This window comes from Chiloscyllium punctatum, chromosome 37, assembly GCF_047496795.1.
Source record: "Chiloscyllium punctatum isolate Juve2018m chromosome 37, sChiPun1.3, whole genome shotgun sequence".
Taxonomy (NCBI): domain Eukaryota; kingdom Metazoa; phylum Chordata; class Chondrichthyes; order Orectolobiformes; family Hemiscylliidae; genus Chiloscyllium; species Chiloscyllium punctatum.
Window position 1 is genome coordinate 51,513,530 of NC_092775.1, and position 144,179 is coordinate 51,657,708.

General features: G+C 43.5%; 1 long non-coding RNA gene across 1 annotated transcript; it reads left to right on the forward strand.

Moving 5' to 3' along the window:
* Positions 1-19,493: 19,493 nt before the first annotated feature.
* Positions 19,494-61,968, forward strand: LOC140463227 (uncharacterized). Its single transcript, XR_011954639.1, has 3 exons — positions 19,494-19,550; positions 30,714-30,762; positions 61,842-61,968. It is a non-coding gene; the product is annotated as an uncharacterized lncRNA (long non-coding RNA).
* Positions 61,969-144,179: the final 82,211 nt, after the last annotated feature.

Sequence of the window (144,179 nt, forward strand, 5' to 3'; positions counted from 1 at the left end):
ATTCGCTCTCTATCCCTCTTGGTCTGTCTACCTTATTTTTTCTCCTGTAAGAGACACTTTAAAGCTGACTCTTTGAGCGAGCTTATGAACAACTCTCCTAAAATCTGTTTCTGTGATTCACTGTTAAGTGTTGTTCCTTTGGAGTGCCTGGAGACTGAGATGCTTTACTAAAAGCATCTTTTGAATTCAACTTGTCTTCAAGGAGTAAGTTCAAAGTTTCTTTTATTATAACAGGGGCCAAGGAATTATACAAGAAAGGGAAAGGATTGGGGAATTTTGGTAGATGTGATGTGAGTGTTTAGAAATGTGATGGGGAGTGTGTGTGTGTGTCTAATGGAGGTAAATAGGAGACTTGTTGCTTTAACGGGTATGATTGGCCTCTGCTCAATTTAATATAGTCGTATATGGGGCACTATCCCCTTAACTGGGTGTGTGTGGGTACAGCTGCAGCTATCATTACTTGCCATATTCTGAATGTGGAAATCTGGAAAGACATCAGTTTTATTTAGCAAAGCACATCTGTTTCCCTTCACTCTCTGCACACTTGGTGTGGTCATGCACTTTCGCCTGTGATTGCATTATATGGCAATGTTTACACTGAACCTGTCCTTTTGGGGTTAGTCAGAGTTGGCAGGCTGTTCGTTTCTCAAAGCACAGCATGCAAGCAGGGTGGAGCAGCAGGACTGCTGTAAAGGCAAATGTATTTGGATATTAACAGGATAATTATGAAAAAGGAACCTTTGGGCTATTGTCTCTGATTCTTTGTGGCTGACAAATTAAGAATCATTTCCTGATTTGTGATCCCAGTAGACAACCTTGCTCAGCTGATGGCAAATTGGAATTTGAGAAGCTAATTTTTTAGAGGACAGAATCACAATATGTCTTCATTGTTTAAATGTGTGTAAGTGCCCAAAGCCCCACCAAGTGGAAATGTTCATTCTCTCTGTCTTGAATACACTGCTAAATGTTCTGCTCTTCCTCTACACCTGTATTAATGGAAAGGGTCTTCTTCATCACTAGCTGAGCTACATTTTACTATTTTTTTAAATTAATTTTTGGAGATGAGACTTTGATGAATGCCTTTAACAGTCTGCTTAGGGAACCATCACCAGGACATGCCCCAATCCTATACATGCAGGGTATAAAGGACGTTCTGTTCTGACTGCTGCCTGATGGATTTGTGGTCAAGGTATTTTTCTTGACAATACTGTCTGTTAGGGGATGCATAGTACAACTATTTGGAGGATCTTGCAATAGTTTGGCAGAACCCTTCCCTCACAACTATGGGGACAGATAGAACATTGTTTTAATAGTGAGGGCCATAGCGCAGATGGATGTAGCTGCTCTCAGAGATGGCAAAGTTGGGTATGATTTCTCCCCCTTTAGTCTAGAGGTGTGTACATAATGTCTCTATGAGTAGGGAGCATCCTTGGCCTCCTGCTAAAGTGGAAGATGGCTTGGGTATCGCCACAGTACAGGAGTGTGAATATATAAAAATATGTATCAGGAGCAGCAGCAGGCTATTCAGCCATTTTAAACCTACCCCAACATTCAATAAGATCATGGCTGATCTGATTGTAACCTCAAATCCACATTTCCGCCTGTCCTAATAACTGTTGCTGAGCAAGGAATTGAAACCACTTCAGCCTTAAAAATATTCAAGGACTAAATTTCCATTGCTTTCTAAGGAAGAAAGCCACAAAGACTCATGACCCTCAGAGCAAAATGTTTGCCTCACCTCAGTTTTAAATGAGTGACCCCTGACTTGCAAACTGCAAGCCGAGCTTGCCCACCATTTCCTTATCATTCCAGGTATTAGTCCAGTAAATATTTTCTAAACTGTGTCCAATACATTTAAATCCTTCCTTAAAGATGGTGTACTATACATAGTACTCCACATGTGATCTCATGACTGCCCTTGCAATTGAAGCATCATTTCCCTGCCATTTGATTGCCATTGTGATGAATGATAATATTCTATTAGCTTTCATAACTGCTGTAGACTAACATTTTGAGTTCATGCATTGGGAAACTCATATCTGTCTGCACATCAGCTCTGACATCTCAGATCTTTCAGGCAATATAGTCAGTTCCGCTATAATGCATTTTCCTTCAATGCGAATTGACTGTAACACGAATGAAGAATTTAGGCCATTATTTGTAAAAAGTGACTTTTCCTTACCTGTATTGGCTACAACATGATTTGGGCCCTAATAGTTTAAATTGTGCAGCTATTGTGTGAGATTGCACAAGAACAGTATGCTGCTTTTTATTCTTCCTGTGAAAATGGAAAACTTCACATTTTCCCACATCATTCTCCATTTGCCACATCTTTGCCCACTCACTTATCCTATCAATATAGCCTCCTTATGTCCTCTTCACAACTTACTTTCCTATCTGTCTTTGTGTTGTTAGTAAATTTGGAAACCATCCCATCCAACCCTTCATTTAAGTTATTTTATATAAATTATAAACAGTTAAGGTCCCAACACCAATTCCTGTGATACTCATTTTCAATTACTGACCATTTACACCTAGTCTCTTCTGTCTGTTAGCCAGCCAACCTATCCATGCCAATACCCGAAACCTGACACCATGCACTTTTATTTCCTGCAACAACCCTTGGTGTGACATTTTCCTAAATGCTTTCTAGTAATCCAGGTGCAGTACCAGTTCCCCTTTATCCACAACACCTATTACCTCTTCAAATCGATTATTCAAACATGATTTCCCTTTCACAAAATCATGGTGAATCTGCTTGATTACCTTGAAGTTAACCAAATGTCCTACCATAACTTTTTTAGTAATGGCTTCTATTATTTTCCCTGTGACAGCTGTTAAGCTATCAGGCCTGTATTTTCCTGCTTTCTGTCTGCCCCCTTTTTCAAAAAAGCAGCTACATTTACTATTTTCCAATCAAATGGGACCGTCCCCAATACAAGGAAGTTTTAGAAGATTAAAACCAACACATCAACTATCTTACTAGCCATTTCTTTTAAAACCATGAGATGAAATCCATCAGGCCCCATGCACTTGTCAGACCCCAGCTCTGACAATTTATTTCAGTAATGCTTCTCTGGTGATTGTGATTTTTGCTGGTCCCTCCCTCCCTTCCATTTCCTAATGTATCACTGCTTCTGGAATGTTACTTATATCTTTTGTAGTGAAGTCTGATGCAAAATACCTTCTCAATTCATCTTTATTTCCTAATTTGCCATCATTAATTCTCTAATTTCACTTTCTGTAGGGCCAATGCTCACTTTGTAAATATTTTCCTTCTTAGGATATTGAGAGAGATTCTTACTTTTTATTTTTATGTTTCTGATTAGCTTTCTCTCATGATCTAACATTTCCCTCCTTCTTAAGGTTTGGTCATTCTTTTCTGTTTTTTACATTCTGTCCAGTGTTCTGACCTGCTACCTCTCTTTGCATATTAAATGCTTTTTCTTATAGTTTGATACTGTTTTTAACCCATCTTCCATGTTTGATCCATCCCTGAGAATTTTTCTTACTCATTGAAACATATCCATGTTGTATAGATACATCCGAAATATCCCCTTTAATATCTACCACTGCATCTGTATTCAGATATAGAGTCCTTAGTTTTATTCTTTTACTCTTTTTCTAAATTCTAGTCATACCTGTTTGCCAACTCTCATATATTGTCTCCCTTCCTGTCATGGTCTCATTATAATTTCCTGTATTAATATCTTTCTTTTTGGTTTTGACTCTCGAGTTTGATTTACCATGTCTTGTCAACTTTGATCCCTGAACCACATCCAGTTTAAAATCCCATCTACTTCAGTGTGCCTGGCAAGAATATCAGATTCTCACCTTTACCACGCTGGGACTATCTCATCAGTATAGACCCCATTTTTGCCAGTGTCCCACAAACTTGAAACCACTTTTCCCACACCTCACATTCATCTCTCTTTCACTCTAATCTGATTTGCACGATGACAAATTTGTATATGCCTCAGGCAATAATGCAGAGATTGTAGCAATTGAGTTTCTCATTTTTAGTTTAATGCCTGGCTCCTCAAATAAACTAAATAGGACCTGCTTCTTTGTCCTGTCAATGGCATTGCTAGCGATATGACTGGATCATCCCTTCTCAAACTCTACTCCAAACTCCTCTCCCACCTGAGCAGATGTCCTAAATCCCGACACTGGGAAGGCAACCCAGCCATCTGGACTCTCACTCTTTGCTGTACAGAATGGGGTCAATCCCCTGACTATACTCTCCCCTACCAATACTACATCCTTCTTACCAACCCCTCATCTCCCTGAGTGGCTTCCCATACCATGGTACCATGGTCCGGCAGCTCAGGCACCTTGCAGCCCTCATCCTCATCCAGACAATCTGAAAGCATTTCCAATCTGTTAGGCAATTGCAAAGGCTGAGGCATTGGACATTAAATTGAGTCACAGTTCCCTGTCCCTCAACACTGACGAAATCAGACAATCCAACCCCAGGAGGTGTAATTACCTCCAGGTAACTTTCCCCAACTCTGCAATACTTCACAGAGTCTGTCATTCAGCCCCTAGCTCATAAACTGTTATCTCAAGCTATGGTTGTGTATTTCATTAATTTTACCACCAACCACTAAACTATTTTGAGCCTTCGGAATAGAATAACTCTTGATCACTTACCAGATACTGACCAATTAACAATTTCTTCTTCTGTAACAAGGAAAGAGTCAATTCCTGGAGGCTGAAAAAGTTTAGGCCAATGCAATGAAACACAGCTTTCCCTTCCTCCTCTGAACTCCTTGAAGCATTTAACTTCAATGTTCAAGTGCTAGTTGCTACTCAAGTATGCTCCTAATATAAAAGATGCATCTGAGTCATTTATTGAGGATCTAGTTTCAATTGGTTTCAATTGCTCTTTCACTGGATCCCTTGAAAACTCAACTTAAGGCTGATAACTACAGAACGTAAACTGTCGCTTTCAGGTGAACAAATAAAAATTGAGCCTATTTTACCCAATGGATGTGTGGCCCCAGCCCTAATATGAGAAGGGGTCAGACCTGCGCCATGTACAGTGACTTTGAGGCCTCATCACACCAGGTTCTTTCCCATATGGAGAGTGAGCATTGTTCCACATGACCAGTTTTTTTGCCTGACCATTGATACTCAGTGCCGGTCTGATCCAAATCCTGACCTGATGGTAAATAGACAAAGAATCAATTGGCCTAGTCCCCAACAAAATGGCCTCATTCTTGCATTTATTAGCTTCCAAGTTCAGTTCCATCTGGTTGCAGTTCCTCATCATTCTGTGCATCAATAATGAATTATAGCGGAACATGATGATGTCATCCATATAGAGAGAGGCTTCATCTTTATGCTCCCACTATCCAAGATAATCAGTCCTCTTATACCTGCATCCTTCCTGATGAACTCAGCCAAAGGTTCTCTGCATCAGACAAACAGGAGAGAAGGCAGCCATGTCTGACTCCAGGTTTGATAGGAAAGTTTTCCATTTCCCACCCATTGATAGAAACTTGGAGAGAAGTTGAATCCAATTGCAGATTCCCTTCCCATTGCGGAGAGCACGTCATCATACAGCTGTAATGTTTGTGAAAGGCCTTCTGTAAGCCTGTCAGTTGTATTCATCCTAAAGGTGAGGTTCCCCAATGGTGTTATAGTTTTGGGTGGATAGCCAACTCATTAAGCTCTTGTTTGAGGAGGGTGGAACTGGTTCCCTTTCCTTATTCACCCGCCCCCTTGGTTGGTTGCAACTTAATTTATTAAAGGTCCCTTCCCTTGTTTATATCTTTCTGTCAGACAAAATGAATTTAGAGGATGAATTTTATATTGTTTTAGCTAAATCCATGTTGCATCAGGTTTTCTTTTGATGTGTTTCTCTTCATAAAGTCTAGCAAGACCCCTAGCCACATCTTACCAAACCCTTCACTATTTCTCTATGGGGTCTCTCACATCTGATTTCTGCCACCTCTTACCACATGATACCATAACAACGCACCACCCAGAAGATAATCGCCAAAACACTGGCATCCCTTGAACCTGCACCATCTATACATGCCCAATTTGTCCCAGAACAAGCATTTTCCTCTGCTTCTGTCTTGCCTTCTGAACACTTGTGGAAGATGAAGAACCTCTTGATGTTTGCTTTGATTTCTTCCCAACAGAATCCCTTTTGAGCTCCTTGATATTGTCTGGGGTCAGCAGAATCACAATCACTTTCCAAGTCTCCTACATCCTGTGCTCTTCCTGACGGTGACAGTCAGCCAGTAGGAGACAGTGGGTGGAGGAGAACACTGGCTTGATGTCAGGATTGTCCAGCCAGATTGATGATGTAGTTGAAGTCACTGGACATTACCAGCAGAGGTTGGAGCTACTGAAGGATGAGTGATCATCTACTGATGTGACCAAGGTGTACACATTAATTAATTGGAAATGGGATATTTTTATACATAACAGCTGCCAAACAACAACTCCTTCAAATTAGAGACGGTTAAGTTGACTCCCTTAAGCAGGATTCCTAGGCTGGAGGGCCGTAAGTTATGTCTAATTGACCGAATTGATGGTCTATGGGACCTGCATTGTGATCACTGGCTGTAGAAGCTGAGATGCAGTATCACACTATCCTGCAGGAGATTCCACGTATACTTTAACCTGACCAGATGTCTTCCCAAATCACTTCACATAATCAGCCTATAGGATCATAGATATGCACAGCAAAGAAATAGACCCTCAGCCCAAGTCATCCATGTCGACCAGATATCCTAAATTAATCTAGTCCCATTTACCAGAATTTGACCTATATAACAACACAGAGGTGGAACGAATGGAGAGCATCAAGCTCCTGGGAGTGATCATCCACAACAAGCCTTCTTGGACTCTTCATGTGGATGCACTGGTTACAAAGGCCCAACAATGTCTCTTCTTCCTCAGGCAGCTGAGGAAATTTGGCCTGCCAGTAAATACCCTTGCCAACATTTATAGGTGCGCTATCGAGAGCATTCTGTCTGGAAGTATCACTATCTGGTGTGGCAACAGTATTACTCAAGATCAGAGATGGTTACAGAGAGTGGTGAACTCGGCCCAGACAATCACAAAGGCCAACCTCCCATCTATAGAATCCATCAACCAGGCCTGCTGTCAAGGAAAGGTCGCCAACATTCTTAAAGATCCATCCCACTCTGGCAATGTTTTTCTACAACCTCTACCATCAGGGAGAAGGTACAGAAGCCTGAACATACCCACCAGCCGGTTTTGTAACAGTTTCTACCCTACAGTTGTAAGAAGACTCACAAACTCTTAGCATTCACCTGTACCTGTGTTTTTGCCGTTGTTTACCTATTATTTACTTATCTATGCTACTTAACTCTGTGATCTGTCTGTATTGCTCACAAGACAAAGCTTTTCACTTTGGTACATGTCACAATAAATTCAATTCAATTCAATTCAATTCCCTCTCAACCCTTCTTATTCATGTACCCATCCTTTCAACTGTTGCAATTGTACCAGCCTTGAAACACACACGGACGCAGGGATAAAGTTAAAAATCACACAACACCAGGTTATAGTCCAACAGATTTAATTGGAAGCACACTAGCTTTTGGAGCGCCGCTCCTTCATCAGGTGGTTGTGGACACAAGGAGAATATGCAACTCCACGCAGTCACCCAAGGTTGGGATCAAACCTGGATCCTTGGCGCTGAGAGACAGCAGTACTAATCTCTGTGGTGCTGCGTTGCAATGTCTGTCTTTGCAAATCGATCACTTTTAAATTCACGGATTATAAGTTCAGTTACATCAGCATTATTCTGCAGGATTTCATAACATGTGGCCACAGTAAGTAGTATTTGTGCATGAAGACTCAGCCCTGTGGCAAGAGAATGTGTGGAACCTCATGTCGAATACATTGGCTTTGACATCTCCAAGTCCTCAAACAGCAGATGTTCAACCCCATGAAACATACTAACAAGGCTTAACCACAGGACCCCAGATGTAGGATTCACTGCAGCACATCTCTTGAAGTTTAACATGACCTCATCCAAACTCCAACCCATGTATTCACTGTCAATGTGTACTTGTTTAATATTTTAAACGTTTGACCTTTAAGCAAAATTCTGTTTTTGATTACTTGACAACAGTAGCCCAATTAAAGTATTTTTAAGAGTGGTACGAATGGAAAATTTGTGTTTTCAATTTCCTTTACCTTCCGGTCCTCTTAATGCCAAGTTTGATTTTTTTTTCTGCCTCGCTCTCACACCAGAGATTCTGAATGTCAGTCAGTAATTTAGTTCATGCAGGCCTTGTGGCAGCCTACAGTTGTACAAAGGAATTTGGCTGCTCTGTTTTACAACATTGGAAGAAACTCAGTCAGGTTCAAACTATGTAAGAAATGGGGTTAGCCAAGTCCAGGCAAATTAAGAGTCCTCAGTGTGGGCAGTTCACTGCTTGTTTTGATGAGACACTGCACCTGGCATGAGCACTGAGGTTGGTGCATTGCCAGAACTGTGGCTTCACCTTGGCTACCTCTCAAAGTGATGCTTCCCTTGGTCCTCCTGCAGTAAGTAGGCTGCAGGCAGCTTGTTTCTTTGTGAATGGCTGAATGATGACATTCTTTCCATGTTGATTTTCATTCATCTTTAAGTTGCCAGTGTCCTTGGAAAGACTGGCGTTTGTTGCCTATCTCCTGTTGCCCCTTAGCAGTTGATGGTGGGCACTGTGTAATGGTTTGATAGCATTTACCAGCACGGAAGGATAGTGAAGAGGCAACCTTATTTTTGATGCTTAGGCTAAAGTGACTAAGGGTGAGTGGTTCTCAATCTTCCCACTTCACACAGGAATTTCCCAGTAGCAGCAGCTCCTCCCCCAAGTAGCACCTCCCGCATCCCAGCAAATAATGAATGGTTTAAATATTGCTGCTACAGTACAGCACCTATTCTATGATATTATTGGACATTGGCAGGATACTGGTTAGCTTAGAGGAACAGACAGGTCTTGGGTACGTGAATAAGACAGTTAAGAAGGCACATTTGCTGTTATCAGTCGTAGAATAGAGCATAAGAGCAAGGAGGTAATGTTGGAGTTGTACAGAACTTTGGTCAGACCAGAGCTGGAGTACTGTGTGCAGTTCTGGTCACTTCATTACAGGAAGAATATGTCAGCATTAGAGAAGGATCACCAGGATGTCGCCTGGGATGGAGAAATTGAGCTATAAGGGAGAGACTGGATAGGCCTGAATTGTTTTCTTTAGAGCATCAAAATTTAGGAGGGGACATGATTAAAATGTGCATGATTATGAGGGATATGGGCAGAGGGATAGAGGTATATGAATAGAGACCAGCTATTCCCCTTGGTCGAGGGATCAGTTATGAGTGGAAACAGTTTTTAGGCAGACAGGCAGGAGGTTCAAAGGGGATTTTGGGAAATAACTTTCACTCAGTTAGTGGGAATCTGGAATGTACTACCTGGGAAGGGAGATTAGATTAGATTAGATTACATTACAGTGTGGAAACAGGCCTTTCGGCCCAACAAGCCCACACCGACCCGCCGAAGCGCAACCCACCCATACCCCTACATTTACCCCTTACCTAACACTAGGGGCAATTTAGCATGGCCAATTCACCTGACCTGCACATCTTTGGACTGTGGGAGGAAACCGGAGCACCCGGAGGAAACCCACGCAGACAAAGGGAGAACGTGCAAACTCCACACAGTCAGTCGTCTGAGGTGGAGGGTGTAAACCTTACTACCTTTAAAAGAATATTTGGATGAACACTTCAAATATCATAACACTCAAGGATATGGGACAAGTGCAGGAAATTGGAATTAGTGCACTTTTAGTTGTAGTTATGTCAGTGGTCTGAAGGGACTTTTCTGCGTTGTATGAATCTATGGATCTCCGATTGAATCATTAGAGAATGGAGTAGAAGTTTGGATTCCAGAGCTGAGTCTCAGTTTTTAATTTTCTAACCTTTCCTGCATAACTATTAACTTCAGTGGCACCACTGAATTCTCCAGTTTAATTGCAGACTTTTGGAAGGCTCTGGGTGGAGAAGAACTGCTCCATGGCATCTTTAATTTCTTGGGCAATTCCTTTGGAGTCTGCTACATTGATTTTGCAGATACGTTGCAGAAATGATTTTCTGGTCATCAGAAAATCCAATTCCTGAAGGAAGCAGAGGCCTGGAAATCTGATTCCTCTCTTTAGGGAGTAGATTTATCAACAATACACTTCATTTTTCAAATTCCATGACATGTAAAAAGGATCACTTAAACCAGAAGATGACACATAGTATTGTGCACTGTGCTTCTCCGAACGCAATGATCCCTAAACATCTGTTGAGGTGATCTGTAATCTGTCAGGAATTCATAATGTCTTCCTTTTGATTCATTATGTTCAGGCCAGCTATTAACTACAACTTCTGGATAGCCAGAATTATAAAAGGGGCATTGACAGCTATGAAATCTCTGAGGCAAGAATGGGATAGTTGCACCAATTCACCTTACCGCAAGCACTAACTTCTGATCCACAACCGGATATCCATCTCCAACACTGATCCCCAACCAATCCTGATGCAAGCCTGCTCCCCAGACTCTGACTCTCAGCCTGAACTGAGAGTTTGGGAGGCTGCTGGTGTTTTGTTGAATTAATATGAGACTGGAGGCTGAATACTTAGAGAGGAACTTGCCATTCACGTGAGGGCCCTGTGAGAATTTGAGTGTCATGAAAATGCAGATCAACCTATGAGGTAGGCTGTGATGAAGCTCTGATCTTGGTAGCTTGGTGAGAAACTTTGCTGGAAGGTTGGAACAAGTGCTCTCTAGGCAGCGGTGCCTGCTGCTATGTTATCTAATCTCTATTGTTACTAGCTATTGTTTAAAGAAACACCTCGAGGCCAGATGCCTAGCCTGAAGGAAGAATAGCCAATCTTAAAACCCGTGACTAATGATGGTTGTTTGCTCCAATCTTTAGATGATTATGTTCAAATCCCTCCATAGCAGTATGAGAATTTCACAGTTAATAAGAGACATTTGGAAAATAACTGGAAGGAAACAGTAAAAGTCATCATGAGGCTGGTGCATTGAAGTAACAATCAATTGGTTCACCAGTATTCTTTAGCGAAACCTTCTAACTTTAGTTGATCTGGTTTATATTCGATGCAGTCGCTCACCAACGTGGTTGACAAATAGTAACTGTCTGCATCGGAGGGATGATTTTCATCAAGTGTTTAAAGAGTTAAAGCAGTGGCCATGATTATGTCTTAAGCTGAAAGCTGTATTTTTTATTCATTCACAGAATGAGGGCGTCACTAGTCAGGCCACCATTTAGTACCCATTGCTAATTGCCCAGAGGGCAGTTTAAGAGTCAACTACATTGCTATTCCTGATGAAAGGCTTTTGCCTGAAATGTTGATTTTCCTGCTCCTCGGATGCTGCCTGACCTGCTGTGCTTTTCCAGCACTACTCTAATCTTAACTCTGATCTCCAGCATTTGCAGTCCTCATTTTCGCCTGCATTACCATTTAGCCCATATTTGGCATTGTCTTAGAGAAGGAGCTGAGTCATGTGCTTCAGAATCACTTCTGGGGCATTTATTAGGGGCTGATTGACAATAAATTTTTCTGTCAGTGCTCATTAAAGAAGCTGCACTCAATTTTGGTGGATCATGTGATATCTAATAACAACCAGCTGCATAAGACAAAGAGGTCTTTAGGGAAGGTTGAAAATGCCACGGAAAGTCAGCATCAGCTTTCAGTGTTCACTTGCTGATTGAGATTATCTGCATTTGCACATTGAGAGATGATCTGGGCGCTTTTGTCACTCAATAGATTATTAATTAATTAAATAGCTATTAATTCCAGGAGGTCTGTAAAGACTTCACCTTAGAATCAATCCTTTCCCACTTTATTGCAGTCACACAGAAAAGAAGTGTTCCTTTATGGAATCTTGCTTGGTGTACACTGATCACAATCCTCTTACATTCTTAGAACGCTTTAAAGCCAAGAATATGAGACTATTTCATTGGAGTCTTATGTTACAGACTTTTAATTTAAAAATCAAACATGTTGCAGGTCATAAGAATGTAATGGCAGATGCGTTATTGTGGATTTAACTGATAAAGTTTAGATGACATTTGTATTTATCCAATCTTATGTATATGGGAAGATGTTAAGGTGAACTTAGATTAAAGTTATCTGTATGTTATGGTAATGTGTTTAAAGAATTGAAATAAAAGAAGCCATCTTTTCATTATGATTGTTCATTTTTTCTTAAGGGGGAGGTGTTATGAATGTGTAATTTTACAGTACCTTTAAGAGAGTTGAAAGCAAGCAAGGACTTAGAGAGCCACACAGAATAAATTTACAATGTAGCATTTGGTCCAACAGTGAGCAGAACCTGGGTTGCTATGAGACAAGAACAAATTCAAATTCGGCCCATCAGTTTAAATTGTACTCCAAGATACTAACCTCCAATTAAGTTTGAATTTGATATTTTGACAATATTCGCAGACTACACTAAAATCGGTGGAGTTGTGGATAGTGACGAAAGATGTTGTAGGTTACAGAGGGACATGGATAAGCTGCAGAGCTGGGCTGAGAGGTGGCAAATGGAGTTTAATTCGGACAAGTTGTGAGGTGATTCACTTTGGTTGGAGTAATCGAAATGCAAAGTACTGGGCTAATTGTAAGGTTCCTGGTAGTGTAGATGAGCAGAGAGATCTCGGCGTCCAAGTTAACAGATCCTTGAAAGTTGCCACCCAGGTTGACAGGGTTGTTAAGAAGGCATACAGTGTTTTAGCTTTTATTAATAGAGGGATCGAGTTCTGGAACCATGAGGTTATGCTACAGCTGTACAAAACTCTGGTGCAGCCACACTTGGAGTATTGTGTACAATTCTGGTCACATTATAAGAAGGATGTGGAAGCTTTGGAAAGAGTGCAGAGGAGATTTACTAGGATGTTGGAGGGGATGTCTTACGAGGAAAGGCTGAGGGACTTGAGGCTGTTTTCGTTGGAGAGAAGAAGGTTGAGAGGAGACTTAATAGAGACATATAAGATAATCAGAGGGTTAGATAGGGTGGACAGGGAGAGCCTTTTTCCAAGTATGGTGATGGCTAGCATGAGGGGGCATAGCTTTAAATTGAGGGGTGATGGATAATAGGACAGATGTCAGAGGTAGTTTCTTTACTCAGAGAATAGTAAGGGTATGGAATGCTTTGCCTGCAACAGTAGTAGATTTGCCAACTTTAAGTGCATTTTAGTCGTCATTGGACAAACATTTGGACGTACATGGAATAGTGTAGGTTAGATGGGCTTCAGATTGGTATGACTGGTTGGCACAACATCGAGGGCCGAAGGGCCTGTACTGCGCTGTAATGTTCTATGTTCAATATTAAGACCAATGAAACAATCTGATGCTTTGGGGTATAAGACCAGGGAAAATTTAACAGTTGGAAGAGAACTGCCAACCTACCAACATGTACAGACTGCCTGAGAAATAGCTCTCTTAAAGGTACCTTTATCAATGACCTATGAAACATAATTCCTAAGAAGAAGAAAATAAGACAGGAAGATATTCGACAGCTGCCTGGTTTTGGAATTTGAATTTTTTGGTAGATCTTAATTGGGGATTTTATCAGACTAGTATTGTAGAGGGGAAAGTTAGAGAAGGAGTTGTAAATAGTTGTTAGTTAATATTCTATGTTCGACTTAAAGAATAATGTTCTTAAATTTTTTTATACTTTAAATAGCGACTTTGGAAAAGGTCTTTGCCTCTCGAATTTTAACAGATTCCACCATGGGTTAAATAATTTCTGTGATGTAGGTTCAAGTGGCCGGGGGAAAATGGGACGGGGGTGGGGGGGTGGCAGGCGGTGTTACCCCTTGTTGCAACAAGTTTGAGACACACATCACTAGATATCTAGTTACTACTGGCATCAGGGAGTATGGAGATAATGTGGGAAATTCACATTGAGGTAGATGGTCAGTCATGATCTGGAATGGGACAGCAGGCTCAAGAGGCTGAATGGCTTACTTTTGCTTCTATGTTCCTGTCTGCCCTCAAGTCATTTCAACCACCCCTATTAAGCTAACCAAAAAATACCCACCACTATCCAGTTTGCATCATTAAATTATCCACATTTAAAAACCAACAACAAAAGGATTGTACCATCAATCCCCACATTTATTAAACCATTCACTCTGTATAGATGGATAGTAACTGTCAGTTACTCACTCTCCACCTTCAGTACAGTGTATCCTGAATGAGAGCCACACCTATTGGCTCTGAGATTCTGAACATACAGTTCGGATCAGTATTCCCCTAAAATGTGGTTGTTATGCGCAGCCAATTTCTTTTAGTCTCTGAGTTGCATTTGCGCTGTTGCGCATGCGCAACGATTGACACAGCAAGAGATTTGAGTCAAGAGTGTGGTGCTGGAAAAACACAGCAGGTCAGGCAACATCTGAGGAGCAGGAAAATCAATGTTTTGGGCAAAAGCTTCCGGATGAAGGGCTTTTGCCCAAAACGTCAATTTTCATGCTCCTCAGATACTGCCTGACATACTATGCTTTTCCAGCACCACACTCTTGACAGCAAGAGGTTTGTCCAGGCTGCTGCATAGCTGTGCAATCACTCAGCTTGGTATGCACAATATGTCAAATATTTTCCTGGGAGGCTGTCTAGACTCTGCATGCCTTTATGGTGTTCATCAGACTGCACTGGCTTGATGTATCATCACAGGCTGGTTGGCAAGGGCAATGGTAAGGTGTTGAAGGAATGAGCAGCAGTGTTGCTATCTGGATAGAGAGAGGGGGATTCCATGGAAACAGACCCTTTAGTTCAACCAATCCATGCCAATCATAATCCCAAACTAAATTAGTCCCACCTGCCCACTCCTGGTCCATATCTTTCAAACATACTTCTCCAAATGTTTTTTAAAAGTAGTAACTGTACCTGCATCCAGCACTTCCTCTAGCAGTGCATTCCACACACAAATCACACTGCATTTAAAAGTTGTCTCTCACGTCCTTTTTAAATCTTTCTCCTCTCACCTTAAAAATATGCCCTCTAGTCTTAAAATCCCCCACCCTAGGGAAAAGACACCTGCCATTCACTTTATCTATATCCTTCATGACTTTATAAATCTCTATAAGGTCATCCCTCAACCTCCTAAGCTCCAGTGAAAAAAGTCCCAGCCTATCCAGTCTCTCCTTATAACTCAAACCTTCCATTCCCAGCACCACCCTGGTAAATCTCTTCTGAACCTACTCCAGCTCCACAATATTCTTCCTATAACAGGGTGACCGGAACTGGACACAATATTCCAAAAGAGGCCTCAGCAATGTCCTATACGACGTCAACATGACATCCTAACTGCAATACTCAAAGGTCTGAACAATGAAGGCAAGTGTACTAAGTACCTTTTTAACCATCCTATCTGCCTGTCATGCAAGCAATATGATCCTGCTGCTCTATGATTCCCACACCTTACAGCTGTTGTGAAAGACAAGTGATCTTATGCAGGAACACTGGGAATCAGGAACCTTTGGAAATCCCTTTCAAGCAAAGATGCCAGAGCTGCCTAAGTTACCCAAAAGTCTATTGCAGGCCTTTAACCACCATTGCAACTGTTTTACCTTACATGGACATTGGGATGATTGCAGTGTCAGGCTGCAGTCTCGGTCATCCCATGTGACCCAATGTCAGCCTCCACAGGTTTCTGAGTGGCATTGGCTAACCACTGGATGCTGAAAGAGATGGTCCATAACTGGAGGTAGACTCCTGCAGAAGCATGGCACTCATCCACAGACTCCATCAACAAGCACATTGACCCATACCCCATATACTGGCCACTACAACGAACAACTGGAACTGGTAATTGGAAGCAGCAGGAAGTGAACCAAATAAATTCCAGAAGACAGTGCAGTAGCACCTCACAGGAGGCTGCAAAGCACTGAAGATATCACCAAGGCAGGGGATGAAATGTATGCAAATCAGTTTCCCAGCTCAGTGAACATGCCCACAACCACAGCAACTGGCACCTAAATCTTTACGCAAACCTCCTCCATCCCTTTGCTGTAACTTGTATACTTCAGGCAGGAGGGCCATTGCACCAAGTATTTGGTTTGTTAGCACCATCAGTCTTTGTTTAAAACTTGGCCAAAGATAGTCTTATCTTTCTGTTATCACAGCAAAACTAACATCTGACTTGCCAGACATCCTGGCTGCTGTCCCCTGCCTGGTTTCCCAGAGCAACACATTTTGAGGATTCCTGTTCTGTAAAAACCTGGGAATTATACATCCAGTCTCTGAGTTACTGCTCTGCTGTAGCAATATTTATTCATATGTTAACTCACATTTAGGATGCTACTATAAGATGATTTGTGTGAGGATCCCATAGAGGGATTTGGGATTTATAAAGTTGTGGATGTTATGAAAGCTGCTGTGATCATGTATCTCTTAGCCACACGGTTCTTACAGAGAGTTGTGAACACAGCCTAGTCAATCACGCAAGCCAACCTTCCATCCAATGACTCCCACTGTACTTCTCGCTGCCTCAGAAAGGCAGCCAACTCAGTCAAAGGCCCTTCCCACCCTGGTTTTACTCTCTTCAACCTCTTCTGTCAGACAGAAGGTACAAAAGCTTAAACACACGTACTGACAGACTCAAGGACAGTTTCTTCCCTGCTGTTGTTAGACTGCTGAATGGACCTATCAAATTTTAAATTTAATGTTGATCTCGCTGTTTGTGTACCTTCTCTAAAGCCGTAATATTGTATTCCTTGCTCTATTCTATTACCCTAATGAACATTGTATGCCCAGGTCTATGTAACAATTATAATTCAAATCAAATCACCTTTGCTTGTGGCTACATTGTCTTGTCATTCCCCTTTTTTAACACATCAAGGGAGTGATGGTTGCAACCACCTGCCGCTCCTACCCCAGGATCCTGCTACTACAGTTTTGTATGGACCAACTTCTGAATGAATGTATTGCTGAGTGTCTCTTATGATGGAATAGCTTTTGGATGTATCTGAGGTGTGAGCATTGGCTGTGAAGGAAACAATGGGTGTATGTTGTGTGAATGTTGGTCTCGGTGAATTATTTGACTCTATCCAGACCCAATACCCACATGGTCTTTCCACGGAGGTCAGGGCCAAGAGTCATACAGCACGGAAACAGGCCCTTCAGCCCAACATGTCCATGCTGCCCAGATTTCCTAAACTGGCCCATATCCTTCTAAACCTTTCCTAATCATGTACCTGGCCAAATTTCTTTTAAATACTTTTATTGTACCTGCCTCTACCACTACCTCTGGCAGCACGTTCCATACATGCATCACCTTCTGCGTGAAAATGTTGCCTCTCAGGTCTCGTTTAAATCTTTTCCTCTCACCTTAAACCTATGCACTCCATTTTTGGACTCCCCTTCCCTGAGGAAGCATAGGGACTCCAGATATTTTAGCTTGGTGAAACAGGAACCACATATTGTACTAGAATAGAATAGAAAGTTATTGTCACTTGTACTTTTACATAGAAAATGCAGTGAAAAATTTTATAAGTCACCCTACCGCGGTGCCTACATTAATGACAGAAATCATACGTTATAATTTTTTAAAAAGTAAAATTATGACAAAGTTCATCACAGTTCAGTTAATGGCTCATGGGCTCGGGGAAAGCTGATTAAGGAACAATGCAAAATCCGGAAGACACAGCTCGGACACGACTGCTATTCTGGGATGAGAACACCACACTGTGATGAGCCCTCCACATAGGGCAGCTGGAATAATAGGCCAGAAGCCTTTGAAGAAGAGACCGGCACTCCTGGATGAGAACACCATTTCAGTTATGGGAACACCATTTCTCAATGAGATCACCTACCAGGCTGCTGGAATTCCTGGAAAATATGTCAAGGAAGACCTCCAAAAGAGAATGAGACCTCCATGCTGGGTTGAAACCACCATGCTGGGCTGAGACCTCCAGACTGGGCCGAGAACTCCAGACTGGGCCGACACCACCACGTTGGGATGAGACCTCTATACCGGGCTGAGACCGCCACACTGGACTGAGACTGCCACACCAGGCCATGACTGAGACCGCCACACTGGGCCTTGGCCTCCAGACCAGGCTGAGACCACCACACTGGGCAAAGACCTCCATGCTGGGCCAGGACCTCCAGACCAGGCTGAGACCACCACACTGGGCAAAGACCTCCATGCTGGGCCAAGACCTCCAGACCAGGCTGAGACCTTCAGACTGGGCCGAGACCACCATGCTTGGCCAAGGACACCATATTAGACCGAGACCGCCATGTTAGACCGAGACTGCCATGCCAGGATGAGACCTCCATACCAGGCCAGGTCCTCCACACTGGGCCGAGACTACCATGCTAGGCTAAGACTGCCAGCCGGGCTGAGACCTGGATGCTGGGCCAAGACTTCCATACCAGGTCAAGACCTCCATACCAGGTTGAGATCGTCATGCTGGGCTGATACCTGCACACCAGGCCAAGACTACCATGCTGGGCCAAGACCTCCATTCTGGGCTGAAACCGCCATGCCGGGCTGAGACTGCCATGCCAGGCCATAACTTGCACACAGGTCCAAGACTGCCATGCTGGGCCAAGACCTCCATGCTGGGCTGCTGGAAGCCACCTCGTTGCTCGGCTGGGAGAAGACTTCCACCGTAGCCATTAAAAGAAAGTAAGATGAATCTTAATGTTAACTGGAAACATTATAAAAAAACATAGAAAGAAAAGAAAGTAAAAGCAGTTTGAGGAGACAAGCTCTGGAGTCCTGGGCTGAGGAGCTCACACACTGTGCTGCTACTCTGCCAACAACTTAAATACTCCTCCTATCTAAGAATAATTAATTCTTCAAGGGCAACTTAAATGGGGGAACACTGGGATTCTGAAAGGATGAAGAACGATGGGCTGAATAGCCTCCCCAATCTGTAATGATCTTATAAATGCAGATTACTCCAGGAACTGAAGCTAATGGCTGAGTTTTATGGCTTCACCCCACAGCAGGCAGTTATTAACACAGCAAGCCACTCAAGGAGTTTCAACCTGAACCTCTTTATTGGCTAAATTGAACATTTTCTGGTTTCATTATAGCCTTTGGGCAAATAAATAAAAACTGGAAAAAAAACTAAATTTGAGTCTTGTTTTCACTCAGCTGATCAGATTTAGCTACAGAAGAGAAGAATAATAATTTTGGCCAGGTGTACAGAAACAAATTCCTCCTCTCTGTTTTACTGCTGGCTTCAAGCCAATGATTACTGTATGAATGCAGGAGTGTTGATGAGTGGTGTGGTGCCTGTGAGCTGAGCTCCCCTAGGGTCCATTGTGTCAGATCAGGTGCAGTCGGAAACAGCAATGCCAGATTGCCTGCCTCTTGTTCATCTAACAAACATTTGGTGGAGGGTTTCAGTTGGGGCTTTTAAAGGCTCCCTGGGGCTCGGTTGGAGGAGAGGAGGAGCTGCAGGTGAGCCGAGAGAATCTCCACCAGATTTTTGTAAAGGAGAATTGGTGACTTTCTCAGATGAAAAATCTCTTCCCTTGAAGTTATGTGAGTGAAAATTATTTATCTTTTGTTTTCCTCTGAAGGGGTAAGATGGGGCCTAGTGGCTTTGAGAGGCCTGGTTGATGGATGCCAGCATTCTGTTATTAATTTAGCTCAGTTTCAGGACACACAGAGGAGGTTTCAGCCCTTGTGGCATTCTTTGTAAATGGCAGGATTTAGGCAGCATAGTCATCTTCATTGATACTGTGCTTACCAAATGGTATGTTCTTGCCAAGGTACACTCAACAAGGCATTAAGTACATAGTTAAAGGAATGTAAGAATGGGAGAAGGATGCTCAGCTCTTCAAGCCTGTCCTATCACCCATTAAATCATTAGGTTACATCTGATCCATAGTTCTACATTTACACAAATTTGACTTGTATCATGAAATAAGAGTTGGTTACAACATAGAAGGAGACTATTCAGCCAGTTGTGCCTGATGAGTAATTGATCATACCACTACTTTCTCCCCGTAGCACTGCACGTTCTTCCTTTTTAGGAGTTAATTCTAATTTCCTTTTGAACACCTTGATCAAACCAACCTCCACCACACAGTCAGGCAGTCCATTTCAGATTCTAACTACTCACGGCATGCTGCACTCTTCTTTCAACCAGGGTTATTCCCTTGGTTTGACAGTAAAGGCAGAGTGATGGAAATGTTAGTTCATGGGATTGTGTTTGAACCCAGTTCTGCTGCAGCTAATGCCACACAGTACCTCATGGATACCCAGTCTTGAGCTGCTAGATCTGGTCTAAATAATATTGTGATCCACTATAAAAAAAAACACAGCTAAAGCAAGTGCTTTGTCTTTGGCACACATGTTGAAATGAAATGAAGTAGATTAACTTTTTAAATTCTTGGATGTCTTTTGGAACTTGTATGTTTGTATAGAGCCAAAAATGACTTTTCTTCTGTTCTCAATCTTACTTAGTGCAGTTACACTACCATCTCCTACCCATCTCGTCAAGGATAGACGTATTTGCACCAGGCAGATTGGTGAGGGTGAGATCAAGTCGGTGTCTCCCCCTTTTGATTCTCTTATCCACTGCCTTTACCTGTAGGTAACAAATCTATTTCAGTCATGTTGACACTCAGAGTCCATAGACCTTTTGGGTAGAAAAATAGTGATTTCTGTCTAAGGATCATTGGCAGCTTCTGGGACCAGGAACATATGAGGACTGGACACAATACTTGTCCAAACCAATAACGATTTTTTTAGATTACTTACAGTGTGGAAACAGGCCCTTCAGCCAACAAGTCCACACAGACCCATTCCCCTACATTTAGCATGGCCAATTCACCTAACATGCACATTTTGTTTTGGACTGTGGGAGGAAACCCACGCAGACATGGGGAGAATGTGCAAACTCCACACAGACAGTTGCCTGAGGAAGGAATTGAACCCGGGTCTCTGGCGCTGTGAGGCAGCAGTGCTAACCATTGTGCCACCATGCCCAAAGTGAGTACCTGACTGCAGGAGCCATCAAAGCAGCAACAGAACCAGGGACTCCCATTTGTGACTGTAGCAGACCTGGAGTGGAGACTCCTGGTTATTTAGGAGGCAGTGGCAACAGCTCCTGCTATGATAGGCCTGGAGTGGAAACTCCTGGTTATCAGTAAGCCAGTGGTGGCAATGCAGCCGGGGACTTATGGTTGCGGGGCAAGTGTGAGTTAGCATAGGACCCGGCATTGCCAGTGGCCTTGATGAGGGGGGCCCAGCGATGAAGAGATGATGCCTAAAGAGTGGCAACTCGTATTTTTTCGGTCCAGTGCAGGCAATAGTGAGGCGGTGGAGGAGGGTCAATACACACTTTCTGAAGTGAACACAGTACACAAACCTCATTCTGAACAAGGAGTTGTAAAGCTTCCTTTATCCTTTCATGGTCTGGTCAGCATTTGTTGCCCATTCCTAATTGCCCTTAAAGTGAGCCATTTGCTAGGCCCTCAGAGGGCAGTTCAGAGTCAATCACACTGCTGTGGGTCTGGATTCACATATCGGCCAGACAAGGTAAAGTGCAGCAGCTTTTCTTCCCTAAAGGACCAGATTAGCTTTACAATAATGGTTAAGGAACCCATTATTAAGACTGGTGTCACAAACAAGAGGGAATTATTCTCCCTGACTTCCTCTCCAACAGAGCTGGTTTTCAATTTTCTTTTTCCATTTTAAATGAAGGTGATGGTGAGCTTCCCCAAACCCTCAGTCTGTGAAGTTCAATATAAAATGACACAAGCAAGTAAAGGAGCCAAACCTGACAACTACAGGCCAGCTCACTTAATATGTGTCATTGGGAAGATGTTTGAGTCCATTATAAAAGATGATCTCATAGCAGAGCATTTAGAATGCACAATATAGTCATGAGGAGACAACATGGTTTCATGCTTGACAAATTTATTTGAGTAATTTGAGGAGATAACACTTAGATAAAGGGAAACCAGTGGATGTGATATATTTTGATTTCCAAAAGATGTTTGATAAGGTGGCTCAGTGTTAGCACAATTGCTTCACAGTGCCAGGGACCCGGGTTCGATTCCAGCCTTGGATGACTGTCTGTATGGAGTTTGCACATTCTCCCCGTATCTGCGTGGATTTCCTCTGGGTAGTCCGGTTTCCTCCCACAATCCAAAGGATGTGCAGGTTAGGTGAATTGGCTATGCTAAATTGCCCATAGTGTTAGGTGCATTAGCCAGGGATAAATATGGGGCGATGGGTCTGAGTGGGTTACTCCTCGGAGGGTCGGTGTGGACTTGTTGGGCCGAAGGGCCTGTTTCCATATTGTAGGCAATCTATCTAATCTAAGTGTCACATCCTAGGCCACTGAATAAGATGGAAGCTGATGGTGTTGAGGGTAGAATGTCAGCATGATTAGAGGATTGGGCGAATAGAAGACCAAGAGTTTGGATAAAGGGGCCATTTTCAGGATGGACAATCAGTAACTAATGGAGCACCAAATAGACCAGTGCTGGGGCCACAATTATTTAATATATAGACTTGGACATAAGAAGTCAATATGCTGTTGTGACTTGCTGGAATCAAGCCTGGCTGTTCTCACGAGTTAAGAATTTTACCAAAATATGCGAACTTCACAATTTACTTGTCTTTTAGACCAAGGTAAAAAGACAAGTTCTGTACTTCACAAGAATAACTATTTATGACAACAGGTAAACAGCTAAGAACCGTTGACATATAACTTTACCAATTAAATCTCTAAACCCCTTCCGGAAGTCCCCTACACGCCTACACCCACCCACATACATACACATATACAGAAAGACAAAGAACGTTAGTGTTATGGGCAGAGGGGAGATAACAATTGGGAATACAATTCAATAGCACGAGTCCTCAGGATTTGATAAGGTGTTTTTTTTGTTTCCCAAGGCCTTCAGTTCCTTGATCTTTTCATTCATAAATTTCTACATCTTCACAGCATATTCACAAGTTATAGTGCCTTTGAAATATTGGGTAAAAGCAACAGCTTACAGTATTTGTCAGAGAAACTTCCAAATGTTCTTGTGGAAAGTCAAATCAAGGTAGGGGTTTCCTGATGAATGGTAGTGCTTCAAGGACCGAAGTGGAACAAAGGGACCTTGGAGTTCAGGTTCACAGTTCTCTGAAAGTGGATTCACAGGCAGACAGGGCAGTGAAGACGATTTTTGGCACACTGGCCTTCATCAGTCAGGACATTGAATGTAGAAGTTGGGAAGTTATGTTGCAGTTATATAGGATGTTGGTGAGGCCATACTTGGAGTATTGTGCTCAGTTCTGGTCACTTTTCTATAGGAAGGATATTATTAAACTGGAAAGAGTGCAGAAGAAATTTACAAGGATGTTGCCTGGACTCAAGGGTCTGAGTGATAGGGAGAGGTTGGACAAGCTAGGATCTTTTGCTTTAGAGCATAGGAGACTGATGGAGGGTCTTACAGAAATGTATAAGATCATGAGAGGCTTGGATAGGGTGAATACATTTAGTCTTTTTCCCAGGGTTGGGGAATCAAGGACTAGATTGCATCAGTTTAAGGTTAGAGGGGGACAAATAAAAGGGAACCTGAGGGGCAACTTTTTCACACAGAGGGTAGTGCACATATGGAATGAGCTGCTAGCAGAAGTGGTTGAAGCAAGTACACTAACAATACTTAAAAGGCATTTGGAGAAATACCTGGATAGAAAGGTTCAGAAGGATATGGGCCAAGTGCAGGGAAATGGGGTTAGCGTAGGTAGACATTTTGGTTGGCAGGACCAGTTTGGGCTGAAGGGCCTGTCTCCATACTGTAGGACTCTATGACTCTACCCTATATTCTCCTGTGAGTATTTCTGAAAACATGGAGGTATAAGTTAACATTGCAGATTTATCTTTTTGGTTTAATAACTTTTCCCTAATGACCTCTAATCTCATGACCATAAACATGTTCAAAAGGATTAAAACCAGCATTATTCATATGGGAAATCACTGGTGACAAATGAAAAAAAAAACTATGGATGTTCGTGTCAGAAAACCTTAATCATGGTTTTGAGAGGTGGATGATATCTACCCACAGCTCCCTGTGTTTGTAGATGATGTTCAGTTCGCTTCAATTGCTTTATTCCTAAACTGCAAAATATCTCATGGAAAATCGTCAACAAAAACTTAGAATCTTGATCAGATTTCAGTCCATAATAAGTAAAAAAACTGAGCTAACTTTTCCACAATCTTATCTGTAATGTCCCTTAGTGCAAATCCTGTCAGCATATCAATGGATCTGCTGATGTCCTGCATCCGCTTTTAGCACAATCTCTCACACTCAGTTATTCTTCAAAAACTGGTATGGTTTCATTGCATGTTGAAGTTTTCCTATTACTTGACATGTGTGACACATTTTACAGAATTGCATTGCAACTTTATGTTAAATACCTGTTTATTCATGCTTGCGTTTTTGTTTTCCTACACATCGGAACTTCATGTTACTGGGAAGAGTTTGTCAAGAATCAGGTCAACAGGGACCTCATCCCACAAGGGATTTATGTCAGTCAAGACTGCCTTCTGAGCAGTACTGCTACTTGATGAGTAACTGTCCATTGTTCATCCGCAGGTTTGTGAAGATGTCCCCACTTCCCCATCAGGACTCCATTTTAATATAATAACCCTTAGGTGTTCAAAGTTTGTGAGAAGATTTGTAGCTCGGGTGCTCGTTGTGGTTCTGTTTGCTGAGCTGGGAATTTGTGTTGCAGACGATTCGTCCCCTGTTGAGGTGACATCCTCAGTGCTTGGGAGCCTCCTATGAAGCGCTTCTGTAATCTTTCCTCCGGCATTTGTAGTGGTTTGAATCTGTCGCTTCCGGTTGTCAGTTCCAGCTGTCCGTTGCAGTGGCCGGTATATTGGGTCCAGATCGATGTGCTTATTGATTGAATCTGTGGATGAGTGCCATGTCTCTAGGAATTCCCTGGCTGTTCTCTGTTTGGCTTGTCCTATAATAGTAGTGTTGTCCCAGTCGAATTCATGTTGCTTGTCATCTGCATATGTGGCTACTAAGGATAGCTGGTCGTGTCGTTTCGTAGTTGGTTGGTGTTCATGGATGCAGATCGTTAGCTGTCTTCCTGCTTGTCCTATGTAGTGTTTTGTGCAGTCCTTGCATGGGATTTTGTACACTAGAGGCATGACACTCATCCACAGATTCAATCAACAAGCACATCGATCTGGACCCAATATACCGGCCACTGCAACGGACAGCTGGAACTGACAACCAGAAGCGACAGATTCAAACCACTATAAATGCCGGAGGAAAGATCACAGAAGCGCTTCACAGGAGGCTCCCAAGTACTGAGGATGTCACCTAGACAGGGGACGAAACATCTGCAACACAAATTCCCAGCTCGGCGAACAGAACCACAACAATAATAACCCTCTCGATCTCCTTCAGCCTCAGCTTCAATGTGAGTTGTATATTAACCACTTCACTCTGGATCTGTTTTCTGACACTTAATTAAAGACATGACAAATATTTATATTAACTATCCTCATTCTAAAACAGAGCTTCACTTACCCTAACTGTTGCTTGCGGTATGATGATGGACTTTCTTTAACCATTGCTCTGGTCACACAATGGAAAATGTCCAGAACTCTTCCTGCAACTCTTCCATTTCTTTAGACTCATTTGGGTTTTCTTTGATTACAGGCAAAGCTATAATTTTCACCCCTGCTAAATCATTCCCCAGCAGTAAATCAATACCATTCACAGGTAATTTCTTAACTATCCCAAATACCACTAGTGAGATAACAAGTCGCCCTCCAGTTGGACCTTGTTTAATGGAACCGGAATATACTCTCCACCCATTCTATTTGCCAAAACTTTTCCTTTCATTGAATTCTCAGGAGGGAAAATTAAATCCTTCAGAATAAGTATATTCCTACTACAAAGAAAAGCAAGGATCCACTGTCTGTGATTACCTAAAGAGGTGCTGGTGTTAGATCGGGTGAACAAGGTCAGAAGTCACAGGGAATGGTCCTTGCAGAAGGCAGAGAGGGGTGAGAAGAGGAAGATGTTCTTGGTGGTGGGATACCCCACATGGCAGTCTTATATGTCGATATAAACCCTTATGGGGATAAATTGTAGTGTACTTCAGGGGCTCCTTATCCAGTTGCAATTGCATGTAGGCGTGGCTCATGTCCATTTTGTAAAGGGCAGCGGCCCCCTTGTCAATTTTGCATTCAAGTCCTCTGTGCAAGGGTTTGGATATTTATCTAGCCGTGAGAAGCAGTTTACCATTTGCTTAAAATCTCCACAAAGGCAAACTGAGCTTCATAGCTTCACAATCAGTATAACCAGTCCTGCCCATTAAGACCATAAGACATAGGAGCAGAAATTAGTCTATACAGCCCATTGAATCTGCTCCACCATTCAATCATGGCTGATAAATTTCTCAACTCCGTTCTCCCACTTTCTCCCCATAAAACTTATGCCCTTGACAGTAAAGAGCCTATCTAACTCTATCTTAAATATATTCAATGGCCTGATCTTCACAGCCTTCTGTGGCAGTGAATTTAATCGATTCATCACTTTCTGGCTGAAGACGTTTGTCCTTATCTCCATTCTAAAGATCTTCTCTTTACTCTAAGGCTGTGCCCTTAGGCCTTAGTCTGTCCTACCAATGGAAACATTTTCCCAACATCTACTCTGTCCAGGCAGAAGTGGGTACTGCGGATGCTGGAGATTAGAGTCAAGATTAGAGTGGTGCTTGAAAAGCACAGCAGGTCTGGCAGTATCCAAGGAGCAGGAAAATCAACATTTCAGGCAAAAGCCCTTCATCAGGAAATGTTGATTTTCCTGCTCCTCGGATGCTGCCTGACCTGCTGTGCTTTTCTAGCACCACTCTAATCTTGAGTCTACTCTGTTTAGGCCATTCAGTACTCTGTAAGTTTCGATTAGACCCCCTGTCATCCTTCTAAACTCCATAGAGTATAGGCTTAGAGTCTTTTTCATTCCTGGGACCATTCTCGTGAACCTCCTCTGAACAGGTTCCAGGGTCAATACATCCTTCTTGAGATATGGGACCCAAAACTGCACACAGTACTCCAATTGTGGTCTGACCAGAGCCTTATAGCACCTCAGAATGACATTCCTGCTTTTATATTTAAGTCCTCTCAAAATAAATTGCACTTGCCTTCCTAACTACTAACTCAACTTTGCAAGTTTACCTTGAGAAAACTCTGGACTAGAACTCCCAAGTCTCTTTGCATTTCAGATTTCTGAATTTTCTCCCCATTTAGAAAATAGTCCACGCTTATATTCTTCCTACCAAAGTGCATGACCTGACACTTTCCCACATTGTACTCCATCTGCCATTTCTTTGCCCTCTCTCCTAACCTGTCCAAACCCTTCTGTAGCTCCCCCGCCTCCTCAATACTACCCTGTCCTTCTACTTATCTTTGTATTGTCTACAGACTTAGTCACAATGCCCTCAGTTCCTTCATCTAGATTATTAATGTATTAAGTGAAAAGTTGTGGTCCCAACACTGACCCTTGTGGAACACCACTTGTGGAACACTCAGACTGCCACCCTGAGAAACACCCTTTTATCCCCACTTTCTACTTTCTGCCAGACAGCCAATCTTCTATTCATGAAAGCACCTTGCGTCTAATACCATGGGCCATTATCTTGCTCAGCAGCCTCCTGTGCAGCACCTTGTCAAAGACCTTCTTGAAGTCCAGGTAGAGAACATCCATTGGCTCTCCTTGGTCTAACCTGCTCATTACTTCCTCAAAGAATTCTAGCAGATTTATCAAGCATGACCTCCCTTTGTAGAAACAATGCTGACTTTGCCCTATTTTACCAAACCCTTTCAATTAATCAGAAATTCATCTTTGACAATGGACTCCAAAATCGTAACCATGAGGTTTGGTTAATCAATCTATAATTTTCCATCTTTTGCCTTGCTCCCTTTTTAAACGGGGGCATCACATTAGCAATTTTCCAGTCCTCTGGCACCCTCCCCGACTCTAGTGATTCCTGAAAGATCACCAGTAACTCCTCCACTATCTCTTCAGCTATGGTGTAGTCCATCTTGTCCAGGTCATTTATCTACCTTCAGGCCATTCTGTTTTTCTAGCACCTTCTCCTTTTGGTTCAGGTGGAGACCGTCCCAGTGGTACAGGTCCTACTTGTTCTAATGCTGATGCCAATGTCCCATGAAAGGGAACCTCTCTTTCCGACACCTCTCTTTTAGCCATGTGTTTACTTCCCTTATTTTTATGTTCCTATGCCAATTGCACTGGTTTGATGATACCTTCACTCTCCAGTCTCTACTTTTGCCTGCAAAGCAAATGGCACTGAGTGGGCCATACAAAATCTCAGAATCGCATCTTAGTCTACATGTAAAGTGGCTTTGGCCCCTTTGACATGCCTGGGTATTTCACTAGAACTTCACTGAGGCAGCCATTTTCTCCAATTGAAAAATGTTGAGCCAATCTAGGTGAATCTTTCACAGTCAATTCCACCCCAAAAGACTTGGGCCTGAGCCTTTTACTATCATCAGTGTTGGCTGCACCAACTGCTTCTCATAGCAGACCAGACCAAAATTGTATCCTTAATTTGCAACAGTTCTCCAATTTATGTTTTCAGTCTAGTTGAGGTCTTAAGCGAACAGAAGGGTCGGCATCCTATGCAAACTTCGTAAAGACCAATTCTGCAAACACAAATCTCCATGGGAATTGGGTGACAATTTAACCAAATCTTACTTTAATTGGCTCCCATTTTGCTGTCACTAAGCAATTTAATTGTTCCAATTGACATATAGGGGAACTTCTCAAGGTGCGTACTCTCCTGGGTACCGGCCTACGTGTTTTCGTACTTAAGTCTGGAATTATAGGACTCATTTATCATCTCAAGTCTGCATAATGAAAGCAACTACAATGGCTCACCAACCCAGATCCTGAAGAACTGTATACCCAGTTGATCAAGGCTTCACTTTGTTATAGGTTGGTCCAGGGTCCCGCTGCTTAGGACATGCCCTGCGTGAAGGTCTGCGATTGCCTACACTCAACTGGTGTTCCCCAAGCTCAGTTGGACAAATGCGGGTGTCCACTTCCATTGATGGACTTCAGCTTGTAGGCGCTTCTGCATGGGTTACATCATTAATCCCACATACCAGTCTTCAGCATCTCATTCAGCACCTCAGTCAGTTGTTGTAACCTTGTCCAAAATCCCAAGATAGATTCTCCTGGTTCTCTAATAGCCAAATAAAACCAATAGCATCGCATGATTACAGGACGTTTGAGCTCGTAATATTCCTTAACCAACTCTGTCAACTCTTGGAAGGTTTTAGTATCTGGTGTCTCTGGGAATGTTAAGCCTCTTTTAACTGAAAATGCTGAGGGTCCACGTAAATCAAGATTGTGTTTTTCATCTGCCCCACTGTCATTTGCCCCTGAAAAAGATATCACATTCTTTCCCACTCTTCGATAGCAGGGTCAAATGAGTTAAACTTCCCAAATAGAGGCATAATGTCAAAAATGCTTACCCCAACTCAAAGATGACAGTTGCAAGTGAACTTTCTTCAGGCACGTCCTGTTTTATCTCATCATCACTAAAATAACAGCATCCAGGCTGAGTCCCGTCACCAAGTCATCCTTTATTTACTAGTCCACAGTACACTGGCTGTGACCAGCCAGCTCAGAGTAAGATTAGATTACTTACAGTGTGGAAACAGGCCCTTCGGCCCAACAAGTCCACACCGCCCCGCCGAAGCGCAACCCACCCATACCCCTACGTCTACCCCTTACCTACACTACGGACAATTTAGGATGGCCAATTCACCTGACCTGCACATCTTTGGACTGTGGGAGGAAACCGGAGCACCCGGAGGAAACCCACGCAGACACGGGGAGAACGTGCAAACTCCACACAGTCAGTCGCCTGAGGCGGGAATTGAACCCAGGTCTCTGGTGCTGTGAGGCAGCAGTGCTAACCACTGTGCCACCGTGCCGCCCATAAAGTCCTCAACTGAGGAGATTCTAACCTCCTGGTTTTGTTGATTAGCCAAGGCTTTCCTGATTGGCCCAGGTTAACAACCCAATCAAGAACACCTGGACCCAATCACTACAGTGAACAACAGTATTTTGCTTTAGTCCAAACTCTTGAGGATACAAAAAGCATTCCAATAATATCTATAAATCAGAGGGTGGAAGGGAGAGGGGAACTTAATGAAATTACAATCACAATACTGAGCAAACAGAGAGACCTAGAAATTTAGGTACATAATTCTTAGAAGATTACCTCACATATAGATAGGGTAGTTAAGAAGACGTTTAGCATGCTTGCCTTCATCGCTAAGATCTTTGAGTGTAGGAGTTTGGACACTATGTTGAGGTTGTACAGAATATTGGTGAGACCTCTTCTGGCGTGCTTTGCACAGTTTGGGTCTCCCTGTTATAGGAAAGATATTAGTAAACTGGAGAAGGTTCAGAAGAAATTTACGAGGATGTTGCTGGGAATGGAGGATTTGAGCTATAAGAATAGGCTGAGACTTTTTCACTGGAGCGTGGAAGGTTGCAGGTGACCTTCTAGGGAGTTTTAAAATCATGAAGGATGAATGTGTCTTTTCCGTAGGGTGGGGGATTTTTTCAAGAGTAGGGTCAAATGTTTAAGGTGAGAGGAGAAATATTTTAAAAATACTCAAGGAGCATTTTTTTTATGCAGAGAGTGGATCGTGTGTGGAATGAACGTCCAAAGGAAGTGGTGGATGCAGGTACAGTTACAACATTTAAAAGACATTTAGATAAGTACATGGATATGAAATGTTTGAAGGGATATGAGCCAAGTTCAGGCAGTTGGGACCAGTTTAATTTGGGATGATGGCTTGGACTGGTTGGATTGAAGGGTATGTTTCTGTGCTGTATGACATCATGACTCCGTGATTCTATAAATTGATGGAACTCCAAGCGAAGAATAGATTTCATCATTGAGTCTTAAAAGAGGTGCTATTGGAGTAATTGATACATTGGTGTTAATTTTCCAAAATCCACTTGATTCACTAAAAGTTCCATTAAAATGAATTATAGCAAATAAATCCCCTCTATTCGAGATTGTGGGGGAGGAGGGTGAAGGCAGTTGGTGCAGGTGAAGTGGGTGGAGAAAACAGGAAACTCTTAACATCTATCATGGGGAATGTGTTAGAATCAATCGTTGAAGAGATTATAGCTGTACACGTAAAACAAAACTCAAGAAAATTGAGAAAAAGCAGCATGGTTTCATCAAAGAATTATAATGTTTAACCAATGTTTGATTGTTTTATTGGAGTTCTTTGAAGGAGTTACATGCATTGTGGATAAAAGATAGTCTTTATGTACTTGAATTTCCAGAATGTACTTGTTAAGGTGCTGCATCAAAGGTTATCTTGGGAAATGAAAACTGATGGTGCAGGGGTGATATGGATACAGATGTGGCAGCTTCTCAGGAAATAAGTCTTTGATTGGCAGGAAATGATGAATGGAGCCCAACTCCACTCTGTCCTGGGGCTTCAGCATTTTACAACTGACATCAATAGCTCATGAGGGGAATGTGGCTACATTCATAGACAGCTCCAAGATAGGGAAGAAATTACATTGTGAAGGTGACAAAGGGAAGTTTGAGACAAGTATAAATAGGTGAACTGAGTTGTCAAAAATCTTGCAGAGAAGGTTTATGTGGGAATGTGTGAAATTGTTCATTTTGGCTGCAGAAACAAAATAGCAGAAGTGTTGCTTGAATTGAATTGAATTGAATTTATTGTCACATGTACAAAGGCACAGTGAAGAGTTCTGTTTTGCGAGCAATGCAAGCAGATCACATAGTTAAGTAATATAGATGAGTAAATAATAGGTAAACAAAAACACAGGTGCAGGTCAATGTTAAGAGTTTGTGAGTCCATTCAGTCTTCTAACAGTAGGGTAGAAACTTTCGAAACCGACTGGTGCGTCTGTTCTGGCTTCTGCACCTTCTCTCAAATGGTAGAGGTTATAGAAAAACATTGACAAGTGTGGGATGGATCTTTGAGAATGCTGGCAGCCTTTCATTGACAGCGGCCTGGCAGATGGATCCTATAGATGGGAGGTTGTGATTGTCCGGGCCGAGTTTATCACTCTCTGTAACCATTTCCGATCTTGAATGGTATAGTTGCCAAACCATAAAAGTTGGCAAGGGTATTTGCCATCATGCCACATTCCTCAGCTGCCTGAGGAAGAAGAGATGTTGTTGGACCTTTGTAACCAGTGCGTCTACATGAGGAGTTCAAGAAAGCCTGTGGTTAGATGGAGAATAATAGCAAGGTGCAGAGGATGCTTTGATTCGTGATCACTAAACGTTCATATGCAGGTACAGCAAGTAATCAAGAAGGCAATTGGGATACTATGCTTTATAATAAGAGGGATTGAATATGAAAGTAAGGATGTAATGTTTCAGTTTTCCAATACATTGGTGTGGCCTCATCTTGAATATTATGTGCAGTTTTGGTTTCCTGGGTTTATTGCCATTGGAGTTTAGAAGAGTGAGGGGTGACTTCACTGAAGTGTACAAGATCATTGAATAGTTTGTGAAGGTGGCCCTGGAAAGGTCGTTTCCTCATAGAATCATAGAATTCCTATAATATGGAAGCAGGTCATTCAGCCCATTGAGATTACAACATCCTACCTAGCCTCACTGCTCACCCCACTGCACCTTTCCCATCCCTGTAACCCTGCGTTTCCCATAGCTAATCCACCTGACAATTTAGCATGATCAATCCATCTTGTACAACAGTCCAGTATTTTTGGGTACTGTTTTAAAATTAAGGGGCTGCTTTTTCAGGGCAGAAATAAAGGAAATGTTTTTCTCACAAAAAGTTGTGCAACTCTGGAACTCTCTGCCTCAGAAGGCAGTGTAGGTGGAGTCATTTCAAGACAGAGGTAGACGAATTCTTGTAAAGCAAACCTAACCAATTAAGAGTTATCAGGGAAATCTGGGGTAATGGGTAAAGGGCAGGAAAGTGGATCAGCCATGATACTATAGAAGGCAGAGCAGGCTCCAGGGGCTGATTATCCTACTCATGTACCTACTTATGGTCTTAAATTAAAATGCTTAGATATGATACGATAGATGCAGATATGATAAACTAAGTGGTCTCCTCTGCCCTGTAACAGTTCTGTTATTCTGTTTTGCTAAGTGTTGACACAACCAGTAGCTTAAATGTCTGCAGCCCTATCACATTCAGTCAGGAATGATGATAGATAACTGAACAACTAATTGGATGAGGATGCTCCATGAACATTCTCTCCTCAACAATGGGAGGGGACAGCACAAAGTACTTGGAGGGCACACTGTAATTAGCAACATTGTAAAAATGCTTCTTCACTTAATACCAGATTTATTTTAATATCGGTTTTAAATTTTTGTTCCATAATAATAGTTCCAGTACCCTTTGAAGAAGTAACCTATTTTTAAGAGAATAAGTAAAGTTAGAATAACTTTGTACAGAATTGCAAACAGTGAAGATGCTGGTGAACACAGCACTGGGAACATAAAAGAGAGGCATTTTCCATGGGACAACAGTTTGTGTTCTCTCCCAGAATCTGGATTAAACAATATAAACTCTGGCATTCAGCAATCCCACAGGCTGCACCAGAAGCTGCAATGTGTCTGGAGATTTTACAGTTTTACAGTCATCTTGTTGAGGAGAGATATTCAGTCTTTTACGGTACCAAGCAACAGAAAAGTACAGTCCTTCTTTCAAAGATTAGGATCGTCTGCAACAGGGAACAAGTAGTGAGAGTACGCAGCACCAGGCACTGCTAGCTGTGTCCTGCCTGGCTGCTTTCAATTAAAAGCTGCAATCTTTGAAACTGTGGTCGATGTCTTCCTCTCAATACAGGGAGAGAGAGGGGGAGAGAGAGATATGCAGAGAAGGAGGAGGGAGGAGACAAGTGGGCAAGGAAGAGGAAATGAAGAAGGTGAGAGTGAGCAGCTGAGAAGGAAAGAAGAGAAGAAAATGAGAAGAAGAAATAGCGACAAAGGGAAGAGAGAAGCAGGGAGGGAAGGATAGAGAATTGGAGAACATAGGAGGGCAAGGGAGGAGTGAGAATTGATGAAGGTGAGAGGGACGGAGAGAAAAGAAAAGAGAGGACCAGGTTTTGCGGTAGGTGTGACGTTTAATGGAGAAAGAAGAGGCAGCAGGATCTATCAATCTCTGAAGGTCTATGGCCGGTCAGCAGCTGGCATGTTGGAAGTCAGTTAGTTCCCAGAAGTAGGGGTTCAAAAGATTAGTTTTAATCCAGACAGAGTCGGAGGCACACTACTGCAGCCAGACTGGGGGAGCCCCACTCCAGATAGAGAGGGGATGAGCTGCTCCAGATAAAAAGGGGAAGATCTACTCCAGCCAGACAAGCCTTCCCTATTTCAAACAAACATGAGATCCCAATTTCACAAATTTGAGCTCTGGCTTTGGAAGATTGAGTGGTGACTCTCAGCGACACTATGGTACATCCAAGATTTACACGGATAGCACGTTTCGAGAGGTAGTCACACGGCACCTGTAGATACTGGAGAAAAAAGGTATTGTGCACCACCAGGCAGTCAAACAAGAGCAGGCAGGTAGTGGCAAGAGTCCCCTGCGGTCCCACTCACAAATCACTTGCTGTTTTGGAAGCCGATGAGGGCGCTGATACCTCTAGTGGGTGCAGACAGAGCCAGGCCTCTGACACCACAAGCAGCCTGACTTTACAGGAAGGGAGGAAGAAGAAAAGATGAGCGATAATAATTGGGCATCATTTGTTAGAGGAACAGAGGCATTTCTGTAGCTGCAGATGTGACTCCTTGATGCCAGGGTCATGTATATTACTGCGGACTTGGAGGGCATCTTGATAGGGTGGGGTGATAAGTTAGAGGTCGTAGTACACATTGGAGCCAACGGCATTGGTAGAATGAGAGATAAGGTCTTGCATTAATAGTTCAGCGAATTAAAGAGCAGATTAAGAAGCAGGACCTTGAAGGTTATAATCTCAGGATTATTCTCGGTGCGGCTATGTGCCAATGAGTGCAGGAACAGGAGAATTGGACAGGAATAGGAGAATTGGACAGATGAACGTGTGGCTGAAGAGTTGGTGCAGGAGGGAGGGTTTTTAATTTCTGGATCATTCGAGTTGTTTATGGGAGATTTGGACTCTACAAGTGGAATAGCCTGCACTTGAGTCAGAATGGGACTAACATTCTTGTGGGAACATTTGTTAGTGCTGTTGGGTGTTTGAACTAGTTCAGCAGGGGCAGAGGACACAGTACTTTTGTTCAATAATGACACAACATACCTTAGGAAAGGAATCAAGGCAGAGCAAGTTTAGTCATATTGTGTCTCAAGGAATAAGGTGCAACTAGATTGTTTCCACTTTAATACAGGGAACATTAGGGTGAACACAGATGAATTAAGGGCATGGATTGACTCATGGCATTGTGAATTTGTTAGCATCACAGAGACGTAATTAAAGCAGAGACAAGACTGTCAACTCAACATTCTGGGGTATAAGATCTTCAGGTAGGACAGGGGAGAGTGCAAAAATGAAGATCACATTATCAGTTAGGCAATCAGTTACTGCAGTAAGAAGGGATGATACTTTTGGAAGAATCATCAAATGAGGCTTTGTGGGAGAAATTAGGAAGAAAAAGGGGAAGTTACACTGTTTGGAGTGTACTGTAGGCCGCCAGACTGAGGGCAACTAAAGAACAGATATGTAGGTAATTCACTGAGGTGTGCAAAAGTAATAATAGGGTAATTATATTAGGAGATTCAATTTCCGCAACATTAATTGGGGTAATCGTAGTGTAAAAGGGTTGAGAGAGGGCTGGACAGGTGTTCGAGGTGACAGTGGGGGAGCACTTTTGTGATCGCGACAACAATATCATACGTTTTAAGTTTGTTATTGACAAGAAAAAGATGGTCTGCGAAAAGAGGTATGGATTGGTGTAAGGCAGATTTGATTAAAATCAGGCATGATCTGGCCAAAATAGACTTTTCACAGCTACTTGGGGGTAAATCTACAGCAGTACAGTGGGAGGCGTTCAAAAAGATACTGGGTGAGAAAGTTAGAGTGAAACATAGGAGCAACAAGCCTAGAGAAGCCTGGATATCTGGGAATATTCAGAACTGGAGAAAAGGAAAAAATAGAGATATATAACTGGTTCAAAGAGAATAAAACAATGGAGGCTCTAGAGGAGTATGGAATGTGCAGGCGGAGCTGAAGCCATTAGGAGAGCAAAGGGAGGACATGAGAAAACACTGGCAGGAAGATTAGGGAGAATTTCAAAATATTCTAGAAGCATATGAAGGGAAAGAGAATAACCAGGAAAAGTGTAGGACCAATTTGGGACCAATCTTTGTGTGGAACTGGAAGACATTGGTAGAGTGTTAAATCAATATTTCACATTAGTCTTTATTTAGGAAAAGGAAGATGTAAGTACAGAAATTCGAGAAGGTGGACAGTGAAGTTCTTGAGTAAGTTGTTATAAGAATCAATGAGGTATTGGAGCCTTTGACGGATTTAAAACTGGACAGATCCCCAGGTCTGGATGAGTTGTATTCCAGGCTGCTGTGGGACATGATGGAGGAAATTTCAGGGGGCCTGCCCCAAATCTTTGAATCGTTCCTGGCCACAGGGGAGGTACCAGAGAATTGGACGACAGCAAATGTGGTTCCACTTTCCAATAAGGATGGCAGGGATAGATCAATAGATCTGTAGACAAGTGAGCCTCATACATCAGTGTTTGGGGAACTATTAGATAAAATACTGAAGGAGAAAATTAATCACCATTTAGAGAGGCAAGATTTGATCAGCGATCGTCAGCAAGTAGAACTTTTTCGGGGAGTTGACCAAGTTTAATGCTGTTGATGTAATTTTTCTGGATTTTAGCAAGGTCCGTGACAAGGTCCTGCATTGGAAACTGATAAAAAAACATAAAAGGTCATGGGATCCAGGCTAGCTTGGCAAGATGGATCCAAAATTGGCTGAGTGACAGGAGACAGAGGGTGGCTGTTTGTGTGACTGGAGTCCGGTGTACCACAGGGATCAGTGCTGGGACCCTTATTGTTTGTGATATTCATAAACGATTTGGATGAGAACGTGGGAGAGATGATAAAAAAATTTGTGGGTGACACAAACATTGGTTGGCCGGTGAGGAAAATGTTTTTTTGGTTACGGCAGCTATAAACAGATCGGTCAGTTGGGTTGATCAATGCCTGATGGAATTTAACCCTGAGAAATATGAGGTGGAAGAAGGATCAAGTCAAGAGAGTATACAATAAATGGCAGGACACTAAGAAGCTCACAGGAACAAAGGGATTTTGGGAGGCTTATCCCTAAGGTGGCAAGAATGATTAATAGAGTAGTTAAGAAGACATACATGACACTTATGAAACTTGCCTTTATTAATAAGAGCAGGAAGTTTATGCTGAAGCTGTACTGAACTTGGTTAGCTTACAACTGGAGCACTGTGTGCAGTTCTGGTCACCACACTACAGGAAGGATGTGAGTGCATTGGAGGAGTTGCAGAGGAGATTCACCTGGATGTTGTTTGGGATGGAATAGTGTAGCTATGAAGAGAGGCTGAATAAGTTGGGTTGTTTTCTTTGGAGTGGAGAAGGTTGAGGGGACCTGGCAAATGTGTAAAACATTATGAGGAGATGGACAGGGTGAATAAAAAGCAGTTGAAGGGTCAATAACAAGAATGAATAATTTCAAAGTGAAAGGCAGGAGGTTTACGTGGGATTTGAGGAAAATTGTTTTCATCCAGATGGTGGTAGGGATCTGGAATGTCTGCTGGAAGGATAGGAGAGGCAGGAAACATCATAATCTCTAAAACAAAAGTATTTGTTGTAACAGATGTGATGGACCAAAGGGTTTCTTCTTTATCATTCTATGATTCTATGATTCTCCATTCCAAATAGACAGGAGGAGGTACGCTCCAGGCAGAAAGGAGGAGATATACTCCAAAGAGAAAGGATGCACTCTTACTCTAAACAGGAGAGCCCGTTCTGGAAAGACAGCTACATCTAGTCAAGAGAGATAGGGGGCACTCAAATCCAGACAGACAAACAGAGGGAACTCCACTCCAAGGAAGTGTTTTGTTTCAAACAGACAGGGGTAACTTATTCCAAAGTGAAAGGGGATACTCTATTTTAGTCAGATAGGGGGAGCTTCACTCTGCACTGACAGGGGAGCTCAACTCCAGCCAGCCAGGGAGAACTCTATTTCATACAGATAGATCGTTCTGCACCAGACCAACAAGAGGTTGCTTGGCTCCAGACAAGAGGTGCACTCTACTCTGCAAAGACAGGGGACATTCTGTTCCAGCCAGAAATTGGGAGCTCAGCTCTGGACAGAGCTCTACTTTAGAAAGGCTCCCAGTTCCATACAGCATGGTGGCACTATTCGAGATACAGACAGAGGGTAATGTCCTCCAGCCAGACAGGGAGCACTCCACTCCAGACAGACACGACATCTTTACTCTAACCACCTGCTGCTAGGGCTACTATTGGACTGAAATGAGAACAACATTGCAGGACCATTGGCTGGACTGTATTATGTGCTTAATACAGAGTTGTTAACAATGAGTGTTCAAATTCCACCCTAATTGGAAATGTTTGGAAAGTACGAGTTGCTATCAGGAAAACTGTCTCTGAAATTCTGAACTTGTCATAAAAATCCAACTGGTTCGCTGATGTTATTTTGGGAAAGAAATCTGCCAGCCTCACCCAGTCTGGTGTATATGTGACTCCAGTCCCACAACAAAGGACAGGTCTTCTCTGCTTTTCGAAGGGGCCCAGCAAACCAAACTTGGGTGTATCAAACAACATCACAAGCCAATAGCAGCTGGGACTGTAGCGAGTCAAGATGGGAGTGTTGTCAAACAGAGAAACCTCAGGATTCAGATAATTAGTTCCTTGAAATCTATGTCACAGGTAGACAGGGTTGTGAAGAAGGCCTTTGACAAGCTTTCCGTCACTGGTCAGAGCATTGAATATAGGAATTGGAACACCAATTTGCAGCTGTACAGGACATTGGTGAAGCCACATTTAGAGTACGGCATACAGTTCTGGTTACCCTGCTATTGGTAGGATGTTATTAAATTGGAAACGGTGCAGAAAAGATTGACAAGGATGTTAGGGTGGACAGGGAGAGCCTTTTACCAAGTATAGGGACAGCAAACATGAGGGCACACAACTTTAAAGTGAGGGGATATAGATATAAGACAGATGTCAGAGGTAGTTTCTTTACTCAGAGAGTAGTAAGGGTATGCAACGGTATGCTTTGCATGCAACGGTAGTAGATTCACCAAGTTTAAGTGCATTTAAGTCATCATTGGACAGGCAAATAGACATACATGAAATAGTGTAGGAGGGATGGGCTTCAGATTAGTATGACAGGGCGGCACAACATCGAGGGCCAAAGAGCCTGTACTGCGCTGTAATGTTCTATGTTCTATGTTCTATGTTACTGGGACTGGAAGATTTGAGCTCTGGATAGACTGGGACTTTTTTTTTCCCTGAAGCATAGGGAAAGGGGTGACCTGATAGAAATTTATAAGATCATAAAGGGCATAGATAAGGTGAATAGCGAAGATATTTTTCCTAGGGTGGTTCAAAACTAGAGGGTTTAAGGTGAGAGGGAAAGATTTAAAAGGAACCTGATGAACAACTATTTCACAAAAGTAAAATGAGCTGCCAGAGGAAGCAGTGCAGACAGGTAAAATTGCAACATTTAAAAGACATTTGGGCAGGAACATGAATAGGAGAGGTTTAGAGGGATTATGGGCCAAATGCGGGTTCAGTTTAGGAAATTTGACCTGCATGGATGAGTTGGACTGAAGGGTCTGTTTCCGTGCTGCATAAATCTATTTCTCTGTAAGACCGCCATTCTACCAGGATTACTATTGAACAGCAACTAATTGTCCACATTCTAAGAATTAATTAACAATGTGAATGCCAGTCCCCACCCCGAGAGCGGTGGCGGTTGTGTGAGATTTCTAATATTCTCTTTCTTGTGTGACATACCCTATAGCTGAGAAGATTCAGTGGAACTGGTTTAGGGACAATAATCTCTCTTCAGTTTCACCGAGGTCTTTATCTGGTCAGAGCTGGCACTGCAGTTCTGCAGCTTGTGCTTCACCTCATATTGGAGGCACACTGTACCCTAATCCCAAACTGTTGCTGTCATCATACACCTGTCAGACACTGTCAGATCTCTTCATTCCTGACATTGAGGTACCAGCAAACTTCCTCCTCCAGCTTAGCCAATCCTGTAAGAAACTGAGATTGGATGCCTGGCATTCTTGGACCTGATGTCCTTCACCATGTACCAATCTCTGAGGACTTTGTATGCCTGATTGTTAAAAAGCTGTGTTCCAATGGCAGTGAGCTGTGAATGAGTTAAACAAGAGGGACCTCACCTCTGGGACATTTCTTCCTCAGTGCTTCAATCTGGTGACTTATCGTCAAATTACTAGAGAATTTTTATTCATAGTTCTTACAGCTTTTGGCTCGATACTTCCTTGCAGAGGAAGTAATAAATGCAACCACTCACAGTTTACTACCTCCCTGCTGTGTCATCCAATTACAGTCATATTCTCTCCAAAGACTGAAGGAGGTGAAGACAGGCCTCAACACTGACAATTAGGCCACATTGTTGCTTAGCAACAGCTTCGGTCTGGACAGAATTTCTCAAGTGGCAGAGGCTGGTTAAACAATCAAATTTGAATTAAAGAGTTTTTTTTCATGTTAACAGCAAAAGATTAACAATTACCATATCTAGGAGATCATTATTGTTTCCATAAAGCTGACTTGTTTTCAGCGAAGAGGATGGATTTGTTGCAGTTTTCAAATGGGAGGCACAACACTCCTGTGTGCCACGCCAGAGAAAGAGGCCCCAGAGGGTATTTTCATATGTGCCAGGGCTGCCCCTGCTGTTTTCCGATCTCACCGTCAAACCATAGAAAAAAGAGTCTGGGAAACAGCACGTTCCAGTGGTATTTAAGGGGATAGTGACCTATTCCAACTGAAATCCTCAAGAGATGATCAGCAGATATTTTACACTTCATTTTTCCTTTGGTTCCTGAACCATTGTTTGTGTTCTGTATAGTTGGGAAACTTAATGAGGTCTGGAGAAGGGCTCATTCCTGAAGGAGGGCTCATGCCCGAAACGTCGGTTCTCCTGCTCCTTGGATGCTGCCTGACCTGCTGCGCTTTTCCAGCAACACATTTTCAGCTCTGACCTCCAGCATCTGCAGTCCTCACTTTCTCCTCAAAAACTTAATGCGGTCCAGAGAACTCAGCAGGAGTTAAGAGAGGAGAAGAGTTCACATGCAGAGATCTTTATCTTCACAAGGGGTACAGATGTACATGCCTTGAAACTTACAGGAGCAGGAGCTGTGGAGTATAAATTGGGAAAAATTGTTCTATGAGAAATGCACAACAGAAATGTGGAGCCTGTTTCAGGAGCACTTGTTGCAAGTGTTGGAAAACTTTGTCCCACTGAGACAGGCAAGGAATGGTAAGGTGAAGGAGCCTTGGATGACAAGAGAAGAGGAGCTTCTCGTCAAGAGGAAGATGAAAGGTTAATTAAGGTTGAAGAAGCAAGGATCTGGCATAGCTTTAGAGGATTACAGGGTAGCTAGGAAAGAACTCAAAAATGAACTGACGAGAGCTAGGAGGGGGCATGAAAAAGCCTTGGTGGGAAGGATAAGGGAAAACCCAAAGAGAATGATCAGAGAGTGGTTAGGGCTGATCAAGAATAGTGGAGGGAACTTGTGCCTGGAGTCTGAAGAGGTAGGAGAGGCCCTAAATGAGTTTTTTTGCTTCAGTATTCATTAGAGAGAGGGACCTTGTTGATAGTGAGAACACCAGTGACCAGGTTAATAGTTTGAACAAATTGATATTAAGGAAGTGGATGTGCTGGAAATTCTGTGAAGCATCAAGATAGATAAGTTCCCAGGTCTGGACCAGATATATCCAAGGTTACTATGGGAAGTGAGGAATGAGATTGCTGCACCTCTGGCGATGATCTTTGCATCCTCATTCTCCACTGGAATAGTTACCAGATGATTGGAGGGACGCAAATGTTGTTCCTCTGTTGAACCTGAATAAAGGACTGAGAGGTGACCATACAGAGGTCTATAAACACACTCACAAGCAATTCACACACACGCACATGCACACACACAACACAGCATAGACACACCCAACACGCGCATGCGCGCGCGCGCACACACACACACACACACACACACACCTATACATAATTTTAATACCTTTTTCCGGAATACCTTCTGTTGCTTGGAGACACAATTGACGCTGCTCATCCATAGTTCCTTCAATCTTCCCACAGCGCAAATGTGCTATCCCGTGTCTGTCACACACAAATGGATGATCTCACAATTTATTAGCGATTTCAAGTTAATGTGGTCCACCACTTTCACTTTGTCTCTCTGTATTCCCATTGTCTAAGGACCAAACAGAGACAAATTAGTATTTCACTAAATGATAAATGAGAAAATTAAGGTTTATTGGGTAATTGGAACAGAAATGTTATCTTGGATTCTTAGATAAGTCAGGAAACCAGACTCTGAATCAGCTCCATATCAAGATGCTTCAGAAGTATTATTGTGGACCCAGGTCAAATGCTATCATGACAGAACTTCATCCTAATAAATATAAGGAATTATGACTGTAATGTCAACCCAGAAACTATCGTCAATTGTCGTAGCATCCCAACTGGTTCAGTAATGCCCTATAGGGAAAGAGAAATGCTGTATTTACTCACTCTGTTGAAGATAGTGAAGATCTATGTGTTGAACTGAAACAAAAGAAGGTGGTGATCACTTTGACAGGATTGTACTAAAGCCCCCGCCAATAGTCCGTGGGAAATTTAGGAGTAAATATACAGGGAGATTGCAAACAGCTGTAAGAAGAATCATGTCATAATAGTCTGGGACTTTAACTTTCCAAACATAGACTGAGATTACCACAGTATTAAGGGCTTGGATGGGGAGGAATTTGTTCATTGTGCTCAAGAAAACTTTTTCAATGAATAAGTAGATGTCACGACTAGACAAGAGACAGAACTCTCATTATCTACTGAAAAATGGCACAGGCTGATGATACCCCAAATGGAGGGATCATATATTGCTGCTAATCCTCATAGGTATAGTTGGACCATACTTCTGGGAATCCTTATCTAACTGCAAGTGCAGGTTGTTATTGACCAGGCCAGATCCCCTCAAAATATTCCAAGAAGGGAGCCCAGAACTCATACTTTTGCTTATTTTAAAGGTACATGTGAAGTCGATGTTCCAGGTATGGTGCAGCTGGTCAAACCACTCGGCTTTAAGCAAAACAGTATTTATTTAAACACTACAGTTGAAACACCAACAAAGGAAAACAGAATTTAGAATAAATTAACCATCTGAAAACCATCCAACTCGATGCAGCAACTTAACTGAGGAATTGGCCTAATTCCCAAAACATTCCATAAACACAGCTTTTGGCAAAAGGTAAATTCAAACACAGGTTCTTACAGGTAAGAGAGATTTCAGAGAAAAAGCCAGTCAGGAACCATCTGGTGAAGCTTGAAACCTTTCTGCTATTGCAGGCAACCTCTTACTGTTACAATTAAAATAACCTAGAAAAAACAGAACTGGGAGAACTCCCCTGCCATTGTTAAACTAGCCTCTAGTCCAGACATATTGGCACCTCTGCTTTTACGACCTCTCTTGGAAAAAAAGGACAAAATAACCTTTTTAAATTGATAGCATTGTCACACCTCCAATATAAAAATGGCTTCATTTTAAATCACTTTGTCTTACTCTGTTAGTACACTAATTCAGTATAACCATGCAAACATGCCCTACTACATTCTTTTTCAGTCTGTTTACTCCTGCCACGAACACCTTTGTTTATTCATTCAAGTCTCAACAATGTGTTGGCCATAACGTTTTCGCATCCTGCCACATGTATAATTTTCAAATTGAATGGCTGCAATAGCAAGCTCCAATAACAAGTTTAGTCCTTAAAGTTTTGTCCTTAAATTTCTCCAAAAACACTTATATCTGTGACCCAGCTGTATCGTTATCAAGAACAAATGATATTCCTGGTGCCAAGAGGTCATCCAGTCCTCCTACCACCACTTCTTCACTTTTCACTGGACACTCTAACCTCACTCAACATAAGTGAATTCCACGTACTAGCACTTTTTCTGGCAACAGTCCTTCTGAGTTACATATCTCCTCATCTCTCAACATCAAAGATTGACATGACCCTGTATCTCTTAATACTCTAACTTGTTTACCTGCTGCTCCTGAGCTTTACCTTTGCAAGTAAATGGGTTAAGATCTGGCACATTCACCTTAACCAACCTCTGATCAGGTTGTACATTCTGGTGCAGCTTTTTAGCTTCCACTGTACTTTTTATTTCCACTCCAACAAAATTCACTAGCTAAACCTATTATCCCACATCCATCTTCCCTGTGCTTTTTCTGACCCACCAACACTGTGATTTCATGCGGCCTACTTTATTGCAGTGAAAAAACTGGAGCTTTTTAACTTCTCTGTCCCCTTCAAGGGTTTCCTTTTTACCCTGTGGTAACTTATCTTTATGATCTAATGTTCCCTTACCACATGAGGATTACTCTTTCCCCTAATTTCTATCCCTCGTGGATTGAAATTGATGTTAGAAGCCAAAATTTTATTTATGTATCAACTCATGATTATCAGTTTTTAATCCTACTGTTTTCACTCTCTGTTCTTCCACATGAGCTCTCACTCTGTCAGGAAGTGAATTTTTTAACTCCTCCAAATTAATTGCCTGAGCGAGTCATATGTTCGATCTATTTTTCATGCCCTTATTCACCTATCAAAATTGCTTTGTTTGATCCTTTCAAACTCGATGTATCTTTGACCAGGGTCCCTCCTGAGATTCCTGAAACCTTGTCTGCAGGCGTCTGGCTCCAGCTCATATGCACTTAAAATGGCTTTCTTCACCTCCTCATATTCCCCAGGTACCTCCTCTGATAGTGAGGCAAATACTTCACTAGCTTTACATACCAGCTTTGTTTGGATCTACAAAACCCACATGGTCACTGGTCACTTCATTTCTTTAGCCACTTTCTCAAATGCGATGAAAACGTATTCTACATCCTTCTCCTCAAATTAAGGTAATGTTTGGATGTAATTGAACAGATCCCCACTAGCCCTTGGCTGTGATGGGTTTGCACATCCTCACTGTTCTCCTCATTAAGCCTACCTTCTACATTCACCTCCATCCTTTTTAACCAACTTTCCTGTTTAAGTGCCAATTTCTGAAGTTGAAATTCTCTCTTTATTTCTCTTTTTCCGCTCTCTGTTCTTTCTGTTCTGCTATAGTGATTCTGTCCTTTCCTTTTCGTTATGCTCAGCCCTTCCTTTCCTTTTGTTTTTTTCTCTGCTAAGGCCGTGTGCACTTTTTCATTTTTGTCTGCTTTTAATCGTAATTTAAACTGTTTCCATTCTTTTCCATGTTAAAGCTCTCTCATTTCCAATTGAATTCCAGCCATTTCCAGAGATTCTGATGACATTTCCAGCAAATGTAAATGCTGAGCTGTTGCTGGAATGATCTCTCCTTTTCTCACAGATGAAGGTGATCTCAACTCCAGCCTGTCTGCCAGTTCCAACAGCTTTGGCTTGCTCACCTTTTGTAAAACCCTCAAAGTCACTTTGTCCACCCCCAGAAAACCCTTAGTGACTGAAAGATCCATTACTACACCAAGCCCTGTTTAAACCAACCGAAGCCAGCACCCAGAACAAAAGACACGAACACCTAATACACGCTGTCTACAATCCCAAACCCACATTGGAATGATCCAATAAAGACTGGTTTGCAAGAAAGGGAATAGGGAAATCCCTGGGAATTACATAGTAAGCAAGGTACTGGAAAGGATTCTGAAAGATAAGGTTTATGACTATACAGAAAAACATAGTTTGATTAAAGATGTGAGGGGCAGATCATGCCTCACAAGCCTTATTGTGTTTTTTGAGGATGTGATGCGACAAGTTGACAAAGATTGATCAGTGGATGTGGTGTATATGGATTTTAGTAAGGCATTTGATAAGGTTCCTCACGGTAGGCTCATTCAAAAAGTTAGGAAGTATGGGATACTGGGGAATTTGGCTGTCTGGATACAGAATTGGCTGGCCATAAGAAGACAGCGAGTGATAGTGGATGGAAAGTATTCCACCTGGAGGTTGGTGACCAATGGTGTCCCGTAGGGATCTGTTCTTGGGCCTCTGCTCTTTGGAGTCTGAATAAATGACTTGAATGAAGAAGTGGAAGGGTTGGTAAGTTTGCCAATGACACAAAGGTCGGTGGTGTTGCAGGTAGTGTGGAGGGCTGTTGCAGACGACAGCAAGACATTGACAGGATGCAGAGCTGGGCTGAGAAGTGACAAATGGAGTTCAACCTGGATAAATGTGAAGTGATACATTTTGGAAGGTCAAATATGAATGCTGGATTAAAGACAGGATTCTTGGCAGTGTGGAGGAACAGCAGGATCTTGGGGTCCACATACATAGATCCCTCAAAGTTAAGGTACAAAATAGGAGCAGGGCTGGGCTATTCGGTCTTCAAGCTGCTGCTCTGCTGTTCAATATGATGATGTTTAATCATTCAACTCAATACCCATGTTTCCACTTTCTACTCCATACCCTTAGAATATATCTAATTCCTTCTTGAAAACATTCATTGTTTTGTTCCCAATTGCTTTCTTTGGCAGAGAATTCCACAGACTCACTATTCACTACATAAGATTTTATGATACCCAACCTCATTCTTCGAAACTCCAGTGAATATAGTCCTAACTGATCCAACCTCTCTTTATATGTCAATCATGCCATCCCTGCAATCAGTCTGGTAGATCTTTGTTGCACTTACTCCATTGCCAGACCATCTTTCCTCAGGCAAAGAGACCAAAATTGCACATAGTATTCCAGGTGTGGTCTCACCAAAGCCATATACAATTGCAGCAAGACATCTCTGCTCCTGTACTCAAATCCCCTCACTGTGAAGGCCGCCATACCATTTACAATCTTCACTGCCTGCTCCACCTCCATGTTTACTTTCAGCAACTGGTGTACAATCACAGCTCTGTCAGCCTTTCCCAATCTGTTGCTATTCAGAAAATAAACTGCCTTTCTGTTTTTGCTACCAAAGTGGATAACTCATATTTAGCTACATTATACTTCATCTGTCATACATTTGTCCATTCATTCAACTTGTCCAAATCATACTGAAGCATCTCTGCACCCTCCTCACAGCTCATCCTCCCAGCCAGCATTATGTGGTCTGCAAACTTAGAGATATTACATTTAGTTCTCTGATCGAAATCATTGATATAGATCGTGAATAATTTGGATCCAAGCTCTGATACCTGTGGTGCTCCATTTGTAACCCCTAGCACTTGGATAAAAAACCCATTTCCACTACTTTTTTCCTATCTGTCAACCAGTTCTCTGCACATGTCAGTAGACTTTCCCAATCCCACGTGCTTTAATTTTACATATGAATCTCTTATGTGGGACATATCAAATGCTTTTTGAAAATCAAGTCAACTGGCTCCCACATAATAACTCTACTGGTTATAACTTTGAAAATTTGCAGTAAATTTGTCAAACATGATTTCCCGTTCACAAATCGATTCTGTCACTCAACATATAATGGCTTAATGTAGGTTAACATTCTTCATCACTTCACAAGGGTTAATGAGAACCTTAACCTCTTGTCAGTCAAAGGGGGTCTTCAGAATACTAGCAAGACTTCCTGATCCATGGAAATCAAACAGCCAGAACTAAGTAATGAACTGAGAGGTGCCAATGTTTTCACTTGTTAGTTTAGGAATATGCCTCACAACTAATGTGATACTGTGATTATTCATCTCTTTTGAGGGCTTTCCATTAACCAGGAAAGCCCATAGTTACCTGTGCGGGAGGTGAAGCATTCCAAACACTGCTAATCCTTGCTGTTGGGTGTGCTTTGGTGGAATAATTGTTCTATTTCCTAAACAGGAAGCTAATCTGGATCTGGCATGTTCGCAAACAGATTAACTGAAGTAATGATTTCAGCGACTGAGGAAAGGGTGTGCCTGCACACGGCTGCTCTCAGGCTTGTTTCCACAGTGACTATCACATTCCATTCAGCCCAGAATCTGCCAACTCCTGGCCTCTGTCTGAAAAGCTGCTTCTGTTTGCCCTTTTGAAATTTAATACCCATTCCTCTTACCCACATGATTTCTTACAGCATATAACTTCTAAACTGAGGTGATCATGTTAAGGTTTTAACCAATCATGGGCGGCACAGTGGCACAGTGGTTAACACTGCTGCATCACAGCGCCAGAGACCTGGATTCAATTCCTGCCTCAGGCAATTTGTCTGTGTGGAGTTTGCACATTCTCCCCGTGTCTGTGTGGGTTTCCTCTGGGTGCTCTGATTTCCTCCCACAATCCAAAAATGCGCAGTTTAGGTGAATTGGCCATGCTAAATTACCCATAGTGTTAGGTAAAGAATGGGTCTGGGTGAGTTGCTGTTCGGAGGGTCAGTGTGGACTTGTTGGGACGAAGAGCCTGTTTCCACGCTGTAAGTAATCTAAGTCTAAGTCTACCATTAGACACAACCGCTGGCAATTTTGCACTTGAGTAAAACATTGCAAGAGGCTTTGCTACTGTGTGATTAAGCAAAATTTGACACTGAGCCACTTAAAGAGATATTAGTACAAAGCAATAGGTTTTAAGCAATGCTGTAATGAAGGAAAGTAAGGAGAGGCAGAGAGGGTTATTTAGGAAGGGAATTCTTGAGTTGCTGTGTTGGAAGACGTGGTCACCAATAGAAGAATGATTAAACCAGAAGGAAAAAACAAAGAACTGCAAATGCTGGAAATTCCAAACAAAAGCAGAATTTTTTGGAAAAACTCAGCCGTCCTGACAGTATCTATGGGCAGAAAGCAAAGATAATGTTTTGGATATTCTGGAAGTTTGAAGAAGAGTTACTGGATCCAAAATGATTTGGAGATGCCGGTGTTGGACTGGGGTGTACAAAGTTAAAAATCACACAACACCAGGTTTTGGTCCAACAGGTTTAATTGGAAGCACACTAGCTTTCGGATGAAGGAGCGTTCACTCCGAAAGCTAGTGTGCTTCAATTAAACCTGTTGGACTATAACCTGGTGTTGTGTGATTTTTAACTGGATCCAAAATGTTCACTCTGATTTCTCCTCACAGATGCTGTCAGACCTGTTGAGTTTCTCCAAAAATTTCTGCTTTTATGTGTAAAGTGATTAAAACTCTGATGCTCACGAATTAGAGAGTATAGGTATCTCAGAGAATTCCATTATTATTATTAACATGATACTGTACCCCTTTAGTTTTGGAAGTGTGATTTTAAAAACATTTAACCATTTGGACCTGTTGCAATTGGACTGAGACAAGACAAACAACTTAAAAATGCAAAGCTGTCTTTCAAGGTGGATGCAAGAAAGTAAATTAATCCCACCACAGCCACACAACACCTTCCTCTGCAACTGCAGAAGGTGTAATACTGTCTGTTTACTTCCTCCCTCCTCAGTATTCAAGGCCCCTCACGTACTTTCCAGGTGAAGCAGTGCTTTACTTATACTTTGCACAATCTCGTTCACTATATTCGCTGCTCACAATGTGGTCTCCTCAATATTAGGGAAACAAGACATAGACCAAGTGACTGCTTCACAGAACATCCATCTTCTGTCCACAAAAAAGACCCTGAGCATCATCAACATGCCACCCTCTTCCCTGGCCAACATCTCTGTCACAGGCTTGTTGCAGTGCTCCAGCAAAGCTCAGTGCAAGCTGGAAGAACAGCATCTCATTTTCCACGTGGGAATTCTACAGCCCGCTAGACTCAATACCGAGTTCAACAGTTTTAGGGCTTGAGACAGCTTCTCCCATGTCCTTACCCCAACCCCCACACACCAGGCCTTGTAATCACATGGTCTGCTATTAAACACAACCAATGTTTAGCCGCTAACAGTTCCCATTAGTAGCTATTCGTTCACCCAGGGTGATTGTTATCCATTCCTTTGCCTATCCAACTGTTCTTCTCTCTCTTCAGGCTGGAACTCCATCTATCATTTACGCTTTATCCCTTCCTTCTACCCTAACTTCTTCACAAAAACCAATGTTTTCTGAGCTATTGAATGGAATTGTATTTATTGTCACGTACTGAGGCACGTCTTGTGAGCAATACAGGCAGATCACAGAGTTAAGTGGCATAGATAAGTAAATAATAGATAAACAGTGGCAAAAATAAAGTGCAGGTACAGACGAATGTTAAGAGTTTTTGAGTCCATTTAGTATTCTAACGACAGTACGGCAGAAACTGTTTCAAAACCAGTTGGTGCGTGTGTTCTGGCTTCTGTACATTCTCCGGGTGCTCCGGTTTCCTCCCACAGTCCAACCATGGTAGAGGTTGTTGAAAAACATTGCCAGGGTAGGACGGATCTTTGAGGATGCTGGCGACCTTTCCTTGACAGCGGGCCTGGTAGACGGATTCTATAGATGGGAGTTTGGCCTTTGTGATTGTCCGGGCCGAGTTCACCACTCTCTGTAATCTTGAATGGTATAGTTACCATAGTGATACATCCAGACAGAATGCTCTCGATGGCTCACCTATAAAAGTTGGCAAGGGTATTCGTTGGCAGGCCAAACTCCCTCAGCTGCCTGAGGAAGAAGAGACATTGTTGGGCCTTTGTAACCAGTGCGTCCACATGAACGGTCCAAGAAAGTTTGTTGTGGATGACCACTCCCAGGAGCTTGACACTCTCCACTTGTTCCACCTCTGTGCTGTTAATGTGTAGGGGGGCATGAATAATATCATGCTGAAAGTTAATAGTGAGTCCCTTGGTTTTGCCAGCACTGAGAGCTAGGTTGTTCTCAGTGCACCAGTTTTCCAGTTCTTCCACCTCCCATCTGAAGTCTGTTTCTTCGCCATCTGAGATTTGACCGACAATGGTGGTGTCATCAGCAAACTTCTAAATGGCATTAGATTGGTATTTGGTGATGCAGTCATGGATATACAGTGAGTACAGTTAGGGGGCTGAGTATGCAGCCCTGGGGAGCTCCCAGTGTTCAGCCCCTCAATGTTGAGCCCCTCCATTGTTGCTCTCATCAATTCTGAGGAATGGTTACTGGATCCAAAACATTAACTCTGAATTTTTCCGTAGATGCTGCCAAACTTGCTGAGCTTTTCCAGTATTTTCTGTTTTTGATTCTGATTTCCACCATCCACAGTTCATTCAGTTTTGCAAATGGAAATAGCTGGAGAAACTCAACAGATCTGACAGCATCTGTGGAGAGAAAGTGAAATAACTCCACAGAAACCAGAATCACATCTTTATTTAGACATGAACAATCCTTGACTTTAGTACAGCCTCTTCAGAGTCAGCTCTCAGAGTGTCGCTATCTCTGGCAGAGATCTGCCAGAGTCGCTATCTCTGACCCTTTTTATCTGTCAGCCAAGGCTCCCTCATTAGAGCAGGCTAAAAGCCCCAGTGAGGGAACTCATATTCTGTGAAGTCCAGCTAGCTGACCTTGTTACAATCACTACAGAAAGCAGAGTTAATGTTTTGGGTCCAGGGACCCTTCTTCAGAACCTTTGTTGTGATTAACTGAGAACGTTGAACAGAAAGGAGATAACCAATTCTCGCCAGTTCATAACAGGCTGAAGGAGCTCATGGAGATATGGGGGATTGAGGTGAGGTGGAGGGGAATGTAGCATTTGAAAACAAAGGGAAGAACTTTAAAATCAAGGCACTGTCTGAGTATAAATCAGTGATAGCCAGCAAGTACAGGGCTGGAAGCTGAATAGTGCAAGTAATGATAAGGCTGCAGCATTATGGATGAAGTGAAGCTGCAGGAGGAGGGGGTCAGTAACAGACTGAAGGTAATAAAGGACATGTGAGGTTTTTGGTGGGCAGCTGTGCAGAAAACAGTGTTGGAATGGTCAGGTTTAGACGTGACAAAACTGAAGGTGCTGGAGCAAAGCATTGCTGGAAAAAGCAACAAGTAAAACATATAGACTCCTTGGCTTTATTAATAGGGGCAGAGAGTACAAGAGCAAGGCAATGATGTTGAACTTGTATAAGGGCACTTGTTAGACTTTGAATACAAGAAAATACTGCAGATGCTGGAAATCTGAAACAAACACACAGAAAACTGGAGAAAATTAGCAGGTCTGGCAGGTCTGTGAAGAGAGAAGCAGACTTTTTTCAATATTTAAAATCGAATATGATTTTTTTTCAAAACTTTTAGACCTCAGTTGGAGTATTGTGTACAGTTCTTTGTGCCACATTATAGGAAGGATGAAAATGCATTGGATAGAATGCAGAAATGATTGCCAAGAATGGCTCTAGGGATGGGGAACATCAGTTATAATGATAGATGAAAAATAGGATAAAGAGTAGAGTCATAGAGTCAACAGCACAGAGACAGGTTCTTTTGGCCCAAACTGGCTCATGCCGATCAAAATGACCATCCACATCAACCCCATTCCCCACATTTGGCCCGTATCCTTCTAATCCTTTCCTATCCATGTATTTGTCCAAATTCTTTTTAAGTGTCCTCGATTCCTCAACCCTGGGAAAAAGACTGAGTGCATTTACCCTATCCATGCCTCTCATGATCTTATACATCACTTTCAGGTCTCAGCCTCCTACCCACTAAAGAAAAAAGTCCTAGTTTGTCCAACCGCTCCCTATTACTCAGACCATTGAGTCGAGGCAGCATCTTTGTAAATTTCTTCTGCACTCTTTTCAGTTTAATAACATCCTTTCTATTGCAAGGTGACCAAAACTGAACACAATACTCCAAGTGCAGCCTCACCAATGTCCGGTATAGATTAGATTACTTACAGAGTGGGAACAGGCCCTTCGGCCCAACAAGTCCACACCGCCCCGCCGAAGCGCAAGCCACCCATACCCCTAACCTACACTACGGACAATTTAGCATAGCCAATCCACCTGACCAGCACATCTTTGGACTGTGGGAGGAAACCGGAGCACCCGGAGGAAACCCACGCAGACACGGGGAGAACGTGCAAACTCCACACAGTCAGTCGCCTGAGGCGGGAATTGAACCCGGGTCTCTGGCGCTGTGAGGCAGCAGTGCTAACCACTGTGCCACCGTGCCGCCCACATAGCTATAACATAACTTCCCAACTTCTATACTCAATGTCCTGACTGATGAAGGCCAGTGTGCCAAAAGCCTTCTTTACTACCCTGTCTACAGGTGACTCAACTTTCAGAGAATCGTGCACCTGAACTCCAAGATACCTCTGTTCCACTACAGTCCTTAAGGCCCTACCATTCACCATGAAACTCCTACCTTGATTTGACTTCCCAAAATGCAAGACATCAAACTTTATCTATGTTAAACTCCATTTGCTATTTCTCATCCCACACACCCAGCTGATCAAGGTCCTCCTGTAATTTCTGATAAACATAGAACATAGAACATAGAACAATACAGCACAGAACAGGCCCTTCGGCCTACGATGTTGTGCCGAACTTCTAACCTAGATTAAGCACCCATCCATGTACCTATCCAAATGCCGCTTAAAGGTCGCCAATGATTCTGACTCTACCACTCCCACGGGCAGCGCATTCCATGCCCCCACCACTCTCTGGGTAAAAAACCCACCCCTGACATCTCCCCTATACCTTCCACCCTTCACCTTAAATTTATGTCCCCTTGTAACACTCTGTTGTACCCGGGGAAAAAGTTTCTGACTGTCTACTCTATCTATTCCTCTGATCATCTTATAAAGTCACCCCTCATCCTTCGCCGTTCCAACGAGAAAAGGCCGAGAACTCTCAACCTATCCTCGTACGACCTACTCTCCATTCCAGGCAACATCCTGGTAAATCTTCTCTGCACCCTCTCCAAAGCTTCCACATCTTTCCTAAAGTGAGGCGACCAGAACTGCACACAGTACTCCAACTGTGGCCTAACCAAAGTCCTGTACAGCTGCAACATCACTTCATGACTCTTGAATTCAATCCCTCTGCTAATGAACGATAATACTCCATAGGCCTTCTTACAAACTCTATCCACCTGAGTGGCAACCTTCAAAGATCTATGTACATAGACCCCAAGATCCCTCTGTTCCTCCACCTGACTAAGAACCCTACCATTAACCCTGTATTCCGCATTCTTATTTGTTCTTCCAAAATGGACAACTTCACACTTGGCAGGGTTGAACTCCATCTGCCACTCCTCAGCCCAGCTCTGCATCATATCTAAGTCCCTCTGCAGCCGACAACAGCCCTCCTCACTGTCCACAACTCCACCTATCTTTGTATCATCTGCAAATTTACTGACCCACCCTTCGACTCCCTCATCTAAGTCATTAATAAAAATTACAAACAGCAGAGGACCCAGAACTGATCCCTGCGGAACTCCACTTGTAACTGGGCTCCAGGCTGAATATTTACCATCTACCACCACTCTCTTCCTAACTGTCCATGATACCACCTATTTTAGTGTCATCAGCAAACTTATTAATCATGACTTGACATTCTCTTCCAAATCATTGATACAGATAACAAACAGTAATAGGCCCAGCAGCTACCCCTGAGGCACTCCATTAGTCACAGGCCTCCAGCCCAACAAGCATCCTTCTAATATTACCCTCTGCTTCCTATCATCAAGCCAATTTTGTATCCAATTTGTCAGCTTGCCCTGGATTCAATCCAATCTAACCTTCCAGAGCAGCCTACCATTTGGAACCTTATTAAAGGCCTGACTGAAATCCACATAGACTGCATCTACTGCCTTGCCCTAATAGTACTTCTCAAGTAGATAGGAAGAAACTCTTTATACTAGTTAAAGGATCAAGATGAGAGGGTATAGTGTCCTTCGTGAACAGTAGATGTTGTGACTATCACATTGGATGGTGCTGGTCTGGTGGATGTTCATAATTGTGAAGTTGATGCCAGAATTCTTTGCTTTTCAAATCCATTAAAAGTCTGGTTTCTTTTAATGGTGGCTGGCAGCAGTCAGAGTGAAAGAATATATTTTCCATTTCATTATTTGCAGTGCAGGGGTGCTTCGTGCTCTTCTCAAACTGTAATCTCCACACCACACAAATCTACTCACGAGGATGTGAAGTCACTAACTTACTCAGTTTCTGTCAGTTTTGAAAATGTTTATTGGAAAGGTAATACACACACATGCCTGCAGAAGATGTCTTCCTTCTGCGAGGGGATGGTTAGTCAACCTCCCATTATCTCCTCTCAGTCTTTCTGTCTGAAGTTTCCCCAACTCTGTACTGGTACACGCAGCACTCTGCCAGACAGTCACTGAATTTATATCCACAGACATTTCTTAGCTATCCTCTTTGGAAAAAAAAAACACGTGTTGGCATTCGAAGTGTAAAATGTCTGTAATAAGTTCATATTTGTGGGCGGCACGGTGGCACAGTGGTTAGCACTGCTGTCTCACAGCGCCTGAGACCCGGGTTCAATTCCCGCCTCAGGCGACTGACTGTGTGGAGTTTGCACGTTCTCCCCGTGTCTGCGTGGGTTTCCTCCGGGTGCTCCGGTTTCCTCCCACAGTCCAAAGATGTGCAGGTCAGGTGAATTGGCCATGCTAAATTGCCCATAGTGTTAGGTAAGGGGTAGATGTAGAGGTAGAGGTAGAGGTAGAGGTAGAGGTAGGGGTAGAGGTAGAGGTTGAGGTAGGGGTAGAGGTAGAGGTTGAGGTAGGGGTAGAGGTAGAGGTAGAGGTAGAGGTTGAGGTAGGGGTAGAGGTAGAGGTTGAGGTAGGGGTAGGGGTAGAGGTTGGGGTAGGGGTAGGGGTAGGGGTAGGGGTAGGGGTAGGGGTAGGGGTGGGTTACGCTTCGGCGGGTCGGTGTGGACTTGTTGGGCCGAAGGGCCTGTTTCCACACTGTAAGTAATCTAATCTAATCTAATCTAATCTAATCTAATCTAATCTGTTGTCATGGCATTTAGAATGGAGAATGAGGAGAAGTTATTTAAGATTTGGATTATATAGGGGTGAGGGTCAGAAACATTTGGGAGATGTTTGTTCAAATCATTGAGGATGGATAGAAGATTGAGGAAAGGCACATATTACCCTGGGCTTTAGGAACAGGGACATACAGGACACAATCAAAGAAGTTGCAACGAACCTTATGAAAGCAATGGTTCTGTCTCAACTAGAGTATTGTACCCAATTCTGGGCACGACACTTTAGGAAGAATGTTGGGTGCATTGGAAAGTGCTACTCTGGATTGCACCAGTTAAACAAGAAGATTTTTTTTTGCGCTTGATGTAATCTGTTCAGGTTCCTTTGTAATGTCAAATTTACTTCTACATCTGTTGCTTGAATAAATTAGTTTTGTTGAGTGCTGACTCCAGTTTAAAAAGGTGTTGAAAAGATGCTCAAGAATAATTCCATAATTGAAAGACTTCAGGTATGTGGATAGGCTGAAGTAGCTGGGGCTTCGCCTTTGGAAGGGTTGATCTATTTGAGGTGTCCAGATTATGAAGTGTGTGGACGCAATAGAAAGGGAGATATTAGCAGAAGAATCAAAAGCCAGATGGCACTGGTTTAATGTGAAAGGCAAAAGAGTCAAAGAGAGATGAGGAAAAACTGTTTTTATTGTTAAGATTGAGGTTGCAGGTCTCATCAACTTCTTTATAGAACCTGTTCTCCACTGGGCATGGCAAGTTTTAAAATCTAACCAATTTGATGACATGGCCAATATTTAGATATCAGACTATATCTGGTTTAGTATCAGAAACAAGACAACATTTCCGTCACCTCCAAACGGACCCACCACCAGGGATATATTTCCCTCCCTACCCATTTCCGCTTCCTGCAAAGACTACTTGGTCAGGTCCACGCCCCCCAACAACCCACCCTCCCTTCCTGGCACCCTCCCCTGCCACCGCAGGAGTTGCAAACCCTGCACCCACACCTCCTCCCTCACCTCTGTCCAAGGCCACAAAAGAGCCTTCCACATCCATCAAAGTTTTACCTGCACATCCACCAATATCATTTATTGTATCCATTGCTCCCGATGCGGTATCGTCTACATTGGGGAGACTGGATGCCTCCTAGCAGAGCGCTTTAGGGAACATCTCTGGGACACCTGCACCAATCAACCTCACCGCCCTGTGGCCCAACATTTCAACTCCCCCTCCCACTCTGCTGAGGACATGCAGGTCCTGGTCCTCCTCCACCGTCGCTCCCTCACTACCAGACGCCTGGAGGAAGAACACCTCATCTTCCACCTCGGAACACTTCAACCCCAGGGCATCAATGGGGATTTCACCAGTTTCCTCATTTCCCTTTGCCCCAACTCACCTCAGCTCCAACCTTCCAGCTCACACCGCCCTCATGACCTGTCCTACCTGCCTATCTTCCTTTCCACCTATCCACTCCACCCTCCTCTCTGACCTATCATCTTCATCCCCATCCCCATCCCCATTCACCCATTGTAATCTATGCTACTTTCTCCCCACCCCCATCCCCCTCTCATTTATCTCTCCACTCTGCAGGCACCCTGTCTCTATTCCTGATGAAGGGCTTTTGTTCGAAACGTCAATTTTCCTGCTCCTCAGATGCTGCCTGAACTGCTGTGCTTTTTCAGCACCATTCAAATCGAGACTCTGGTTTCCAGCATCTGTAGTCCTTGTTTTTACCTAACATGGTTTATTAGGTCAATTAAGAAAAGCAAGTTTATTGCAAATAAAATTGCACAAAAAGAAATCACAACTCCTCAAGTACTAAAGCAATATATCCAGACTTGGGCTGACAAGTGGCAAATTAGAATTGCGCCACACAAATGCCAGGCAATGACCATCATCAACAAGAGACAACAACCATCACTCCTTGAAATTCAGTGGTGTTACCATCACTGAAGCCCCCACTATCATCGTTCTTGGGTTATCATTAACCAGAAACTCACCTGACTCTCCATATAAAACATTGTCTACAAGTGTAGGTCAGAGGCTAGGAATACTTCAGCAAGTAAATTATGTCCTGTCTCCCCAAAGCCTGTCCACCATCTGCAAAGCACAAGTCAGGAGTATGATGAAATACTCTGCACTTGCCTGGATGGGTACAGCTCCAACAACATTCAAATAGCTTGACACTATTCAGGACAAAGCAGCCCCCTTGATTGGCAGTGCATTCACAAGCATCCACTCCCTCCATGACTGATGCTATCTACATGATGCATTGAAAAAATTTATCAAAGATCCTCAGTCAGCACCTTGCAAACCCAGAACTACTTCCATCCAGGAGGGCAAGGGAGCAAATGCATGTGAATACTACCTCCTGTAAGTTTCCCCTCCAAGCCACTCACTATCTTTACTTGGAAATATATCACCATTCAACATCAGGACTGAAGAAGTGTTACACATGAAACGTTGACTTATCTACCTCCTGATGTTACCTGACTTGCTGTGTTCTTCAAGCCTCCTGCCTGTTGACAAAGTTTCATTTGCCTGCATTTTAGTCCATATCCTTCTAAACGTTTCCTATTCATTAACCTGTCCAAACATATTTTAAATGTTGTAAGTGTACCTGCATCCACCACTTCCTCTGCAGTTCATTCCACACACGAACCACTGTCTGTGTGAAAAAGTTTCTCCTCAGGTCCCTTTTAAATCTTTCCCCTTTCATCTTAAAAATATATTTTCTAGTTTTCCCTACTGTAGGGAAAAGATGTTTTCTATTTATCTTATCTATACCCCTCATGATTTTATGAACCTCTATAACCTCTTAAACTCCAGTGGTAAATATCCCAGCCTATCCAGCCTTGACTTTACAAACTCTTCAGTTCCAGCAACATCCTTGTAAATCCTTTCTGAACCCCATCCAATTTAATCATATCCTTCCTCTAGTAGGGTGACTAGAACGGCACACTGCACTCCAAAGATCACCAAGATCCTGTCTTACTCTTCTTTAACTATCTGTGACTCAGAATTATTCTTCAGTGATCCTTGAACTGTTTTAAGTCACCAGTTGAAGACTTTGTTTCAAAATCTGTGCTTGTTCCTTGGCAATGTTTAAATGAAAGTTATATATTAGAACAGTCAAATCTTGCTATCACCAATGGAACTCAAGTGTAATAACCTCCTTAAACTATCAAATCCTGAATCTTGCAATGTTCATCGAATGCTGGCTTTGCCATTCCAAAATGCACTTACAAGAAAAATTGTCAGATTACACAAGATTTAGATATGGAACACACTGTTTGAGAATGTGGTGGAGGCAAATTCAGTTGTGGATTTCAAAGGGGAATTGGTTTATTACCTGAAAAGAAATAAATTGCAGAGCCACTAGAAAAAGTAAGAGTATAGGATGACGGTGTTTCCCCTACTGAAGGCCACTGTAGATGTAGCAGGCTAAGTGGCCTACTTCTGTGTAATAACCAGTCAATATTTCTATGCTATCAATATTTAGTTGACTTTTCTACTGTAAATTTCCAACCAAAATAAATTGCAGAGTTTTAAATTCATGAAAACAACTCAGCCATGATGAAGGATCAAAATCCAGAAATTTTCTATCTAACAGCACAATGCTTTTAACACAGACTGCAGGAGTTCTGAGAAAAGTTACAATTGGTTCAAAATAACCCACCTGGCATGAGTTACCTCCGCATTCCTTACCATTCTTTGTTATAAGTCAAACTTGTTCATACCAGAGTTTCAAACCACAATAATTTAGGAATACTGAAATATCAAATACTCACCTGTCTGGGAAATACACAGCCCACTGGGAGTGTCCAGTTCATTTGTGCATTCAGAGTCAGTCTCAAACCTGGCCAGGACTTGTTCAGAAAGGAGGCTCTTCATTCAAGAATGAGGTTCAATACAATTTTCTCAAAGACAGACTGACTGGCAATGTTTTAATAGTACAGCAATAGACTGACTGAATAGCATTGGTAAATTTAGAGTCATTAATAAACGTTTGATTGGTTTACATTTTGCCATTAGAGTTTTTTGATGAAATATTGCATAGGTTGATGTATGTAATACAGTTAGTAAACTTTCAGAAGTTGTTTGGAAAATTGGCACTTTATGAAATTGTGGATAAAACTAAAGCCTGTGGAATGGAAAAGATGAGTGTTTGAAGTGACCCACTGAAATGAATTTGTTTTTAAAATAAAGACATAATTATTTATCTAAAAGATATGGGAAATGATCAGGCGAGACCCACTTTACTAGCATTTTAAAAGATTTAGATTAGATTCTCTACAGTGTGGAAACAGGCCCTTCGGCCCAAATCAACCCTCCGAACAGTAACCCACCCAAACCCCTTTTCCCTCTGACTAATGCACCTAATTGACAATTTAAGCATGGCCAATTCACCTAACCTTTGGACGGTGAGAGGAAACCAGAACATCCGGAGGAAACCCACGCAGACACGGGGAGAATGTGCAAACTCCACACAGACAGTCACCCGAGGTTGGAATCAAACCTGGGACCCTGGTGCTGTGAGGCAACAGTGTTAACCACTGAGCCACCGTGCTGCCCATATAGGGAATTAACAGGAGAGTGAGATTAGACCAGGTAAAATATTCTAGAAACATAGAATGCAGGAGCATGAGTAGATCCTTCCAATTTGCTGTACCATTCATCACAATCATAACTGATCAATGAACTCAATAGCCTGTACCTGCTTTTTCCCAAGATCCTTTGATTCCCTTAGTCCTGAGTACTCTATCTAAATTCTTCTTGAAATCATACCATGTTTTGTTCCCAACTGCTTTCTGAAATAGTGAATTCCATAGGCTCACCATTCCATGGGGGATGAAATTTCTTCTCATCTCAGTTTTAAATGGTGCCCTGTTTTTAAACACACCATCTTTGGGAACATCCTTTCAACATTTACCCTATCCAGGCAGGCAGTGAGGAAGAGAACTGAATTTAACTGGATGAGGTATGAAAGGGTGTGGGGAGTGAAGGAAAAGTGGGATAAGACTGGGCAGGATATTAAACACGGTGGGGAGTGAGGAGAAAGTGTGATTAGACTTGGTGGGATATTAAAGTATGTGATGAGTGAGGAGAGAGTGGGATTAGACTGGGTGGGATATTAAAAGCTGTGGGAAGTAAGGAGTAGAATGGGATTAGATTTAGAAGGATATTAAAGGGTGTGGTGAAGTCGGATTTGAATGAGTGAAATATTAAAGGGTGTGGGGGAAAAGGGCTAAGATTTTGTGGTATATTAAATGATGCAGTGAGTGAAGGAAGCATTGTAACAGACTGAAATTAGAATTCAAAAATAAGAAAGCCATTTTCTTTCCAAATCTGGAGTGGTTTCTGAATAAAATCCTCCAAATATTATCTCAGTTCCTTTGCTTTAATCTTTGTAATTTCCATGTGAAGTGAAGGCTCCTTAATTTGTCTGGTGGCCTGTTGCAAATTCATGGTTAATTCCCTGATTGTGATGTCCTGTCTGAGAAGGGCTGGAGACCTTTTGCATCCACCTGAGAGGGCAAGACTCAAAAGCAGCCCTTCTGGCAGTGCTGCATTTCGAATGGCAGCTAACATTTCCCTCTCAAGTCTCTGGAATAGAATTTAACACAATGATTTTCTGACTCAAGACAGGTACATCTGATGTAATGTGTACTGAGAGAGACCTCAGGATTGGATTGACTTCAAAATGCATTGTGTGAGTCAGCTGCTCATCTCCAGACTTTCTAACTGCCTATCGCCCTGATCTCCTCTCACAGCCTCTTACTAAATGACATTCCTTGCTTCATATTTCAGTGTCAGCTATAAAAGAGACACCAGAGGATACCTGATCTGGGTGGAAGAATGTTTGTGGGGCCAATTGTTGATGACTCACAAACTATTCTGGCTGTTTTCAAACCGCAGCAGTGTGGCTTTACAGTCTGCAAAGGTAAGATGAATGTCTTTGATCTCAGTCAATGGCTCAGTCAAGGTTAATGTGGGTGTCTATAGGCCACTGCATGATCACCATTAATGATTGTCCACTTCACAAGTTCCCCCATTGCAACAAAGCTCACAATGTTTAGTTTAGTGACCCCCACTACATTCTGTTGAAAGCAACCGAATATCAGCTTAAATGGTGATAATAGAAACTCTCATGAGATTTTTGAGGTTCTTTATTGTTGTTTGAGATAATGAAGTCTTTTGACGGTTGCACAGTAGAGGGCAGCACGGTGGCACAGTGGTTAGCACTGTTGCCTCACAGCGCCAGAGATCTGGGTTCAATTCCCGCCTCAGGCGACTAACTGTGTGGAGTTTGCACGTTCTCCTCGTGTCTGCGTGGGTTTCCTCCGGGTGCTCCGGTTTCCTCCCACAGTCCAAAGATGTGCAGGTCAGGTGAATTGGCCATGCTAAATTGCCCGTAGTGTTAGGTAAGGGGTAAATGTAGGGGTATGGTGGGTTGCGCTTCGGCGGGGCGGTGTGGACTTGTTGGGCCGAAGGGCCTGTTTCCACACTGTAAATAATCTAATCTAATCATTTTGATAATAGAGTCTGCTCCACTATTCAATAAGATCATGGCTGAACTGGTCATTCTCAACTCCCCTTTCTTGCTATATCCTTATAACTCTAATTCCCTTACTAATTAACATCTGCCTAGAATATATTTAATGTCACAATCATTCAGCTTACATAGCATTGCTGTATTAGACAGAATGTACCCTTACTGGAGGTAAAACTCACATCAGCCTACACATCATCTGTGTGGTGAAACCCCAACCGTGATTGTCTGCATTTAACAGTTGGCAGGAGGCTGTGAGCATTGTAGTACTGTGCCCACTGGGCGCTAGTTATTATTTCAAGAATGTATTTTATTTTATATTTGAAAACAAGGCCAGCAATAGGCCATATCTTCAATACAGTAACATGAGGTTTGTTAAAAAGTACAGATGAATATATTAAATTTTATATTATGCAATTTTCATTTCTTTTTAGATACTAAACAAATGAGAGTTTATAAAGGGAAACTGGGGCAGGAATTCAGGAATCATCTTTATGCAACTATGCTGGAAGCTGTATTCTGAAGGAAGGGTCAAACGTTATTCTAGTGGACTTAGTGAGAGTGGGATTCATGAATGGGTTTGAAAATATCTTTTTAAAACCAACTTGCTGGCTTTCTAAGTAGACCCCGGTGATCCCTTGAAGGGACGTTGGTTCAGCTGCTCAAATCTAGAGGTATCAGTGGGCAAATTGTGATTAGTGTCATTCTGCCTACCACTAACCAGAAACATGCTGTGCTCCTGTCTTTGTCAAACCCAGTTGGCATATTTAACCAGATGGGCATCTAAGCTCCCCATGCAAACATTGGCAAGAACTGAGATGAGGCGGTGAGTGGTTCTGAGCCATTTGCCCCATTTGTTCTGTGTTCCCATGTGGCACAAGTTAATAATTCCATGAGAGTTTGCGGTTGAATATGGATTGGAGATTTCAAACAGTTCATTACACAGGTAAGTTAACAAGACGACATTAGTGGCAAGGGTACAAGATTAGCAGGTGTGAAGTTTTCATTGTTGTTTAACACAATCTGACCACTCTCATGCCAGGAGAAAGTGAGGACTGCAGATGCTGGAGATCAGAGCTGAAAATGTGTTGCTGGAAAAGCGCAGCAGGTCAGGCAGCATCCAAGGAACAGGAGAATCGATGTTTTGGGCATCAGTCCTGAAGAAGGGCAACGATGCATTTGAAAATTCTGCACTCACAGCATTCCTATGGTCTCTGTAGATTAAGTAACAGGTCATGTTGAAAAAAAAGACGAAATTAGAGAGAACCTTAGAAGTGATTTCAAACTGAATAGTATTCGTGTCCAGGTGAAACCCGGCGCCCTATTTCCAGGGCGCTGTGCCAAGAACAACATCTGAACAAGAAATAGGTATCAAAAATCAAGCCAATAGGATCACCAGGGCTCACAGTATGGGAGGTGCAAGTGAAGCCATTGCAAGTAACAGTCGAGTTATGATGGAAAAGGTAAAAGTGAACCCAAATGACAGCAACACACAGCTGACTGATAATGACAAGAGGCGTTGGAATAAGATGGCATTATTGAGCATATCAGATCATGGAAAGAGCTTGAGGAAGGCAAGAATAAGACCTCAAAACCAAAATTGCAGTCACAATTATCCCTGTGACTATGGTTAGTCGGGCAGGAACCTGATTGGGGAAGAATGGGGCATAGATTTAAGATTAGATCAAGGACTTCAGGAGGAAGGGAAGTCTGTGATGACTGGAAGTCACAGACAATCTCCCTCTTCCCTCTTAACATTCAATGGTATTACTGTCACTGAATCCCCCACTGTTACCACTGACCAGAAACTGACTTGGACTCACCACATAAACACAGTGGCTACAACAGTAGGTCAGTGGCTAGGAATACTGCAATGATTAACTCACCTCCTGAGCCGATCTCCACTCCCACGCCCAATTCTGCCCCCACGCCTAGCCCTGCCCCCATGCCTAACCCTGCCCCCACTCTCAGCTCCAGCCCCACACCAGGTCCAAGGTCCTAGCGCCCAGCCCTGCCGTATTTTCACCATCCCTCCAGACCTCCCCCTGTCTGAGGATGCAAGCAGAGGCCTCACCTTCATCCCCCTACAATCCCGGATTAACGCGTTCAACACGCGGTGAGACATCGAACAATTCCGTCGCCTTCGCCTCCGCACCTACTTCTTGAACCAGGATTCTCGCCCACCCTCTGATGACCCCTTCTCCTGCCTCCAACACACCCCATCCACCTGGACACCCCGTGCTGGCCTCTTACCCGCCTTCGATCTCTTCATAACCAACTGCCGCCGCGACATTAACCGCCTCAACCTGTCCACCCTTCTTACCCACTCCAACCTCTCACCATCGCAACGTACAGCCCTCCACTCCCTCCGCTCCAACCCTAACCTCACCATCAAACCGGCAGACAAGGGAGGCACGGTGGTAGTTTGGCGCACCGATCTTTACGTTGCTGAGGCTAAACGCCAGCTCGCGGACACCTCCTCCTACTGCCCCCTTGACCATGACCCCACCTCCCACCACCAAACCATCATCTCCCAGACCATCCATAACCTCATCACCTCAGGGGATCTCCCATCCACTGCCTCCAACCTCATAGTCCCACAACCCCGCACCGCCCATTTCTATCTCCTGCCCAAAATCTACAAACCTGACTTCCCCGGCCGACCCATTGTCTCAGCCTGCTCCTGCCCCACCGAACTCATCTCTGCATACCTTGACACAGTCCTGTCCCCCTTAGTCCAAGAACTCCCCACCTAAGTTCCGGACACCACCCACGCCCTCCACCTCCCCCATGATTTTCGCTTCCCTGGCCCCCAATGCCTTATCTTCACCATGGACATCTAGTCCCTATACACCTCCATCCCCCATCTCAAAGGCCTCAAAGCCCTCCGCTTCTTCCTCTCCCGCCGTACCAACCAGTACCCTTCCACTGACACCCTCCTTCGACTGACTGAACTGGTCCTCACTCTGAACAACTTCTCTTTCCAATCCTCCCACTTCCTCCAAACCAAAGGAGTAGCCATGGGCACCCGCATGGGCCCCAGCTATGCCTGCCTCTTCGTAGGATATGTGGAACAGTCCATCTTCCGCAGCTACACTGGCACCACCCCCCACCTTTTCCTCCGCTACATTGATGACTGTATCGGCGCTACCTCGTGCTTGCACAAGGAGGTTGAACAGTTCATCCACTTTACTAACACATTCCAACCGACCTCAAATTTACCTGGACCGTCTCAGACTCCTCCCTCCCCTTCCTAGACCTCTCCATTTCTATCTCAGGCGACCGATTCAACACGGACATTTACTATAAACCGACGACTCCCACAGCTACCTAGATTACATCTCCTCCCACCCTTCCCCCTGTAAAAACGCCATCCCATATTCCCAATTCCTTCGCCTCGGCCGAATTTGCTCCCGGGAGGACCAATTCCAATACCGAACAACCCAGATGGCCTCCTTCTTCAAAGACCGTAATTTCCCCTCAGACGTGGTTGACAATGCTCTCCACCACATCTCCTCCACTTCCCGCTCCTCCGCCCTTGAACCCCGCCCCTCCAATCGCCACCAGGATAGAACCCCACTGGTCTTCACCTATCACCCCACCAACCTCCAGATAGATCATATCATCCTTCGTCATTTTCAACACCTCCAAACAGACCCCACCACCAAGGATATATTTCCCTGCCCTCCCCTATCAGCGTTCCAAAAAGACCACTCCCTCCGCGACTCCTCGTCATGTCCACACCCCCCAACAACCCAACATCCACTCCCGGCACCTTTCCCTGCAACCGCAAGAAGTGCAAAACTTGCCCCCACACCTCCCACTTCCATCCAAGGCCCCAAGGGATCCTTCCCTATCCGTCACAAATTCACCTGCACCTCCACACACATCATTTACTGCATCCGCTGCACCCAATGTGGTCTCCTCTACATTGTGGAGAAAGGCCGCCTACTTGCGGAATGTTTCAGAGAACACCTCTGGGACACCCGCACCAACCAACCCAACTGCCCTGTGGCTGAACACTTTAACTCCCTCTCCCACTCTGTCAAGGACACGCAGGTCCTTGGCCTCCTCCATTGCCAGACCATGGCAACACGACGCCTGGAGGAATCCCTCCAACCACAAGGGATGAATGCAGATTTCTCCAGCTTCCTCATTTCCCCTCCCCCCACCTTATCTCAGTCCCAACCCTCAGACTCAGCACCGCCTTCTTGACCTGCAAACTTCTTCCCAACCTCTCCATCCCCACCCCCTGTCCGGCCGATTAACCCTCACCTTAACCTCCTTCCACCTATCGCATTTCCAACACCCCTCCCCCAAGTCCCTCCTCCCTACCTTTTATCTTAGCCTGCTTGGCACACCCTCCTCATTCCTGAAGAAGGGCTTATGCCCGAAACGTCGATTCTCCTGCTCCTTGGATGCTGTCTGACCTGCTGCGCTTTTCCAGCAACACATTTTTCAGCTCCTCAAAGCCTGCCTCTCATCTACAAGGCACAAGTCAGGCGTGTAATTGAAACTCCCCACTTGCCTGGGTGGGTGCAGCTCTAACAACACTGAAGAAGCTTTTTGTATTCAGGATAACCTGGTCAGTTTTCCACATTGTTGGGTAGATGCCAGTGTTGTATCTGTATGGGAAAAGGTTAGCTAGGGGAGCAACAAGATCTGGAGCACAAGTCATCAGTGGTATTGCTAGAATGTTGTCAGGGTCCAAAGCCTTTGCAGTGTTCAGTGCCTCCAACCATTTCATGATGTCACATGCAGTGATTCGAATTGGCTGAAGTCTGATATCTGAGCTTTTAAGGATCTTATGAGGAGGCTGAAATGGATGATCAACTTTGCACTTCTGACTGAAAATCCCGACATGTGGTTCAGCTTTGACCTTTGCACTGATCGGCTGGGCTCCCCTGTCACAGGGATTGGGAATATTGTTGAAGCTGACTCCTGTTGTTTACTTGACCATCACCATTCACAAATAGATCTTGCAGGATTGCAGAGTTCAAATCTGATCTACCACTGGGATTGCTTATCTCTGCCTGTTGCTCGCTGGTTTTACTGTTTGTCATGTAAGTAGCCCAGGTTGACACATTATTTTTGGTATGTCTGCTGTAGCTCCTGGCATGTTCTCCTGCGTTCTTCATTGAACTAGCAGAACCCCTGTGTGGTGTCAGTTGTTGAGTGCGTGATATGCCGGGCCATAAGATTACAATTTGTACTTGTACAATTCTGCAGCTGCTGACCCACAGTGCCTCATAACTGCTTAGTTTTGATGTGCTGGATTTTTTTCTATATTACCTTATTTATCACATTGGTAGTACCAGTCACTACAATGTCAGATGTCTTCAATGTCCTCAAGATCGGGCTCTGTCTTCACAAAGACACTGCAGAGGTCACTTTAGCTGTGATGCCCACGTGCTCTGAATGGTATGTGAGGTTGTTGAATCTTTTATAAATAACTATCTGAGGTTTCTAACATGATCGTATCGCAAAGGGGTAATATGAAGGAGTTTAATGATTGACCTGTAACCAGTCTTAATGCCTACAATAGAGAACAAATCTAGATGAAAAAGCAGAGAAAAGATTCTGAGGATACAGAATGGTCTGTGTTACTGTGCTTGTAATACAGTTGGAAAGGATAAGGGCTAAAGATAAGGCATGATTTATGGATTGGACAAATTGGATGGTGCAGAAGGTTGTCAAAGGAAAGTTGGATGGAGAAATGGCAGATAAATTTTCATCCAGACAAGTGTGAGGTGATGTATTTTGGAGGGTCAAATGCAAGAGGAAAGTATACAATAAACCCTTAGGAGCACTGATATGCAGAGGGATCCTCGGGTATGAGTCCATAGCTCCCTGAAAGTGGCAACATAAGTGAATAAGGTGGTAACACGGTGCAGCACTGTGGCACAGTGGTTAGCACTGCTGCCTCACAGCGCCTGAGACCCGGGTTCAATTCCCGCCTCAGGCGACTGACTGTGTGGAGTTTGCACGTTCTCCCCGTGTCTGCGTGGGTTTCCTCCGGGTGCTCCGGTTTCCTCCCACAGTCCAAAGATGTGCAGGTCAGGTGGATTGGCCATGCTAAATTGCCCGTAGTGTTAGGTAAGGGGTAGATGTAGGGGTATGGGTGGGTTGCGCTTCGGCGGGGCGGTGTGGACTTGTTGGGCCGAAGGGCCTGTTTCCACACTGTAAGTAATCTAATCTAAACAAAAGTGTAAGACATGCTTGCCTTCATCAGCCAGAGTATTGAGTATAAAAGTTGGCAAGTCATGTTGCAGCTGTATAAAACTTTAATTAGACCACATTTGGAGTATTGTGTGCAATTCTGGTCTCCACACATTGGAAGGATGTGGAGGCTTTGGTGAGAGTGCACTAGAGGTTTACCAGGATGTTGCCAGGTTTGGAGTGTATTAGCTATAAGAAGAGGTCAGCTCTGATGAAGAGTCATCTCGACTAGAAACAATAGCTTGCTGTCTCTCCATGGATGCTGTCTGACCCGCAGTGATCTCCAGCATTTTTGTTTTCAGTCCAGATTCCAGCATCTGCAGTAATTTGCTCCTACATTGGAAAAACTTGGATTGTTTTCATTGGAGCATCAGAGGTAGAGAGGCGACTGCTGGACAGATATAAAATTTAAGAGGCATGGATAGGGAAGAGTATTTTTCCCAGAATAGAAATGTCAAATACTGGGGGCATAGATTTATAATGGGGGGGAAAAGTTTAAAGGAGATATTCAAAGCAGGTTTTATTACACATAAGGTGGTAAGTGCCTTGAAAGCCTGGCTGGTACAAGCAGATACAATAACAACATTTAAGAGGCATTTAAGAAAAAGTGGTGTGTATGCTGTGTGTGGGCAGTGATAAAGGAGTAATGATAGGTGAAGATGAAGACCAAAAAGAGAGAAAGACTGTCGGGCAGAATGGGATGATGGTAAGCCAGGCAAGGAGAAAGATTGATAGTGGGGACCATTGGTGGGTGAAAATGAGCTGGCTGTCCTGAAAGCAGTGCATGTAATGACAGAGCCTAGGGTGTGGGAATGGATAACGGCCATGGAAGGAGGTGTTCAGGCCCTGAAATTATTGAGCTTGATATTGATTCCTGAAGGCTGCAAGGTCTTCAGATGGAAAATGAGGTGCTGTCCTTCCAGCTAATGCTGAGCTTCGCTGGAGCACTGCAGCAAGCCCAAGTCAGTGAAGTTGGCCAATGTAGTGGGTTGAAGCAGCAGACAACTGGACGCTCAGGGTTATTTTTGTGGTCAGAATGTAGGTGTCCTGCAAAGCGGTCACCCAGTCCATGCTTAGTTTCCCCAGTGTAGAGGAGACCACATTGTGAGCAACAACTAGACTAGATGGAGTGAAGTGCAAGTGAGTCACTGTTTCGTCTGGAAGGTGTATCTGGGACCTTGGATAGTGAGGAGGGTGGAAGTTGCACATTTTGCGATTGCATAGGAAGGTGTTGTGAGACTGTGGGGGGATGGTGGAGGAGTGGACCAGAGCATCCCAGATGGAACAGTCCCTGTTTAAGGCTGACAGGGGAGGGGGATATGTGCCTGTTGGTGGCATCATGTTGGAGATGGTGGAAATGGTGGCTAATGATCCCCTGAATGTGGATGCTAATGGGGTGGATAACTCCTCCCTGCATATCACTCAAGCATCTTTTCCTTATCATTATCAGTTCTGATGAAGAGTCACCGGACTCAAGATGTTAACTCTGCTTTCTTCTCACAAATGCTACCAGACCTGCCGAATTTCTCCAGCAATTTCTGTTTTTGTTTCAAATCTCCAACATCTACAGTCTTATGTTTTATTTTTATGGTACAGCTCTTCGCAGGTGCATTCCCCAGAGGAATGCCTCAGCTAATAAAAGTCTATTGCTTTTTTTTTGAGTAAACACTTGGTGGGTAACTGCTCCCTGGTGCATTCTGTACTGCTGCATCAATCAATCATCAGTCTTTTTCTCATGAAGTATAAGTTGTTGCTAAACTCTGAAATTTAGTATTCTTGCATTTCTCCTGGTTGGTGTAAAATGTACAGCTTCAACTTGTATATAATGTATCTATAATCAGCCCCACTCTTCTTAAAATGCTGTTGGTTTCTACAGGAATTGTTAACACCTATCAATAATGTCATGGTCAGAGGCAACTGTGACAGGCCAATTGGTGAGGATGAGGTCAAGTAGGTACTTATCTCTCACCACCTGCTGCATGTCCAAACTGTCAAACATCAATGTGACTTATTGGTAGCACACTCGTTTCTGAGCCAGAATGTTATACGCTTGAGTTCTACTGCAGGATTTGAACAGAAAACAAGTTGAAACTTCGAATCAGTACTGATGAGTTCTATCCTGTCGGAGGTGCTGTTTTACTGTGTGTATTATACATTTGGAAAGGACAGGGAGCTAAAGACAGAGACAGCATGATTTGTAGATTGGATAAATTGGATAGTGAGTAAGGTTGTCAAAGGATACAGCAGGCTATAGACCAGTTGGAAAGTTGGTTGAAGAAATGGCAGGCAAAGTTTAACCTGGACAAGTGTGAGGTGATGTATTTTGGGACGTCAAATGCAAGAGGAAACTATACAACAAATGGCAGGATCCTTAGGAACACTGATATCACAAGTGAATAAGATAGTAAAGATAGTAAAGTAATAAGGTAGTTTTGCTGTTGAGACACTGTTGGTGATGGACATTGAAATCTCCCATATTTTGTGTACTTGCCACTTTTAGTGTGTTGCCCAGATGCTATTCAAAGTGGGAGAATACTGATTCATCAACTCAGGGGGTTTAGGGAGAGATAAAAGATAGATGGTAACCAGCAGGAGGTTTCCAGGTCCATGATTGAGCTAAAGAGGTGAGACTTCATGGAGTCCAGAATCAATGTTGAGGACTCCTAGGGGAACTCCTTCCCAACTATATACCATTGTGTCACACCTCTGTGCTGATGGGATAGGACATATCCAGGGATGGTGATGGTGGTATCTGGGACATTGTCTGTCAGGTATGATTCTGTGAGTATAACTATGTCAGGCTGTTGTTTGACTAGTCTGTGAGACAGTTCTCCCAATTTTCCCTAGGTCCTCAAATGTTACTGAGGAGTTCACTGGGTTGAGTTTTGTGTCATGTCTGGATGCTGTGCCTGGTTTGATACCACATTGTTTATGTAGATTTATTGTTGTTGCTTTTTGTAGCAGTTTTGATTTGAGTGAGTAGATTGCTCGACCATTATTTCAGGGACAGTTAAGAGACACCTGCAATGTTGTGGGTCTGGAGCAATTGCCTGCTGGGCAAGAATGCAATGTTTCTTCCCGAAAGGGCATCATTGAATCCAATGGGGTTTTACAACAATCTGGTGGTTACTTGGTCATGAAGTGTAAAACGTTGAGGACCAGATCCCTGTGGCACACTATTCATTAAACTTGCCAACTAAAATATTTATGCCAATTCCTTGCTTCCCATTAGCTATCCAATCTTCATTCTGTGCAAATATGTTTCCTCCTTATTGTGAGTTACTATTTTCCACAATAAACTTCGCTATGATACATATTAAATGCCTTTTAGAAACCTAAGTCGAGTACTTTTGTTGATTAGATGAAAGTGAGGACTGCATATGCTGGAACTCAGAATCGAGAGTGTGGTGATAGAAAAGAACAGCAGGTCAGGCAGCATCCGAGCAACAGGAGAATCGATGTTTCGGGTATCGATTCTCCTGCTCCTCGGATGCTGCCTGACCTACTGTGCTTTTCCAGCACTACATTCTCGACTACTTTCATTGGTTCCCTTCTATCAAAAACACACGTTATTTACTCAAGGAACCCCAGTTAATTAGAAGTCATGGTCTAGCAATTTACTCACTCATATCAAAGCTGCTACGAAAAGTAACAACAATAAATTTGCACAAACAATGTGGTATCAAACCAGGCACAGCATCCAGACATGACATAAAACTCAACCCAGTGAACTCCTCAGTAACATTTGAAGAATTATGGAAAGTTGGGAGAACTGTCTCACAGACTAGTCAAGCAACAGCCTGACATAGTTATACTTGCAGAATCATACCTTATTGACAATGTCCCAGTCACTACCATTACCATCTCTGAATATGTCCAGTCCCATTAGCACAACAAACCCAGCAGAGGTGTGGCATTATGGTATATAGTCGGGAAGGAGTTCCCTTGGGAGTCCTCAACATTGGCTCTGGACCTCATGAAATCTCACACCTTTAGCTCAAACATGGATAAGGAAATCTCCTGCTAGTTACCATTTATCTCTTACCTATGTAATTCCCCTTTCACAAAACCATGTTGACTCTGCCTGAATCGTTCAAGCTTTTCTAAGTGCTCTGCTATAACTGTGTTAATAATAACATCCCTTCAGTATCCAAGCAAGCTAATCGGCCCATCAAGTACACACCAATCCTGTGAAGAGCATCCTACCCAGACCCAACCCATTCCTGTAACTACATTTCCCCTGGTTAACCTACCTGGTCATCCCTGAACACTATGGACAAGTTAGCATGGCGAATCCACCTAACCTGTACATCTTTGAACTGTGGGAGGGAATTGGAGCACCCGGAGGAAACCTGCACAGACACAAGGAGAATGTACAAATTCCACAGAGACAGTCGCTCAAGGGTAGAATCGAACCTGGGTCCCTGGCACTGTGAAAGAACAGTGCTAACCACTGAGCCGTTGTGTCATCCTTTAGAGTCGACCATTTTCCTATGACAGATGTTAGATAACTGACAAGTAGTTTCCTGATTTCTGTCTTCCTTTCTGAGTAAAGGAGTTATATTTGCTATTTTCCAATCCAATTAAAACTTCATTGAAGTTTGGAAAAGTAAAACCAATGCTTCAACTACCCAATGCTTCACTATTTTTTGAAAACTCAGACTGAAATCTCATCTGGGACTTGTCAACCTCGGCCCCAACAATTTGCTCAGTGCTTCTTCCCCTTGAAAATCCCTTGTCCATGCCATTTCCTGATTTACAGGTATTTCTGGGATAATATTTCTCTATCATGAAAATTGTGTATTTGATCAAAATCACAGTATGAGTGATGTCATTGCCAATTGTATACAATGTCATCATCCACTGTGTCAGTGATGTTGTCACAAATGTAGGTCAATGATGCCTTGAAGTTCTTTGTTGAAAACTGTGCTAGAGAATAGGATCCAACACATTACAATTCAATTTTGTGAATATGTGGTTCAGTTTCTTGTAACAAAATGTTCCCAAAACACAGTTAATAACATGCATGTTGGAAGATGGATGGTTCAAATGCAGTTTAATGTGCCATATGAAAACAGGCCAAAATTGTCTTCCTCATTTTTGATTTAAACTTATTGAAAGCATGCGTTTTTGATTCCAAAGGAGCAAAAGTCCTTTCATCCAAACCGAGCATATGTATTCTTTTTAAACCAGGCATGCATTTCCACAGCCAGAATAGCTTTTGGCAAAGTTTACTTTACAAAAAAATGCTAAATCATTGAGAGAGAAGCACACGTATTTTAGGCCAAAGACTAAATCACATAGAATAATAAAGATCCCTTCTGGTTGCGCATTTTCAAACTGGCAGGAGATTGGTTAACTCTTTTCCATACAATGGCAGCCATTAGTGACCGTAGTGACATTACCATCCAGTTCTGAGGAAGGGTCATTGGACTGTAAATGTTAATTCTGCTTTCTGTCCACAGATGCTACCAAACTTGCTGAGTTTCGCCAGCCATTTCTTGTAGAATTTTGGCTCATTTGCCACTTGAGCAGAGGGACCCATTTCCAATAACGTCTCAAACAAATACAGAGAATGCTGGAAAAATTCAGCAGGTCCAAAATCTACGGAGAGAGGGAAAACAGAGTTAACGTTTTGAGTTCAGTGACTCTTCTTCTGAACTGAAAGGAGTTGGAAAGTAGTGGATTGTGTGTTTTTGACAGAGGCAGAGGAGCAAGGGCAATGTATGGTCTGTGTGTGTGTTTGTTGGGGTGAGGGAATGTGAAGAGGATGATATAAGATAAATAATGGACAGATATCATATGGGTTTGAAGTTGTGAAGTTCAATGCTGAGTCAACAAGCTGTAAAGTGCCTAAGTGGAAAATAAGGTGCTGTTCCTCAAGTTTGTGTTGTCCCTTGTTAGAGCATTATAACACATCCAGGACAGAATTGTTAGCACAACAGCTACATAATTTATTGAAATGGAAAAAGAGGTCAGGGGCGCTCCAATGGACAGAGCAGAGGTGTTCTGTCAAGAGGTCTGCGTTTGGTCTTACCAAAGTGAAGGAATCCACATTGTAAAATGTAATCACAGTAGACTAGACTGGGAGAAGTATAAGTAAAATGGGTTGCTTCACCTGCAAAGTGGGTTTGGCGTCTTGGATTGTGAGGAGGGAGGAGGTGCATGGGCAAGAGTTAGCTTTCTGTGATTGCATGAGGAATTTTATGATTCTTTCTTGGTCAAGATGGCCATTGCCTGGCACTTGTGTGGTGCCAATGTCACTAACCAAACCTGGATTTTGTCTCCAGCTTGCTGCATATAGAGTCATAAGAATAGATCGTAACCCTAGATTACTTAGAAACATCATGAATAAAAATGTATTGAAGTACAAGGAATAGTACCAGAAGACTGGAGGATAGCAAATGTTCTCTTGTTCAAGAATGGGAGTAGAGACAACCCTGGTAATTATAGACCAGTGAGCCTTACTTCAGTTGTGGTTAAAGTGTTGGAAAAGATTATAAGATTTATAATAATCTAGAAAGCAGTAAGTTCATTAGGGATAGTCGACACAGTTTTGTGAAGGGTAGGTTGTGCTTCACAAACCTATTGAGTTCTTTGAGAAGGTGACCAAACAGGTAGATGAGGATAAAGCCGTTGATGTGGTGTTGGGTTTCAGTAAGGCGTTTGATAAGGTCCCCATGGTAGGCTATTGCACAAAATACAGAGGCATGGGATTGAGGGCGATTTAGCAGTTTGGGTTAGAAATTGGCTAGCTGAAAGAAGACAGAGGGTGGTGGTTGATGGGAAATGTTCATCCTGGAGTTCAGTTACTAGTGGTGTACCACAAGGATCTATTTTGGGTCCACTACTGTTTGTCATTTTAATAAATGACCTGGTTGATGGCATAAAAGGATGAGTTAGTTAATTTGCGGACGACACTAAGGTCAGTACAGTTGTGGATAGTGTCAAAGGATGTTGTGGTTTACAGAGGGACAAAGAACTGTAGAACTGGGCTGAAAGGTAGCAAATGGAGTTTAATGCAGAAAAGTGTGAGGTGATTCACTTCGGAAGGCGTAACAGGAATGCAGAGTACTGGGTGAATGGTAAGATTCTTGGTAGTGTAGATGAGCAGAGAGATCTCAGTGGCCATGTACATAGATCCCTCAAAGTTGCCACCTAAGTTGGTAGGGCTGTTAAGAAGGCATACAGCTTTTATTAGTAGAGGGATTGAGTTTCGGAACCATGAGGTCATGTTGCAGCTGTACAAAGCTCTGACGTGACCGCACTTGGAGTATTGCATGCAGTTCTGGTCACTGCAGTATAGGAAGGATGTGGCAGCTTTGGAAAAGGTTCAGAGGAAATTTACTAGGATGTTACCTGGTATGGAGGGAAGGTCTTATGAGGAAAGGCTGAGGGACTTGAGGCTGTTTTCATTAGAGAGAAGAAGATTAAGAGGTGATGCATTTAGGCAATTCTAAAAGCGAATTATACAATGAATGGAAGAGCCTTGGGAAAAGTTGATGGGCAGAGAGACCTGGGAGTGTCCATTGTACCCTGAAGGTTGCTGCAAAGGTGGATAGAGTGGTTAAGAAGGCATATAGTATACTTGCCTTCATTGGACGGGGTATTGAGTATAAGAGCTGGCCAGTCATGTTAAAGTTGTAGAAGACATTGGTTCGGCTGCATTTAGAATATTGTGTACTGTTCTGATTAGGTTAGATTAGATTACTTACAGTGTGGAAACAGGCCCTTCGGCCCAACAAGTCCACACCGACCCGCCGAAGCGCAACCCACCCAGACCCATTCCCCTACATTTACCCCTTCACCTAACACTACGGGCAATTTAGCATGGCCTGCACATGCGCATTTTTGGATTGTAGGAGGAAACTGGAGAACCCGGAGGAAACCCACGCAGACACGGGGAGAATGTGCAAACTCCACACAGTCGCCTGAGGCAGGAATTGAACCCAGGTCTCTGGCGCTGTGAGGCAGCAGTGCTAACCACTGTGCCACCGTGCCGCCCAATATCCAACTCTCACATGGAATCCACACCCATTACTCTTTCAGGCCCCACATTCCAAATCCCAGTGACTCTCTTCGTCTCAATCTTAGAACTCCTGTTGACAATTTTCAAATTGTGATTCCCTAGTTACTAGAACATAGAACATAGAACAGTAATGGTTGCCACATTACCAAAATGCTTTAGAGAGGGTGCAGAGAAGGTTTACGAGGTTGTTGCCTGGTATGGAAGGTGCTAGCAATGAAGAGACCTTGAGTAGGTGTGGTTTATTTTCACTCGAAGAAAGGAGATTGAGGGAGGACCTGATTGAGGTTTACAACATCATGAAGGGTATAGACAGGGTGGATAGAGACAAGCTTTTTCCCAGGGTGAAGGATTCACTAACAAGAGGTCATGCTTTCAAGGTGAGAGGTGGAAAGTTTAAGGGGGATGCATGCGGCAAGTACTTTACACAGAGTGCGGTGGGTGTTTGGAACGCATTGCCAGCAGAGGTGGTCGAGGCAGGCATTTAAGATAGGTCTGGACAGATGCATGAGCAGGTGGGGAGCAGAGGGATACAAATGCTTAAGAATTGACCGACAGGTTTAGACAGTACATTTGGATCGGCTCAGGCTTGAAGGGCCGAAGGGCATGTTCCGGGCTGTAAATTTTCTTTGTTTTCTTCTTTTATTTGAATTAATTGAGATTTATAAAATGATCAGAGGGTTTGATCGGATGGACAGTGAGAGCATTTTTCCTAGGATGTTGATGACTAACACGAGGGGGCATACCTTCAAATGGAGGGGTAATAGATATAGGACAGATATCAAAAGGTAGTTTCTTTACTCAGAATAGTAGGGACGTAGAACGCACCGCCTGCAACAGTTGTAGACTTGCCAATTTTACAGGCATTTAAATGGTCATTGGATAGGCATATGGACGCGAATGGAATAGTGTAGGTTAGATGGGTTTCAGGTTGGTTCCTCAGGTCAGCGCAACATCGAGGGACGAAGGGCGTGTACTGCACAGTAATGTTCTATGTTCTACTATGTGTTTTTAAGAAGAGGACATGCAGCCGAAATAAATATCTAAATATAAATTTAGTGACTGCCTGGCAGAACCCTGTGTGAGCCCATTCAAGATTACACTTGTAGAATGTCAGGGAAGTTTCAAATAGAGAGACTTAAAAAACATACAACAAAGGGCTGCCTACCCTTCTCAGGAGAAAGCTTTATCATGTGGTCTAAATCTAAGACTGAAGGCATGTTTGTGCTTTGCTCTTCCAACTACTAAAATTTATTTGCAGCCTGTCACTGTGTGTTAGGGTGTTGCAGTACTAGTGTGGATGAGTGTACTGTGAAGATCACAGCTTGAGGAAAGCCATTAGACACCCCTGTACTGCAGGTAAAGACAGATTTACTCTTGCTGTAACTGCTGGAAGCCAGACAATCAGTGAAACTACCGTTGAAACGAATATGGATCAAAACTCTGTCAACTAACTGCACAGGGAGAAAGTGAGGACTGCAGATACTGGAGATCAGAGCTTAAAAATGTGTTGCTGGAAAAGTGCAGCAGGTCAGGCAGCATCAAAGGAACAGGAGAATCGACATTTCGGGCTTAAGCCCTTCTTCAGGAATGAGGAGGGTGTGCCAAGCAGGCCAAGATAAAAGGTAGGGAGGAGGGACTTGGGGGAGGGACGTTGGGAATACGATAGGTGGAAGGAGGTTAAGGTGAGGGTGATAGGCCGGAGAGGGGGTGGGGGCGGAGAGGCCGGGAAGAAGATTGCAGGTCAAGAAGGCGGTGCTGAGTCTGAGGGTTGGGACTGAGAAAAGGTGGGGGGAGGGGAAATGAGAAAGCCGGAGAAATCTGCATTCATCCCTTGTGGTTGGAGGGTTCCTAGGCAGAAGATGAGGCGCTCTTCCTCCAGGCGTCGTGTTGCCATGGTCTGGCGATGGAGGAGGCCAAGGACCTGCTTGTCCTTGGCGGAGTGGGAGGGGGAGTTAACGTGTTCAGCCACAGGGTGGTTGGGTTGGTTGGTGCGGTGTCCCAGAGGTGTTCTCTGAAATGTTCTGCAAGAAGGTGGCCTGTCTCCCCAATGTATAGAAGGCCAAATCAGATGCAGCGGATGCAGTAAATGATGTGTGTGGAGGTGCAGGTGAAATTCTGACAAAATTTCTGGTCAGTCCCAACCCTTGGACTCAGCACCACCTTCCTAACCTGCAATCTTCTTCCTGACCTCTCCGCCCCCACCCCCTCTCCAGCCTGTCACCCTCACCTTAACCTCCTTCCACCTATCGTATTCCCAACGCCCCTCCCCCAAGTCCCTCCTCCCTACCTTTTATCTTAGCCTGCTTGGCACACCCTCCTCATTCCTGAGGAAGGGCTTATGCCCGAAATGTTGATTCTCCTGTTCCTTTGATGCTGCCTGACCTGCTGCACTTTTCCAGCAACACATTTTTAAGCAACTAACTGCACAGGCAAGACTCTTCAAAACAACTCCCTTACTACCAACATTAGTGGTAGCAATATCATCCAACTTAAAGCCCATGAAGTTCTACCATCCACTCCTTATGGAAGCCAGAGACTAATTTCTATTTCATTTTAACTGTTACTTTTTTACTCAATTTACATTTCTAATCTGTATGTATGTGTGTCTTTTCATTCACATTTTATAGCTCATAAACTTATTCTTTATTCAACATGTAACATGATCTCCCAACTCCTATATTCAATACACTGAACAATAATGGCAAGCGTACCAAATGCCTTATATGAAAGCCTAGTTAATTTGAACCATTTCTAAACATAAATGTATTTGGACCAGAAAGGTACCAATTTTAATTTAATCTTGTTCTGATCAGCTGAGAGAGGGTTTGAATGAAGACGTTGAGCCAGTTCATTCCTCCTCACTTGGGAGCTTAATCTTTTTGGGGAATTGTGACAATCTGGAGAGAGTTGCCAAGAGATCAGTTAGAAAAATGCTTGTGGACTGCTTCGGTATCTGAGGTGTTGTGAATAGTGCTGAACGTTGTGCTGTCATAGAGTCATAGAATGTCCAGCACATAAATAGTTGCAGTCCAACTCATCCATGCTGACCAGATATCCTAAATTAATCTAGTCTCATTTGACAGCATTTGGCCCATTTCCCTCAAAACCCTTCCTATTTGTATACTCATCCCAATGCCTTTTAAGTGTTGTTATTGTACAAGCCTCCACCACTTCCTCTGAATTGAATTGTATTTATTATCACATGTACTGAAGCACAGTGAAAAGCTTTGCCTTGCGAGCAATACAGGCAGATCACAGAGTTAAGTAGCATAGATAAGTAAATAATAGATAAAACAGCGGCAAAAACAAAAACGCAGGTACAGGTAAATGTTAAGAGTTTGTGAGTCTATTCAGTATTCTAACAACAGTAGGGTAGAAACTGTTTTGAAACCGGCTGGTGCATGTGCTCAGGCTTCTGCACCTTCTCCCTGATGGTAGAGGTTGTAGAAAAACATTGCCAGGGTGGGATGGATCTTTAAGAATGCTGGTGACCTTTCCTTGACAGCGGGCCTGGTAGATGGATTCTATAGATGGGAGGTTGGCCTTTGTGATTGTCCGGGCTGAGTTCACCACTCTCTGTAACTGTCTCCGATCTTGAATGGTATAGTTGCCATACCAGGTAGTGATACATCCAGACAGAATTCTCTCGATGGCTCACCTATAAAGGTTGGCAAGGGTATTTGCTGGCAGGCTAAAGTCCCTCAGCTGCCTGAGGAAGAAGAGACATTGTTGGGCCCTTGTAACCCATGTGTCCTTTCCTGGCAGCTCATTCCATACATGCAGCACCCTCTGTGTGAAGAAGTTGCCCTTTAGGTGCCTTTCTCCTCTCACCTTAAACCTATGTCCTCTAGTTCTGGACTCCCCTAACCACCCTACCTATGCCTCTTGTGATTTTATCAATCTTTATCAGGTCACCCCTCAGCCATTGACGTTCCAGGGAAAACAGTCTATTCAGCCTCTCCAACCTCAGCAACAGCCTTGTAAATCTTTGCTGAACTCTTTCAAGTTTCATAACATCTTTCTATAGCAGGGAGAACAGAATTTAAATCAGTATTCCAAAATTTGCTAAACCAATGTCCTATACAGTTGTAACATGATCTCTTGATTCCTACATTCATTGCACTGAACAATAAAGGCAAATGTACCAAATGCCTTCTTCACTACCCTGTCTGCCTGCCACTCCACTTTCAAGGAATTATGAACCTGCACTCCAAGGTCTCTTTTTCAACAACACTCCCCAGGATCTTACCATTAGGTGTTGCCCTGTTGCCCTACCATTAATCTAGATTAAACTTCATCTGCCACTCCTTGGCCCATTGGCCCATTGGCCCATCTGATCAAGGCCTTTGTTACTCTGAGTTAACCTTCTTCGCTGTCCACTACACCATCAATTGTCATTGGTGAACATCCCCACTTCTGACCTCATGATAGAAGGAAGGTCAGTGATGAAGCAGCTGAAGATGGTTGGGCTGAGGACACTGCACTGAGGAACTCCTGCAGAGAAGTCCTGGAGCTGAGATGACTTACCTCCAACCACCACAAACATCTTCTGACATACCAGGTATGAGTCCAACCAGTGAACAGTGTTCCCCTGATACCCATTGATTCCAGTTTTGCTAGGGCTTCTTGATCAAATGCAGCCTCAATATCAAGGGCTGTCACTGTCACCTCACCTCTGGAATTCAACCTTTTTGTCCATGTTTAGATAAGAGTCCAAATGTTCTGCTTTTGTAAGGACAGTCACAGATTTTTAAACGAAATGTCCCAAGTTCCTGCCAGTTTCCTAAAAAATAGTTCATGTGTTACGGTTTTCACCTTTTTCTTTTTTGTCAAAGATACTTGTCGGAATCTGTATCAGGTTCTGACCTTTGTTTTGTGTTGCCTGCAGCAGACCTGAATCTGGCCCCCTTTGCCCACTCCACCCTCCCCTCCCCTCACCCAGTGCCCCCCTTAATCTCCATGGGAATGGTCACTAACTTGGAGGCACTGATGGTCCCATTGCTGATATTGATTTCTAAAGGATCCATTCAGTATCATTGTCAACTCAAATATGCCATATTCAGAGATAGAGAGAGAGAGAGACATGGAATTACATAGAATTGCCACAGTTTGGAGCTGGTCATTCAGCCCAACAAATGCACAATGATCTAAGAAAGAGCATCCCAACCAGATCCATCCCCCACCCCATCCCAAATCCTTGTAACCCTGCATTTCCCCTGGCTAATCCACCTAGCCTGCACATTCCTGAACACTGTGGGTAATTTAGCATGACCAACCCACCTAATCTGCACATCTTTGGACTGTGGAGGAAGTCCAGCAGATATAGGGAGAATGTGCAAACTCCAGACAGGCAGTCACCTGAGGGTGAATTGAGCCCAGGTTCCTGGCACTGCGAGGCAGCAGTGCTATCCACTGAGCCACCGAGCCACCATCTCACCGTCTGTTCCTTGTTAGCAGTTCTTCAGGAAATAGTTCCCTAGTGTTTCATTTCAGTTTCTTCATTCTGTGAAGCTCACTGAAAAACTTCCATTAAATTGGTCACTGATCTCTTTTGGGCAAAGGAGATCTGACTGGAGATTTGGTTGAAATGTCCAAGACTGAGACAGGTTTGGATAACGACGACAACAAGAAGCTGGGGGCTCAAGTGATGCTGAGGGATGTTGAAATAAAACAGAAAAAGCAGGAATTACTCAGCAGATCTGGCATGATCCGAGGAGAGAGAGGTCAGTTTTCATTAGAACGGAAGGGAGAACTTAGTGATGTAAATGTGTGCAAATCATGCCCTTGTTTGTGCCAATGAGTCTTAACCATCATGCCCACTAAACATGGTTCATGGTTAACAATAAATTCCCAATGGTGTCAGTTTACAGGATCAGTGCTAGTTGAAAAAACACTGCAGGAGATGGTGGAGTCCTATCAGTGGAAGACTGGAGGATGGCTAATGTTGTGCCTTTATTTAAGAAAGGGTGCAAGGAAAAGTCAAGGAACCTGATGACCGGGGATCCTGATGTCAGTCATGGATCAGTTGTTGGAGGGCCTTCTGAGGGACAGGATTCACATGCATTTGAAGAGACATGGACTGATTAGGAATAGTCAGAAATGATTTTGTGCATAGGAAATTGTGTCTCGTGAACTTGATTGAGTTTTTTGAGGACATAACCAAGAGGATGGATGAGAGCAGAGGGGAAGACTTTGTCTACATGGATTTTAGCAATTCCTTTAACAAGGTTTCACACAGTAGTCTGATTAGTAGGTTAGATCACATGGGGTCCAAAGACACCTAACCAATTGGATACAAAATTGGCTTGATAGTAGGAGATGGCGTTTGGTACTCAAGAGTTGTTGTTCAGACTGAAGGCCTGTGAGCAGTGCTGCACTGCAAGGCTCGGTGCTTGATCCACTGTTGTTTGTCATTTATATAAACAATTTGGATCAGAATATAGGAAATAAGTTTGTGGATGACACCAAATGCGTTGTTTAATGGATTGTAAAGAAGGTTTTCTAAGAATACAACAGGATTTTGATCAGTTGGGCCAAGAAGTGGCAGATGGAATTTAATTTAGATAAATGTGGGGTAATGCATTTTGCAAAGACAAATCAAGGCAGAAGTTACAGTATTAATGGTAAGGCCTTGGGGAGTGTTATCGAACAGAGAGACCCAGGGGTTCAGGTAATTACTTCCCTGAAAGTAGTATCACATGTAGACAGGGCGGTGAAGATGGCATTTGGCATACTTGTCTTAATTGGTCAGAGCATTGAGTTATGAGATTGGATGCCATGTTGTGGCTGTACAGAAAATTGATGAGGTCACCTTTGGCTTACTGTGTATAATTCTCGTTGCCCTGCTATAGGAAATATTATTAAATTGGAAAGGGTGCAGAAAAGATTTACAATGATGTTACCAGAACTAAGGAGAGGCTGGATAGGCTGGTACTTCTTTCCTTGGAGTTTAGGAGATTGAGAGATGACCTTATGGAGGTTTATAAAACCATGAGGGGCATAGATAAGGTGAATAGCAAAGGTTTTTTTTCCCCAGGGTGGTGAATTCAAAACTAGAGGACATTGGTTTAAGGTGAAGGGAAAAATTTAAAAGGCACCTGAGGGACAACTTTTTCACACAGAGAATCGTGTGTGTATGGTATGAGCTGTCAGAGGAAGTAGTAGAGCCGGGTACAATTACATGACATTTGGACAGATACATGGATAGGAAGGGTTTGGAAAGATATGGCCTAAATGCAGGCAAATGGGACTAGTTTAGTTTGGGAAAGCTGGTTGGCATGAATGAGCTAGGCTGAAGGGTCTCTTTCATGCTGTATGACTTCATGGCCAATATTAGGGAATTTATGCAGGACAGTGTTTGATTCATGCCCTCAGACTGACTCTGATACAGGCTGGGAGAAGGCAAGTGAAAACAACATCATCATCACTTGCTTTATTTTTTTAAGCAGGAAAGTCTGGAAAGGTTCTGACAGCGGAGTCTGAAGGAAGAAAGGAAGAACTCAGATTTTGATTGTGCTTTTATATTTTCAAGACATCCAAAAAGTTTTTTACAGCCTATTAAGTACTCTTGGAGTCACTGTTGACATTATAGGAAAGATGGCAACAGATGTGAACACACAAAAGTTCCAAAATTAATGCTGAAACAATGGCCAAGTTAAGCTCATAGAATCCCTACAGTATGGAGGCAGGCCGTTCTGTACATCAAGTCCACACCACACCTCTGAGGAGCATCTCACCCACTTCCCAATCTACTTAGCCTGTATATCCCTGGACTGTGGGTAGAAACCAGAACACCTGGGGAAAACTCATGCAGATGCAAGAGGTTGTACAAACTCCACACCAACAGTCATCTGTGGGTGGAATTGACCCTGGATCCCTAGTGCTGGAAGGCAACAGTGCTAACCACGGAGCCACTGTCCACCACCAAGATGGACAAGTTCTCATTATGTTGAGCGAAGGATGGTTGTTGAGCAGGCCACTGGGTTGAAATCCTGTTATTCTTCGAGATGATATCATACTCCTGAGGGTGGTAATAAGGTCTTATTGAACATCGCTCTATCCAGCAACATCTCCAACAGTGTAGCACCCAGTGTCTGAAGTGTCCACCTGTATTATGAATGCATCTCAAACCCATGATCTCCTAATCCAGATGAAGAAGTAAAACCACAAAAGTGCAGGATGTAAGCCTGATGAAGGTTGTTCTTAAAGATTAGTTAACCAGCCTTATCCAAATTATTAGTCCAGTATTTACCAGTTAATAAAGGCCTATTTCCTTGGCTAACTTTCAGTTTCACTTTCTTTCTGCCATTGCAACCCTCCATTAATTTTGTACAAAGCCTGCTTGTTGATTGTTGATCCTATAAGGCTGAGCCCTGTGCTCATTAAGGGGCTTAGTCTGATAACGTTGGCAAGAAAAGTGGCTGTTTGCCAACTGTTCTCAGACATTTCAGTCCAGATTATGGAGTGTTTTTCTAAAAACTGAGTGATCCAGCATTTCAGACCATCTTTGTGCAAAGCAGCTGCAATAATTAGAGCTTTGTCTCTGTTTCCTGGATTTTCATCCTCTGCTTGGTGGGATTATGTAATACAAAGCCGGCTGTGGGTTGCTGCAAATTTGTACGGTCTTGTCCTATGTATGGATTTTTAACCCATTGGCTCCAATGATCTTAAGTCCCTGCTAAATTGCACATAGTGTCCAAAGATCTACAGGCTAACCATGGGAAATGCAGGGACATGGTAGTGGGGTGGGTCTGGGTCAGTGTGGACTCAATGGGCTGAATGGTCTGCTACCACACTGTCAAGATTCTATGATTCAATGATCCTTTGAAGAGATTGTCTTCCAACATGTCTTCCATATATGACTTCCAACACTTCTTAGATGTTGTTCAATAATACACTTGGGATAAGGCCATATATGTTTAGGCGGTAATTATATGTTCTGACCGCTCTGTGTTTGATTCCACCAGTTGTCTTGCTAGGCAGCTCCCGAGGGGGTAGTTATGAGTCAACAATGTTTATATAGGACTGTAGTCACATGTGAACCGTGGCTGATATCCTTCCCCTGTGATCAGCAGTAAACCAGCTGGAATTTTACAACACTGCTGCAAGCAAATCCTCAAATCACCACGGTGGCATTTAAATTCATGTTCTCGCTGTTCGTCCAGGCTCCTGCATCACTGGACAAAGAACATAACTAGTGCAGAAATATCTGGAAATGCTTTATAGATAATGAAACACAGTCACTAATGTTCTGCAGGAAAATGTTGCAGCCATTTTACAAGTGAATAAATCGCTTAAAAAGAACCAAATGTCTACAGCTCAAAAATATCCAGCCTTTTTTTATCTGTTCTGGGCAATCTAAAATTCTATCTCACTGTTCTGTTCATTACTAAAAGCCCTGTTTCAAATGAGTATCAATTCCTTTCTTTCATGATTGTAGGATCCATGCATCAATTACTGCCTGCAGCAAGCACTGAATAAGTGTGCAACTTTGTAAAGAGATTCCTTCTGATCTCATCCCATGCTTTCAAAATAAAATACTTTTTATTCATAGTATTTTATCCCTTCATAATGTTAAAATCATTGTTAAAATCTCTGTCTAACTTTCTCTGCACCAATTAAGATAGTGCCACTATCTCCAAAACTCATTTTTTGTGGTAGTTTCCCAACCCTGAAGTGAAATTTCATCCAAGGGCCAAGACCAGAGGAAGGCCTGCACTTGGGGGAGGCCTGCCCATATTATTCAGACTTTGGGGCTTCAAGATCAGCAAGGGCACAGGAGAGAGAGTGGGAATCATGGAAGGGTCGTTGAAGGAACAGGGTTACTGCCTGGGGCTGAAGGTGGTTGGAGAATCACCAGGCCTTTGACTCTCAATGGCACTTTGCTGCTGGATCCCTCAGTCAAACACTGACCAGCATGGCATCGTGGAATATGTGAACCACTTCAAAAATCCACAAGAAGCCTTGAAATGGTCTTTGGGCAACTCATCCTTTCGATGACTGAATGTAGCCAAACCAGCTTGGAAATGAATGTATGCTGATGGTTTTAGTATGCTCCTGGATCTCTGAGCTGGTGGCCATTATGATTCCAAGGAGGCACTGAAGGTGAAAAGCCTTTTCTTCTGACAAGCACGTGCATGGTTCTCTGAAAGTGGAGTCATAGGTAGACAGGTTACTGAAGAAGGCTTTTGGCATACTGGCCTTCATCAGTCCGGGCATCGAGTAAAATTTGGGAAGTTATGTTACAGTTGTACAGGACTTTGTGAGGCCGCACTTGGAGTATTGTATTCAGGTTTGGTCACCTGTTTTAGGAAGGATGTTATTAAACAAGGAACAGTACAGAAGAGATTTACAAGGATGTTGCCAAGACTCAAAAGTCTGAGTTATAGCGAAAGGTTGGACAAGGATGTAGGTTTACTCGCTGAGCTGTAGGTTTGATATCCAGACGTTTCATTACCTGGCTAGGTAACATCATCAGTGGCAACCTCCAAGTGAAGCAAAGCTGTTGTCTCCTGCTTTCTATTTATATCTTTCTCCTGGATGGGGTTTCTGGGGTTTGTGGTGATGTCATTTCCTGTTTGTTTTCTGAAGGGTTGATAGATGGCGTCTAGATCTATCAAAATGACAGCCAGACTACTAAAGACCCCTCGGAATCCTAGTAGCACACAAACACACCAACACTCTAAAAAAAAACTAACAAATTTAAAAGACCCAGTACAACCCATTGACAAAACCAACGTCATCTACAAAATTCCATGCAAGGACTGCTACAAACACTACGTAGGACAAACAGGAAGAAAGTTAGCCACCAGGATACACGAACACCAGCTAGCCACAAAAAGACACAACCCTCTCTCCCTCGTAGCCCTACACAACGGATGAAAAAAAACACCATTTCGACTGTGACAACACATCTATCCAGGGACAGGCTAAGCAAAGACATGCCAGAGAATTCCTAGAGGCCTGGCACTCCAACCACAACGCCCTAAACAAATGCATAGATCTAGATACCATCTATCAACCCCTCAGAAAATGAACAGGAAATGACATCACCACAAACCCCAGGAACCCCATCCAGGAGAAAGATATAAATAGAAAGCAGGAGACAACAGCTTCGCTTCACTTGGAGGTCGCCACTGATGATGTTACCTAGCCAGGTAATGAAATGTCTGGATATCAAACCTACAGCTCAGCGAGCAAACCTACACCCTAAACCTCAACCTGAGCTACAAATCTTCACAAACCTTGCAAAAAGGTTGGACAGCCTAAGACCTCTTTCTCTAGAATGTAGGAGACTGAGGGGGGATAATATAGAAGTGTATAAATCATGAGAGGTATGGATAAGGTGACGTTGGTTTTGTCAATGGGTTGTACTGGGCCTTTTAAATTTGTTAGTTTTTGTTTGAGAGTGTTGGTGGGTTTGTGTGCTACGAGGATTTCGAGGGGTCTTTAGTAGGCTGGCTGTCATTTTGATAGATCTAGACGCCATCTATCAACCCCTCAGAAAACAAACAGGAAATGACAGTCTTTTTCCCAGGGATGGAAAATCGAGGACCACGGGGCATCAGTTTAAGGTTAGAGGGGAAACAATAAAAGGGAACCTGAGGGGCATCTATTTTACACAGAGGGTGGTACGCATATGGAATGAGCTGCCAGCGGGGGTGTGGTTGAGGCAGATACATTAACAACATTTAAAAGGCATTTGGAGAAATACATGGATAGGAAAGGTTTAGAAGGATATGGGCCAAGTGCAGGGCAATGGGGTTAGTGTGGATGGACAGTTTGGCCGGCATGGACCAGTTTGGGCTGAAGGGCCCATCTCCGTGCTGTATGACTCTATAAGCAGGTGTTTCCCAGGTCTCATCCCTGTAGACTAACACAACAAGGTTGTAGGTTTAGAATCATAGCACCCTAACAGTGTGAAAAGAGACCATTCAGCCCATTGACTCTGCGCTGATTCTGCAAAGAATAACCTAGGCTGCAGATGTCACCTTGGCAGTGCCGCCATCTTGAATAGTCCGCAGCTCCTGGCACCACTGCTCCTGATTGCTGGAGAAGCTTTGTTGCCGTTACCGCTGGGCCAGAATACCTGGAGGACACTTTTGCTGCTGCTGCCACCCCCTCCAGTCGCAGGGACAAGCTGTGTTTACCAGTCCGCATGTGGCCTGCTCTCGCTGCTGTGCCGATTCTAGAGCAACATGCCACAGTGGCAGAGGTTGATGAAGACAATAGATTCTAGTCTCCTTTAGGTTCATGGCATTCCTCAGCCAGCTACTGGAGGTTACCTCAGTTGTATGCCTTCAAGTTCTGAAACTGCGCCTAGAACTTGGATAAATGTATTCAGCCAAGATCTGTAGTCTGACAAGGGCAATGACATTTCCCACAATGTTTAGCAGAGAGGTGCCTCGATAGTTGTTGTAATTGCTGCAGTGGCTCTTTACAGAGTCACAGTGTTCATCACACACAGTTTCTGGGGTGCTGACCCTCACTCCAACAGTAACAGAGAAATTTGGGCAGATGTTTCTGTAGTGCTGGTTTGCCATGTCTGTTAATTCCCATATTACAGTATCGTCATCATTGTCCATTGTGAGTGGTGAGTGATTAATTTTCCTAAACTCTTGGTGCAACCTTCACCTTGAGCCATGTCGAGGCTTTCTAACCTGTCCATCCATTTTCTTCCTTGAATGCAACCTTCAGCCTTTGTTTGAATTGGATCCTTTTTTTGCTTATGGACCTTTTCAATTCATTAAAACAAAGCCTTGGCTCTGTCGACATCTCTGGGATTGAGATATTGTGGCGGAGTTGTAGGCAGCAATCATTGATGAACTGCCTAGCAGTCTGTTGGACTTATGTTGAGCAGCATCTTCAGTTTTCTTACTTGGATCGCTCCTTTAAATAATGAGATGGACCACTTCACTTCAATGACAAGGTTCCATCACAGAGATGCCAACTTCAAACCAGTCAGCATTTGTCAGGCCTTGCGCATCATATGTTGAGATTGCAGCATTTCAATCTTAACGTATGTTCTGAGAAAGGTCACTGGACGTTAGCTCTGATTTCCCTTCATAGATACTGCTCGACCTGCTGAGCTTTTCCAGCAATTTCAGTGTTTGTTTCTGATTTACAACATTTGCAATTCTTTCAGTTTTTATTTAGGATTTCAGAAGCCACTGCAGCCAATTTACAGGGCACAGGAGAAGAATAATTCCTGGCATGGAGATCCACTCAGATATGCAAATCTTGGAAACAAACATGGCTCAGAACTGCGGTAGAAAATAAATCATAAAGAAAAGAAATAGTGTTCCCTCAATCAAGAAAAAAGAAGCAAGCCACAGCATTGAGTTTGAGTATCTTAAAGACAGCTGATAAATTACATTAAGAGTTACTGGATGAACATAACTCAACTATCGATGATATATGAATTTTCTGTGGGCAGATTTCCCAAAGCATTACATCCTGCACTGGGATACCACAAAACGCAGAATCAGTTAGTGGTGGAAGGCTGCTGGTTAGAGCAGCAAGGATTTCCTGGTGTGTGGTTACATGGTCTGCCTGAATTGTAACGAAAAAGACATCATGTCAGACAAAGTCATTCACCATCTCAGTATGTAACAAAACAGCTTATGGTCAATGCCATGCTTTCCAAGTGTAGTCATTGTTGTAATGTAGGAAAGACATGGCAAGACCTCACAAACAGTGATACAATGAATGGAGAGACAGCTGTGTTTCAATGATGTTGATTGAGCCAGAACATCAGGAAAGCTTCCAATCATTTGTTCAAACAGATCCATGGCTTTAATTTAATGTTCTATCTGAAAGACCCCGACTGATAGTGTGGTACACCCTCAGTAAAGGTAATGTGCGGGGCTGGTTCACTCAGTTGGCTGGCTAGCTGGCTTGTGACACTATATGATATCGCCAGCAGTACAGTTTCAATTCCCCCAACATCTGAGGTGATTATGAAGGACTGTCCTTCTCAATCTCTCCCTTCACCTGAGGCATGGTAGCCTTCAAGCTAAACCACTGCCAGCCATTTCTCTAATGTTAGAGTAGTTCTATGACCCCCAAGGACTTTGCCTTTACTCCACCAGTAACAGGAATTCCTCAATTAACACCATAGTTGCATTCTTGAAATGTGTGCTTTGAAGAACGTTAAGTAAATCAGATTTCCTCATAGGAATTAATGCTATAATCCAAGTTGGACTCTCGTGTATATGTACAGTATTTTCCTATGACATAACTTTGAAACTGTTATTAATTCATTCACAGATATGGCCTTCATGGCTGAGCCAGGATTTATTGCCTATGCCTAATTGCCTCTTGAGAAGGTGGTGGTGAGCCTTGAACCATTGCAAGTCACCTTCTATGTGTTGACCCAAAATGCCTTTAAGGGAGCTAATTTCAGCATTTTGGTCCAGTGACAATGAAGGAATGGCGACATATTTCTAAGTCAGGATGGTGACTGGGTTGGGGGGATCTTGAAGAAGGTGTTGTTTCTATCTGCTGCCCTTGTTTTTCTGGATGATGTGGTTGCAGGTTTGGAAGGTGCTGTCTGACAACTTTTGGTGAATTTCTCAGTGCTTCTTGTGGATAGCACAGACTGCTGCTACTGATGGTGGGTGGTGGAGGGAGTGGATATCTATGGATGTGGTGACAATCAAGTGGGCTGCTTTGTCCTAGATGGTGTTGAGCTTCTTGATTATTGTTGGAGCTGCACCCATCCAGGCAAGTGTGGAGTATTCCATCACATTCCTGACTTGTGCCTTGTAAATAATGGACAGATATTGGGAGTCAGGAGGTGAGTTAATTGTTCCCGGACTGATAGCCTCTGGCCTGCTTTTTAGATTAGATTAGATTACAGTGTGGAAACAGGCCCTTCGGCCCAACAAGCCCAACAAGCCCCGCCGAAGCGCAACCCACCCATACCCCTACGTTTACCCTAACACTACGGGAAATTTAGCATGGCCAATTCACCTCACCTGCACATCTTTGGACTGCGGGAGGAAACCCACGCAGACACGGGGAGAACGTGCAAACTCCACACAGTCAGTCGCCTGAGGTGGGAATTGAACCCCAGTCTCTGGCGCTGTGAGGCAGTAGTGCTAACCACTGTGCCACCGTGCCGCCCACTTTTTAAAGCCACAATATTTTTTGTAGCCACAATATTTATATGGCTAGTTCAGTTCAGTTTCTGGTTAATTGTAACCCCCATGATGCTGATAGTGGGAGATTTAATGACAGTAATACTATTGAATATCAAGGGGTGATGCTTAGATTCTTTCCTGTTGGAGATGTAATTGCCTGACACTGATCTGGTGTGAACATTACTTATCGGTTGTCAGCCTAAGCCCATTGTTTAACTAATGGTCCAATATCACCCCCTGCTGGTATGAACCAATAATATATTCTGAGCTTGCCTGTGAGAGAGTGTAGGGAGGAGCAAGCCAGAGTTGGTTGGAAGGGGAGCCCAACAGAGAAGATGGTGGAACAGCAATGGCAGGAATTTCAGGGGATAATTTGGGAGGCACAGCAGAAATTCATCCCAAGAAAGAAGAAATATACTAAGGGGAGGATGAGGCAACCACAAATGAGAAGGCAAGTCAGGGACAACATAAAAGTAAAAGAAACAGCATACAATGTGATGAAGACTAGTGAGTACTCAGAAAATTGGAAAGCCTTTAAAAAACAGCAGAGGACAAATAAAAAGTAATAAAAGGAGAGAACTTGGAATATAAAGCATAGAACAGTACTGCACACTACAGGCCCTTTGGCCCTCCATGTTGTGCTGACCTTTTATCCTACTCTAAGATCAAACTATATACTCTTCATCCATGTGCCTATCCAAGTGTCGCTTAAAAGTCCCTAATGTATCTGACTCTACTACCATTGCTGGCAGTGCATTCCACGCACCCACCACTCTCTGTGGAAAGAAACTACCTCTGACATTTCCCCTAAACCTTCCTTCAATCACCTTATGCCCTCTCATGATAGTCATTTCTGCCCTGGGAAAAAGTCTCTGGCTCAAAGTTGAAATCGGAGGGCAAGCTAGCTACTAATATAAAAGAAGATTGCAGGAGTTTTTTTCTAGATATATAAAAGGTATGAGAAAGGCAAGAATGGACATTAGACCAATGGAAAACAGGTTGGGGAAGTTGTAAAGGGGAACAAAGAAATGGCAGAGGAACTGAACAGGTACCTTGCATCAATTTGCACAGTGAAAGACACTAGCAGCATACCAGAACTTTGGAAGAGTCAGGGAGCAGAAGTGAATGTGATATCCATCATTATGCAGAAGATGCTGGGGAAGCTGAGGACAGGAAATTATAGAGGAGAAAGTGAGGATTGCAGATGCTGGAGATCAGAGCTGAAAATGTGTTGCTGGAAAAGCGCAGCAGGTCAGGCAGCATCAAAGGAACAGGAGAATCGACGTTTCGGGCATAAGCCTGAAGAAGGGCTTATGCCCGAAACGTCGATTCTCCTGTTCCTTGGATGCTGCCTGACCTGCTGCGCTTTTCCAGCAACACATTTTCAGACAGGAAATTATATGCCGGTGAGCCCAACTTTGGTCATTGTAAGATTATAGAGTCCACTATTAAGGATAATATTGTGGCGTGTTTGGAAAGGCATGATAAAATAGGGTTGAGTCAGCACAGCTTCATCAAGGGGACCCTGACAAATCTGTTAGAATTCTTTGAGGAGGTAATGAGCAGGTTAGGCAAAGGGGAGCCAAGTGGATAGGATCTGTTTGGATTTCCAAAAGGCCTTTGACAAGGTGCCTCATAGGAGCCTGCTAAATAAGAGGCCAAGGTGTTAGGGGCAGGGTACTGGAATGGATAGGGGATTGACTAACTGGGGATAAAGGGTTTTTTTTCGGGATGGCAGCCCGTGACCAGTGCAGTTCTATAGGGGCTAGTGTTGGGACCACAACGATTCACACTAATGATCTGGATGAAAGATCTGTGGGCACTGTTGTTAAATTTACAGATGGCACAAAGACAGACTGCAGAAGGACTTGGACAAGTTAGGAGAGTGGGCAGCAGTGAGCAGCAGAAACAAAGGCTTGCTAACGTCCATCTCACATGAACAAAACCACCGAGAAAAAAAGGAGCAAACACTGAAAACTCGTTTAGTAACCTCACTCTCCCCCTAACATCTATTTCTCTCGAATCCCCAATGTTCCTGTCAAAGCCTATTACAGTGTACTCAAGTTGAATGCCCGGTTAAATTTAGCCTCTTATAACTGAGCTGAACTGTGACACTGTCACAGAATGTCTCCCAAATGAACCAATGTCACCTCCTGCCGGTTTGAGGCATTAACGCATGAGGCTCGATGAAGTGGAATTTTGTGAAATTAGCTGACCAATGTTGAGTCCTATGACAGTTGTTAATCCATTAAAGCACTCAATAGTGCCTAAGCAAGTTATCACTAATGAGAAAGGTTTCAAATTTAATTTTGCAGTTTCTGATCCTACTCATTTTAATTTAGGCTGGTGGTTCCTTTAATATTGTGCATATTTTCATGATTTGGAGGTTCCAATGTTGGACTGGGGTGTACAAAGTTAAAAATCCCACAACACCAGGTTATAGTCAAAACAGGTTTATTGGAGGCACTAGCCTTCAGTGCACACCTTCAATACATTATCTGGGCTGACATGACACCAATTAGATTAGGTTCCCTTTGGCCCAACAAGTCCACCTGACCCTCAGAAAAGTAACCCACCCAGACCCATTTCCTTCTGACTAATGCACCTAGCACTATGGGCAATTTAGCATGGCCAATTCACCTAACCTACACATCTTTGGACTGTGGGAGGAAACTGGAGCACCCAGAGGAAACCCACGCAGACACAGGGAGAATGTGCAAACTCCACACAGACAGTCACCCGAGGCTGGAATCGAACCTGGGACCCTGGTGGTGTGAGGCAGCAGTGCTAGCCACTGTGCCGCCCCCAATTGTTAAAGTTTACTTGAGAATGTAACTTTTTAAAAAGTTTTGTGATTTACATATGAAGGAACTGAAACCAACATGGTCATTCTAAAAGATGAGAGACTTAACAAACAATCCAAGTCTTTTTCAATATGTAATTTCAGTTACATCACACTGTAAACTTTTGCTATAAATTCTGTGTCTTACAATCTTATTCTCCACAACCACCTGACGAAGGAGCAGCACTCCAAAAGCTAGTGCTTCCAATTAAACCTGTTGGACTATAACCTGGTGTTGTGTGACTTTTAACTTTGTACATATTTTCAGTTTTATTCTGAGCATTTTTAACTTTTATCTGAAGAACCATCAGTCGAAATGTGAAGTGTGAATTTAATGAAAGACCTGCATTTATATATTGCTTTAAACAACTTCAGGAGGCCACATATGAAATGTTTTACAAATTTTTAAAATCAACCAGTTTGGATATGGTATAACAAAACTTCAGGCAGACAGGACTCAGACCACCTAGCCCAGAGGTAGGGATACTACGACTATGTCCCAAAACCCTGAGTGAAAGGATGGAAGAGTCCAACAGAAGAAATTCTTTCTCATCTCTACCTTCAGTGAATGACCCCCTACTCTGAGATTATATCCTCTGGTCCTAAACTTACCCATAAGCGGAAATAACCTCTCAATCTTCCCTCATAAGAAAATCCCATGGTAATCAGAATCAGCCGAGTAAACCTTTGGTCTGCCTCCAATGCTAGTGCATCATCTCTTAGATTACAAACAAATACTATTTTCAGCATTCCAGGTGACAGCACTTTCTTTGAAATAAAAGCCAACTTTCCACTTCTCTTGGAGAAAGTGAGGACTGCAGATGCTGGAGGTCAGAGCTGAAAAGTGTGTTGCTAGAAAAGCGCAGCAAGTCAGGCAGCATCCAAGGAGCAGGAGAATCGACGTTTCGGGCATAAGCCCTTCCTGAAGAAGGGCTTATGCCTGAAACATTGATTCTCCTGCTCCTTGGATACTGCCTGACCTGCTGTGCTTTTCCAGCAACACATTTTTCAGCTTTCCATTTCTCTTCTCTATTACCTGCTGGTTTTGGATGATGGTTTTTTTCATGATTTATACACAGGCCTCCCAAATCCCTTTGAGCTGCAGTCTTTCTCCATTTAAATAATTCTATTCTTCCTGCCAAAGAGTACAACCCAACATTTCCCCCCACAACGTATTCCATTTAGAGTCATAGAGCTGTATAGCATAGAAATAGATCATTCGTCCAACTCATCTATGCTGACCAGTGAACCTGAATTAATCTAGTCTCATTTGCCAGCATTTGGTCCATATCCTCTAAACCCTTCCTATTCATGCTGTAATTATCAGCCTCCATCACTTCCTCAGGCAGTTCCTCTGCATGAAAAGGTTGCCCCTTAGGTCTGTTTTAAATCTTTCCCCTCTCACCTTAAACCTATGTTGTCTAGTTTTGGACTTGCCCACTCTGGGTGGGATCTTACTGTGTATGTGAAACATGAAGTTTCTCTCCTCAGATACTACCTGACTTCCTGAGTCTTTTCAGGTTTTCTAATACTCAAAAAACACGATATAAATTCATGCTGTTTTATTCTCAGTCACCCATATTCTACACAACTCAACTCGAGAGGGAAAAACAACAAGGTTTTAAAAGCACTGGCCACAGAAGCTATGAAGTCATCCTACAGATTTTAAAACACTTCTAATACTCTAGTATCACCAGTATTTGCCATATTTTATGATTCTTTTTAATTTCAAATTTAAACTGTTCTTAACTTCCTTGGTTTATCCCCATCCTAGAATTTTTCTTCCTCAATTTGTTGTGAGTCATGAATTATTTTCTTAAAGGTTCCTCAAATTATTGTTCCTCAAATGTCTTTTTATTAAACTTCTTTCCCAGTCCATTCCAGCCAACTTTGCCATTATTCCTTATAATTGACCTTATTTAATTTTAGCATAGTTGTTTCTAACCCATGTTTTTCACACTCAGACTGAGATCCATATCCATGATGGTTCAATGGTCAAATGGAACTAAGAACAAATAAGTTTACCAATCAGCTCCTAGTTAATAAACTACATATTATATTGACTCATCAGTTCACTGGAAATTATGGAGAGTTACATGTAGAGTTTGAGACTGAAAATAACAGCATTGACTGGGGAGTGAGCTTATGGCAGTTGGACTGTAGATTAAGAGGAAATAGCTGGTAGCTAGACACTGGGGAATTCGGGCCTGGTGAGTTAGAAGCTACAAATGGTGTGGAAGAGTAAATATTGAGTCTTTTATTATGTGCAATATCGATCTCCTTATCTGAGGAATGATGTACCGGCTAAGAAGGGAGTGCAATGAAGGTTTTCCAGGTTGAATCTGGTGTTGGCAGGACTGCTATATGAAGACAGACAGGATTATTTAGGAATATTTTCATTGAAGCTCAGAATGACTAGACAGGGTAAATGCAAGAAGGACAAGGGAATCTGTTACCAGTGATCACAGTTGAAGGAAATACAGCAGACCATTTAAGACTGAGATAAGGAGAAGTGGCTTCACCAATAGAATGGTGAATCTATAGGATTCAGTACCACCAAACATAGTTGAGGCCAAAACATTAAATGTTTCAGGAAGGAGTTAGATTAAATTCTAAGGATTGGGTGGAAACAGGAACAGTGTATTGAGTTGAATGATTTGTCAGAGTCACATTGAATGGTGCAGCAGGGTTAAAGGGCTGAATGGCCTCCTTCTTCTTCTATTTTCTAACTGTCAATGTGGGCAGGGAGAAATGGAGGGAGACTGGTTTGATGAAGTTGAAGACTGTAGAATGGGGGCCACGAGCGGAGATTGTGGCTGTGAAATTACAGCTTTGCTGCCTACTGTGAATTGGATGTTTTATATGATGATAGCTGGAATCCAAGAAATGTGAGGTCAGGTCGAGTTGGATCCTGCAGAACTTTGGGTTTGAGAAAAGGGAAAGAAAAGACAAAGGAAGACCTGGAGGGTAAGGTTGAGACTGAGAAATGAAGGTGGGAGGGAGATGCGGAAATGATAACTCTAATGGGAGGGTGAATCCCACACACAAGAGCTTGAGGAGAGACTGAGACTACAGAATAAGGCCTTGATGGGGGAACTGAACATGACAGGACTCAAGATGGAGAACTGAGAATGAGATTTTTTGGGAGAATGGGACTGAATTAGGAGGAGGATGAGCTGAGTGGGATATGGGTACAGGCAGTCTCTAGGTGAGTGAATTTCAGAGACCTCGCTATGGGTTAATAAGCAAAGCAGTAGGTGAATAGGAAGTAGGGGACAGAGTATAAATAGGGGAGAAAGTGAGGACTGCAGATGCTGGAGATCAGAGCTGAAAATGTGTTGCTGGAAAAGCGCAGCAAGTCAGGCAGCATCCAAGGAGCAGGAGAATCAACGTTTTGGGCATGCGCCCTCATTCCTGAAGAAAGGCTCATGCCCGAAACGTTGATTCTCCTGTTCCTTGGATGCTGCCTGACCTGCTGCACTTTTCCAGCAACACATTTTCAGCTCAGGACAGAGTATAAATATCCTCAGTGGAATGACCAAATGGTATGCCATACCTCACAGTCAGTGTGTCAGGATAACTTTAAGAGACCTGCTCATGAAATTATTACTCTATGATAGCATGTGCCCTACAGGTATAATGCTCTCTGATGCCATCTCACCCTAACAACTGCAAAAGCCAGCTATTCCAATATAGAACAGGAGACCTTGGCTGTGGAATTTAGTCTCATGGGATTGCAAATGTATGTATTTGGCAAGAAATTCACCAATGAAACTGATCATAAACCACTGAAAATGATCTGATGTAATCCACTGACAAATGCACCCAAATGTGTGCAGTGTCTACTTGTCAAGGCATGAGAATATGGCTTTGAAGTGAAATGCAAACCAGTTACCAAGATAGTCACATCTGACACTTTGAGCAGATTCAAAGACCAAGGTATTCCTCTTGACCCACATATTGACTCTCTTGATTACAGTCAAAAAGTGTGGTGCTGGAAAAGCACAGTCAGTCAGGCAGCATCCGAGGAAGCAGGAGAATCGACATTTCCAGCATGAGCTCTTGATTACAAAGTTGAAAACATTTTCAAGGTTGACCTGTTACACTTTGTCCAGACTCGGTGTGAACTGTAACAACCAGTTGAAGATGAGTACCAACAAGAGATATAGAAGAACGCCATCCAGGGATGGCCTGACAAGTGTCAAGCAAGTTCCTCAGAAAATGCAGTCAGTTTGACCATACAGTGATGAAAGTGGTACATCATCACAAGTCATTTTCAAAGGCAAGTCCTAATAATATTACACTGTATTTTCATAGCTGTTATGTCAGTTACACACAGGTATTGAACATACAAATCACCTCTTATGTATATCTGTGAACTGGCCCATAATGACCAGGCCCATAATGACTGACTGCATATGAGATATGTCAAACACAGCAGCAAAGAGAGTCTCTGCATGCAGGTGCGACTATTCCTTGGACAAAAGTAACAGCAGACCCACAGAGCAACAAAAAATCCTTCTGATGGTTACTTTTCCAAAGTTCCTAAACTTTGCAACACAACAAGTACAACTATCACTGATTGAATGGGCACTGCTTTCAGTGTATTCAGTATTCTGGAATTGATAGTGTCTGACAATGGATGACAGTTCACTGGCAAACTGTTTAAAGCCATGTGTGCTAAGTGGAGAATGAAACTCAAATTTCACCATTTGCAAATGTCTCTGGAATGTCACCTGGGGATATCTGGAATCCTTGTGTCTCATCCCCAAGCCACTTCTTGACCACACATTAAGCCTGTTTCAACTTAACAAAATAGGTAGTGTGATGCAAACTGTGGAATGCAAATATGCTTTAATATTATTTATTGTAAGTTTGGGTTTCTGGTTTTCTGAGTTACGAATTAATTTAGCCCATTACACCCTGGCATTTTAAGAGGTGACCCAGATGTTTTTTAAATGTTGTGAGAGTACATGCCTTCACCACCCTCTCAGGCAGCACTCTCCGTACTTCTATCATCTTCTGGGTAAAATATATTTTTCCCAGATCTCCTCTAAACCACTAGGTCCTCACCTTAAACTTGTGACATCTGGTCATAGACATATCTGCCATGGGGAAGAAATTCTCACAATCTACGTTTTCTATGCTTCTCATAATTCTGTTCACATCAATCAGATCCCCCTCAGCTTCCTCTGCTCCAGGGAAAACAAACACAGCCTATCCTGTGTCTCCTTATAACTTCTATCCCAGGCAACATCCTGGTGAATTTTCTCTGCACCCCCTCCGGTGCAATTACATCCTTCTGATAGTATGGTGACACAGATCGAAGATTCTATCTGTGGCCTAACCAATGTTTTATAAAATTGTAATAAGAAGAGCAAGTAAGCTCTACTACTCTACACCCTGGCTAAAGAAAGCAAGCATCCTGTATTCCTCGTTCACCAATGTGTCTACCTGTGCTGACACCTTCAGGGATCTATGGACTTGTACACCAAGGTTGCTTTGTTCTCAGTGCTCCCTAGGAACCTACCATCCATTGTGTATATCCTTCCCTTATTGGACCATCCCAAAAGGCATCACCTCACAATTGACAGGATTAAATTCCATCTGCCATTGTTAAAGATTTACAAGGAAGTTGCCAGGTTGGAAGATTTGAGCTACAGGGAGAGGCTGAACAGGCTGGGGCTGTTTTCCTTGGAGCGTCAGAGGCTGAAGCGTGACTTTATAGAGGTTTACAGAATTATGAGGGGCATAAATAGACAAAGTCTTTTCCCTGGGGTCAGGGAGTCCAGAACTAGAGGGCATAAGTTTAGGGTGAGAGGGGAAAGATATAAAAGAGACCTAAGGCGCAATGTTTTCACATAGAGGGTGGGACGGGTATGGAATGAGCTACCAGAGGAAGTGGTACAATTGCAACATTTAAGATGCATTTGGATGGGTATATGAATAGGAAGGGTTGGAGAGATATGGGCTGGGTGCTGGCAGGTGGGACTAGATTGGGTTGGGATATCTGGTCAGCATGGACGGGTTGGACCGAAGGGTCTGTTTCCATGCTGTGCATCTCTATGAGTCTGCCCAATCTACCAGCTGATCAATATTAAACTGGAGCCCAAGACCATCCCACTCACTATCAACACCATTGCCAATTCCTGGGTCATCTGCAAATATACTAACTATAACTTATACATTCATATCCAAGTTATTAATGTACATAACAAACAGCAGGGTCCCAGCACCAATCTCTGTGGAACACCACTGGTAATAGGTTTTCAATCACAAAACGAATGCTCCTCCAACACCCTTTGCTTCCTTTCTGTAAGCCAGTTATGGATTCAGTTTGTCAATTTGCCTTGGATCCCATGGGCTCTTACCTTTTTGACCAGCCTTCCATGTGGGACCTTGTCAAAGGTCTGACCGAAGTCCATGTAAACCACATGGGCTATGGATCAATTGTAGATAAATCGGATAAGTGTAGTTTGGTGTTTGTCAGTCAGCACAGACCTGATGGGCTGATGGGCCGATGGGCCTGTTCCTATGCTGTATGACTCCGTGTGTCTGAAATTAATAATTAACTTGTAAGTATTTGTATAATTGCAGACATTTCTCTTACAAATAGTGTGAATGAGTTTTTGATTATTTTAGACTGTTTTGCAACCCGGCTTCAGGGTTTGTTAGAGTCTTCTGAAATTTGTTTTTATTAATCTAGGGGAAACACACAAAGCTTAGAGACAGAAGTGTTTGTTGAGTTTTTCCTTGAAGTCCATGGAATAGGAGGGCTGTATAGAGCAGTACTTCAGGGAAGGGAAGGATATATAGTAAACTAGATTACCTAAGAGTGGTCCTAACTCAGAGTTTTGTGATAATACCCTGAAGAGGAAAGCAAAGACCCCTCCCACTCCGGTTATACTTTCTTCCACCTTCTTTCATTGGACAGAAGATACAAAGGTTTGTACACCTTATGAACAGATTCAAGAACAGCTTCTTCCCCGCTGTTATCAGAATTTTGAATGGAGCTCTTTAATGTTAATGCTGATCTCTCTCTGCACCTTCTCTGCAACTGTAACACTGTATCCTGCACTGTTCTGTTATCCTGATGCATTTGTTTAGTATGATCACTTTTTCCTATTATCAGTGATGGCTTGTTTTATTCTATTTAATGTTTATTTCTTTCATAACAGCTTCTCTTTTGTTGTTAAAGCAATATCAATACCATTGTGAACTTATATTTCAGTGAAAGCCACTTCATTAAAACCAAACCAATTCAAAACATGATCTATCAAGTGAAGTTCCTCTCTGGAATTGGATTTGTCTGATAATAGCGTTAGCTGGGAATGTCACAACAGCCATTTTCTTATTAGTTCCTTGACCAATCAGAATCAACTTGTCTGGGTTTAAATTTCAAACAGAGAAGAAAGACCAAGAAGCAGCATTGTGATCAGCACAAGAACCATCTCAGAAAACCCTGTGGACACTGAACTGCTTTCCCAGTCTTTCCCTCCATTCATAACACCTATTTTGTTTTTGTGTGTGTGTGTAGAGGGATGATTTACAGGGGGATCTTGGAGTTTTAACTAGTTCAGTTATATTCCAACGGCTCATAATTGTTAATCTATAGCTGGAACCTATTTGATTGTAATAAGTGGTGATTCTTGTTAAGTACAGAAACTTGGTCTGTGCTTTCCGACTGTCTTTCTCAACATTCCTTCAGTCTGAAGAGCCTTCTCATTGAATCCACTCTGATTCTTCTGCATCACTGTCTTATACCTGTAAGGGGAGCTATTGTTCCATGTTTGAATATGTTAAACTAATTCCCCCTCCGCCCAATGCTGTACGATTCTACAGAGCCAAGTACTTCAAACTTTTTGTTCAATTGTGACCCAAATAACAAACAATAATCACAGTCAAGCCTGATAGATTTTCACAAGACATTGCAAGTCAGTTCTGTCCCTCATCAACGTTTCTCTCTGCTTACTGGTTGACAAGCTGAGCAGAGGTTTACGGGTAGGGCATTTAACCCTGAAACTATCCTAGATATTCAAGTCAATCAATCTACATTGCAATTATCTGCTATGACAGACAAGGTGAAATGAATAATTTTGCTTCATTGATCTGCTACTGGCAAATAGTGTGGTCAGTGGTGGATACTCACATTCTTAGGGGACTTGATAGAGGTTGTTTCTCCTTGTGGGTAAGTCTAAGACCAGAGGGCACCATCTCAGAATACAAGATTACTTATTTAAGACAGAAATGAAGAGGAATTTCTTCTCTCAGAGGGTAATGAATCTGTGGAATTCTTTGCCAAAAAAGGCTGTTGAGGCTGGGTCATTAAGTATATTTAAGGCTAAGACAAACAGATTTTTAATTAGTAACAGAATAAAGGGTTATGGGCAAAAAGCAGGAGAGTGGAGTTGATGATGGTCAGATCAGTCATAATCTCATTGAATGGCAAAGCAGACTTGATGGGCTGAATGGCCGTCCTTTGCTCCAGTAATGTCTGGTTAAACCTGAATCTGGCAATGTGCACAACAAAGACAAGGAGTCATAGCACCCTGTTATTCTTGTGCAATACATCAATAAAATTACACCATTGCAAAATTTCAAATGATCTGTCCTCAGTACTAGCTAAGATTGGCACAGAGGAAAGAATCACAATATTATCCCTGTGAATTCTGAAAGATATGTGCCCTCAGACATAAGAAGCCATGACAAAACCTACAAATGTAAAACGGTCCGATAATATCATATACAGGATCAATATTTTTGAAGTGCAAATACAATCACTCTGCTTGATTGTTGCAGATTTTCTGTACTGGTTCAGCAATAGTAGATATGCCAACATATTATAGGCCAACACTGGACACAAGCCATGGTATCAGTCGAACATCAGAAAATACAGCAGACTACTCAAGAACACTTTCAGAGCCGAATATCAAAGAAGCCCAGAGTGCTTCCTTAGTTAACAAGTTATTGATTATTAGACCATTATCATCAATAATTATTTATATCATTGACATGTCAGGTTATCCCCCATGACCTATCCCCCGTCTCCTGTGCTCATACATGTACATAGCAGGCTGTAATATTTTGGAAGCACACTCTCATCCACTAGCTATGCTATTCCAGAACATGTTACAGTTACTCAGCTGAGCAGCTACCAAGAAGGATGAGATACTGTTGGGCCATGAACTACAGGACACAAAATTCAGATAGTTGGCAAAGGAAGTGGGGCCAACTAGCGGAATTTCTTTACTCAGCAAGATATTATGGGCTGGAGCACACTTTCTGAAAGGGTGATGATAGCATTTAGCACAAGACAAGTCAATAAATACTGAAAAAAGAAATACTAATTTTGAGGAAAGAGCATACAAGTGGAACAACTTGGAGCCCTTAAAGAGAGCAGGTAAAGACATGACGGATTTAAAGAGCTTTGACTCTGTTACACTATTCTAAGATGAATCAATCAATTGTAAAACCTGTTTGGGTTTGAAATACTGCCATAGAGTGATCAGGATATCTCTGCATTTAAGATAATGCTGTTTGTTGTTGTAAAGTTTTTTATTCATTAATGCCTAGTTACATCACAATGGATCAAAATCTCAAATTACTTGAGGGATGAATGTTGGCCAGGCCAAGAGAACTCCACTTCCTATCTTTGAAATAACAATCTTTTACACTCAGCTGAGGAGGGGAGGGGGTTCAGCCTCATTTAATGCCTTCTCTGAAAGGTGACACTGCCAACAGAGCAGCATTTCCTTTTCAGCACTGGCAAATCAACCTGGATTATTATAGAGAAATCATAATAAACCTGTAATTTTCCTTGGACTGTTCCCAGTTTGAATACTTGTGCAGTTTTAGTCTATAATGACAATGGATCGTAACCTCTAATTACTTTAAAAACTTTTGACCTTTTAAGTACAATATGTGATTTTTAAAAGGAAGATATACCAACCAAACGCTGTTTGAGATTTTAAACTCTGTGGTTTTCTGAAATCGCTGTGTGAGTCCTAAGAGGAACCATGGAATGTTGCACCTGGAAAATATCAAGGGAACTTCAGACAGCAACAGTTCAGAGGGAGATACACCAGTGAAAGAATTGACCTATAACATCCTATGGGTTGTGGCTCAGACTGTGCACATGATGAGTTGAAACATCGGCAGATCTGGGTGGAAGACTCATTTTACCCTCCTGGGAATACGCAAGAAAGGAGGGTTTAAAACCAATTGCAATCAATGGTCTCCATGTTCTAGTGTGCTAGTTTGTGGTTCAGGGGTTGGGGTCAGTGGGGAGGGAGGCTAAGAGATAAATAGGAGGGTGGGGTGTGGTGGGGTGGCAGAAATGTAGCTGGGAAGGCAATGGTAGAAGCAGGTAGGGGGTAATGGTGAGATGCCAGAGGGGAGGTTGGAGCGAATAAGCGGGAAGTAAGATGGATAGGTAGGATAGTTAGAGGGAGTGACAAGTTGGAAGGTTGAAACTGGGATGAGGTGGGGTGAGGAAACTGGTGAAGTTGATGTTGATGTTGATGCCGTGTGGTTGGAGGGTCCCAAGTCGGACGATGAGGCATTCTTCCTCCAGGCATCGGGTGGCTTGGATTTGGCGGTGGACAAAGCCTAGGTCTTGCCTGTCCTTGGTGGAGTGGGAAGGAGAGTTGAAGTGGTCGGCCACAGGGCGGTGGGGTTGTTTGGTGCTTGTGTCCCAGAGATGTTCTCTGAAACGTTCCGCAAATTAGTGTCCGTCTCCCCAATGTAGAGAGACCACATCGAGAGCAACAGACACAGTAGATGAGGTGTTTGGATGTGCAGGAAAATCTTTATTGGATGTGGAAAGATCCTTTGGGGCTTTGGGTGGAGGTGAGCAGGGAGGTATGGGTGCAGGTTTTGCACCTCTTGTGGCGGCAAGGGAAGGTGCTGGAAGTGGAAGGTGGGTAGGTGGGGATATGGACCCAATAAGGGAGTTATGGAGGGAATGGTCTCTGAGGAAGGCACATAGGGGTGGGGAGGGAAATATATCTCTGGTGGTGGGGTCTGATTGTAGGTGGTGGATATGGCAAAGGATAATATGCTGTATACAGAGATTAGTGGTGTGGAAGGTGAGGACCGGGGGAGGGGGGGGGGGTTCTATCCTTGTTGTGCTTGGTGGGGGTGGGGTTCGAGGGCAGAGGTGTGAGAAGTGGAGGAGATGTGCTGAAGGGCATTGTTGACCACGTGGGTAAATCAAGAATCTCACTTTCACTTAAGTGTTGAGATGAAGATACAAGGTTATTATATTAAACTGTAGAGAAATCTTCACACACACAGAAACAGAGGCCAACACATGAAGCAGGCACCTAGGTAGTGCAGTAGGAATAGAAATTTTTGGGATCACTTTGTAAACAGTTGAATGTTAGTGCAGGAGTCTTGAGGAAGTATCTGGATGGATAGCTAAATCGCTGGACAAAACAGAGATTGCTGGGAAAGCTCAGCAGGTCTGGCATCACCTGTGGAGAAAAATCAGAGTTAACATTTCGGGTCACCTTAAACTCATGCCCTCTAGCTTTGGACTCACCCACTCTAGGAAATAGACCTTGTCAATTCACCCTCTTTATGCCCTTCATGATTTTATACCTCTACGAGGTCACCCGTCAGCATCCAACGTTCCAGTGAGAAAAGCCCCAGCCTATTCAGCCTCTCCCTATAACTCAAACCCTCCAGTCCAGTCAAGTCTTTAGTTTGCAATGACTTGGTCCATTAAACAGGGAGATTAACATCAGTGTAAAGTTGCTATTGAGTTAGGACTGGCCTTAAAGCTATGGTCAACTTAGTCAGTGAACCTCACTCCAAAACATGTAAAACATGTCAGCACGTAAGTTTAAGTACATAAATTCATAAGTTTAATCAGTAGACAACAGATGAGGGGAAAAGAGTTGAGGGTAGGAATGCAGTTGGGAGAGATATTATTCCTTTTAATACTCCTTCCATAGCAGATTCATTGAACTGCCATACAAATTTGTGTGGAATATCACGTGGAGGGAATGAGGATGTCTTGAATCTGGGAAATAGCTTCTCACTAGTTTGTACCAGTTTTATCAATACAAACCTGTATGAAATTTTACTTCAGGAGCAAAAGTTTGGGGAATTTAAAACACCCAGTGTAATCATTTTTTTTATACTCTTGTTTAAACTCCACTCACTAGAGAGTAAGAGAACAAAAGGTGATCTCATTGAAACATATAGGATTCTTAAGGGTAATTGCTGAGAGGGTGTTTCCCCTCAGGTGAGAGTCTAGGACCAGAGGGATTAAGACCAATTTAAGACTGAGATGAGGAGGAATTTTATCTCTCAGAGATTTGTTAGTCTTTGGAACTCCTTGCCACAGAGAGCTGTGGGAGCAGAGTCCTTACGTATGTTTAAGGCTGCGACAGATTCTTGATCAGTAGGAAAATCTAAGGTTGTGGGGAAAATGCAAGAAAGTGGATCTGAGGAATATCAGATCAGCCATGATCCTATTGAATGGTGAAGCAGGCTTGAAGGGGTGAATGGCCTACTCCTGTTTCTATTTCTTATGGCAATATGGTCTTAAAAAATCTTGTACTGGGAATGAAAATGTTCCATTTTAGAGTCTTTTTCATGAGTATTGGGCATTCCAAAGTGCTTTGCAATGAATGCAGTGTCTCTTGACTGTTGTAATTTCTGATGACAGGATGCTTTTGGATGGGTGTAAGGGTCTGAAAGGATTAAAGACAATGCTTCTTGTCAATTTTCTGCTGCATTGCAAACTTCAAGATCTGTGCATGACAGAAACTTCCGGAAGCAGAGCATGTTCATCAGCAAGGTGTGAAGCTTTAGTGCACAGTTTAGTAGGAATGTTGCTTGTGGAGGACCTCAAAGGAGTGAGACTGTACATCCAGTCATCCCATAGCCTCTTGAGCAATGTCTAATGTAACCTCATGTGTGTTCTGATCTCAGCTAATGATAAAGCAGAACAAGTCAGGTCCCACTGTGAAACCTGACTTCAGAGACATAAGTTTTATATTTTGTAATTTGGTTACCTTGGTGCTCAGGCAATGTTGAGGCTACCAATGTACAAAACAGCCGAAGGAAAAATAAACACTAATTATATTATGCTTGGAGAGAAATACTCCAGAACTGAAATATGAAACGAAGACTATGTGTGGAATTTTCAGTTCTCAAGTGCTGGTGAGGGCGATAATGAGACAGTTGGGGAAAGTAGAAAAATCAGATTCTCAATGTCCAGGGAAAAGATTCCAATTTTCCCCTTTGGATTTCCTAGTTCTGACTCTTGCTAATGAGCATTGAATACCCTTTTTCTGTGCATTATTACAGTAAGTTTTTCTTATTTCTATCAGGCTCCCAGTTCTCCTGTCATATTATTGATAATATTTGAATAGATAAAGTGCAACAATCGCCAGGCAGGAGTGTTCCCTTCCAGTCAAGGAAATCTTCAGCGGACAAGGACTTTCAGCGTCCGATCTTTGGGCTAGCATCCTCCATGGCGGACGTTGTGATACACAACAACACAAAATCGCCAAGCAAAAACTGATCGCCAAATTCCTTGCCCATGAAGACAGCCTCAACTGTGATCATGGATTCATGTCACACTACATGTAACCCCATCAGATTGTTCTGAATCTGTAAATTCTTCCTTATTATTCTGTTTTGACACTATCACCTTGATAACTCGTTATGATCTCTCTACCTTAATTAGTTTGTACAGTTTTGGATTATTTATTACTTTGGTTTGATCCTCAACATGCAACTCTATTATATTATTCTAGTCATTTAGTTTGTCTCCAGCACCACTTTATTTTTTTTTGTAATTATCTCTCTGCCTTAATTAATTGGATTATATGTCATCTTTTCACTTGTTATTCAGCTGGTAATACTTTACTCACACCATCTAACAGTCTTGATCACCTGCAAAGACTTTGTATTTGGCCTGTCTGAGAGATCTTTTGATCTCTCTGATTATATATTCTGTGCCTATGTGTCTTCTGCTCACTTCACTTGACAAAAGGTTTAATTCCCCGAAAGTTTATGACTTAAACCTGTTGGATTATAACCTGGTGTTGTGTGCCTTCTGACAAAAACCGAAGAACAAGGTAGAAAGAAATAAGGGACAAAGTTAAAAGCTAAACTTCACAGTCACTGTGAAGATGGGGAGATGGTGGGGATGGGGGGGTGGGGGGGGGACCTCCATTGCGGCATTGGGCTCGCTTCTGGGATCTCAGATCTCTGAAGCCCTGATCCACGCCCCGTTCACACTGGGCCTCAGCCAAGCCTTCAGCTCTTTGACACAACTCTGCTTTCAGCACAATGGTTCCTGTGTGCTTCATGAATAGTGGCCTCCTTTACCCTCCATCCACCCCAGCCCTCCCCATAGTAGCCTCAGACCTACACACAACCCATGTTAACTCTCCAGGGCCTCCAGCTGGAGCACAGTAATACCTGCATGCTCCTGACAGGTTATATTTGTGCACGGGCACATATAACGCACGCTTTTACTTAAGATGTATCACTGGCACTGAGCCTAGTTTCTCAGCAATCACTCACTTTGGATTTACTCATAAGCTGCCCTGACTGTGGCTTATGTTGTTTTCCAGTGTTTTGAGTTTTCAGTCCTAACCTTCATCATTTAAGAGCAGAGAGGGAGGCAGGCAGCTTGTCAAAGCACTGAATAAGGGCAGACATGTTGATGAAGGGCACTGGGTGACATCAGTGTCAGCTGCTTGCATGATAAATACACTGAGCATGGTTTCAAGTGAAGGGCCATAGATGAAAATCAAGGGGGTTATGGTGTTACTGAGCTTTAATAGTGCTAAGGGGAAGATATCAGCCAGAAGGAGCCTGCACTGTTAGTCAAACGACTTGTCCAATTCGAGTTCAGAGTGTTGACCACAGACAGTCAGGAACTTGCTCCAAGCAGAGTCTTCAGATCTATATCCTTGCAGTTTGAGGATTGAGCCTGATCAGTCATACCAGCCACTGCAACACATTCCAGGGATCACCAGGAGGCCAATGGCTGCTCTGGAGACACTTGTCCAGAAGGTTGGGGGCTGTTCAGCTAGGTTGTTCACCTGTCCTTCCCAGTCAGTCCAAGGGGATTGGCCATGATCCATTTGGACACTAAAGGTCAGGGGCTTATCAAGGACAATTTCCGGGTGAAAATGGGAAGCCAAGGTCTGGATTTCAGCTTCATTGGATTGAGTAACTGAGGGATATAAAAGGCAATTCCAGACAGGGAGGCAGACGTCACACAGCATTGGTGGAAGGTCAGGAAAGGGTGTTGCTGTGGGTATAGTGAGCTGTGGGAGCTGCTGGAGAGTGTGTGTCTGGATCTGTGAACTGCTGAAGAGTGTGGATCTCAAATCTGAGCAGCTGAAGGGAGTGGGTATAAACCTCACTGGCTGAATGCTTCCTCCTCAGAGGTGGAGGTACAGTCTTTGGTATTGGTTCCATCTAGAATGGGTTTCTATGGTGCTACAGTCGATAGGAGCAAAGAGAGATATGTAGCATTGGTGATTATGGGGTGTAGTGCAGGACACACTAGGCCTCAGCCAAGCCTTCAGCTCTTCGGCACAGCTCTGTCTTCAGCACAACAGTTCCTCTGTGCTCCACGAATAGTGGCTTCCTTTACCCTCCATCCACCCCAGCCCTCCCCACAGTCGCCTCAAACCCACACACACCCACTTCAATTCTTCAGGGTGCTCAGTGAGTTTTGTACTCACTCCTCAAGCTCAGTAGATTTTATACTCACTCCCCGAACTCTGTGTTCTCAGTGAGCTTTATACTCACTCCATGTGCTCAGTGAGTTTTATAATCAGTCCCTCAGCTCAGCCAGTTTTATAATCACTCCCTGAGCTCAGCCAGTTTTATAATCACTGAGTAGCAAATGTAACTGTTTGATACAAAGGCCTTTTTTTGCTGTGTTATAATCATGGGCTGAAACGAGAAAAAGATTGTTTTGAAACCCAAGTATTGCTGAAGGATTACTGCATGTTTGGAAACCGAGCAACCTGACACTCGTAGCATCCTGTTTATACAGCTTGCTGGTTCAAGCAGTCAAGGAGGTGGTACAGACTGGACCAAGGGTGTGTACAAATAGAGATTCAGCAGGCAAAAAAAAGACCGTTCCAACAATGTGTGGCTCAAAGATTGGTGTGGGAGGATGTTCATGAGACTCTGGTATGAGTACTTGAGTAAAAGAGAGATGTTGAAAAATGTGGCGCTGGAAAAACACAGCAAGCCAGGCAACATCTGAGGAGCAGGAGAATCGACATTTCGGGCATAAGCCATTCTTCAGGAAAGAGAGATGTTCCAATCACATAGACAGCATGTGAACCATACTAGGATCAGTGCCCTGGCCAATTAATGATTTGGGACTGTAGAGAGGACTCTAAACAAAATTCCAGAGGATTGTTCTGGAGACAAGATACGTAGCTCACAAAGCAAAAGGCTTTGACAACTTGCAGGTCAACTACTTTGATAATGGTGGCCAAAGTGGGACGGGAGGAGACAGAGTGTACAAGCATTGAAAATACAGCACTTAGAACAAAAGGGACAAAAATGATTATAAAAAGCAAAATTAGTGGCTCTTTGCTTAGATGCATATGTTATTTGGAACAAGATACAAGGAGAGCTTAATGGGTGTGACCTCACAATAATTACATGGCAATTGTTATGAGGAATTCAAAGCTAGGAAGTAAATTTTCAGATTTATATGAACTGGTTAGACTGATGGGTCTGTTTCCGTGCTATGTGACTCTATGACTATGACAGACAAGAGGTGAAGTTTGGTGGGTAGCTTTGTACTATAGAGTGCATTCAGGGCTGCTTCCCCAAACAAAATGTTGTGAATCTAACCTGTGATCGAGATATTTTGGAATCGGTCATGTGTAATGTGACAGATTTAATAAATGGTCTCAGAATAAAAGATACACTGGGGAATAGTGACCATAAACATGACAGAATTTAGCATTCAATTTGAGAGTGAGAAACAGGGTGTAGGGTGTTCAGCTACTCAATTACAGAAAAAGTTAAAAGAAGTAGAGAGGAAGGGCACAGCAGAGGTTACTGAAGTTTCCAGAACAAGTAATAGGACCGAGAGAATGGAAAAGGTCAGGAATCTAACTTCAGGCACAGCAGGTAAGGGGACAAATATGAAAGGGGGAGGGAGACAGTCATGAATGCTCGAGGTCATCAGCCAGATGACACCTCTCTGGTTCTTGGGCAGCTGAATGGTCTGTTTCCGTGCTGTACATCTCTATGACTCGATGCCTGTCTATGTGTGTGCATCAGTTTTAAAAGGGGCTGAGAGTTTCAGCTGGTTCAGTTATATGTTCATAGCTCATGGCTGTTTACTCATGATTAGAATTAGTTTTAATAAACCATAGTTCTTGTTAAGTATAGGAGCATTGTTCAATGCATTCTATTAACCTGATTCCATTAGGTAGGTAAATCAGGGACTTTGCACATTTTGATTAATTTGTTAAATGTTGTGATGCCAAAAAGTAATCAGGCTCAAGAATCAGTGCACTTTCCCAAATGGGTCATAAAAACACCTTTTTCTTCCAGAATCACTTTTCTTAGTTACTTTTTGCTGTAGAATGACCACTTCTTCAATGAGAAGTGTGTACTGGTCCTTGGAGGCAACTGCATCCTGGACAGTTGTCGACTGTGGTGGTGTGTTTTGGTTGCTGCAGACTACGCTGTGTTGCCTCTCTGCATGTATGGCTGGATCTACATGGGATACATGATTCCTTAGCACCATGAAAAGTATGCAGCCTATGGCCAATAAGACGGCCTTTTTGGATGTGATGGAAGACAGTAAAGCAGAGGTGTGGCACTGTGTTCCTGGACCCAACACAAGAAACAATTTAATCATCAAACCAGCTCTGGCAAGGACAGTGGCAATGCCAATTTCACCTACACTCTTGTGTATGTACTACCTTAAAACTCATACTCAGTCTTCAGTTCCAGTCTATTTTTTTTTAAGCTTTTTATTTTTTTTTTCTTTCTTTTTTTTCTTTTTTTAAAACCCCCCACACTACCGCCTAACTGCGGTAGTGCTTATTTTTTCCCCAGCACCCATGGTGTGTGTGTGCAGGTGTGAGACACAGTGAAAGACACAAAGTGCACAAATCTTTATTCAATTTCCACCACCAGGAAGATAGGAAAAACACCCGAGTGGCCAGTGACAAGCACTGCCCTTCTCATCAAAGGGCAATGCTGTGTGATCAAAACAGTGAAGGGGAGGGTAAGGACTAAATCAAAATAGAGTTGGACGGGGAAATAATATACTCCACTCCCTGTGGCCCCCACCTCTCCCTGAACGACTCCAGGGTGTTGGTGGACACCGCGTGCTCCTTCTCCAAGGACACCCGGGCTCTAACGTAACCCCGGAAGAGGGGCAGGCAGTCGGCCCTAACGACCCCCTCCACGGCCCGGCCCGCTGCCTGGACCTGTTGATGGCCAGTTTGGCCAGGCCCAGGAGCAGACCCACGAGGAGGTCTTCAGACCTGCCCTCCCTCCTCCGTACCGGGTGCCCGAAGATCAGGAGCGAGGGACTGAAGTGCAGCCAAAAACAGAGGAGAAGGTTCTTAAGAAAATCAAAAAGGGAGTGCAAACGCCCACAACCAATATATACATGGTCCACGGACTCCACAGCGCCACAGAACAAGCAGTTGGGCTGGGAGTCCGTGAACCACCGCAACCTGCGGTTGCAGGGGACTGCTGCGTGCAGCACCCTCCACCCCAGATCCCCGAGAGAAAGGGGGAGGACTCCCGCGTAGAGAGCCCTCCACTGGGGGTCCCCACCGCCCGGTGGCAAATGGGCACGCCAAGGTGTGTCCGGACGGTGGATGAGGGAGAAGAGGTGGACGGTGTGCAGCAGCAGTCTATACAGGGCCTTCCTTTTGACATCCCTGAAAGCAACAAAATTACAGTTCCAGTCTATTTTTTTTTTTTTTTTTTTTTTTTTTTTTTTTTTTACAAGATGGTCCAATCTCTCCAGAAGGGAAGGAAACACTCAAGTGGCCAGTCACAACTCCAGGGTGTCAGTGGACACCCGCGTGCTCCTTCTCCAAGGACACCCGGGCCAGACCCTCCTATTTTTTTTTTTTTTTTTTTTTTTAAATTAACCCCCACACTACCGCCTAAGTGCGGTAGTGCTTATTTTTTCCCCAGCACCCATGGTGTGTGTGTGCAGGTGTGAGACACAGTGAAAGACACAAAGTGTACGAATCTTTATTCAATTTCCACCACCAGGAAGATATGAAAAACACCCGCGTGGCCAGTGACAAGCACTGCCCTTCAAACCACAGGGCAATGCTGTGTGATCAAAACAGTGAAGGGGAGGGTAGGGACTAAATCAAAATAGAGTTGGAGGGAGAAATGATGCACTCCACTCCCTGCGGCGCCCACCTCTCCCTGAACGACTCCAGGGTGTCGGTGGACACCGCGTGCTCCTTCTCCAAGGACACCCGGGCTCTAACGTAACCCCGGAAGAGGGGCAGGCAGTCGGCCCTAACGACCCCCTCCACGGCCCGCTGCCTGGACCTGTTGATGGCCAGTTTGGCCAGGCCCAGGAGCAGACCCACGAGGAGGTCCTCGGACCTGCCCTCCCTCCTCCGTACCGGGTGCCCGAAGATCAGGAGCGTGGGACTGAAGTGCAGCCAGAAACAGAGGAGAAGGTTCTTAAGAAAATCAAAAAGGGAGTGCAAACGCCCACAACCAATATATACATGGTCCACGGACTCCACAGCGCCACAGAACAAGCAGTTGGGCTGGGAGTCCGTGAACCACCGCAACCTGCGGTTGCAGGGGACTGCTGCGTGCAGCACCCTCCACCCCAGATCCCCGAGAGAAAGGGGGAGGACTCCCGCGTAGAGAGCCCTCCACTGGGGGTCCCCACCGCCCGGTGGCAAATGGGCACGCCAAGGTGTGTCCGGACGGTGGATGAGGGAGAAGAGGTGGACGGTGTGCAGCAGCAGTCTATACAGGGCCTTCCTTTTGACATCCCTGAAAGCAACAAAATTACAGTTCCAGTCTATTCAACAATCCCCAATTATCCCATTTACTGATCAATCAATTACAGATACCCACATCCACCACTAACACTTGACAAATAAAATATGAGTTCAAACTCTCGGGCCCTCATGAATGCAATGGTAGTGCCTCTATCTTGGGTCATAGATATCCCCAACACAGAGATCCTGGGTCAAAGATATCTCCCATCACACCCCCTAAACCATGAATAAATACTCTTCATGGATCATCTTTTGTCGTCTTTCAAAACTTTCCAGTCCTTTGATTTGTTACTCATCTTTACCAAATAGTTTTTTTTTTATTTCAGGATTATACAAAATCCCAACTTCCTTTATTGACCATAGTGGGAATCTTTATTCCTCACTGGATGTGTCTTTGCTGTGAGCCATAAAAGTTTTCTTAAAACCTAAGTTATTGTTCCTCAACATTCTTTTGGTTTTGTCAATTTTTTTTTCACTCCATTCTGGCCAACTCTGCCTCATTCCTATATAATTCTTATTCAAGTGTGACAAAGTTGTTTCTGACCTAAATTTCTCAGTCTCAAATTGAATGCTAAGTTCTATCACTATTCCCTGGTGTATCCTTTACTTTGAGACCATTTATTAAACTTGTCACATTACACATGACCAGATCCAAAGTACCTCAGTCACAGGTTGGATTGAAGTTTACGTCCCTGTCCACAGCCCTATCAAGATTCTGGTCCTCCTTCCCCACTACTGGTGCCAATGTCCCACAAATTCAAATCAGTTTTTAGATTAGATTCCCGAACAGTATGGAAACAGGCCCTTCGGCCCAACAAGTCCATACTGACCCTCTGAAGAGTAATCCACCCAGACTCGTTCCCCAACCCTATATTTACCCCTTACTAACGCACCTACACTACAATTTAGCACAGCCAATTCATCTGACCTTTGGATTGTGGGAGGAAACCAGAGCACCTGGAGGAAACCCACGCAGACACGGGGTGAATGTGCAAACTCCACATAGACAGGTACCCGAGGTGGAACTCGAACCTGGGTCCCTGGCGCTGTGAGGCAGCAGTGCCACCATGCTGCCCCACACCAATCTTTGAGCCACGCGTTTACCTTTTTAATCTTGTTAACTCTGTGCCAATTTGCAAATTTGCTCATGGCTCAAGTGGTAATCCAGAGATTATTTCCATTTTTGTTCTGCTTTGTAATTTAGCTCCTAGCGGCTCATACTCCTTCATATTCTACCGATATCGTTGGACCACGACAACTAGATCTTTCCCCTCCCAAACTAAGTTCCTCTGCAGCCCCGATGAGCTATCCTGAAACAGGGCATCAGGCAGGAAACATAGCCTTCGGAACTCTCAATCCTGGCCACAGAGAGTTGTGTCCCCCGACTGTGCTATCTCCAATTTCAACTTTCTCTTTCTTCCCCCCCTCCTGAATGGCTCCCTGTAACAAAGTGCTATGGTCAGTTTGCCCACCCCACTACATCCACACTTTTTTTTATTTCAAAAATATACTTTACTCATAAAATATTTTGATGATCTGTACAATTGGTCTTGCCATACATACGTATACATTCCATTTCTTTACATACAGAGATCGAAATTAATCATTCGTATATACACATCTGTTCATTTATCATCCATATATTTAACTGAGGCATCAGCGGAGCCCACTTACTGAGTGGGCCCCCTGTTCTTCTTTGGCAGACAGACATTACACGGTGATCTTTCCCCACCGTGCCTTCGCGGCAGCTGCCCCAATCTTCAGCACGTCCCTCAACACGTAGTCCTGGATCTTGGAAGGTCCCAGTCTGCAACACACAGTCGGGGTCAACTCCTTCAGCTGGAAGATCAACAGGTTTTGGACTGCCCAGAGAGCATCCTTCACTGAGTTGATGATCCTCCAGGTACAGTTGATGTTCGTCTCAGAGTGCGTCCCAGGGAACAGACCGTAGAGCACGGAGTCCTGCATCACGACGCTGCTTGGGACGAACCTCGACAAACACCACTGCATTCCTCTCCAGACTTCCTTTGTGTAGACACATTACTGAAGGGGGTGTGTAACAGTCTCGTCCTCCCCGCAGCCACTTCGAGGGCAGCGTGCTGTGCAGCAGAGAGTCCGGGAGTGCATAAAGGATCTCACAGGCAGAGCCCTTCTCACCACCAGCCAAGCCATGTCTTGGTGCTTGTTGGAAAGTTCTGGCGATGAGGCATTCTGCCAAATCACTTTGACAGTCTGCCCAGGGAACTGCTCGATAGGATCCGCCCTCTCCTTTTCCCGAAGGGCCTCAAGGACACTATGTGCTGACCATTTCCTGATGGACTTGTGGTCAAAGGTGTTTATCTTCATATATTTCTCCACGAAGGACAGGTGATACGGAACGGTCCAACTACTTGGAGCATTCCGCGGCAGTGAGGCCAGGCCCATCCTTCGCAACAGCGGGGACAGGTAGAACCTCAGTATGTACTGACACTTGGTGTTTGCATACCGGGGATCCACGTACAGCTTAATGCAGCCACATACAAAGGTGGCCATCAGGGTGAGGGTGGCATTGGGTGTGTTTTTTTCCCCTGTAGCCCAGATCTTTATACATCGAGTCACTTCGGACCCGGTCCATCTTTGATTGGCATACAAAATGGAAGATGGCCTGGGTGACTGTGACAGCACAGGTTCTGGGAATAGGCCAGACCTGTCCACATATAACAACACAGACAGTGCCTCACACCTGATGACCAGGTTTTTACCCGTGATGGAGAATGACTGTAGCTTCCATCTGCCCAGTTTCTGTCTCACTCTCTTGATATGCTCCTCCCAAGACTTGACGCATGCTCCAGCCCCTCCTAACCAAGTACCCAGCACCTTCAGGTGGTCGGTCCTGACGGTGAAGGGGATCGAGGATTGGTCGGCCCAGTACCCGAAAAGCATGGCCTCGTTCTTGCCTCGGTTTACCTTGGCTCCCGAGGCCCGTTCAAACTGGTCACATAAACACATGAGTCTGTGTACAGACAGTGGATCTGAGCAGAAAACAGAAATGCCATCCATGTACAGGGAGGCCTTAACCTGTAGGCCCCTGCTGCCAGGAAAAGTCACCCGTCTCAGGTTCGCATCCTTCCTGATGGACTTGGCAAATGGCTCTATGCAGCACACAAACAAGGCAGGAGAGAGAGGGCAGCCCTGCCTGACTCCAGATCTTACAGGGAAGCTGGCTGATTCCCACCAATTGATTGAGACTGCGCTGACAATGTTGGTGTAGAGCAGTCGGATCCAATTGCAGATTCCCTCCACAAAGCCCATTTTGGAGAGAACATCTCTCATATACCTGTGTGATATCCTGTCAAAGGCTTTCTCCTGCTCCAGGCTGATCAGGCAGGTGTCCACCCCCCTGTCCTGCACGTAGGTGATCGTATCCCTGAGGAGTGCAAGACTCTCAGAAATCCTCCTGCCCGGTACAGCACAGGTTTGGTCAGGGTGAATCACCGACCCCAGAATAGACCTGACCCGGTTGGTGATAACTTTTGACAAAATTTTGTAATCCGCATTCAATAGTGAGATTGGTCTCCAATTTCTGATTTCCTCCCTCTCCCCCTTCTGCTTGTAGATGAGGGTGATAATGCCTTTCTTCATGGATTCACTCATGGTACCTGCCCGAAGCATACTGACATACACCTCCAGCAGGTCCTGGCCAATCAAGTCCCACAGAGCAGAATAGAGCTCGACCGGTAAGCCGTCGCTTCCGGGAGTTTTATTCTTTTCGAAGGACTCGAGGGCTTTGGTCAGCTCGTCTAGAGATAGCGGCTGGTCCAGCCTCTCCCGTGTTCTGGTGTCTAGGCCCTCCATGATAGAGGACAGGAACGACTGGGAGGCCGCGCTGTCGGTTAGCTTCGAGTCATACAGACTGGCATAGAAGGATTTGCTGATCCTCATGATGTCAGCCTGAGATGATGTTACCGAGCCAACTTCTTCCTTCAGGCTGCTGAGCACAGAGCTCTCTTTGTGCACCTTCTGGAAGAAGAAACGTGAACACGTCTCATCCTGCTCCATGAAGTGGACCGTGCACCAGAAGATTAACTTGGAGGCCTCCAAGGCAAAGAGGCTTGCTGGCCCTTCACCTCCTGGAGGTCCTCCATGACATCGACCCCCATCGTCTGCAACAGGAGCAGGTTCTGCATACTTTCCTGGAATTGGGACAGTTTTCCCCGCCTCCTGAACACCTTTAAGGATGAAGAACCTCTTGATGTTCCCTTTTCCTGTTTCCCACCAGTCTACTGGGGACTCAAAGAGGGGCTTCACGGTTCTCCAACCTGCATAATCCCTCTTGAGCTACTCAATGTTTCCCGGGGTCAACAGCTTAGTGTTCAGCTTCCACATTCCCTTACCAGCCTGCTGCTCACCCCACTACATCCACACAGGGAGTAAGAACCTCAAACTTGTTAGACAAGCTCAAGGGCTGAGGCTCCTTCAGCACACCTCCTGTATCCCTCTACCTGTCTCATTCATAGCTACACCATCCTGTCCCTGACCACTGAATTCAAAGTAGTGAATTTAAAGGGTGTGACTGTGTCTTGAAACACAGCATCCAGGTAACTCTCCCCCTTTCTGAGAGTGTTCATCAGCTCAGAGCTGAAGGTCCTTAAACAACTGACATTTGCTGCAGCTGTGGTCACTCTGAGCCCCAATCGGGTCCACAACCTTCCACAGGTACAACACATCACCTGGCCCTGCATCTCTATTTTAATTACTTAATTTTTTTAAAATTGATTTTTAAAAACTTTGTACTGGTCTTTTAGTTTGTAGCCTGTTTACCTTCAATCTGAAAGTAACCTGTAATAGATAATCAAATTAGTAGCTTCTACCAGCCAATGAATTTACAGTTTACCTATGATGTCACTATTTTGTGCTAAGCCCCTGATCCTGGGGTTTCAATTTATTCTATTTTGAGAAAAATTGACAAAGCATGAACCAAAAAGAAGACAAAATCCATGCCCCAATTTCCCACACTGCATCTAAGTTCCCTGACGTGAGGGTGCTGGTATTGGACTGGGGGCAGGGGACGGGGTGGGGGGAGGGGGGGTACAAAATCAAAACTAACACAACACCAGGTTAAAATACAATAGGTTTATCTGGAAGTATAAGCTTTCAGAGCGCTACCCTTTCATCAGGTAGCCAGTGGGGCAGGATCATAGGTCACAGAATTTATAGTAAAAGATCATTGTTACACAACTGATGTGATGCATTGAATAAACCTAGATTACTGTTAAGTTTTTAATTACTTATAATAGGTTGCAGGTTTCAATTGATTAATACGTAAATTCCAGAATTTCGATAATTGCACATTCTCAAAATAACTTAAGGTTTTATAAAAGATAGGTGACATCTCAGCTCAGACAATGCATTAAAGGTGTGAGGTGAGAGTCTGTATCTCAACTTTCAGTCAGACTTGTTCTATTTCCATAGTAGAAATTTATAAAATGTCACATGGACTGACTGCCTACAGATTGTGTGCTTTTTGAACAAAACCTGCAAATGCAAATTCACCCCCTAGTCTTATGTGTGTATGTGTGGGAGAGAGTGTGTGTGTGTATGCTTGATAGAGGGTCTGTTCATGATGTTGATTGTGTGGATGTGTGTGTGTCTGAGAGACAGCATGGATATGAGAGAGGGTCTGTGTGAGTGAGTAAGAGTGTGTGTGTATGTGTGCATGTGTGAGAATGTGTGTGTGAGAGGGTGTAGTGCAGTGGAATCACCTGTAGTGTGACATAAACCCAAGGTCCCAGTTGAGGCGATCCCCATGAGCACCAAACTTGGCTATCAACCTCTGCTCAGCCACTTTACATTGTTGCCTGTCCCGAAATCCACCATGGAGGATGGTCACCCGAAATTCCGAGGTCAAATATCCCGGACCACTGAAGTGTTCCCCAAATGGGAGGAAACATCTCTGTCTGGTGATTGTTGTGCGGTGTCCATTCATCTGTTGTCGTAGCATCTGCTCAGGACGCTGCCTCAGGACATCCTTGCCTGCAGTGTATGAGATAGACAACATTGGCCGAGGCACATGAGTACCTGCCGCATACATGGTGGGTGGTGTCCCCACATGTAATGGTGGTGTCCATGTTGACACTCTTGACATGTCTTGCAGTGGTTGCCAAGACAGGGTTGATGTTGTCCTGAAGGCTGGGCAGTTTTCTGCGAACAATGATCTGATTAAGGTTTGGTGGCTGTTTGTAGGCAAGAGGTGGATGCATAGGGAAGGTGTTGACGACGTGCTCATCCTCATTGATGATGTGTTGAAGGCTGTGAAGAACATGGCATAGTTTCTCCACTCCCAAGAAGTACTGGACCACAAAGAATACCCTGTCAGTCGTATCTTGTATCTGTGGCACTTCATAACTGCGATTAATGAGTTGACCATTGTATCCTGTTCTTATGAGGGCGTCCTTCAGCACCAATCACAACACATCACCATCCACGCTCTCAAGAGCAACTGCAACATTGTCACCAAACCAGCGGACAAAGGAGAAGCCATCGTCATTCAGAATAGAACACACTGCTGCTAGGAAGTGTACCAACAACTGAACAAACAGGAACATTACAGGCAAGTACCAGCCAACCTGACCAAGAAATACACCCGCGAACTAAACGGATGGATCAAAGGTCCAGTCCTTCACAGTACCTTACGCACTCTGAAGGCATGTGACATTGGCAAGACCAAGCAGATGCTACAACAACGGTGAATGGACACTGCACAACAGTCGCCAGATGGGGATATTCCCTCCCAGTCAAGAACATTTGGCCTCGGATCTTCAGGTGACTGTTCTCAGAGGCAGACTTTGGGATATGCAACAATGCAGAGTCATAGAACAAAGAACATTACAGCGCAGTACAGGTCCTTCGGCCCTCGATGTTGCGCCGACCTGTAAAACCAATCTGAAGTCCATCTAACTTACACTATTCCATTATCATCCATATGTTTATCCAATGACCATTTAAATGCCCTTAAAGTTGGCGATTCCACGACAGTTGCAGGCATGACATTCTACACCCTTACTACTCTGAGTAATGAAATTCCCTCCGATCTCTGTTCTTTATCTATCACCCCTCAATTTAAAGTTATATCTCCTCTTGCTAGCCATCACCATCCATTTGATCTAATCCTCTGGTCACCTTATATGTCTCTATTAAGTCACCTCGCAGCCTTCTTCTTTCTAAAGAAAACAGCCTCAAGTCCCTCAGCCTTTCCTCATAAGACCTTCCCTTCATCTCCTGGTAAATCTCCTCTGCACCTTTTCCAATGCTTCCACATCCACATAATGCGATGACCAGAACTGTATGCAATACTTCAAGTCCGGCCGCACCAGAGTTTTGTATAGCTGCAACCTCATGGCTCTGAAACTTAGTCCCTCTATCAATAAACGCTAACACACCATATGTCTTCTCAATCAACCTGGGTGGCAACTTTCAGGGAACAATGCACACTGAGATCTCTCCGCTTATCCACACTGCCAAGAACCTTACCATTAGCCCAGTACTATGTATTCCTGTTACTCCTTCCAAAGTGAATCACCTCACACATTTCCACATTAAACTCTGTTTGCCACCTCTCAGTCCAGCTCTAGAGTTTATCTATGTCCCTCTGTAACCTGCAACCTCCTTACATGCTGTCCACAATTCCTTCATGTCATCTGCAAATTTATTAACCCATCTTTCTATGCCCTCATCCAGGTCATTTTTATAAATGACAAACAGCAGTGGCCCAAAACAGATCCTTGTGGTACATGAGTCGTAACTGAACTCCAGGCTGAACATTTCCCATCAACCACTATCCATTGTCTTTTTTTCAGTTCTGATCGAAACCGCTAAATCACCCTCAATTCCATACCGCCATATTTTCTGCAAGATCCTACTGTGGGGAACCTTATCAAACTGAGATCCATATCCACCACATCAACCGCTTTACCCTCATCCACCTGTTTGGTCACTTTCTCAATGAATTCAATAAGGTTTGTGAGGCACAACCTGCCCTTCACAAAACCATGTTGACTATCCCGAGTCGCTGAGCAGAGGCTGATAGCCAACCTTGGTACCCATGAGGATAGCCTCAGCTGATCTTGGGTTTGTGTCTCACACTACAGGTGACCCCACTGAACTACACGCGCTCAAACACACACTCTCACACAAGCACACATACACACACTCCTACACGCGATCACACTCACACAGACCCTCTCTCATACACGTGGTCTCTCTCAGCCACATACACACCCACACCCATGCATACATCTTCTCACAGGCATATACTCCATCACACCCACGCGCACACACACACACACACCCACCCATATATGTCTATGGGTGAACTTGCATTTGCAGAGTTGTATTTGCAGATACATTCTATTTTATTCAAAAAAGACAGTCCATGTGACATTCTATAAATTCCTAATTTGCAACTAGATCCAGTTTGACTGAAAGTTAGGATTCAGACAGACTCTAACCTCACACCTTTAATACATTGTCTGAGCTGAGATGTCACCTTTCTTTTATAAAACCTTAAGTTATCTCGAGAATGTGATTTGAAAGAAGTTCTGGGATTTACATATTAATGAATCGAAACCTGCAACCCATTCTAAGTGGATAAAGACTTAACAGCAATGTAGGTTTGTTCAATATATTACAGCAGTTGTATGACAGTTTGATCTTTTACTATAATTTCTGTGTCCTATGATCCTGCCCCACTAGCTATCTGATAAAGGAACAGAGCTTCAAAAGCTAGTACTTCCAGATAAACCTGTTGGACTATAACCTGGTGTTGTGTGATTTTTAACTTAAAACCCTGAATTATGCATTCATTTGGGGTTTGACTCATTCAGGGCATAATCTCTCCTTCCTGCCCATGTGAAACACACGTATGGTGTGCATTCAATATTTGTTAATAGAGGGGAAAGTGAGGACTGCAGATGCTGGAGATCAGAATCAAAGAGTATGGTGCTGGGAAAGCACAGCCGGTCAGGCAGCATCCAAGAAGCAGGAGAGTCAATGTTTCAAGCATAAACTCTTCATCAGGAATGTAGAGTTTATACTCGAAACATTGACTCTGCTGCTCCTCAGATTATGTCTGACCAGCTCTTTGTTGATAGAGCTGAGCTGAGTTGAGATGACTCACACTAGTTAAATTTCAATTGTATTAACACCAATTAAAGGATGATTCAGGCTTCAGGTGATTGACTAATAACTGACCATCGGTCAGCTGAGTCACCTACCTCATTAAGCTTTTCACTGGACTTCAGAATTCCTTGCCTCTAACCTGCTCTTGTAGCTATATGTCTAATCAGTTTCTGATCAGTGTTGACTTGCAGGATGTTGATAGTGGGGAATATCAAGGAATATTGGAGTTGGTAAGTTTGCTAGGGTTGAAAACAATGTTGGATGAGGCTGGTGAGCTTAAATAGTTTTATTCTGATCCTACTACGGAGTCATAGAGATGTACAGCATAGAAACAGACCCTTTAGTCCAAATCATCCACTCTGACCAGATATCCTAAATTAATCTAGTCCCATTTGCTGGCATTTGGCCCATCTCCTTCTAAACCCTTCTTATTCCTATACCCATCCAGATGTCTTTTAAATCTTGTAATGAAGAGGAACCTGATTATCTGAATGACAAGGGCAGGGAGTATTTTGTCACATAATCGAATGTTTGGATAACCGTTTAGCCAAGCATCGGGACCTTGAGATCTTGCTGGATAATCTAAAATTTGGATAATCAAGGGCGGCACGGTGGCACAGTGGTTAGCACTGCTGCCTCACAGCGCCAGAGACCTGGGTTCAATTCCCGCCTCAGGTGAGTGACTGTGTGGAGTTTGCACATTCTCCCTGTGTCTGCGTGGGTTTCCTCCGGGTGCTCCGGTTTCCTCCCACAGTCCAAAGATGTGCAGGTTAGGTGAATTGGCTATGCTAAATTGCCTGTAGTGTTAGGTAAGGGGTAAACGTAGGGGTATGGGTGGGTTGCGCTTCGGCCGGGCGGTGTGGACTTGTTGGGCCGAAGGGCCTGTTTCTACACTGTAAGTAATCTAATCTAATCTAATCTAAAGGTTCCATTGTATACCAGCCTCCACCACTTCCTCTGGGAGCTCATTCCCTCTGCATGAAAATGTTGCCCCTCAGGTGCCATTTAATCTTTCCTCTCTCCCTAGTTTTGGTCTCCCCTACCCTGGGGAAAAGACCTTGGCTATTCACCCTATCAATGCCCCTCATGATTTTACAAACCTCCATAAGGTCACCCCTCAGCGTCTGATGCTCCAGGGAAAATAGCCCCAGCCTAAACAGCCTTTCCCTATAGCTTAAACCTTCCAATCCTGAGAACATCCTTGTAAATGTTTCCTGAAGTCTTTCAAGTTTCACAACATCTTTCCTATAGCAGGGAGACCAGAACTGAACGCAGTATTTCAAAAGTGGCCTAACCATTGTCCTGTACAGCTGCAGCATGACCTCCCAACTCCAATACAGTATACCAAACACCTTCTTCTCGATCCTGTGACTCTGCTTTCAATGAATTATGACCCTGCACCCAAAGTTCAGCAATATTCCCTAGGTTCTCACCATTAAGTGTATAAGTCCTGCTCTAATTTGCCTTTCCATATCTCTGTGCTTGCAACAATGGAACAAATGCAAGCACCTCCATAGAATGAGAGCTGTGTGAGTCTCCCTGCGCTGGCTGGAATAAGTCAAAGTCTGTTCCATGCCAATGGGTCACAATTGTTTACCTGTAGAAAGAGTCTGTTTGTAACAAATTGCAATTCTTGTTCAACACAGAAATCTTGGCTGTGCATTTTGTCAATCTGTTCTAAAATGGGAGAATTTTACATACATTTCAAAATCTTTAACTTTTCTCACTGATTCTGGGAATAAGGGGATTCAATTTCCAGGACGTTACCCCAGTGAGGTGGAACAACAAGAATGGACAAAAAGCTGAATATTCCCCACAACTACTGGAACTCATTTAAACACTGTGAAAGAGAGAGTTCTGGGTACATCAAGATCAAATATCCCACTTTAAATGCGATATTTAAAGCAAATAGTATTCCAAGTTTATATTCACAAAACAGTTCACTCCAAACTAAAACATGCCACCTAGTAGCAGCTGTATTGGAGACATGTTCATTAGAAACTCACAGTAAAAATAAAAGACAATAGTTCTCAAATTGCAAATATGTCTAAGAAAAACTAATGAAAAAATAATTTCAACAACAAACATTCAGCTAGATTGAACCTCTTTAAACATTTACCGATGTTTTGAAGACTCAAGTGTCTTCAACTGTCTTCAACTTTGACTTTCTGTTTTGATTTCTGTTAGAATACTGTGTCCAGTCTTGATCTCCTCACGCAGTGGGTGACATTGAGTCTTTGGCAAGTCTGCATAGGATGGATACTGGACTAGTTATTAATTTAAAGCACATCAACCTAAATAGAAAATCAGGGTTTCTTCCATTTGGGGGAGGATAGACTTGGGTGATTTGACTGAAAATTTGTAAGATGTAGAGGGAAATAGATTATACTTGAAGTTTGTTGTTGTTCAGGTGATTAGGGTTAAAGTATTTGATCACAGTTTTATAAGAGTAGATCAGAAGCAGGCTGATTTGTCACAGAATAATCAAACTTTGAAACTGGCTGCCAATCTGTGAAGTGGATGCTGAATCACATATCTATCAAGGGAAGGATGTTGACAATAGGGAGCTCCCTCTCTCTGACTGAATCCTTCCATGGGGAAATGCCGGTTGAATTATCTGATTAAAAAAAGTACTGGGTTAGTAATCCAGAGATTGACCACTCAAATTGATGTTCAGGAATTTGGATTTAGGAAGAATGCAGTTGGATCTGTTTTAAGAACACCATTGTGTTCAATCTGCCCTCAGGGAAGGGTAGATGCTGTTCCTATCCAATGTAGGTCTGTCTCCATGAAACACCAGGCCCATAATAAATGGTTGATCCTGAATGGCTTCAGGGCTGCCAAGGTTGGCCAATAGCATTATGGTCTCCATGTCAACCCCAGCCTTGGACAAATATAAACTTGGATGGGGAGATCAACGCTATGGTTTCTCTCAGATTAAGCGCCATGGGCAGTGCAGCACTTGTACTGCTGACAAACCCTGTCACCGCCTTCCAATTCACAATGTTCTCACTCAGCCACAAGAGCAACAGCAACTCAATTATGTGAGGACACAGAGAATTGATTCAATAGTCATGAGGCAAAAGGCATCTGAGACCCTGAATCTACACATAGCACGCATTGTGTTGTGGCCGATCATCTGGTTTCAGGATTAAGAGATGAAAATCCTTCTCCTCAGAGATGGAATCTGACCGGTTACTGGGAAGCTGAAGCCTTTTTCCTTTTGTTTAGTCTTAGTCTCGCCACGGAGGCTGGGTTCTTAATGAGATTAGGAGCCAGCTCTCCACAGGTCAGTTTTTATAGGCTGTCTACTCCTGGGTCTGTGCAGCCCTGATGACCTCGTGGCATCTGATTCGAATTGGCTGCTTATGTTGGTGTGAGCAATCAGTTGGATGAAAAACAAAAGGAGATGTGACTGTGTTCCTGTTCTGCTAATACATCAAGTTTGCTCATTTCAGCTTCTAAGTTATTTCAGGTCTGAACACACCAGAGCAGAAACAAAGGTCAAAAGCCATGACCTCAGAGGCTGTCTTGATTCTTACAGATCAGTTCACTGCACAGAGTCTGTTCCATTGTCAGATTTCCTGCCTTCCCTCTCTGTCCCTTCTGTCCTTTGCCCAGAACTTAGAGAAAATCCCCAAACTTTTCAGGTGAAAAGAATGACTTTTAAAAGAAGTATGAAGGTTAGGTCTCACAAGGTGAAATCCATTCTGATACAGTTTAATCCTCAACACATTTCTTTGCCCAATTCTGAATAAAAAAATTGGACCCTGTTAGAGAAAAAAATCTTATTTTTCAGATACTCCTTGATTTGGATTCCAATGGGCATGTCTTTTTGGCAGCAGGGTGGGGGAATCTAAACCGGGGTAAGTCACTAAACCTGAAAATGTATTGCTGGAAAAGTGCAGCAGGTCAGGCAGCATCCAAGGACCAGGAGAATTGACGTTTCGGGCATAAGCCCTTCTTTCAGGAATGAGGAAAGTGTGTCCAGCAGGCTAAGATAAAAGGTAGAGAGGAGGGACTTGGGGGATCACATTTCCAATGCCCCTCCCCCAAGTCCCCCCTCCCTACCTTTTATCTTAGCCTGCTGGATACACTTTCCTCATTCCTGAAGAAGGGCTTATGCCCGAAACGTCGATTCTCCTGTTCCTTGGATGCTGCCTGACCTGCTGCGCTTTTCCAGCAACACATTTTCAGCTCTGATCTGCAGTCCTCACTTTCTCCTCTAAGTCATTAAACCACCATCTTCTCAGCCACATCCCAATGGGAGCTGGCAGAAGCAAAACTGGCAGCCTCTCTGCCATTTTCAAAAAGGTAACATATAGGAGATTGAGCTTGTTAATCAGGCAATAGACCAGAATAGTACACCGCCCCACCCATAACAATGTGGGCAGCAGGAAGGGGAAAGCAACTTTTTAAGATTACTGTAAAAACATGGAAGGAAGGCGGTGCATCTTTTGAAGGCTCAGTGTGCTTCATGTTCCACCTCCTCAAGATAGCCCCTTCAACTTTCTTCACTGGCCTCCAAAAGACACCTCTTCACACCCCCCAGTCTCTCCAAAACCCTGAATTCCATCACCACGATCTGCAACCTGGGGCCTAGCTGCAGTCCCAGCCACAACATCTACCACTGAGGTATTTCCTTCGCTTGGTCATGGGATGTGGGTGCCAATTGTTTGCTGTCCCTAACTGCCCTGTAGAAGGAGAATGATGAGACACCTTCTTGAAAGATTATAGTCTGTGGGACGTTGGAATACCTTCAAAAGGTACACCCCATCCCTTCTTCCTCCCTCCCTTTCTCCATCCTCCCTCTTTTCCTGCCTTCCTCTCTTTCCTCCCTCCCTTCCTCCTTTATTTCCTCCCTCCCTTACTCCCCCTTTCCCCCCTACCTCCCTTCCTCCTTCTTCCCTTCCTCCCTCCTCCCCTCCCTCCCTCCCTCCCTTCCTTCCTTCTGTTCTTCTGAGAGTATGAGAGCAGTCGGGTAAGCAGATTGCTCAGAGGTTCTCAAGTTGGGACTTCCACCCAGTGTTTCAGAATAAAATCTCCAATTTAAGATGGAGATGTGGAGATTCTCTTATTCCCTCAAAGAACCATTACACTGTGGAATTCCTTTCCCAGAAAACAGTGGAGGCTGGATCACAGAATTTCTTCAAGACTAAATCAGATAGATTTTAGATTAACAAGGGAGTCAAGGGCTGATTGTAGCGGAGGCAGACAGAGATGTGGCACTGTGGGCAGCACAGTGGCTCAGTGGTTAGCACTGCTGCCTCACACTGCTAACAACCTGCGTTTGATTCCTGCCTCGGGTGAATGCCTGTATGGGGTTTGCACATTCTCCCTGTGTCAGCGTGGGTTCCCTTCAGGTGCTCGAGTTTCCTCCCATGGTCCAAAGATGTGCAGATTAAGTGGATTGGCAATGGGAAATGCTATGTTAAAGGGATGGGGTGTGTCTGGGTGGGATGCTATTTGGAGGGTTGGTGTGAACCTGATGGGCCAAATGGTCTGTTTCCACACTTTAAGGACTCTATATGACCACAACGGAATCAGCCAGAATCTTATTGAATGGAAGAGCAGGGCGGAAGGACCAGATGACCAACTGTGTAAGAGCCAACTTTCAGACTGTTCAAGTCACACTCACTGTGGGCAGCCTTTACTTTGGAACTTACTTTTGTAATTGAAGTTAAAGGAGGTGATGACTAATATGCTCCCTGACCTCTAAAGTTCATTCAAACACATTCTTAAACATTAATATGCTATCATTGATTTATGAAGAGTACAGAACTTTTAATGTTCAATCTAAAGTCAGTCTGGTGCTGGTTGGTTGGTGATTTAAATATGCTCCAGTTCTGAGCTAAATGACATAAGGCTCACAAATCTAAACTACAGAAATAAACAGGGGAAATATTCCACTAACAACATTGCAAGCAAATTGGGTCCAGTTCACCCTTGAAATTCTATGTGGCTTATTGCCTGTTCATGAGTTCACTAAAATTATTCACATAACCATAAATATAACATCTTCTGTGATTGGTGTAATAGTTGTTTCTTTCCTTTTGCAGTAAAAGAAATTCACTGATGTATCTCAGATGGATAGGCTTTCTGGTTAAAAAGGGTAAGTTTGTTACCTGCTAAATGCAAGACACACATATCTCATGAAGAATAACAAAGGTCATTTTTAATTTGGCTGTCACAGTCTTCTTTTAAAAACACATGTGGAAATTAAAGACCAACATGTTCGTAGGGGATCCAGGGTTATGACACCAATGTTGACTTTTCTCACGCAACTTTCTTCTCATTAAATGTGCAACCAGCCTCCTTTGTGCCCATGATGTGGATTTGAGGGGCAGGAATACTGTGTCCAGTTCTGGTGGCTCTGTTATAGGAAGAATATTGTTAAGCTGGAGAAGATTCAGAAGAGATTTCCCAAGATATTGCTGGGAAATGGAGGGTTTGAGTTATTAGTAGAGGCTGGATAGGTTGAGTCTTTTTTCACTGGAACGTAGGAGGTTGAGGGGGTGACCTTATGAAGATTTATAAAATCATGAGGGATATAGATAAGGTGAATGGCCAGTGTCTTTTCCCTAGGATCGGGTGTACTAAAGGCTACAGGGCATATTTTTAAGATGAGAAGAGAAAGATTTTAAAAAAGACATGAGGGGCATTTTTTTTACAGAATGGAATGAACTTCCAGAGGAAGTGGTGGGCGCAACTACAGTTACAATGTTTAAAAGACATTTAGATAAGTACATGAATAGGAAAAGCTTGGAGGGATATGGGCTAAGCGCAGGCAGATGTGACAAGTTTAGTTTTGGAATATGGTTAGCATGGACTGGTTGACTGAAAAATCTGTTCCCATGGTGTTTGACTCTATGACTCTTATGGGTGTTCCAACACCAGTAAGATTTTGCAAGGTTTAACCCACTGTCCAGATACGGCAAGTCATTGTTATCCCAGAGGAAGTTAACTCCCAACTCTGTGAACAGGGAGCTTGTGGTATTAGTGAGCAGGGTGGTGGAGAGGTGAACCATATTGTGTCATAGAACATAGAATATAGAAGAATACAGCGCAGTACAGGCCCTTCGGCCCTCGATGTTGCGCCGATCAAAGCCCACCTAACCTACACTAACCCACTATCCTCCATATACCTATCCAATGCCCGTTTAAATGCCCATAAAGAGGGAGAGTCCACCACTGCTACTGGCAGGGCATTCCATTAACTTACGACTCGCTGAGTGAAGAACCTACCCCTAACATCAGTCCTATATCTACCCCCCCTTAATTTAAAGCTATGCCCCCTTGTAATAGCTGACTCCATACGTGGAAAAAGGTTCTCACTGTCAACCCTATCTAACCCCCTAATCATCTTGTACACCTCTATCAAGTCACCCCTAAACCTTCTTTTCTCCAATGAAAACAACCCCAAGTGCCTCAGCCTTTCCTCATAGGATCTTCCTACCATACCAGGCAACATCCTGGTAAACTTCCTCTGCACCCGTTCCAGTGCCTCCACATCCTTCCTATAGTATGGCGACCAAAACTGCACACAATATTCCAGATGCGGCCGCACCAGAGTCTTATACAACTGCAGCATGACCTCAGGACTCCGGAACTCAATTCCTCAACCAATAAAAGCCAGTACGCCATATGCCTTCTTCACTGCACTATTTACCTGGGTGGCAACTTTCAGAGATCTGTGTACATGGACACCAAGATCCCTCTGCTCTTCCACACTACCAAGTATCCGACCATTAGCCCAGTACCCCATCTTTTTGTTACTCTTACCAAAGTGAATCACCTCACACTTAGCTATATTGAACTCCATTTGCCACCTTTCTGCCCAGCTCTGCAGCTTCTCTATATCCCGCTGTAACCTGCCACATCCTTCCTCACTGTCTACAACTCCTCCGACTTTCGTATCATCCGCAAACTTGCTCACCCAACCTTCTAACCCTTCCTCCAGGTCATTTATAAAAATGACAAACAGCAATGGTCCCAAAACAGATCCTTGCGGAACACCGCTAGTGACGGCACTCCAAGATGAACCTTTGCCATCAACTACTACCCTCTGTCTTCTTCCAGCCAGCCAATTCCTAATCCAAACCTCCAACTCACCCTCAATGCCATATCTCTGTATTTTATGCAGTAGCCTACCATGGGGGACCTTATCAAACACCTTACTAAAATCCATATATACCACATCTACCGCTTTCCCCTCATCTACCTCCTTAGTCACCTTCTCAAAGAATTCAATAAGGTTTGTGAGGCACGACCTGCCCTTCACAAAACCATGCTGACTATCCTTGATCACATTATTCTTATCCAGATGTGCATAAATCCTATCCCTTACAATTCTCTCTAAGACTCTGCCCACAACAGAAGTGAGACTCACTGGCCTATAGTTACTAGGATTATCCCTACTCCCCTTCTTGAACAAGGGCACCACGTTTGCTAGCCTCCAGTCCTCTGGCACTACTCCTGTCGACAAAGAGGACACAAAAATCAAGGCCAATGGCTCTGCAATCTCCTCCCTTGCTTCCCAGAGAATCCTAGGATAAATGCCATCAGGCCCAGGGGACTTATCTATTTTCACCCTTGCCAGAATTTCCAACACCTCTTCTCTACATATCTCAAAGCCATCCATTCTACTTATTCATGCCTCAGTATTCATATCGACAACAATGTCCTGTTCCTGAGTGAATACTGACGAAAAGTATTCATTCAGTGCCTCCCCAATCTCTTCAGCCTCCACACGCAACTTCCCATTACTATCCTTGATTGGACCTATTCCTACCCTAGTCATTCTTTTATTCCTAACATACCTATAGAAAGCCTTAGGGTTTTCCCTAATCCTACCAACTAAGGACCTTTCATGTCCCCTCCTTGCTGCTCTTAGCTCTCTCTTCAGGTCCTTCCGGGCTACCTTATAACTCTCAATCGCCCCTATTGAACCTTCACGCCTCATCTTTACAAAGGCCGCCCTCTTCCATTTAACAAGGGATTCCAATTCCTTATTAAACCACAGCTCCCTCACACGACCCTTTCCTCCCTGCCTGAAAGGTACGTACTTATCAAGGACACTCAATAGTTGCTCCTTGAACAAGTTCCACATATCAATTACGCTCTTGCCTTGGAATCTACTTTTCCAATCCACACATCCTAAGTCATGCCTCACCGCATCATAATTTCCCTGCCCCCAGCTATAACTCTTGCCCTGTGGTACACACTTATCCCTCTCCATCACTAGAGTAAAAATCACCGAATTGTGGTCACTGTCCCCAAAGTGCTCACCTACCTCTAGTTCTAATACCTGGCCTGGTTCGTTACCCAGAACCAAATCCAGTATGGCCTCACCTCTTGTTGGCTTATCTACATATTGTGTCAGGAAACTCTCCTGCACACATTGGACAAACACTGACCCATCTAACGAACTTGAGCTATAGCTTTCCCAATCAATATCAGGAAAGTTAAAGTCCCCCATAACAACCACCCTATTACTGTCACTCTTCTCCTGAATCATCTTCGCAATCCTTTCTTCCATGATTCTAGGACTATTAGGAGGCCTGTAAAAGACTCCTAACAGGGTGACCTCACCTCTCCTATTCCTAACCTCAACCCAAACTACCTCAGATGGCAAATCTTCGTCCATCTTCCTTTCCACCGCTGTAATACTATCTTTGACAAGCAAAGCCATACCCCCCCCTCTTTTACCCCCTCTGGACTGATCTAGTGGCCCTGGAAAGAGCAGTGCACTGGCTAGAATAAATGTCCACTGCAGGATGAAGATGAATGATGTTCTGTGCTCTGCAAGGTCACACCTCATTAGGGTAGAATATAGAACAATACAGCACAGAACACGCCCTTCGGCCATCAATGTTGCGCCGACCTGTGAACTATTCTCAGCTTGTCCCCCTACACTATGCCAAAGTCATCCATGTGCTTATCCAAGGATTGTTTAAATCTTCCTAATGTGGCTGAGTTGACTACATTAGCAGGTAGGGCATTTACCTTTACCACTCTCTGCGTAAAGAAGCTGCCTCTGACATCTGTCTTAAATCTATCACCCCTCAATTTGTAGTTATGCCTCCTCGTACATGCTAAAGTCATCATCCTAGGAAAAAGACTTTCACTGTCTACCCTATCTAATCCTCTGATCATCTTGTATGTCTCTATCAAATCCTCTCTTCACCACCTTCTTGCCAATGAGAACAGGTTCAAGTCTCTCAGCCTTTTCTCATCTGACCTTCCCTCCAGACCAGGCAACATCCTGGTAAATCTCCTCTGCACCTTTTCCAATGCTTCCACATCCTTCCTGAAATATGGGGAGCAGCACTGTACACAATATTCCAAGTGTGGCCGCACCAGCGTTTTGTAGGGCACTGGAAATCAAGCCCCACTGTTACCAGAGTTATCACAACATTGAAAAGATTTGACTATACCCTGCACAGCCCCATTTTACTTAACTGACCAACTCTGGTTAAAAAAAAACACTCACCAGCTTTCTGTAGCTAACATAAAGCAAACAAGTTGTCTTTAACCAGTGGCAATTATGAAACATGAATAGCTAATTTATAACTGTACAACATAAACTCTATCTCTTCAGAAAATCTCCCCTTTACAAAGACAAAGATATTTAGATAGATATTAAGAATGAAAAAAGAGAAATAAATGTGAAACAGTTCGATAGCATCAGGTTGAAGCATAGGTTTTGACCATTTGCTTTTCTTCCTCCTTCTCTCTCTTCCTTTTTAGTTCTTTGCGGTTGTTTAACATTCCTTGTCTTTCACTGTCCTTAAATTTATTTTTCCTTCGGGGATATGCAATGACAGATGAGTGGAAGACCGTGGCTGTTACTGGTGACTTTCTGAAACTTTCACACAGGACAGACAGAGAGGGTTAACTGGGAGACAGAGAGAGATTTTTATTGATGCTTTCTCTTTGCAGGTAGCATGGCTCTCTGCTACACTGGCCCCAGACCAACCATGGTCACCCTGAGCAGCAGTCAATCAAAATGTCCTTGTCAAACTGTTAGTCCTCTTCGTTCAGAACCCATCGGCTCAGTGGCATTTGTTTTCTGCTTTCATTGTTCCAGGAAAAGTAACATTGTATGCAACACAATGTGCTGTAATAATTGTAACATATAAATTGGAGCAATCTCTTTGCACACTCTCCTTGGTTAAACATAAGAACAAGGAACAGGAGTCGGCCGTCTGGCTCTTCGAGCCTGCTCCGCCATTCAATAAGATCATGGCTGATGTAACAGTTACATCACACTGCAAACTTTTGCTATAAATTCTGTGTCTTATGAGTTTATACTCCACAACCACCTGATGAAGGAGCAGCGCTCTGAAAGCTAGTGCTTCCAAATAAACCTGTTGAGCTACAACCTGGCGTTGTGTGATTTTTAACTCCCTGCTTTTAAACTCAATTCCTTTAGCAATGAAGGACATAATTTCATTTGCCTTCCTAATTACTTGTTGTACCTGCAGATCAACCCTCTGTGATTCATGCACAAGGACACTTAAGTCCCTCTGCATAGCAGCATGCTGCAACTTTTTACCATTCAAGTAATAATCCTTTTTACTATTACTCTGACCAAAATGATGACTTCACCTTTATTTACATTGTATTCCATCTGCCGGACCGTTGCCCACTCTGTTCCTCTGTAAAGTTTCACAGTTCTCTGCACATTTTACTCTGCGACTCATCTTACTGTCGTCTGCAAACTTTGACAAACTCTACATGGTCTCCAACTCCAAAATTGTGAATAATTGTGTTCCCAAAACTGATCCCTGAGGTACACTACTAGTCACTGATTGCCAGCCAGAATAGCACTCATTTATCCCCACTCTTTGCTTCCTGTTAGTCAACCAATCCTCTATACTTTACCCATAATGCCATGCATCTTTATCTTATGCAGCAGCCTCTTGTGCAGCATCTTGTTGAAAGCCTTTGGAAATCTAGGTACACCACATCAACTGGGTCCCTATTGTTCATCATGTCCGTAATGTCATAGAATTCCAAGAGATTAGTTAAGCATGCTTTGCCTTTCATCAACCCATGCTGCATCTGCTCAATGGGACAATTTCTATCGAGATATCCTATTTCTTCCGTGATAACAGACTCAAGCTTTTTTCCCACGCCAGAAGTTAAACTAACCAGTCTATAATTCCCATCTTTTGTCTACCTCCCTTTTTAAACAGTGGCATCACATTTGCTGTTTTCAAATCTGCTGGAACTGCCCCAGAGTCCAACAAATTCTGGAAAATTACCAAAAGTGCACTTGCTATTTCTCCTGCCATCTCTTTTAGTACCCCAGGATGCATTTCATCAGAGTCAGGAGACTTGTCTACCCTTAGCTCCATTAGCTTGACCAAGAGTACCTCTTTTGTGTTAATGATTGTTTCCAGATCCTCACCTACCTTCGTCTCTTTGTCAATTACTGTGAAGACCGACACTGTGAAGACCGACACAAAAGACCTATTCAATGTCTCGGCCATTTCATGATATTCCATAACTAAATGCCCCTTCTCATCCTCTTCAATTTCAACAACCTACTTCAACTTTCCAGGGCCTCCAGCTGGAGCACAGTAATACCTGCATGCTCCTGACAGGTTATACTTGTGCACGGACACATATAACTCCCAATCGTGACCATCCTGTAACTATGTCTGTGTAATAGTCACTAAATCATACTCATTCGTAATGATTTGTGCCGTTAACTCACTGACTGTGTTACGAATGCTATGAGCATTCAGGTAAAGTGTCCTTATGCTAGTTTTCACAGCCTCATGATTTCCAACATCTTTAATAATATCTCTTGAGTTTTCCTTCCTTTTTACTTCATTCATGGTCTGCCTTGTACTCAAGCTTTCCTGCACACATGCTAACCTGCTGCTCACCTTTTTATTTGCCATTATACTTCCTGGTACTTTCCCTTCCCCCTGACTCACAAGTTAAAAGTCCTAGTGACCACCCAATTTATTCTTTTCATTGGAACACTGGTTTCAGCTCGGTTCAAGTGGAGACCGTTCCATTAGTACAGATCCCTCCTGTTCCAAAATAGATGCCAATGCCCCATGAATTGGAACCCCTCTTTCCCACACCACTCCCTTTGTCATGTGTTTATTTCCCTAATTTTCTTACCCCTAAGCCAATTTGCACATGGCTCGGGCAGTAATCCAGAGATTATGACCCTCAAGGACCTGTTCCTTAATTTCGTTCCTAGTGCTTGATCATCCCCAAACAGGTCCTCCATCCTAGATTTGCCTGTGTTGTCAGTCCAAACGTGGATCACAACACCTGGATCCTCTCCCTCCCACTCCAATATCCTTTCAAGCCAATCAGAGATGTCCTGTACCCTGGCACCGGGCAAGCAACGCACCGTGCGGGACTCCTGAAACAGCTTGCAAAGGATACTATCTCATCCCCCTAATTATACAATCCCCTATAAGTAGCCACTTGTCATTTTGCTCCCCCATCTTGAATGGCCTCCTGCACCATGCTGCCGTGGTGAGCTGCCTCATCCTTCCTGCAGCCCTTTTCCTCATCCACACAGACAGCAAGTACCTCATACCTGTTGGACAAGGCTCCTCTGTTCCTGAACTCAGGAACCCCCTACCTGCCTCACATGTAGTCATACTCTGCTGTCTCTGATCACTGATTGAATTTGAAGTACTTAACCTACAATGCATGACTGTCTTCTGAACAAGGTGTCCAGGTAACACTCCCACACACCCCCACCCCACATCCCCCCCCGGATGTGCCACAGTGTTCAAAGCTCAGATTCCAGATCATTGATTTTGAGCCAGATTTCCTCCAGCATCCAATACTTGCTACAGATGCTGTAGCTTTTGCTTTACACAATGCTTTTGCTGTTCACAATGGGATCAGCCAACTCCCACATCATACAGCTACAGCACATCACTTATCCAGCTATCTCTACTTAGAAATTAATTAACTCATAAATTTACATAAAATAATAAAGTGACTAATACTTCTCAGCTGTGTTCCTTTTCAAACTTATTGCAGATTTCCTACCAGCCAATTAGGTTATAGCTTCTCTGTGACATCACTCCAGTATTGTTTGCAGCTTAAACTGCCCTGAGTTTTATACTCACTCCCTCAAGCTAAGTGCTCCCACACATAAAATAGTATCTTCCCCTTTTTGATCCAATGTCCAAAAATGAAGGAAATGATAGTCTTTTCTTTGCTATCCTGCACTCTCAGGCCACCCTTCACTCTAACTCTGCCACAATACCAGGCTCTCACCAAGGCTCAGTGACCACAGTTCCCACTATAGCATTTTCCTTGTCCACTCAATGCTCTCAACCATCTCTTTCATACAAAGTATTAATCCTTCCTGCCATCTGTGCTTCATTCTCACTCACTGGTCTCATGTCACCATCTCTCCTCCTCAGTCCTCACCACACAACCACCTTCCACTATTTCCAGCAGCCTCAATCCCTCCCTTTGTCTCATTGCCTGAAAAAATGTCTCATTGCAGGGAAGGAAAATTCTCACAACCTGGGCAGAAGAGTCAAAACTGGTGGGGGAGGGGCTCCCTAATCTCATGTATGAGCACGATGGTGGACATAGCCAGAATGCTACTGCTCATGTGGGTAGCTCTATGGCAACTAGCCCCATAATCTTTTAGTGCCTTTTTTTAATTCACAAGATGACAATGGATTCATGGTCATTGTTAGACTATTAATACAGGTGTTGTTTATAATTGAATTCAAATTCTGTGGCAGGATTTGAACCCGGGTCCCCAGACCATTCCTGCTCCAACCACAATACCATGGCCTCCCTAGTGTGTCCTGCACTACACCCCGTAACCACCAATGCTACATATCTCTCTTTGCTCCTACCGACTGTAGTACCATAGAAACCCATTCTATATGGAGCCAATACCAAAAACCTTCAGCTGTACCTCCACCTCTGAGGAGGAAGCCATTCAACGCTTGGAGCATACACCAATGAGGTTTATACCCACTCCCTTCAGATGTTCAGATTTGAGTTCCACACTCTTCAGCAGCTCAGAGGTCCGGACACACACTCTCCAGTAACTCCTACAGCTCACTACACCAACAGCAACACCCCTTTGTGGTGGCCAAAGTGGGACAGGAGGAGACAGAGTGTACAAGCATTGAAAATACAGCACTTAGAACAAAAGGGGCAAAAATGATTATAAAAAACAAAATTAATGGCTCTTTGCTTAGATGCATATGCTGTGATTATCAGTCAGAGGTAAACATAAGGTAGGGGAATGGGTCTGGGTGGGTTGCTGTTTGGAGGGTCGGTATGGATTTGTTGGGCTGAAGGGCCTGTTTCCACACTGTAGGGATTCTAGGAATTTTTAACATGGTAATAATAATTTTCTGTTAGTTTCAGCACTTCCTTTCAAGATGCTGACTCTCTCTCTCTCTCTCTCTCTCTCTCTCTCTGTCTCTCCGCTGAAGGTAGTGACTCTCTTACTCTCTCTCTCAAAGGAACTGGCTCCCTCTATCTTTCCCACTTTCAGGACAGGGAGAGAGAAACAGAGAGAGTGAGAGATAAAAAGAGGGACAAATAAAGGGACAGAGAGTGGAAGAGAGAGAGAGAGTAGAATGAAAAGGCAGAAAGGAAATCAGGAATGGGGAGAGAGAGGTCAAGTGATAGGTTCGCACTTCCCACTATTAATACTTCAAACAGCCCATCTTCAAAGGCCTGGAGACACTGACAGCCCAAGAAATTAAACATGCTCTGATCCAGGAGTGACTCAAGAATGCTAAAAACCAATTCCTGCCCTCAGGTTGAGGATGACTGCCATTGAACATGTTCTAGAATGTTCTGAAGGGGAATGAAGGTTGCCAGTAGAAATGCAAAGTAAAGTTCACACCTTGTCAAAAATGTCAAACTTTCAAACAACAAGTTAAGGAATTAGAGGTGGAAAAAGTGAGCTGGATTCTAAGGTTTGAGCTGTTGATTCTGACACAAGAATTGCTGACAATGATGTGTAGCCACAATTCCCGTGACACTGGGAAACAGACCTGAGGGTTTTGTAAAGGAAAAATAACAGATTATAACTTCATGCCTGATCAAACCTGCTCAGAGAGACAGAAAAGAAGACTGTGTCACTGACAGGATGGAGAGTGAGCCCAGTTTGGTGCTGGGGGGCCTTTGGCTGCAGCCCTTGCCCTGGCCTCCATCATCAACATCAGTATGGCTGCCTGTGTCAAGCTACTTGATGAGCCTGTGGGGTTCATTTTCTCAAAAATCCTGTATTGAATGTCCTGATTTTCCAAGGAGTAGTCTTGCACTGATTGAAAAGTCAGACTATCAGCCTTGTGATCATTTGATGTTCTTCTCAGTGTTTCTCTCAGTCTCCTTGGGCCCCATTTTGAACTCATGTGAATATAGGAGTTGCGGCATCATGTTGAGGTTGTGCTTGATGTTGGTGAGGATTCCTTTGGAGTACTAGGTGCAATTCTGGTCACCCTGTTATAGGAAGGATACTATTAAAATGGAGAGGGTTCCAAAAAGATTTACCAGGATGTTGCCAGGAATGGAGTTATAAGGAGAGCCTGGATAGGCTGGGTCTTCTTTCCATTGGAGTGTCGGAGGTTGAGGAGTGACCTATAGAGGTTCATAAAATCATGAGAGGCATAGATAAGGTGAATAGCAAAAGTCTTTTCTATAGGGTGCAGCGTTCAAAACTAAGAAGCCTACATGTTAAGTGTAAGGAGAAAGATGTAAAAAGGACATGTGGGGAAACACTTTTACACAGAGAGTGGTTCATGTGTGGAATGAACTGGCAGAGGAAATAGTGGATGCAGATACAGTTATAACATTTAAAAGATATTTGTTTAAGGACATGAATATGTACATGATTTGGAGGAATATAGGCCAAACGCAGGCAATTGGAACTTGTTTAGTTTGGAATATAGTCGGTGTGGATTAATTGGACCTAAGGGTCTGTTTCTGTGCTGTATGACTCTACAACTCTATGACTCTACGACTCTATGACTCTATGGTGCTTGGCTCTCCACTCACTGATTTGTCTATCTCCATCAGAAGGTGTGGTGAGCCTAAGGAGGCAGTCCACAAGAACATAAGAACTCGGAGCAGGAGTAGGCCATCTGGCCCTTCGAGCCTGTTCGGCCATTCAAGACCATCTTTTCATGGCCTCAGCTCCACTTACCCACCCTTTCACCATGACCTTTAATTCCTTTACTGTTCAAAAAATTACCTATCTTAGCTTTAAAAAAAATTACAGAAGAAGCCTCAACCACTTCACTGGGCACGGAATTCTATAGATTCACAACCCTCTGGGTGAAGAAATTCCTTCTCAATTCAGCCCTAACTCTGCTTCCCAATCTTGAGGTTATGACGTCTTGTCCCTAGTTTCACCTGCCAGTGGAAACATCCTCTCTACTTCTATCTTATCTACTCCTGTAATAATTTTATATGTTTCTATAAGATACCCCCCCCCCCCATTCTTCTAAATTCCAGTGAATATAATCCCAGTCTACTCAGTGTCTCCTCATAAGCCAATCCCCTCAACTGTGGAATCAACCTAGTGAACCTCCTCTGCACCCCCTCCAGTGCCAGTGCATCCTTCGTCAAGTAAGGAAACCAAATCTGTACACAGTACTCCAGGTGTGGCCTCACCAGCACCATATACAGCTGCAACATTACCTCCCTGCTTTTAAACTCAATCCCTTTAGCAATGAATGACAAAATTCCATTTGCCTTCTTAATTCCCTATTATACCTGCAGACCAACCTTCTGTGATTCATGCACAAGGACACCCAGGTTCCTCTGCAGAGCAGCATTCTGCAATTTCTTATCATTCAAATAACAGTCCAACCTACTGTTATTCCTACTGAAATTGATGACTTCACATTTATTAACATTGCAATCAATCTGCCAGTCCTTTACCCACTCACTTAAACTATCTATGTTGGTTTGCAAAGTTTCACAGTCCTCTGCTTTACCACTCATCATAGTGTCACCTGCAAACATTGATACACTACACGTGGTCCCCAACTTCAAATCATCTATGTAATTTGTGAATAATTATAGTCCCAAGATTGATCTCTGCGGCACACCACTAGTCATCGCTGATTGCCAATCAGAATAGCATTCATTTATCCCCAGTCTTTGCTTCCTGTTGGTTAACCAATCCTTTATCCATGCTAATACATTGTCTGCAACGCCCTGTATCATTATCTTGTGCAGCGGCTTCTTGTGTGGCACCTTGTCAAATGTCTTTTGGAAATCTATATACACCACATTGACTGGGTCCCTGTTGTCCACTGTGTTTGTAATATCTTCCTAGAATTCCAAAGGATTAGTTAAGCATAACCTGTCCTTCCTTCATGAACTGTGTCTGCCCAATGGGACAATTTCTTGATAATAGACGTAAGCATTTTTCACCACTACAGAAGTTAAGCGAACTGGTCTGTAATTCCTTATCTTTTGTCGACCTCCATTTTGGGGAGGTAGTGTTGTCACATTTGCTGTTTTCCTATCTGCTGGAACTGCCCTAGAGTCTACTATTTGTCCTGCCAACTCTTTTAGCACCCTGGAATACCATAAGACCATAAGACATAGGAGTGGAAGTAAGGCCATTCGGCCCATCGAGTCCACTCCGCCATTCGATCATGGCTGCTGGGCACTTCAACTCCACTTACCCGCATTCTCCCCATAGCCCTTAATTCCCCGAGACAACAAGAATCTATCAATCTCTGCCTTGAAGACATTTAGCGTCCCGGCCTCCACTGCACTCTGCGGCAATGAATTCCACAGGCCCACCACTCTCTGGCTGAAGAAATGTCTCCACATTTCTGTTCTGAATTTACCCCCTCTAATTCTAAGGCTGTGTCCACGGGTCCTAGTCTCCTCACCTAACTGAAACAATTTCCTAGCATCCACCCTTTCCAAGCCATGTATTATCTTGTACGTCTCTATTAAGTCTCCCCTTAATCTTCTAAACACCAATGAATACAATCCCAGGATCCTCAGCCGTTCCTCATATGTTAGGCCTACCATTCCAGGGATCATCCGTGTGAATGTCCGCTAGACACATTCCAGTGCCAGTATGTCCTTCCTGAGGTGTGGGGACCAAAACTGGACACTGTACTCCAAATGGGGCCTAACCAGAGCTTTATAAAGTCTCAGTAGCACAATGGTGTTTTTATATTCCAACCCTCTTGAGATAAGTGACAACATCGCATTCACTTTCTTAATCACAGACTCAACCTGCATGTTGACCTTTAAAGAATCCTCGACTAGCACTCCCAGATCCCTTTGTACTTTGGCTTTACGAATTTTCTCACCATTTAGAAAGTAGTCCGTGCTTTTATTCTTTTTTTCAAAGTGCAAGACCTCGCATTTGTTCACGTTGAATTCCATCAGCCATTTCCTGGACCACTCTCCCAAACTGTCTAGATCCTTCTGCAGCCTCCCCACTTCCTCAGTACTACCTGCCTGTCCACCTATCTTCATATCATCGGCAAACTTCACTAGAATGCCCCCAGTCCCTTCATCCAGATCATTAATATATAATGCGAACAGCTGTGGCCCCAACACTGAACCCTGCGGGACACCGCTCGTCACCGGCTGCCATTCTGAAAAAGAACCTTTTATCTCAACTCTCTGCCTTCTGTCAGACAGCCAATCCTCAATCCATCCCAGTAGCTCACCTCGAACACCATGGGCCCTCACCTTGCTCAGCAGCCTCCCGTGTGGCACCTTATCAAAGGCCTTTTGGAAGTCTAGATAGACCACATCCACTGGGTTTCCCTGGTCTAACCTACTTGTCACCTCTTCAAAGAATACCAACAGGTTTGTCAGGCATGACCTCCCCTTACTAAATCCATGTTGATACATTCCATTAGGGCCAAGAGACTTGTCTACCCTTAGCTCCATTGGCTTGCCCAACAATACCTCTTCTGTAATAATGGTTGTTTCCAGGTCCTCACCTACCTTCGTCTCTTTGTCAATTACTGGCATGTTATTCATGTCCTCCACTGTGAAAACTGACACACAATACCCATTCAATGTCACAGCCATGTCATCATCTCCCATAACTAAATGCTCCTTCTCATCCTCTAAGGGACTAATGTTTACTTCAGCCACTCTTTTTTGTTTTATATATTTATAGAAACTTGTTCTTTCTGTCTTTATATTCTGAGCTAGTCTTT